Raw genomic sequence first — 142,124 nt, 5'->3', positions numbered from 1 at the left:
CATGCTGCTCAGGAGAAAAAAATACTCACTGCTCAGCCCGGTTTCTAAAACACAAGTGGAGTAGCCTCCCTTAGGCTATCATCCCGCTTCTGCCTCCGTTTTTCTAACACTGGGTTATATTTTGCTATATTCCAAGAGAGAAGCAGGAGGGAGCATAAAATTACACACAGACATGTTTTTATTTATTTGTACCCTGCCAGATGGGTGGGTATGTATAAATAAATAAATAAATAAAATAAGTTATTATTATTATTATTATTAAATGGCTCCTCCATCCTTTGCTCCTTCTTCCTCAGCCAGGACAAAGTCCTCTGAAGTGATTGAGAATTTAAATGCCGCTGGCCAAATAAAGTCCAGGGCTTATGAAATTGTAGGCAAGCATATTCCACCTTTTTAATACCTCGGCCTTTACAATTTATTACTTTTATTATTAACATGCGCTCCCAGGCTCCTGAATTTCTGCGCAATTAAATTCTGCATCGTTGCTTTTAAAATTACATCTTCTAAATTGGTATTTTTGTGGCGGGGGTGAGGGGAGGGGTACTACATGCTTTAGGGCATAATCCCATACATGCTTACCTGGGTGTGAGTCCCACTAAACACAGCAGGCCTTACGTCTGAGTAGACATGCCTCCAAGATTGCACCATTATTATTAATAGGAAAGCATTGTTAGGAACTGATTTTGTTGTGTGGCTAACCTGACTGGATTTTGTTTTGTTATATTTTGATGACTCCTTTTTTTAACAGAATTGCTGTTTAATACCTTGCTGTTTAATAAATATCCGGATTTTAAACATCTGACTATAAAATACGATGTATGTATGATTGCCTCACTGTTGTAAGTGGCTTGTCCTAGATATTTCGGATTGTTTGTTGTTGTTTGTTCATCTCTTGTATTATTATTGTTTTGATGTAAATTGTCTTAAGCCCTTCATATGCAAAGATGCTCTACAAATAAACTGGAAGCTGAGTTCAATTACCTGTGGCATCTCTGACTCTTCTTTGCTGTCCAGAGCTTTGACTTCCCCCTGACTTGGACTATTCAACCACCTTCAACCTCTCTGAGCAGAGTAGAAAGGGACGCGTTGCCTCGGTTCCAAGCTGGGTTTCCATGTGTAAAGTTTTTACACTGATACTTTGCACTGGAAGCCAGGATTGAACCATACAAGATGGGTGCTCACCTAACCAGCATGGTTAGAGGATGGTTGGAGGAGCATGGTTGGCAGGAGCTGGGACCAAACAACGGGAGCTCACCCCGTCGCGGGGATTCGAACTTCCGACCTTCTGATCGGCAAGTCCTAAGCTCTGTGGTTTAACCCATAGCGCCAAGATTAGCACAGGCAAAACATGTCCAGGCAACTCCCAAGTACCCACAATCAAAGGACAATAGAGCCCCCTTGGCACATCCATAGACTGGGGCAAGTCCGGTGATGGGGTTTGGGAAGCTAAGTGCTCAGCAATTGAAACAAAAATTTTAAAAAATCCTTCCAGTAACACCTTAGAGACCAACTAAGTTTGTTATTGGGATGAGCTTTTGTGTGCATGCACACTTCTTCAGATACCTCAGCAACTCTCACCCCTGGGCACTTCCTTGGGTGGGGGGTGTGTACATGTCCTCACGGGAGGTGGCAGAGGGCAAAATGGCATTGGAATATGTTTGAATTGGCAAGGGGTTGATTTTATATGATTTATAAAGCTAGGTATCTTCCCTGAGCAGTCAAGTCGAAAGGATACATTCAGGCATAATATTTGTAACATTCAACAACCCCACTGATGTGCCCCCCCCCCCGGTAAATTCTGTAACAGCTGGGATCTCCAAGGATCCTCTAGTCCAACTCCCTACAATCCAATCCAATCCAGCTCCAGGTGGAAGTGAATCCACAACCTGATTGGCCTACAGGAGAATCCCGGAATTAGCCAATCACGTGGGGCCCATTGTGTATATAATGTATATAAAGCAGATATTGTGGGGGAACTTCCATTCCTCCTCACCACTATGAGCTGAATAAAGAGCATGAAATCCACTCTCGACTCCAAGTATATTTCAAAAACCTTCAAGGAAGGAGAGTCCAGCATCTCCCGAGGGAGACCATTCCACTGTCCTAACAGCTCTTCCTGGAAGAAAGTTCTTCCTAATGTTTAGCCTGAATCTTCTTTCTTGTAACGAGGTTATTGGTTCGAGTCCTGCCCTCAAGAGCAGGAGAAAACAGGCTCTTTCCATCTTCCTTGTGGCAGCCCATCAGATATTTGAAGGTGGCTATCATCTCTCAGTCTCCTTATTCAGATAAAGGTCCAGATAATCTTGTGAAAAGCCTTTATTATTGGAGACTATCCCATGCAGACAGAGTCTCTGTGCACATCATGCATTTAAAGCACATTTAAAGCATGTGCAAAACACATTGCTCCCCACCCCCCAAAAAAGAATCCTTCACTGAGCTACAATTCCCAGCACCCATTACAAACTACAATTCGCATGATTATTGAGGAAGACATGCGCTTTAAATATATGGCTTGCACACTGCCATAAGCGCAAGCTTTCTTCTGGCCCTGAACAACATGGTGCGATATCATATGGCATGTGTCAGCGCTGGACTGGTGCACCAAAGCTTTCTGCCTATATAAATAAAAATGTAATGCTGTCATCAAGCGGCCCCAATTGGAGGATTTGTTGCGCCACATCACAATGCTGGATTTGCATAAAGCCAGAGCACAGCCTCCCATTGGAGGATTTGCAGTGCCTCATCAAGGGGGAGGAGGAATGGGAGGAGAGTTGGCAAGCAAACTGAAAAATACAAGAGAGCCATTCTTGCAGTGAAGGACTATCTAGTGGGGTTTTAATCTCCTTTCAAAGGCATAAGTAACAACCCAAGAGGGAAGCGGAAATAATGGCAGCCAAGTAGTATCTCAAAGGCTGCAACACTCGGAATGGATCCTTGAATAATTGTTCCCAAAAGAAAAGGTGGCAGCACAGAGAAGAATACTTGAGACTCAAAAGGAGTGGAGATCAGGAAAGTGAAAAGGATAAAGGTCAGAAGGATGTCAGGAGCAGAAAAAAAAGGCTCCTAAGAGCAACATCTCCAAGGCAGCGTCATAATTAAGCAGAACTCGCCCCCCTGAAATCAGATTTAAGCAAAACATTTAATTTGCAAGTGGTGGTCCTCCAGTATAATTGGAAAGATTAAACCTTCAGAGGGATTGCCGCAGTATACAAGCCACACATGTGATATCAGTTCCTTTAATGTTGTGGTTTTCAAAGGGTGTTGCAAGAACCCCTGAGGTCCCTTAGAACAGGCTTCCTCAACCTCAGCCCTCCAGATGTTTTTGGCCTACAAATCCCATGATCCCTAGCTAGCAGGACCAGCAGTCAGGGATGATGGGAATTGTAGTCTCAAAACATCTGGAGGGCTGAGGTTGAGGGAGCCTGGCTTAGAAGATTACCCAGAGTTCCCCAGCGAGCAGGAAAGAGAAGGAAACTTCACTCAAAGACAGCTTTCCCCAAAGACAGCCGCCATTGGGCGACAAATTCTCAATTCGAATCAATTTGAGTTTTAATTATTATTATTTTATATTTTTTAAAAAAATTCTTTTCGTACAAGCAATCAAAAGGACAGAATGTAGTAAATAAACATGTACGTGCTTATCAGCTGCTAAATATAACCAGAACCATAGTTGTAGTGGGGCAATTGGCATTAAAAGAGAAAGAAAGCAGAAGACATTTGTAAACAGCTTAGTTTTTCTTACATTCGAACAGGGTATACGTTTAATTAATTAATTACGAGCTTGATGGAACTAAAAAGGAAAAGGATTTAGGGGGGGAGATCTAAATGATAACAAAGTAGGTACCAGGTTAACTTTTATTATATGGGAATGCTAATGTTGAAGAAGTTTTTTTAGGCTGGCCTAATTACTGTAATGGGACGTGGGTGGCACTGTGGGTTAAACCACAGAGCCTTGGACTTGCCAATCAGAAGGTTGGCAGTTCGAATCCCCGCGACGGGGTGAGCTCCCGTTGCTCGGTCCCTGCTCCTGCCAACCTAGCAGTTTGAAAGCATGTAAAAGTGCAAGTAGATAAATAGGTACTGCTGCGGCAGGAAGGTAAACGGCATTTCCGTGCACTGCTCTGGTTCACCAGAAGCGGCTTAGTCATGCTGGCCACATGACCCGGAAGCTGTACGCTGGCTCCCTCAGCCAATAAAGCGAGATGAGCACCACAACCCCAGAGTCGGCCATGACTGGACCTAATGGTCAGGGGTTCCTTTACTTAATTACTGCAACGTCAGGGGATGTTTTGCATTCAGGATTATTGACTTAACCCTGCGGCTTCCCTCCTTTTCCTTTGCCGAGAAAAAAAACCTGCCGCAGGCTTTTGTTAGGAGTCCTGCCAGGGAATTGTATATAACCCATGCTGAGAAACTTGTGGTGCCGAAACTTCACCTGCGCAGATCCTGAATGAGCTATTAAGGCAATATATTGGGGCGGCTGAGCAGATAAGAGCAATCTCAGCACCTCCTATAGAGATCTGTAGGACAAAGCAGACTGGATCGATGTATTTATTTGAAGGATTTTTACCCCGCTGTTCAGCCAGAAAGGGCTCCTGGGGGGTCTTAGAAAGATCGGTAATAAGACAGTTCCTCCTTTCAGGCTTTCAATTTAACAGACATAGCACAAAAGGAATGGGGGTGGAGGAGGGGGGAAGCAAACTCGTGCACTGGGCCTTATTTATTTACTTGAAAACATTTATAGAACACTTAACCCTTCCCATAGTGATGCACAAGTTTAGCAGAATGGAATAAAGCACATTAAAAAGCACATCATAAAATACTGTCAACAAATAATGCCAGTAAATAGGCTCGGCTCTCTGGAAAAAGAAGCAGATTATTATTTTTTTAATACATGATGAAAGACCACAGTTGTTGGTTCCTGTCTAGTTTCTATGGGGAGCATATTCCACAGGGCAGGTGCTGTGAGCCTGAAACCAAACAGCTACAGAATGAGGCTCTGGCGCATGAGGCAACAGATACTGAGCCTCCAGAGGAGACCGCAGTCTACCTCTAATCCTGGGAGTACCTCTAGCCATCATCCTGTTCGACAGAGTCTCCCTTTCAACTCTACGATTCTATCATTCTCTCTTCTTTGGCGATCCCTTGTAGCCAAGTAAGATTGTCTTCCATAAACACGGTTTTAACAATGAGTCCGTAAGTGACTGTGGAGGCCAATTCTGGATCCACATGTTCTTCCACAGTGGGGACATTGGTTTCCAGGTGGGAGTTGATCACGGTGAGGATTTGCCAAGCGTGCCTTCCTCTTAGCACATTTCTCCCTTGTGTCCTGAGTTCAAGTGTCTTCAAAGCCCACGACACCTTTGGTAAAGGCTGTTCTCCAATTGGAGCGCTCGCAGGTCAGTGTTACCCAGTTGTTGGTGTTTATATAGTGGTACCTCTGCTTACGGATTTAATTCGTTTCGGGGTGCAGTGCGCACCTCTTTAAACCTCTTTTGTTAACCACCAACATTACTCTTTCCATTTTTAAGTTCGGAATAGAGTAGTTGCTTTGGAAGACGACCATCAGGCATCTGCACAACTTGACCAGTCCAACGAAGCTGATGTTGAAGAATCATTGCTTCGACACTGGTGATCTTTGCTTCTTCCAGTACACTGGCATTGGTTCGCCCGGCTTCTGAATGATGTATAAAAAATTTTGGAGACACCATTGATGGAATCTTTCGAGGAGTTGCAGATGGCGTTGATAAGTGGTCCATGTTTCACAAGCATACAGTCAGGTTGGTAGTACAATAGCTTTGGAAACAAGTATTTTGGTTTCCCTGCGAATGTCCCCTGTGCGTGAATTTATTTTATGTGTGTCCTGTGATTCTATCCCTAAGAAACATGACTAGGGAGCTTTGGGTGTTTATCAGACTGGGGAGATCCAGGAGTAAGCATGCAGCAAGGTCACAGAGGAAGAGGGGAAAGGTTCGACATATTTGTGTCATCTTTAACGCATCGGTTTTGATCTCAGTCTTTGGCTGCAGGAGTGAGCGTGTGGCTAGCAGGAAACAAATGGCGTTGTGGGAGGGTGAGACGGCCCCTTCTTGCTTTCAGGAGAGAAAGGGTCTGTCGTCTGATGTGGGCCTGGGAAATCGAGTTCCCGATTGCTGGAGTTGGGTGGCACCTACTGGATGAACAGAACAACGCAGCTCAGAAGGAAACGACAAGGAACGGGGAGAAATTAATAAATAATAATAATATGGTCAGCTCGCATTCCCTGCTTTAACTCCTGTGCTGCTTTACGGGGGTTATTTTATTGCGTGCTTTAACTATGGGTGCTTATATTTTGGGTGCTAATTATGGGTGCTTATAAGGGGATGCGAGTGGCGCTGTGGGCTAAACCGCAGAGCCTATGACTTGCCGATCAGAAGGTCGGCGGTTCAAATCCCCGCGACGGGGTGAGCTCCCGTTGCTCGGTCCCTGCTCCTGCCAACCTAGCAGTTCGAAAGCACGTCAAGTGCGAGTAGATAAATAGGCACCACTCCAGCGGGAAGGTAAATGGCATTTCTGCGCACTGCTCTGGTTCGGCAGAAGTGGCTTAGTCATGCTGGCCACATGACCCGGAAGCTATACGCTGGCTCCCTTGGCCAATAAAGCGAGATGAGCGCCACAACCCCAGTGTTGGTCACGACTGGGCCTAATGGTCAGGGGTCCCTTTACCTTTACTTTATATTTTAATGGTTATGATGGCTTTGATTTCAATGACTACGGAGTTTGACAGCTATGCCCTACCTCCTCTGTCGGAGACAGTATGGTTCTGAGTACCAGTTGTTGCAAACCACAGAGGAAGAGCGTGCTCTTGAACTCAGGGCTTGCTTGCCCCAGGAATGAAGGTTCCCACACCAGTCGCATGGCTTGCTGGCCAGCTCTCAGAGACACAACCCTACACACAAACACAAACACAAACACACCATCTCTTCCAGAGCAACAGAAGCTAAGAAGGCAGAGATCCAGATGGGAATTTCAGAACAGCTACAGAAGTCCAAATGCTTTGCTTGCAGAAGTGCTTTGGGAGGGAGTGGATGACCGAAACTGCCTTTTACTGAGTCAGATTGGCTGGTCCATATAGCTCAGTGCTGCCTACACTGACTGGCAGAGGCTCTTCAGGGTTTCAGGCATGCAATCTCTCCCAGTGAAATATACTCGGAGTCGAGAGTGGATTTCATGCTCCTTATTCAGCTCATAGTGGTGAGGAGGAATGGAAGTTCCCCCAGAATGTCTGCTTTACAGTATATACGTTATTTACACAATGGGCCCCATGTGATTGGCTAATTCCGGGATTCTCCTGTAGGCCATCAGGTTGCGGATTCACTTCCACCTGGAGCTGGATTGGGTGGCTCCTGCTGCATTGTTCTAGGACCAATCAGACTGCTGCATTTTGGATCCTATTGTTCTAGGACCAATCAGACTGCTGCATTTTGGATCCTATTGTTCTAGGACCGATCAGACTGCTGCATTTTGGATCCTATTGTTCTAGGACCAATCAGACTGCTGCATTTTGGATCCTATTGTTCTAGGACCAATCAGACTGCTGCATTTTGGATCCTATTCAACTCAGCACATAACACCCAGCCTTGCCCAGAAACACTGAGGATTAAAGCTGGGAGCTTCTAAGCGCAAAACACCATCGATCTATGGCCCTCCCTGGCGAAGTGGAAACTCAGGCACAGCTCAGGGCCTGACTGAGAGCCAGAGCATAAGCGAAGCTGCTGGATCTGTCTTTTAAAGTCATCCGAGTCTGTGGCCATCCCTGCCTCCAGTGGCAGTGAGTTCCATAGTTTCAACTATACACTGCCTTTCTTTTCTCTGTCCTGAATCTTCCAGCGCTCAGCTTCCTTGCATTCTCCCTCCTCAATTCGAGTGTGATGAGAAAGGAAGAAAAAACCTGTCTTTATCCCTGCCCCTCCAAGGATTCTGGGAGCTGTAGTTTGTTAAAAGGGTGCTGAGAACTTTTAGGAGGCGCCTCTTCCCCTCACAGACCTACAGTTCTCAGATGGAGGGAGGCACATGTCTTTCGAGGGAAAGATACAGCCTTCCCAGCTATAGGAGAATTGGCTGATAAAACTATTGGGTGAGATGGCCAGGTTAACGTGTTTAATTAGAGAAAAATCATTCCTGACACTTATTAAGGATTGGAAATTTCTTGTGGAGTTTCTGCGTGAAATAGAAAATTAACTTGTCATAGCTGAAGATTGAAAAAAATACTGGTTTATGGAAGATAGAATGATTGGATCTTAATATCATATGTAGCTGCAGGACAGAGAGCCAGAAGTCCTGTTATCTTTATTTTTCTCTCTCTCATCTTTTCTCTCTCTCTCTCTCCCGTCTGTTCCTCTCTCTTTGGGTTTCCCTTTTTCAAATACTTTTTTCCTTTCTGCGTTTGTTCTTTATTCTAGGCTAAGTATGCTATAACAACAACAACAACAAATAATAATAATTTTATTTATACCCCACCCTCCCCTGCCAGAGCCGGGCTCAGGGCAGCTAACACCAATAAAATCACAGTAAAAACATAAGGGGGTGCAATTTGAAGTACAGGTTAAAATGCAATTTAAATGCAGCCTTATTTTAAAGTAGCTGATAAATCAAGACTGTAAGGGGAGGGAAACATAAGGGTCAGACTGAGTCCAAACCAAAGGCCAGGCGGAACAGCTCTGTTTTTCAGGCCCTGCAGAAAGATGTCAAGTCCCACAGGGCCCTGGTCTCTTGTGACAGAGCGTTCCACCAAGTCGGGGCCAGCACTGAGAAGGCCCTGTCCCTAGTTGAGACCAATCTAACCACCTTGCGACCTGGGATCTCCAAAATGTTGTCATTTGTGGACCTTCAGGTCCTCCGCGGGGCATACCAGGAGAGGCGGTCCCATAGGGATACATTGCAAAGATACCGTACTTTGCAATGGGCAATGGGAGGGAGGCATGGCTGGCAAGTTGGAACCCTAAAAAAGAGCACCCTGCAGGCGAGGAGGACACACTGCAACGTCTTTCGCAAGCCCCAAAGGTCATGCCGCTCTGATAGGCTTACCCTCCTCTATGAATTTATCCAACATCCTTGTTAGCCTATCTAACCCAGAGGTGATCACTGTATCTTATCCCATCGATCCTGAAAAGGAATCCCTGGTTAAGAACCCCACAGGGCTAATGCAGGACAATTTCAATGGATTCCAGCCATGACAACTTTGTTTCTCTTGCAAGTCCCAAAGATCTCAGAAACTCCCTCTGCAGTAACTCTTAAATTTTTGTTATAAGAAAAGACTGCTGCTTTGTCCCTTATGGGGTACCCAAGAGCCCGTATACTAGAGTCCTTATGTAGGCTCTCTATGGGTAGGAGAAAATAACAGAGGCCAACCAGAGTATATTGAGAAGCAATGCAGCTAGCAAGCCTGATCTTTATTAACAGACTTTTGAAACTGCCTCCCCTATAGCTCAAGACCACCCCCCAAAAAACATCATACATACATCACAGAAAGAGGTGGTCCCCAGCAGAAATTTGAGTGTGTTGTTTCTCTCCTGTCTGCCAGGATACCTGATAATGCCTTATCTGCTTGCCTTTTCTGGGTAGCTGGCCATTCTTGGTAAATACTTAGTTCCTGAATCTCTTGCGCATACTGATAGTGTGCTCAGCTTAACAGATACTTGCCAGACTGTGTTTACAGGGAGGTGTAAGTCCCTACAGTCCAAAGACAACTGGAAAGCTTTTCCCATTTCCTTCCTCCTTGCAGAGAAATATTTGAGGTCAATTTGGGAGAGTCAAAATGGCTTTGGAATTGCTCTACTGTACTATTTCAGACACACGGTTTATATACTTACGTACAGTATGTGTTTGCCTGGTACATTTATGAACATTTATTTCATATCTTAGACCTTATAAATCTAATAACACTTTCTTGCACTGAGAACTGCTATTCTGTTGTGTTTATTCTTTGCAGAAATTCCTTGTGTTGTGTTATCTTTTGGCAACTAGAGGAGAGGAAAAAGACTAAACATTCAAACTCAGACATTAATTTGCCCTATGTGGCTGTGACCAGCCATGCTATATGTATACAATGGGGGAGGGGACATTACAATATACTGTCAGGTTTGTTCATTTATTTATTTATTGTATTTATTAAATTTACGTACCAGCCTTTATCCGTTGATCTTAGGACAGGTTCACAGCATAAAAATACCAGATAAAAACAAACGATATGCGACTGAAGAGGCAAGCAGTATTTCTATGAAGTGGGTTTCCTCTTCAGCACAAGGAAAACCTATATCATAGAAACCTTCATCACAGATCTCCAGCAGTTTCTTCTGTCACTTTCCTGGTCGCCTTGGCAACCAGCTTGAAGGTTGTGTCTCCCCAAGCCTCTGTTTAGCAACCACTCCTCTAAAGTATTTAAATAATGAACTTATGGTGATAAAGTTCACTTTTGAACATTTTCTGCCCCACCCTATGTATAGAAAGGGGCGCGGGTGGCGCTGTGGGTTAAACCACAATAATAATAATAATTTATTATTTATACCCCGCCCATCTGGCTGGGCCTCCCCAGCCACTCTGGGCAGCTTCCAAAAAAATATTAAAATACTATAATACATCAAACATTAAAAGCTCCCCTAAACAGGGCTGCCTTCAAATGTCTTCTAAAAGTCTGGTAGTAGTTCTTCTCTTTGACATCTGGTGGGAGGGCGTTCCACAGGGAAGGCGCCACTACTAAGAAGGCCCTCTGCCTGGTTCCCTGTAACTTAGCTTCTCGCAGCAAGGGAACCGCCAGAAGGCCCTCAATGCTGGACCTCAGTGTCCAGGCTGAACGATGGGGGTGGAGACGCTCCTTCAGATATACTGGACCAAGACCACAGAGCCTAGGACTTGCCGATCAGAAGGTTGGCGGTTTGAATCCCCATGACAGGGTGAGCTCCCGTTGCTCAGTCCCTGCTCCTGCCAACCTAGCAGTTCGAAAGCACATCAAAGTGCAAGCAGATAAATAGGTACCACTTCAGCGGGAAGGTAAACAGCGTTTCCATGCGCTGCTCTGGTTCGCCAGAAGCGGCTTAGTCATGCTGGTCACATGACCTGTAAGCTGTATGCCAGCTCCCTCGGCCAATAAAGCGAGATGAGCGCTGCAACCCCAGAGTCGGCCACGGCTGGACCTAACGGTCAGGGATCCCTTTACCTTTACCTATGTATAGAAGTCCCACCAAGTTCAACAGGACTTACACCCAGGTAAGTGGGTATAGGATTACAGGCTAAGAGCCGACCCAGAAGTGAATCCTATTGAATTCAATGGGGCTAACCCCCTGGTAAGTGGAGTCAGGGGCACAGCCTAAGTGGTTTAAAAAGTGACTCCCTCTTTTCTATAGGAAATTTTTTAAAATGCAAATAAAAGGGAGATTTTATGTCCCTATCTTAAACATTTAGGATCACAGGGACTACCTGGCACTGAGTCAGACCATTGGTCCATCTAGCTTAGTACTGTCTGCACGGACTGGCAGCAACCCTCCAGGGTTTCAGATGGGAAATCTCTCCCAGTCCTACCTGGAGAGGCCAGGAATTGAACCCGATACCTTCTGCATGCAAAGCAGTTGCTCTGCCATTGAGCTGTGGCAAAGGTATCTGCATTTGCCACTGGAATAATATTCACCAGCAATGCCCACATAATATTCTGCTTTGTGATGTGCTGGTGTTAACTGGCAGGATATCTTGCCGTCTTCAAACTAGTTTGCCAGAACAGATCAAAGATTCATTCTCGTGCAGCATCATCTCTAAGAGGGAAGCTGCACGATGCAGTTAACAACACTCCGTTCTTTGCCTCGGGCATCTGGCAATCAAACAGACACTGCCCCTCAATGTTACTAGTCATTAAAGGTAAAGGGTAAAGGGACCCCTGACCATTAGGTCTAATCGCAGACGACTCTGGGGTTGCGGTGCTCATCTCGCTTTACTGGCCGAGGGAGCCGGCGTACAGCTTCCGGGTCATGTGGCCAGCATGACTAAGCCGCTTCTGGTGAACCAGAGCAGTGCACGGAAAAGCCGTTTACCTTCCCGCCAGAGTGGTACCTATTTATCTACTTGCACTTTGACGTGCTTTCAAACTGCTAGGTTGGCAGGAGTAGGGACCGAGCAACGGGAGCTCACCCCGTCGTGGGGATTCGAACCGCCGACCTTCTGAATGGCAAGTCCAAGGCCCTGTGGTTTAACCCACAGCACCACCCGCGTCCCATCATTACAACCTAATGTGTCTAATTTGTTTTTATCATAAACTGCCCAGTCTCAGATGAATGGTGGTATACAAACAAACAAACAAACAAACAAACAAACAAACAAAGTGGTACCTTGGATTACACATGCTTCAGGTTACAGACTCCGCTAACCCAGAAATAGTGCTTCAGGTTAATAACTTTGCTTCAGGATGAGAACACAAATCGTGCTTCGGCGGCGCGGCGGCAGCAGGAGGCCTCATTAGCTAAAGTGGTGCTTCAGGTTAAGAAAAGTTTCAGGTTAAGAACGGACCTCTGGAACGAATTAAGTACTTAACCTGAGGTACCACTGTAAAACTAATAAAGATGTATCTTTTTGCCCAGACTTTCCCTGACCCATAAGAATGGACTCTCTTATTACTGAATTCCTGCATTTTATAAACTCTGGGTTTTTTAAACTTTAAATATAAAAATACTGAGTTAATAAAGCAATAATAAACCCTTAAATCAATGGACTGATGACATGACAACAGCTGCAACACATGAATGGATTGCTTATAGCCGCAGACTTTGTTTGGATAAATATATTGACATTTGGAATGAGTTTATACAGAATATAGTAGGTTATTTATAATCCTATATGTATTGGGACAATAATACTACTTAAATATCTATATAATAATGTTTGGAAGTGTACCTGACTGTACTTAGTGTACTATGTTATATCTTTTTACTTATTTATTTGCACTTTCTCTTTTTTCTCTATAACTGAAATTCTCATAATAAAATATTAATTGAAAAGAAACACTGCTTTATTGTTTTTCTGCTGTAGTTCTGTATACCACCTAGAGGTTTTTTTAATAAGCACTTTTGAAAGGATCTTTAAAAAAATTTACACACACACACAGACACAGCTCCCTATATGAAATGAATGGGCCTAAGTTACCCATGTTTATAATTTCAATGGGTCTACTGTGAGTAAGGCTAGCATTGATACAGCCCAATGGGTGGGGGAACGATTAGACGTCATCAAGTCCAAAACTCCCCCCCCCCAAAAAAAACCATGATTAGCTTGTCCTTAGACTGTACAATCTAAAACGACTGCCAGCTGTTATCTATGTGAAAGGGCTTCTTCTGGGTCAAAAGCTGTAGGATTTGTGACTGGGAGGATAGAACAGTTTAACTCATTCCTACAAACAGAGAGAAAGCTTTCTAGGATCAGCTTAGCCCTGCAGCTCCTTGCCACCCAGAGATGCCAACTTGAATAAAATATTCAATATTTTGAATAAATATCACACACAGTGCATCGCTGTCAACGTTTCCCTTTTTTAAAGGGAAATTCCCTTACTCTGAATAGGATTCCTCGCAAGAAAAGGGAAAAGTTTACAGCTATGATACAGTGGTACCTTGGTTCTCAAACTCCTTGGTACTCAAACAACTTGGAACCCAAACACTGCAAACCTGGAAGTGTGTGTTCCGGTTTGCGAACTTTTTTCAGAAGCTGAACGTGCTCCATTTTGAGTGTTACACTGAGGTCTGTCTCTTTTTGCTATTTCTTTTACGTTTTTGCGGCTCTTTTCTCTTTTGTTTTCGTGACTGTGTGCAACCCAGTTCAGCTACCAGCTGATTGATTGTGTGACTGCAGTACATTGATCATTGCTTTCATTTTGTGGATCGATAGTCTCCTTAGATAGTAAAATTCACGTGAAATTACTGTTTTGGGGGTTGTTTTGAAAAGTCTGGAACTTATTAAGCCATTTTGAATTACTTTCTATGGGAAAACGCACCTTGGCTTTAGAATGCTTTGGTTTTGGAACGGACTTCCGGAACGGATTAAGTTTGAGAACCTGTGCACCATTTGAATGGCAATGCCCATTATCTTTGCGGGAGAGGGGAAATAAAAGAGCACTCGAACAGGGAGGTTTAAAGTACAGAGGAAAGGCATGTGAGAATAAGCCACATTCTTTCCAAGCTAGGTATACTATTATGCTCCCCCCCCCCCACTTCTCAAAGGCTTCCACCCTCTTTCTCTCTCACACACGCACATGAGATTTTTGATATAAAATGTAATTCAAGGTGGACCGCTGTTCTTGCGAATAGCAAAATTCGCTCTGCAGTAGAGCAGCTGGTCTGCATGCAAAATGTCTTGGGTTCAGTCCCCAAAAACTCCAGGCAAGGAAGGTTCGCAAAAGGTTCCCAGAAATTCCTGGAGAGCCACCGAGATAGATGGGCCATGGGTCTAACTCAGGCACCCCCAAACTTGGCCCTCCAGCTGTTTGGGGACTACAATTCCCATCATTCCTGACCACTGGTCCTGTTAGCTAGGGATGATGGGAGTTGTAGTCCCAAATCATCTGGAGGGTCGAGTTTGGGGATGCCTGGTCTAGCTCATGGGTAGGCAAACAAAGGCCCAGGACTGGATCTGGCCCAATCGCCTTCTCAATCCGGCCCGCAGACGGTCCGGGAATCAGCAAGTTTTTACATGAGTAGATTGTGTGCTTTTATTTAAAAGGCATCTCTAGGTTATTTGTGGGACATAGGAATTCGTTCATTTATTTTTTTCAAAATATAGTCTGGCCCCCAACAAGGTCTGAGGGACAGTGGACTGGCCCCCTGCTGAAAAAGTTTGCTGGCCCCTGGTCTAAATCAATCTCTATCACTAACAATGAAAACTAGGAAATGAACAGGAAGAGAAACTTCCCACATGACGTGTCACAAAAACCTCACACAAACACTATGGAAAAGAATGAAAGTTCACTGCCCCCAATCTCTCCCCCCCCCATCGGTCTCTCCCCCTCGCTTCTCCCCCAACCCTTCTTCATTATTCTTTGGCGATCCCTCGCAACAGAGTAAGATTATCTTCCATAAACGGTCTCAACAGTGAGTCCTTATGGGACTATGGAGGCCAATTCTGGATCCACACGTCCTTCCACAGTGGGGACATAGGTTTCTGGGCAGTTGTTGTTTACGGTGAGGGTCTGACAAGCGTGCCTTCCTCTTAGCACGTTTCTCCCTTGCGTCCTGAGTTTGAGTGTCTTCAAAGCCCATAACACCTTTAGTAAAGGCTGTTCTCCAATTGGAGCGCTCGCAGGCCAGTGTTTCCCAATTGTTGGTGTTTATACTACATTTTTAAAGATTTCCCTTGAGACCGTCTTTAAACCTCTTTTGTTGACCACCAGCATTACGCTTTCCATTTTTAAGTTCGGAATAGAGTAGTTGCTTTGGAAGACGATAATCAGGCATTCCCCAACCCTATACTGTCTATAACAATAGTCTCTCACATAGAATAGGGACGCGGGTGGCGCTGTGGGTAAAACCTCAGTGCCTAGGACTTGCTGATCGTAAGGTTGCGGTTCGAATCCCCGCGGCGGGGTGAGCTCCCGTCTTTCGGTCCCAGCTCCTGCCCACCTAGCAGTTCAAAAGCACCCTTAAGTGCAAGTAGATAAATAGGTACCGCTTTATAGCGGGAAGGTAACAGCGTTTCCGTGAGCGGCGCTGGTGCTGGCTCGCCAGCTGCAGCTTCGTCACGTTGGCCACGTGACCCGGAACTGTCTTCGGACAGCGCCAGCTCCCGGCCTCTTAAGCGAGATGAGCACGCAACCCTAGAGTTGGACACGACTGGCCCGTACGGGCAGGGGTACCTTTACCTTTACCTTAGAAAGGACTCCCATGAACTGAAAGCAGACTGTATACACTCTTGTAGCCCAAGTAAATTATATATATATGATTTCTACAGCTTTCTACAGTTTCTACAGTTTTCAGACAGCACAGCTGCATCTACAATCTGTTTTGCATTCATTTGCAATTTATGCTGTTATGATTAAACCCAATACGTCCCTTAATATTTGTTCTGCACCACTTTCTCCTGGAATCAAAGGCTCGCCTTGTTTTGTATCATGCCATGTTCTCTTCTTAAGATTTGCGATTTTCAAATCCAGTCCAAATGGTAGTGTTTTACCAACTTGCCTCCGACCCACAGACATCATTTTTATTGTGCCTTCGGGAGAATTTGCTCTTGTGATAGGTATTGGGGGTAGTTGTACACGATCATGCCTTCAATATTGTTAGAACCTGCAAAGGTTTCAGAATAAATACTACTCTGTTTCTAATTGGGGCATGTCCTGTGGCTGAAATCTTGTAACTTTTAGTGCCATAGATGTTCCATGGGGGGGGGGGGGTGCTTTCATATCCTCCTACCAGGGCACACAAAAAAACGGCATTTGCAGTTTCCAGGGCTGGGCTTCCGTGTGAATCATGTGATGTGTGGAAGATCATGGCCCCAAAAGACAGGCTGGGGGGAGCATCGTGCGAGATCACGGCTCCCTAAAAAGTTTGTAGTCTGAGATTGTGGTGCCCAAATTGGCCAGTGCTCTTGTGTGAAAAAACGGGGTGTCCTGATTTTACCAGGGCACTTGAGGTGGTTAAATCATAGCACAACTTTTGCTGCCCCCACCTAAAGAAAAGTCAGGGCAAAAGTCGAGATGGGTCCTTAGAAAACTCAGCTCAAATACAGGAACAAAACCCAAACAATATTGCAGATGATTCCTGTTTATCGCAGTCGCTCCTTCCAGATCTGACTGTGTGAGAAAAGATTAAAGGTCACTGCCATTGCCTACGACAATTGCTGGATAATAATACTGTAATAACAAATTCATACAGATAAACTGCATTAACCACATCTGCTGAAAATCTTCCAGCCACCCCCCCCCCGGGTTATCATATATGTGCAGTAGACAAAGTGGGGGGGGGGGGACTAGAGATGGGTGATAAATTTGATTCAGTTCCTATTTAAAGATGAATTTATCCGATTCACAGTTTCTTGAGTACCAAAACACAGCCATTCAATGAAATTCGCACTTACCTGACCTTAGCGGTACAGCTCTCCAACCAAACGATTTGACCAAAATGCCATTATTGGGGGAAAGCATGTGTAAAAAGGAATATACTAGTGAAAACAGCATGCAAAATAAATAAATAAAATAAATGATTCCATGTAAGGAAATTGCTTGAAAATGGTGTGCATGAGTCAAATCTGCGTACAAAAATGTGCTTATTGGGAGCAAATGACACAAAAATGCTGGAATGTACATGACAGTTGGGTTTAAAACAAAAATGTAAATTGCTGCAGATCTGTAGAAAATTGAATTTGACATTGTGGGGAAAAAATAGAAACTGAGCAGAACAAAATTGACAGTTCCTTCCGTTCCTAAAAGAAACCCCAAACAACTGACAAATATTTCCCCCCATGATAGAGCTCAAACACAGGAAGGGCCACAGACCAGTGATGGAGAATATGCTTTGTCTTCAGAAAGTCTTGTGCTTACTCCCCGGTAGAGATGGAAAAAATTCCATGACTGAAACCACCCACAGTCTCTGCCAATCAGTGTAGACCAGGCATGGCCAAACTCGGCCCTCCAGATGTTTTGGGACTGCAATTCCCATCATCCCTGACCACTGGTCCTGTTACCTAGGGATGATGGGAGTTGTAGTCCCAAAACATCTGGAGGGCCGAGTTTGGCCATGCCTGGTGTAGACCATGGTTAGCTACCAGACTACAACTCCCATCAGGCCTGACCATTGCCCCTGCCGGCTGGGAGGTGATGGGAGCCGAATATGAGAAGGGAACAGGTAAGCCACAACACGTTAAGGCAGGGGTGGGGAATGAGTGCCATTCCAGATGTTGTTCCCATCTGGAATTTGAACCACAATACCTCAAGGACCGCCTCTCCCCATATGAACCGCCCCACACCCTGAGATCATCTTCTGAGGCCCTTCTTCACGTGCCTCCTCCTCTGTGGTGGCTCCTTGTCTTTGGGGTACTCTCCCCAGGGAGGCTCACCTGGCGCAATTGTTACATATCTTTAGATGTCAGGCAAAAACATTCCTTTTCCTCCCCCCGCCCCACTGGCCTCTGGCTGATTAAACTACCTATAGAGGGTTTATTGTATCTGTTTGTTACCGCCTCGCATATTTTTGTGTTCATAAACTGCCCTGTGGTCCTCGGATAAAGGGTGGCATAGAAAACAAACAAACAAACAAACAAACAAACAATCCATCCCAGTTACAGACAGGTAGCCGTGTTGGTCTGCCATAGTCAAAACAAAAAAAAATCCTTCCAGTAGCACCTTAAAGACCAACTAAGTTAGTTCTTGGTATGAGCTTTCGTGTGCATGCACACTGTGTATCTGAAGAAGTGTGCATGCACACGAAAGCTCATACCAAGAACTGACTTAGTTGGTCTTTAAGGTGCTACTGGAAGGAATCCATCCCAGATTCAGGTAGGTAGCTGAATTGGTCTGACACAGTCAAAATAAATAAATAAAAATTTAAAAATTGTCCAGTAGCACCTTAGAGACCAACTAAGTTTGTTCTGGATCGTCAGCGTATCTGAAGAAGTGTGCATGCACACGAAAGCTTATACCCAGAACAAACTTAGTTGGTCTCTAAGGTGCTACTGGGCAATTTTTTAATTTATTTCAAAATCATCCCCGATCATTGGTTACTCTGGCAGGGCTGATGGAAGCTAGAAATTTAGCCACATCTGGATGGCTGTATGTTCCCTGCTCCTGTGCTAACCGTTGCTAAACACAAGCAGACAGCATATTGGAGAACATCCAACAAAAGTCTCTGCCACATTCCTTCACTCTGCTGTGTCACAAGTTGCAAACCACAGGTGTTAAGACTGCAGTGTCCTTTACACCTGGGCTGATGGTTTGTTTCCCCCCACCCCAGACAACCAAAGTTTGCTTGGGGTGGGATGAGCAAACTACGAGTCCAAGACTGGAAGACACGACAAGTTAAGGTTTGGGCCCAGACTACCTGGAAGATACAGGTGTTAAAATCTCCAGATGAGCACCTTCTCAGGGTCTCATCAATATCAGATGCTTGGCTCCCTCTTTTAATCCTTCCTCCCAAGTTTAGTGAGACAAGCCTTCAGAACTTAAGGTGCAGACGATGTTGAGCATAGGGCTCCTTTCAGGGCAAACTGGATTTTCACGTTGGCACTGGAAAAGGCATGTGAGAGATTTTCACATTTTCAACCCTTGAAGGCAAGGAAACAGGAAGGTTTTGGGGAAAACAAAAGCGTTTGCCGACATCATGCAATTTCTACACCAGTTTTTTCTCGATGGATTCCAACTTTTACTTGAAAGGAGCGTTAAAAAAATTCATGGAGGAGAAAGTTCTCAAGGGCTACTGGTCATGATGGGCTATATGTTGTCTCCAGGATCAGAGCTCTATAGTATTCCTCTGGATATCGGTCGCTTGGGAACAAAGCTATTGCACTCAAATTCTGCTTGTGGGGTGGGAAGCAGGTGGCGCTGTGGGTTAAACCACAGAGCCTAGGACTTGCCAATCAGACGGTTGGTGGTTCGAATCCCCGTGATGCGGTGAGCTCCCGTTGCTCGGTCCCTGCTCCTGCCAACCTAGCAGTTTGAAAGCACACCAGTGCAAGTAGATAAATAGGTACCACTCCGGCGGGAAGGTAAACAATGTTTCTATGCGCTGCTCTGGTTTGCCAGAAGCGGCTCAGTCTTGCTGGCCCTTTGACTCGGAAGCTGTACACCGGCTCCCTCGGCCAGTAAAGTGAGATGAGCGCCACAACCCCAGAGTCGGCCACGACTGGACCTAATGGTCAGGGGTCCCTTTACCTTTACCTGCTTGTGGGATTCCCTTTGAGAAAGCTGGCTGGCCACGGTGAGACTAGATAGGCCTTTGTTCCAATCCAGCAAGATGCTTCCAATGTTATTATGTGAATGCATTTCGCCTCTTATTCATAATGAACTCCACTAATGCTATCCAAGTGGAAGGCAGGCATATGAACAAACTGTAGTGCTTTAAAGTTCCTAGCAATCTTTTTGCAAGCAGCCCTCGATTTCCAGGCCTTTTACTGAGGGGTCGGCAAAGCTTTTGTGGCTCGGGCCGGTTCACGGTCCCGCAGACACCGCGGTGGGCCGGAGTGTGCACGCACACATGAGCAAATGCTATTTCCAGCACAGAGGAGGCGTGCGCAGCTTCCCATTGACTGCAGGAGCTTCCTGCAGCCAATGGGAATCCGGCCAGTGTCACGGAAGGCAGTCCCCACTCTGGTCTGCGCCAGTTTAGTACGACACACGGGAGCCAACTGAGCAGGCGGTGGGGGTCCATGGGCTGGTTAAACGTCCCCCACGGGCCGTTTGTGGCCCATGGGCCTTAGGTTGCCGACCCCTGCTTTTACTGCAGGATCATGCGACTTCTCTAGAGCAAGCAGCTCCAGGGATGTAAACGGTTTTAAGTCTTCAAACCCCTTACAATCCAGGTGTCTTTTAACAAGAACCGACTTAAAAACCAGGGTGTCACTAACACTGCTTGAGTCTTTTAATTTGGAATTGCTCAAAGCGTACGTTTTGGAAACTGCAGCTGGCTGAGAACTGGGCAGCCTTTTTGTACCTATATTTGAGATCCTATTTTGATTTATGTGGAAAAACTTCAAATTGGCTGTGGTGTTTTTTTTTAACATGTTATTTGTTGTTTATGACTGCTTTTGTTATGTTACAGCTATGTATTTTTTCCATGTCCTAAGCCAAGGGTTAGCAATGTGTGGCCCACGAAGACCGTTTTACCGGCCCACAAGCCACCCCTGAACTGAGCGACCCGCTCGGCAAGTCCCCCGCACGCTGCACTAAACCAGCGCAGCAGGGCGACTCGCTGAGTGGCACCGGAAAATGCGTCTGCACACATGCAGATACCGGAAATCGCTTATTATTATTATTATGACACAAAAGCAATGATTATGAATCCAGAGCAGCAGCAATTATGATCCTTGGGAGGTGTATTAGCCATCACCTGTGCTATGAGGGGGCCTTGGGAAATGGTGCCACAATTTTTTTTAAAAAAATGTCTTTATTACATTTATATCACGCCTTTCCATTTTTATTGCTGCAATAACCCTGAGAGATGGGTCTCAGGCAAAAGGTCATCCCCTGAGCATCACAAGTGGGGGAGAATTCTGGGACAACAGTCCTAGTCCGGCACTGTAACCACTAAACCACACTGCCTCTCCTCTGTATGGCAGGGTCTATGGAGTCGGACCTATGGTCCAGCTGACAATGAAGCTGGTTAATAAATATTAGCACATATAGCCAATTGCAAATGTTCAAAGCCCGAAACATACCTGGTCGCCTTAATCCTGACACACCAGCCCCATAAGGCAGGCCAGTATAATTAACCCCTTCCTGCAAGTGGTTGAGGCTGTGTGTGCTTGTGTTGAGGCTAAGCAGAATAGTGCCCTGCCTTAAGGCTCCTTAGCACCTTGTGGCTGCAATGAGATTTGAACTATGGTTGTCATGCACTAGGACCTGGGAGACAAGGGTTCAAATCCCCGCCCTGCCATTGTGGTGGTGGCCCAAAGGGCCACAATAAATGTGATAATGTGGACCCCTGTAAATCCTTGAGTGTGCTTCTAATAGAGAATTTATGGTAGCCTGTTATTTTATGAAACTGACGATTTGGCATGTTGCCGCCCTCATTGGGGCAGAAATAGCCCTTGGGCCAGTCACTGTCTCTCAGCCTTGCCTACCTCACAGGGCTGTTGTGGGATTAATGTGTTAAAAATCCTGCAAGTCACATTTGCTCCTTGGAGAAAAGGGTGAGCTATCACTGCAATAAAGGCGCTCTCCAGCATTTCCTGGTAGCAGATGTAGCAGATGCGCAGTGACTCCCGCATCCACTCACCTGGGCGGCAGGTGAGAGGCCTGGGGAGCCACCTCTTCGAGTTCCCCCTTCGGACATGACCCACCGGGAACGTCAGAATAGCTACCACCCTCCTTTCGCGCTAACTATCCAAACGGTGAAGGAAGGGCGCTTTGCACGTGCCCAGAGGCACTCCTGGCCCTCCACACCTGCCCATTCCTTTCGGCTGCGCTCTGCCCCGAATCCGAATGCCAGCCCAGGTTAAACTCCAACAAAAATAAGGCTAATCATAATCAAAGCGGTTCAAAGAAAAGCGCGTGGCGAAGGAGCGCGCAAAACGGAGCGCAGCCTGAACTTTCTCACGTGCGGAGCCCCTTAAAAAAAAAAAACACCACACACCTCAAAACCCCCAACCACCCCCCAAAAATACTACTCCGCTCTGCAACTTGCGCCGTCGGCGGATGCAATGCAGATGGCGAGCAGGTTCGATTTTCTTTCTCCCATTTGCAAGCCTCTCTCTCTCTGCCTGCTGCTTGAGCGGTTCCTTTGCACGGTGCAGCAGCAGGCGCTGGGTTTTGCAACGCATGCATGCACCCGGGAAAAGGTGTGCATGTGCGCATGCATGCGTGTGCATGAGCTGGGGGTGGGGTGGCAACCCCTACTGCCCGGTCCCGGGAAGAGGGAGGTGGAGAGAGAGAGAGAGAGAGAGAGAGAGAGAGAAAGAGAGAGAGAGAGAGAGAGGAGCGGGAAGGGGGCTGGTTGGTTCGCTCTTGACGCGAGGAAGTGCAAAACAGCAGTTGCTTTAGGAAGTCAATCGCTGGGGCTGGGGGACGCGTGCGCAGTGGAGACCCTGCCAGCCAGTATTTTTCTTCTTCTTCTTCAAAGCTTGCTTTCCAATTCTCTCCTCGCCTCCTTCCCTCCCCCCTCCCTTTCCTCAAAGGGTGTCGATTCTGGAGCTTTAAAATAAGAGGCGAGGAAGAAGCGGCCCAGGGGGGGGGGGGGAGGAAGGCAAGCAAATCAGGAAGGCACGGATGTGCTCCAGCCGGCGGGGGGAGGCTGCAGGGGCCTCGGATGCACAGAACGTGAGTAACCCCCCCTCTCCTTTTTTTTGCAAAAATGTATATTCTCTTATCTACGGAAAGACAGACCAGCATCCACTCTCCCGGTCCTCGGCGCGGGTGCAAAAGGGAAGCGATCGGGCCGGGGGTGGGGGGCAGAGGAGGGGGGTGTTTCCTGGGAGGAGGGGAGGGAAAGAGCGGGATCGGAGCAGACCTTGCAAAAGAGAGAGAGAGGAAAAGCCCCTCCGCCCCTCCCCGGTCCTCTTCCTGTCTTTGCATCGCGTTGCAAAAAAGAGAGAGAGAGAGAGAGAGAGAGAGAGAGAGAGAGACGAAAAACGGCTTTCCTGAAACTGCCGCGCGGGGAAGCGAGCGAGCCTCTTCCTCTCTCCCTCCCGTCTTCATAAATGCATCAAGTGTGCCACTGGGGGGGGGCAGGGAAGGAGAGATCCAGTTGCAATGGACTGGGAGGAGATGGGCAGCCGGGGTGGAGGTGGAGGGAAAGAAATAAGCCAAACACACACACACACACAGCCCAGCTGCTTCGTGCCTGCAAATTGCTGGACTTTGAGAAAGGCAGGCAAAGCTTGTGGGTTTGGGGGGGCCGCGTCCCGTTTTGCCAACTGAGCGAGGGTCTCTCTCTCTTCACACCCCCTCCTCTGGAGCTGGGGGGCACATTGCATTTTAAAAAGAAACAAACACCCGTCCTCTGGCCCTTTGCTTTTAAAATGAAAGCCATGTGCGGTGGTTTTGCATACGGTTTGAGAGAGAGGGAGCCTTCCCTATGCGTGGCTTTTGCTCGGAAGGGGATCCGAGTTTGCATCGCTTACAACGCATTCGGTTGCCAGCTCTGGGGAGGTGGGGGCTTCCCTTTTGGAAGGAGCAGCCAGGGCAGAGGGCTGGCGCGCGCCCTCCGGCTTCCTCCTCCGTGACCCGGGGATTCGCCGGGCGTGTCGCGTGGCCAGTGATGCCCGTCAGCCCTTGCACGAGTTGCTCGGAGCAAATATAAATTAATGCACATGTATAAATGTGCATTGATTTATAATGTGCGTTCAAGAGGGCTGCTGGGAGTGCCCTCTTGAAGGAGCTTTCCAACGCAACCCTGATTTTTTTTAAATGCACATTATATATATATGCATTTTTAAAAATCAGGGTTGCGTTGGAAAGCTCCTTCAAGAGGGCACTCCCCCCGGCTGGGCTGCAGTCTCTTCCTAGCTTGCATGCATGCCTGTCTGCATTGCAAGAGTGTTCCCCCACCCCGCCCGCTCTGCTGCATCCTCGCCCCCCCCCCCCCGACGATGGAGGGAAGGGAGGCGCAGGGGCTTTCCCATTCCAGAGTCTGCGGTGGGGGTTTTCCCTCCTCCTCTTCCTCCCTGCAAATATCCTCTCTTTCCCTCTCTCCAATTCCTCTCCCCCCTCCCCCCCTTTTCAGCCCCACCCTGTAGAGCTGGCATCCTCTGCCGGAGCAAGGGAACCCCTTTCTTTTGCACCGGGAGAGACAGCCCGCAGCAGAGATCTCCCCCTTTTCTACAGCAAGGAAATAGGACATGGGGGGTATTCGGGTGTGGGATTTCCCTGTCTTTTAATTCCGGGGCTTCCCAGCGGAGAGGAAACCCGGCCTCGCCTAAGGAAGAGCTGCGTTTTGCCTGGCATCCCCACCGCATTACCTCCGAAAGCCCTGCTTTAGTGGTGGCTCTTCTCCGGCATCCATGCTCTCTCTGCATGCAGAAATCCCCGCTGAATCCCTGGCGGAGGCATCCCAAGAAATGGGGGCAGGAGATCTTCCTTGGTGATGGACAGCTGCCAGTCAGAATAGACGGGCCACTGGACAGGAGGAGCCAGAGAGATCTGCTTCAGTTACAAGGGACGTGTTTTGTTTGTTTTTTAACGGCTGCCTGCTGAAAGTACCGTGGCGATATACGTAGTTTTGGCCATGCCCGGATTCGATCTCATGACAGCCCTGTGATGGAGGTCATCCCTAGCTCCCGCGTTGCAGATTTTGGAAAGGGGGGAAAAAAGGAGAAGCAAAGGGAGCGAAAGAACTCAAGGCTAGGGAGGGATCTGAAGCCTAGCTTGATTTTTTATATTCATTTTATTGCTTTTTTATCTGGCATGGTTCTCCTTTTCCTCATTCAATCCTGTGGGGGAGTTAAGGATGATAGGCAGTGGTTACCCATAGAGCTTTGTGACTGCGTCAGGATTTGAACCCAGGTCCTGGTTCGGTTATGCTGTCCTCCTGGCAGAACCCTGAGTTTCCTGCAGAATGTTCAATCTTTGTCAATACCGCCTCCTCTCTGACTTTGAGAGGCAGTGTGGGGTAGTGGTTAGAGTGTCAGACTAGGTCCTGGGAGGCCAGGGTTCGAATCCCCACTTGGTCACGAAACTCACTGGGTGACCTTGGGAGCCGTTCACTCCTTGTTAGAAATTCAGATATATAAGCTTAGGCGCCAAATGGCTCCTTAAACCAGGGTTATAGTTGCCCAAACAGAACGCCTTGTTGCCACTTTGGTGCCGGGCAGCTCAAAAGTCGTACATTTCAACGCAAGTTTTTGGTTCCTGGAATTCGTTTTGATTGCGCAGATAAAATATGATGGAAATTCTACAGGGTGTGTTGTTAGTGTGTGAAAACAGTCACGGTTCAAGGACGCCCGGGCACGTACCTCCAGATGGTGGAGATATCAGGCACCATTCCTAGCACCCGGGCATCTTCACTTAGTCACAGGTGGCCGATAAGATAAAGGTAAAGGGTCTCCTGACCATTAGGTCCAGCCGTGACCCACTCTGGGGTTGCGGCGCTCATCTCGCTTTATTGGCCGAGGGAGCCGGCGCACAGCTTCTGGGTCATGTGGCCAGCATGACTAAGCCGCTTCTGGCGAACCAGAGCAGCGCACGGAAACGCCGTTTACCTTCCAGAGTGGTATCTATTTATCTACTTGCACTTTGACGTGCTTTCAAACTGCTAGGTTGGCAGTAGCAGGGACCAAGCAACGGGAGCTCACCCCGTCGCAGGGGTTCGAACCGCCGACCTTCTGATTGGCAAGCCCTAGGCTCTGTGGTTTAACCCACAGCGCCACCCGCGTCCCGGGTGCAAAATGCACCTGGCAAATTTTGAAATGCTGAAGTCGCTGCCTCTCAGCTTGGCCTACCTCGCAGGCCTGTTGTAGGGATTAAATGAGTAGGGATAAAAGCATGTTTGCCACCATGAACTCCTTGGCAGGAAAACGTCAGATGCAAATGCAATTAACAACAAATATCTCCAGTTAAAGACGAGGAAACGTCTTTTTCTGCCAGTCAGAGAGGTCAGGCAGACCAGTGGTCTCTGCCTAAGGTGTCCTTCTGTTTTTCTGTTGTTGTTTTTTTGTTGAATTCAGGAGGAATTGGTGGAAATGGGTGCAGCGTGAACCTCCAAGCGCCTGTGTGAATTGCGATTTGTCTCGTCCAGCGCACTTTGGGGATATCTTAAGCCCAGGGGCTGTACCTTTCGATCTGGATGGGGGGGACCGTTAAGATTGCAAAAACAACGGCAGTGGCTCCCTCCGTTTGTTTTGCTTCCTGGCACGGGCGACGCGCAGCTGTGGTTTTGCAAAACGAAGAAACGTCAAAATGGGAAAGATGCGAGAGTCAATTAAAAGATCATTTATAAAACCACAAATTTAGAAAAAGGACTCCCACACTCGCTGCTTGGAGCCTAAGCTGCTCTCAGCTAGTGCCAATGAAGTAGAAGGCGGCGGCACAATTTGCCAGCCAGGTGAGGGCGGGCAGGTGGTGTCTGCCCCCCAGCAGGGGACCTGAGCGACATGCAGGTGTCTCTGCATGCCCAGCACCCAAATGTGGAAGGGAACCCCAGAGGGCATGGCAAGACCCCTTGAGAAACAAATACCCATCTAGCCCACCCTCTCAGATTGGCTCTTGCAGGTCTCTCATTCTCCAGACTATCTTCCTCAACGTGGCAGCACCCAAATATTTTGTACTACAGCTCCCAGTAGCATAGCCATTTGCACTCCAAAACACCTGGGAGGGGTGCGTGCCATTTTGCATTCGCATGAATTAAGTCTTTTTCGTGTGTCATAACTTTGGAACTCCCTGCCTGTTGATACCAAGGTGGGCGCCTCCACTGTACTTTTCTCGGCTGCTGCTACAAACATTTTTGTGTGCGCAAGCCTCTCGGGGAATTTAGAAAGTTGTTGCGAGTTTTAATCTGTTTTTAGTTTACTGTTATTTCAACGTGTCAAAAGTCTTAAATGTATTGTTGCCAGTTCTTATTAGTGGTTTTATTTGTTTTATCTTCTTTCGCAAACTGCTTTGAGGTTTTGTTTTGTTTTTTGCAATCAAGCAGTCAATCAGTGTTACGAAATAAATAAAAATAAATTGATTATGGGGAGATGCTTGATGCTGAGCCGTTTAGCTAATTATGGTCCACACTCCACTGGCTGGCAAGGCTTTACAGGATTGCAGCAGGAGTCTTTCCCCAGCTAACAAAATGAATTTCCAACGGGGACAAATGTCAGGATCTGCACTTAGGCAGGAAGAAGCAGCTGCACAAATATAAGATGGGCGACACCTGGCTTGCTGGTAGTACATGTGAAAAGGATCTAGGGGTCTTGGTGGACCACAAGCTGAGCATGAGTCAACAGTATGATGCTTTATTTTGGTAAAGGTAAAGGACCCCTGACAGTTAAGTCCAGTCACAAACAACTCTGGAGGTGCGGCGCTCATCTCACTTTATTGGCCGATGAAACCGGCGTACAGCTTCCGGGTATATGGCCAGCATGACTAAGCTGCTTCTGGCGAAACCAGAGCAGCGCACGGAAACGCCGTTTACCTTCCCGCTGGAGCGGTACCTATTTATCTACTTGCACTTTGACGTGCTTTCGAACTGCTAGGTTGGCAGGAGCAGGGACCGAGCAACAGGAGCTCACCCCATCACGGGGATTCGAACCGCCGACCTTCTGATCGGCAAGCCCAAGAGGCTCAGTGGTTTAGACCACAGCGCCACCCACGTCCTGCATTGTTTTGAGCGATGAGCTAATTTTGTTTTTGAGAGAGAGAGGATTCCCTTCTTTTGATAGAAAAGTTGTTTTGGTGCAAGATTGTTTAAAAGGCAGGTCCCTGCCCTAGAGAGCCTACAATTGAAGACCCTGCTTTGGGGAGCCTAAAGGGAAGGGGGGTGAAGGAGAGAAGGGTGAATGGGAAAGATATGTATCCTGTTCATTTACACGTACCAAGGCTTCGTTTCTGTAATGCAGAGGTGGAGCATTTTTCATTCTGCTCGGTACTCGTCGCATGCAGCACTGTTTCCATTCTGCTGCAGTTCGCCTTCTTCCATAAACAACACTTTTTGTCTCATTTTGTTTGCTGTGGCAAAAGTGCGTAATTCGGATAAGTTACGTTATTCCACCCCATTCATTTGCAAAAGCAGGTGGGAGGCGAACGTGACTGTTTGCTGACTGAAAGCAACTGGGACAACAGCAAATCCTGATCGTATTGGCCAGGTGGATTTCTGCTCTGGACATGGGACAGGTATGCCGGCTATGGCAGATTGCACCCCTGTTTCCATTTCTGTTTGAATTCTCCAACATGACGTCCCTAGTGAGGACTAAGGGGCTGTGCCAAAAGCTTTATAGGAAGAGTGGCTCTTGGGATGTAAGGATAGAGAGAGAAACTGAGGACGAGGCCTAGAACCCACGTACCTATGGGACCACCTCTCCTGGTATGCCCCGCGGAGGACCTTAAGGTCCACAAATGACAACATTTTGGAGGTCCCAAGTCGCAAGGTGGTTAGATTGGTCTCAACTAGGGCCAGGGCCTTTTCAGTACTGGCCCCAACTTGGTGGAACGCTCTGTCACAAGAGACTAGGGCCCGGCGGGACTTGACATCTTTCCGCAGGGCCTGCAAGACAGAGCTGTTCTGCCTGGCCTTTGGTTTGGACTCAGTCTGACCCTTATGTTTCCCTCCCCTTATGGTTTTGATCTATGGGCTACTACTTTTAAAATGGGGTTGCATTTTAAATTGCATTTTAACCTGTATTTTAATTTTTTTTTCCTATTAAGTTTTTATTGTAATTTTACTGGTGTTAGCCGCCTTGAGCCCGGCTCTGGCCGGGGAGGACGGGGTATAAATAAAATTTATTATTATTAGAATTAGAATTAGAATTAAGGATAAGGGGACATGAAGCCAGTGTAGGGGTTCAGTGAGATGTAGGGGTGCAGCCTTTATGTGAGCTACACAAAGGGCTGCAGCACAGTGGTTAATGCAACTGGTATTCAGAAACATTGCTGCTTTCATCAATATCATAATCATCATTAATTTAATTTGTTTACCCCCTCCGTCCAAAGATCACTGGGCAGTTCACAACATAAAAGCACAAAAGGAAAAGTACAAAAGGAAAACCCAGGATAGTTCAGTCTGTAAACCAAGAGGCTCTTAATCTCAAGGACATGGGTTCGATTCCCGCCCTGGGCAAAAGATTCCCTTCCAAATCTGCAAGTGTATCTATAAAGCACAAAAGACGTTGGCGGTTGAATCTTCATACTACATTTCAGTAAAGCCTTGCCATAATAATAATAATAATAATAATAATAATAATAATAATAATAATAATTTATTATTCATACCCCGCCCATCTGGCCGGGTTTATTAAAATAAAGTAAGGCATCAAAAAGAATTTCATTCATTCAAAGAAGGTAAACATAGCCATTCCGCCCCTGCCAGTGCTCACCCAAATTTTCCTATCCCCCCCCCTTAATTGGGAAAATTGAGGGAGAACGTCCTTGGGGGGGATCTCCTTTCCCCCTCCCTCCAGTTTCCTGGGCTCACAGACTTCTAGGTGGAAGAGGTGAATTGGTTTCTGCTAGATAAGGACGACTAGCTGAAACCTTGCAGAAATACTGGAAAGCATCTTTCGGTGCATACGGCGACGGAAGAAGCACATTCCCACAAACGTGCCACAGTGGCTCCTGTCAGAGTCGCTGCAGCCTGTAGATGGGTGGGTCTCCTCTAGGGAACAGTCAACCTGTCTGGGAAGGAAACAGTTTTCCTTAAGCAGCTGTGCAGAGCCTTCCAAGAGACCTTGGCAGACATCAGGTTGTTTAAAGAGGCCGCTGGCAGATTCTGATGTTTGGCTACTCTTCATTTCCCCTCCAGAGTCAGTACCGTATCCACACACACCAAAACAGATCTCCTTGTTTTCTGGACACCTAGGGTTCTTCAACTCCGCTGGCCAGATGGCATAGGTCTGGAGTTCCCCTTGTGCTTGAAAAATTACTGCATTTTATTTTACAGTGGTACGTTGGTTCTCATACTTAATCTGTTCCGAACCAAAGCGTTCCAGAACCAAGCCATGCTTTGAAAAAGTAATGCAAAATGGATTAATCCATTCCAGACTTTTAAAAACAACCCCTAAAACGGCAACTTAACATGAATTTTACTATCTAATGAGACAATTGATCCATAAAATGAAAGCAATAATCAAGGTACTGTACTGTAAAATAAATAAAACAGTATTGTAGAGGATAAAAATTTTAAAAATTCTTACTGGCACTGATGATAGTCATTGTTTGGGTGGGTGGGGGGCTTTTATGCATTTCCGCCATCAATCAATCAATCAATCAATCAGTAGCTGAACGGATCCACACAGTAACAAAAATAAATTAACTGAAAAAGCCTCAAAACAAAAAACGCAAAATAAATAGCAAAAACGAAAGCACCAAATATAAGCTCCAAATATCACCTCAGAACACTGCAATCAGAAAAAGAAGGCTTGAATTACAATGGGGGTGGGGGGACGGACTCAAATTAGCAGCGCAACAGGAAACACAGGGGGACTCAAAACGGAGCATTTTCGGCTTCCCCCAAAAAAGTTCAAAAACCGGAACACCTACTTCCAGTTTTGCAGTGTTCGGGTTCCAAGTTGTTCGTGAACTAAGCTGTTCAAAAACCAAGGTACCACTGTATTTGGTTTTTCGGCATCCGTCTGTCGGGAGAGACAGTGGAAGAGCGTGCCTTCGGGGGGGAAGTCCAGCCGTTGGGGAGTTGCAGCGCCTGCTGTGACTGTAGAGACCGATAGGGGAGAGACATGTTTCGTTGCAGCTGGAGCAGAGGAAAGTGTCTTGCTAGGCTGCTGCAGATGCACCACGGTGTTTCTTTTATATTTATTGCATTTATATTCTACTTTTCCCCTCTCCAAGGGGCACACATGGTTCTCCCTCTCCTCATTTAATCCCCACAACGACCATGTGAGGTAGGTTAGGCTGAGAGGCAGCAACTAAAGCCAAGTCACATGTTGAGCCTCGTGGCCAAGTGGGTATTTGAACCCAGGTCCCAGTCTGACACTCTATGCCACACTGTCTCACTGCCATGTTGTTTGTAACAAGGTCCATCCTGTTTCATATACACCTGTCTGATCACCTGAAGAAGACTTCCTGGTTGTTCCACAGTTAATTCACTTTTGTATAATTTCTTTGTGACGTGAGGCTTTTAGCATAGTAACTTGAGGTCCAGCTCTGAGGGCCTTCTGACGGTTCCCTCATTGCGAGAAGTGAGGTTACAGGGAACCAGACAGAGGGCCTTCTCGGTAGTGGCGCCCTTCAGATGTCAAGGAAATAAACAACTATCTGACTTTTAGAAGACATCTGAAGGCAGCCCTGTCTAGGGAAGTTTTTAATGTTTGATGTTTTATCGTGTTTTTAATATTCTGTTGGGAGCCATCCAGAGTGGCTGGAGAAACCCAACCAGATGGGCGGGATATAAAAATATTATTATTATTATTATTATTATTATTATTATTATTATTATTATTATGTGGTGTCCCTATTAAAATCAGACAGGCACCTTCCATTCTGGTTGTTTGTCGCCTGCTGAAAATTTCTTTCGCCAAGCATTTTTGGAGAATTAATTTGATTGTGATTTGTTCTGTATTTTATAATCTTGGAATTTTTCTCATTTTTTAACACACACACACACACACTATCTATCTATCTATCCATCTATCTCTCTCGGATGGTTTTGTCTGCCTGTGAAAGTGATCTGCCAAATATTAGGAGAGCATCCTCTTGTCTGGTCAACTTTTCGGCCTCCAGGCAGCCTCAAAAAATATAATAAAAATAAAAAAGGGGTTGTAACCAGAGACTTGAAAGGGATTTGCTGTCCCACTCTCAACTCTTTCTGCTGCTTTTCCTTCCTTGTGTTCTCAAGGCATTTTCAGGCGCATAACTAGGAGATGTCCGAAGGCATGTCTTCACAAAATGGGAACAGGCAAGACTGAAATCTTGTCTCCTCCTTGAAAGCCGAAGTGGAAATTCCATGCTCAGGGGTAGTGTATCGCTGAACGGCACAAAATTTGGGGGCAAGGTGGGTTGCGTGGTTTCTCGCCTCCCTTTTTTCCTCTGGGGCATTTCGCTGGCAGCTTTTGGAAGCAGAGAGCCCTGGTCAAAACAGAAATGGTCAGCAAGGCAATTTTCACAATTGTGCATGTGGAAACCGTGGGGAGCCAAAGTGCGACACTGCGAACATAAAGCGCCGTAGTCATGAGAGCGAAAGAGGAAATGTGTGCTGTGCTATTGAATCAGTACCTTAGGAAGGTGTGGAACGATGGAGAAAGATAGGAGGTTAGGACGTGTTGAATTTTCCAATTTCCAAAAACGAGGTGTGCTAAAAAGTTGTGACATGACCTGGGAAGTCAAAAGATAGTTTGGTTAAGTTAACATGATTTAGTTTTGCTTGGTAAGTAATGTATTCACTCAAATGTAATGTGCACCTTTTTTTGGCCAAATTACGTCACAAAAATCTGGGTGCGCATTAGATTTGATTGTGCATTTACATTCACCAGCAAAAAAAAATTTTGATTTTGAAAATTGAGGTGCGCATTAGATTCGATGGCGCATCAGATTCGCGTAAATACGGTAAAATGTGTGCAAAGTGGCATAGAAATCATTAGAAATGTTTGCCAAGTACTTGCAGTTAAATTATATATTGCTTTTGTTTTTATTTTCTTTGGTTATTAAGCATTGCCTGACATTTTCAGAAGGTAAAATTAAAATTCTTTGTTTTTCCGAAAGCAATTTCTGTGCTTACAGAATCCTAGAATTGGAAAGGGACCATGCGAGTCATCTAGTCTAACCCATTGCAATGCAGGAATCTTTTGCCCAGCATGGGACTTGAACCCACAACCAACCCTGAGGTTAAGCGTCCCATGCTCTGCCAACTGATGATTATATTAAAATGATTAGATGCCAAACTTTCGGAGCTGGCATCAAATTCTTCCAGCCTTTCCAAGTCCATTGCTGGTGTAGAATTGGGAACAACTTTAAAGAAAATAAAATCTCCAAGCATGTCGAAGGAGCATTATTTTTAGTGCTTTGCATAATTTATATTGCATGCTGAATTTAGACTTATTTCTGGCACGTTAGGGCACCTTGGCAGAAAGCGCATGAGCAACCTTCTCCTTGCAACAGATAAATGCCCTTTGGCTCTCACATCCTTTCCTGTCTCTCAGCAAAGCCTTTCCCACTGCACTGCTCAGGAATGCTTTTCAAAAGGGGGGTTAGGAAACACATTCCATTTTGTCTAAGGGAAATGCTGATTAAATAGCTATTGACTCTTCTTAAGCTGTCTTTGATGGAGCTTTAAGTAGTGATTAATAGGTGCTTATCTGCCCCTGCCTTGTCCGTACCTCTATAAATATGCTATTTGTGCAACAGTACTTGGCCGATGTAAATCTTAAGGCCTGGAAGGATTATAGAGATATAACACTCGAGGGAGCCCTTGTATTCTTTCGTGGAAAAAACTGGTTTTGGGTGTTGTGGGAAGGGGACGTATTTATGTGCACGCAGCGTAGGAGGTTAGAAACCTCTGTAAGTACAAGAAGAAACCGAAACTGAAAAAAAGCAGTTGTGAATAATACAAACAGAAATAAGACCAAAACCCAGCACAGAGGTTAAAACAAGCTGAAAACCATTTTTAGCAGAGGAATGAAGACATTTTCTCCCTGTCTTATAATAGTCGAGGACGTCCAATGAAGCTGAATGCTGGAAGATTTAGGACAAATAAAAGAAAGGGCTTTGGCCATGCCTTGTTAGACTGTGGAACTCCCTGCCACAGTGATGGCGTTAAAGGCAGATTGGACAAATTCATGGAAGGGAAGGCTACTTTCTGCCGCCACTATTGGAGGAGGTATGCCTTTGAATACCAACAGCTGAGAAACACCACTAGGAAGAGTTGTGTGACACTCAGATCCAGGGTGGATTTGATTTAAATCACTAGTCAGTAAGACTTGGTTTAAATCATTTTATTTATTTTTTTACAGAAAGACTCATTCTTGCTGGTATAATCTTAATATTTACAACCAGAGGAAGGTTTCATTTTTGGAATAATAAATTTTCAGAATAGTTTTTACAGTTATATTACCAAATTACCACTTTGGTTACACTATTAGAAATACATAGACCGATAATTATGAAATTATTGTGAGGTTTAATAAGTTAACTGTTTATATTTGGACAACTTTTCTGCTGTACTTTACTGGAAGGAGAAAACATAATCATTTCCTTAATCACAATTTAAACAATTTATTTAACTAAAGTGATAACATTGTAGCATATGTATCCATGTTTGTTAACGGATGTGGTTAAACTTTTTTTAAAAAACCACAACAAAAACTTAAAACTGTTTTAGCACACATGAAAAACTTAAAACAAATCCTTATTTCCTGATGGATAGCCTTTGGACTATAATGTAACCCAAATAGAAATTATCATTATTCTTCCAACACAGGTATACACACAGACATTTCCCACCCTTGGGTTTATGATAAATGTCTCCAAACACCCTCCATTTTTTTGTGAATGTGTGTTTCCCACCCCAGCAATGTTTTTGCAAGTCTGGGTGCTCTTGCTTTGCTTAAATAAAAAACTATCTTTAGAAAGATTTTTCCTCCAAAAGTATTTTATTTTAAAAATCCGATTTAAATAAAAAAAAATCATTGATTTTTATCCACCCAGCTCAGATCCCTCCTGTATCTGTTTGCTGTCTTCTGGGATGCAGAGAAGGGAAATTCTGATCCTAAACACCCACTCCCTTGCAGGATTTCTTCAGGAGAAAAAAAAACTAAGGAGTAAAGCCTGCACAAATCTGGAATGGAGTCCCTAAGATGGTTGGATGGCGTCTTGTCCACCTCCTTCCAACGACTCCTGCAGCCAAGCTGGTGACAAATGCATTGCTCTGCTTTCCTTTGGACGCTGTCAGTGAGGCTGAGAGAGGGGGTCTTTATTTATATATATATATATATAAAGATTTTTTTAAAAAAGGTTACAGAAAAACAAGAAAAAACAAATGCAGAACAAATATAAGTAAAAAACAGACAATATAGTAAAAAACAATACAAAAACAATATAAACAATAAATAAAGGAAAACAGTACATAAAAACCCTTTACTTGCTTTCATTCACTTACTTCCTTGACCTCCTCACACCTCCCATTTTTGTATTCTAGTTCAGTTAGATATTTCAGCAAACCCTTTCCATCTTAATATACTGTAATTTAATTTCTCTTCTTCCATCAATTCATTTTTTCTTAATCCTTTACATCTTTTCTGCTAAAACCACATCGTTTTATTCCAACATCTTTCTTAACATTCCTTAATTTTACAATATTTCTGTAAATAAACTTAAAATTTCCTCCACTCTTCTTCCACCGACTCTTCTCCTTGGTCTCGGATTCTGCCAGTCATCTCAGCCAGTTCCATGTAGTCCATCACCTTCATCTGCCATTCTTCCCGGGTGGGTATTTCTTGTGTTTTCCAGGACTTTGCGATAAGTATTCTTGCTGCTATTGTGGCATACGTAAAGAAAGTTCTATCCTCTTTTAACACCAATTGGCCGACCATGTCCAAGAGAAAGGTCTCTTGTTGTCTGGGGTCTGGGCAGCCCAGGACCTCCCTGCCCAGGCTTGCACCCTAGGCAGGTCTCTTGGGTGCTACTAATGCAGCAGTTGGACTTCACCCCTGGAGGCGCACTCCATTGTCTCTCAAGACAGGCAGATGCCGTGAGAACAGGGGGTCAGCAACCTTTTTCATCCGTGGGCCGGTCCACTGTCCCTCAGAACCTCTGGGGGGCCGGACTATATAGTGGTACCTCTGGTTGCGAACGGGATCCGTTCCGGAGGCCCGTTCGCAACACAGTGGCTCGTCTGTGCATGCGCGGGTTGCGATTCGCCGATTCTGTGCATGTGCATGATGTCATTTTGTGCGTCTGCGCATGCACGAGCAGCAAAACCCAGAAGTAACCCTTTCTGGTACTTCCAGGTCGTCGCGGGACGTAACTTAAAATAACGTAACATAAAGCGGACATAACTGAGGTATGACTGTACAGTGGTACCTCTGGTTGCGAACGGGATCCGTTCCAGAGGCCCATTCGCAACATGAAAAGCCCACAACCTGAATCGCCGTAACATGAGGTATGACTGTATTTTGAAAAAAATAATGAGCAAATTCCTATGCGCCACAGATAACCCAGAGATGCATTTTAAATAAAAGCACACACACTACTCATGTAAAAACACCAGGCAGGCCCCACAAATAACCTAGATATGCATTTTAATTAAAAACACACATTCTACTCATGTAAAAACACCAGGCAGGCCCCACAGGTAACCCAGGGATGCATTTTAAATAAAAGGACACATTCTACTCATGTCAAAAGACACTGATTCCGGGACCGTCTGTGGGCCAGATTTAGAAGGAGATCTGGCCCACGGGCCTTAGGTTGCCTACTCCTGTGTGAGAACAACGCAGGCAACTTGATGGCTCAATCCAGCCGTACTTTTCTGATGTTCTGAATTTGGACCTGGACATCCTCCCTGGAGACCCTTCTCCCAAGTTTCCCTGTCAGTGATGTGAGGAGCAGTTGATTGCTAGAGAGAATATCTCTTCAGCAATGGTGGCCTGTTTGTGGAATGCCCTCTCCAAGCTGGCGTTTTAGGTGCCAGGCGAGGGTGTGGTACCTCGGGTTAAGAACTTGATTCGTTCTGGAGGTCCGTTCTTAACCTGAAGCACCACTTTAGCTAATGGGGCCTCCTGCTGCCGCCGTGCCGCCGGAGCACGATTTCTGTTCTCATCGTGAAGCAAAGTTCTTAGCCTGAGGTATTATTTCTGGGTTAGCGGAGTCTGTAACTTGAAGCGTATGTAACCTGAAGCGTCTGTAACCCGAGGTACCACTGTATAGTTATCTGGTGCTTTTTTAGATTCTTTCACCAGATTAACAGTACAGTGGTACCTCAGGATCCGTTCCGAAGCCCCGTTCGCATCCTGAACGCAATGTAAGCCGTGACAGCGCGTGTCCGCAGGTTGCGTTTTGACGCTTCCGCGCATGTGCGTGATGTCATTTTAAGTGTCAGCGCATGCGCGAGCGGTGAAACCTGGAAATAACGCATCCTGTTACTTCCAGGTTGCCGCGGAGCGCAACTCGAAGCACATTCAACCCGAGGTGTGACTGTACAGTCATACCTCTTGTTACGTCCGCTTCATGTTACGTTTTTTCAGGTTGCATCCCGCGGTGACCCGGAAGGAGTTACTTCTGGGTTTCACCACTCATGCATGCACAAACGCTCAAAATGACGTCATGCGCAGAAGCGGCAAATCGCAACCAGCACGTGTGCAGGTACGCCACTGCGGGTTGCGTTCCTTTCATGTTGTGAATGGGCCTGTGGAACGGATCCCATTCGCAACCAGAGGTACCAATGTATACAAAGCAGCCAGCCAGATATTCATAGGAAGCCTTCAAGCAGGACCTGGGGGCAACAGCCCAATTTCCCCGTCTGTGACCTCCAGCAATCGCATTTATAATAGGCATGGCGCCTCCAACAGCAGCATAGCTATTGGTAGCCACGGGGAAGGATACAAATGCAAAGCGCATGTAGAGACTCTGTGAGGAATGGCGTGGCGTTTTCCGATTCCAAAGAGAATTCGGCCGTCTTGCGGGGTACTTCCTGACACTCAGAGCAAGACTCGTCCAAGACAGATGGACCTGCACTTCAGAGTGGCTGAAGTGGGAGGGAAAGGAATGTGTATTCAATCCCAAGGCTTAACCCTATCTCCCCAGAAATTTAGAAACCCCTTTCCATAATCCTGCAAGCAGAAAGAGAAGGCCGTCTTTATATATGTTATTCCATTTCTATCCGCTGTTCCTCCAAGATGGCTTACGTGTTTCTCCTCGCCGTCTTATTTTCACAACAACTCTGCCAGGTAGGCTCGGCTGAGAGTTGATTGTTATAAGAAAAAACTGCTCATTTTCCCTCATGGGGTACCCAAGAGCCCGTATACTAGAGTCCTTATGTAGGTTCTCTGTGGGCAGGAGAAAATAATTGGGGCCGACCAGAGAATATTGAGAAGCAAAGGAGCTAGCAAGCCTGATCTTTATTAAACTGTTGCAACAGGGTGCTCACACACAAAGACACACACACACACCCTGCAAGGAGGGAGGAGAGGAACCCAGAACATTGGTGTGCAAGCTCTTATATAGACTTTTGAAACTGCCTCCCCTGTAGCTCAAGGTAAAGGTGACGGGACCCCTGACCATTAGGTCCAGTCGTGACCGACTCTGGGGTTGCGGTGCTCATCTCGCTTTACTGGCCAAGGGAGCCAGCGTACAGCTTCCGGGTCATGTGGCCAGCATGACTAAGCCGCTTCTGGCAAACCAGAGCAGCGCACGGAAATGCCGTTTACCTTCCCACCAGAGCGGTATCTATTTATCCAATTGCACCTTGACGTGCTTTCGAACTGCTAGGTTGGCAGGAGTTGGGACCGAGCAACGGGAGCTCACCCCGTCGTGGGGATTTGAACCGCCGACCTTCTGATCGGCAAGTCCTAGGCTCTGTGGTTTAACCCACAGCGCCACCCGCGTCCCAGTTGTAGCTCAAGACCACCCTCCAAAACATATATACATACATCACAGAAAGAGGTGGTCCCCAGCAGAAATTTGAGCGTGTTGCTTCTCTCCTGTCTGCCAGGATACCTGATAATGTCTTATCTGATTGCCTTTTCTGGGTAGCCTGGCCATTCCTTGGAGATGGTCAGTACTTAGTTCCTGAATCTCTTGCGCGTATTGATAGTGTGCTCAGTTTAACAGATACTTGCCAGACTGTACAGTGGTGCCCCGCAAGACGAATGCCTCGCAAGACGAAAAACCCGCAAGACGAAAGGGTTTTTCGGTTTTTGCGACGCTTCGCTAGACGATTTTCCCTATGGGCTTGCATCGCAAGACGAAAGCCCATAGGGAAATCTCGGGGACCTTTTTTAAATGCTGGCGGTGGGGAGCAAAGCCTTTTCCCCCCCTCCGGACTTCCGAAGAGGTCCAGCAAGGCCGGCGGGGGCAAAATGCTTTGCTCCCCACCGCCAGCATTTTAAAAGCGGTCCGGGATAGCAGGGAAGCGCTTCCCGCTATCCCGGACGGCTTTTGAAGGCAGGCGGGGGGAGCAAAGACTTTTGCCCCCCGCCCGCCTTGGGAAGAGGTCCTGGAAAAGTCCTTCGCTGTCCCTGGGCGATCTTAAAATGCTGGCGGGCGGCAGCGAAGGCTTCGCTGCCGCCCGCCAGCATTTTAAAAGCCCCCGGGACTGTCCCGGGAAGGCAGGCGGGGGGGAAGCAAAGACTTTCGCCCCCGCCAGCCTTCAGAAGAGGTCGGGGGACAGACTGTCCCCAGACCTGGTCTGAAGGCGGTTCGGTTTCCATAGGAACGCATTAATTGATTTTTAGTGCATTCCTATGAGAAACCGTGCTTCGCAAGACGAAAAACTCGCAAGACGAAAAGACTTGCGGAACGAATTAATTTCGTCTTGCGAGGCACCACTGTATTTACAGGGAGGTGTGTAAGCCCCTATAGTTCAAAGACAACTGGAAAGCTTTCCCCATTTCCTTCCTCCTTGCAGAGAAAGATTTGAGGTCAATTTGGGAGAGTCAAAATGGCTTCAGGATTGTCGTCCTGTACTATTTCAGACACATGGTTTATATACTTATGTATGTGTTTGCCTTGTACATTATGAACATTTATTAGATAGATGATAGATAGATAGATAGATAGATAGATAGATGATAGATAGATAGATAGATAGATAGATAGATGATAGATAGATATAGATAGATGATAGATATAGATACATAGATGATAGATAGATAGATGATAGATAGATAGATAGATAGATAGATAGATAGATAGATAGATAGATAGATAGATGGATGAATGAGAGAGAGAGCTTCATGGCCAAGTTTGGATTTGACCCCCCCGGTTCCCAGAGCCTATCCCAACTTTCTAGCTACTACATCACTCTGTTATGGTGGCTTGTGTTTCTCACGTGTCTGCTGGACGGGACATTGTTGTTTGGAAGGAGATAGGAGCCATATAAGTAGTCTTTAAAAAGATATATATTTCTGCTTAAATGCAGTGCATTTTCTCTGTAAATTTTACATGGCCCACCTTTCTTGTCAATCGCAGGTTTGCCCAGGCTTGTAAACATCTGCTGGCCCAGTGGCAATGCCCTCTAAGCATTCATTGATAAAAAATAAAACGTTACAAAAGCGTCTTTCTCCCCCTGCTGCTTTGAAAGTCACAAATGACTATTTGTGGGCAGGCAGCCAGTAGCACATTTTTTTATTTTTATTTTTTTGCAGGCTCATCCATACCTTGCAGACTTATTTGCAAAGCTGAGTTTGCTAAACAGGAAGAACTACCGCTTACAAGGAAACACACAGATGGCGTCTTTGTAAATGCAAACGAATCTCACTGCTAAAAAAAAATGAGCCACTCCCATTACGATTCAGTAGAAAAATAACCAGCTTCCGTTAGTGAAAAGGTGTCATCTTGATAGGTGACAAAACCGGTGATGTCACCTAGAGCCAGTGTGGTTTAGTGGTTAGAGCAGGTATCCCCAACCTTCAGCCCTCCAGATGTTTTGGACTACAATTCCCATCATCCCTGACCACTGGTCCTGTTAGCTAGGGATCATGGGAGTTGTAGGCCAAAACATCTGGAGGGCCGCAGGTTGGGAATGCCTGGGTTAGAGTGTCAGGCTAGGAACTGGGGAGACCAGGGTTCAAATCCCAACTCAGCCATGACATTCATTGGGTGACCTGGGTCCAGTCCCTATCTCTGAGCCTAACCTACAACACAGGGTTGTTGTGTAGATTCCTTGAGGAGGAAGAGAAGAACCATGAATGCCATCTTGAACACCTTGGAGAAATGCAATAAATGATGCAGATTTATCTCAGAATAAATAATAATAATAATAATAAATTATTTATATCTCGCCCATCTGGGCAGCTTCCAACAAAATATTAAAATACAGTAATGCATCAAACATTAAAAGCTTCCCTAAACAGGGCTGCATTCAGATGTCTTCTGTTACAGGAAAAATCCGAGGGCTCCCTTGGACAAAACAAAGACACCAACCAGGATAACTTGGAGCAAAACAGCAGCCTGTAGGCTAGGCCTTTATTGAACTGTTGCAACAGGGTGTTCCCCTCACTTGCAGGAGAGAGGAAAGACCCAGAAGAATAGTGTGCAAGGTCTTATAAAAACTTTTGAAATTCCCCTCCTCTAGATCAAGCCCACCCCCAGAAACATCATGCATACATTACAGAAAGGAGGGGTTGGGGGAGGAGTTGGTGGTAACCTGAGTGTCTTGTCACCTGGCTGGTTCCTCCCTTCCCCCCTCCCCATGAGTCACTTCCAGGAGACAAAGGGGAGTTTGCAGTTTCCTGCCCCCAGAGGGAAGATCTGATCATTGTCCTTTGTTTCAGTCCATGCTGAATCCACTCCCATATGCAAGTTCTTTGTGATCTTGATTGTCTTCTGTCTGGGATCATCAGGGTTGGCATGGGCAGGGCTCCTGTGGATGTGCTGAGACAGTGAAGGGATTATGGCTGACCAGGACTAAGCCACCCCCCTTTGTTAGTTCTTGTCATATGGAGTAAAATAAAAATGGAACAGTGCAAATCCAATGTATGGTTGATTTTCTATGAATTTATAACAGAAATGTGGCGTATGTAGTGTGTGAGTGTGTGTGTGTGTGTGTGTGTGAAGTTTATACAAACAGAATGATTGGGGTGGGGGGGGGGGTTCCTGCTACAGTTCTAAAAGTCTGGTAGTTGTTTTTCTCTTTGACATCGGTAGTGGCGTTCCACAGGGTGGGCACTACCGAGAAGGCCCTCTGCCTGGTTCCCTGTAACTTGGCTTCTCACAGAGAGGAAACTGCCAGAACGCTCTCGGAGCTGGACCTCAGTGTCCAGGCAGAACGATGGGGGTGGAGACGCTCCTTCAGATATACTGGACCGAGGCCGTTTAGGGCTTTAAAGGTCAGCACCAACACTTTGAATTGTACTGGGAGAATTGTACAGAAACGTACTGGGAGCCAATGAAGATCTTCCAGGACTCCACAGCTGCTCCCAGTCACCAGTCTAGCTGCTGTATTCTGGATTAGTTGTAGTTTCCGGGTCACCTTCAAAGGTAGCCCCACGTAGAGCGCATTGCAGTAGTCCAAGCGGGAGATAACTAGAGCATGCACCACTCTAGCGAGACAGTCCCCGGGCCAGGGAGGGTCTCAGCCTGTGTACCTGATGGAGCTGGTAGACAGCTACCCTGGACACAGTGGGGTTTAACCTAAATAAGCCCTAATCAGGGAAGTCCCATTGAAATTATTGGAACTGTTATTTTTACTAGTTGCTTTCATTACAGTAATGATGCCAAGCGACTTGCAAGTCCTGTCTGTTAATTTCAGTCGGTCTACTCTGAGTTTCCTTTGAGGAATGGCCAGTGAATCACTTGCAGCCCGTATATATTTTCCTGTGTTATCTCTCTCTTTCCTTCTCTTGAGGAACATTCAGGGGAGCCGGCAGGGCGGGGGGCAGAAAGGGTCAGGGTTGGGGAGAATCCCCATTTACACGCGTCCTGCAATGGAACCCTGGTCTGAGTGGCTCCCACGGGGAAGCCACAGAAAGATTGTGGTTAAGTCAAGGGTGCTGTGGACTCAAAAAGGTTGAAAACCACTGGCAGCGCCGCTGCCCCCATCCCAGATTCAGGGAATGTGGAGCTATGATCTGGCTCAGGGATGTAGGAAGGATTTTGCTTGATGCCATCTCTGTGACCCGCACCAGTTAACCTGCATTCTGCACCCGCTGAACCCAGTGCACTCTGGAAAGGCAGCCCTGCTATGAGCTGCATTTTTATTTCCATAATTGCATCCTTAAAGACAGTTCCAAACTGGGGAAAAGCACGGCTTAAAAGGCTTGTTGAAAAAGGAATTTCCTCCGCCTGTGCTAAGAAGGCACCCTTGTCTTAATATTCCAGGGGAGGGTAATGTCCACATTATCTGCACAAATGTCACTGCTGCTTCCTGTAGTAAACATTCGTCGTAACAGATTTCTGCATGCATTTCTTCTTCGCCCGGCTGGCCCACCCACTGCTTCGAAAGGAAACAAGACCACGATTCTACTGCCGTGTTTCTTTTCCTGAACCTTCCTAACCTAGAGCAGTGGTTCACAAATCACTTTTTGCACCTTTGGTTCCTTAAACTCCTTCCCAGCGCCCTCTACCCTATAAAATAGGTAAAGGGTAAAGGGAGCCCTGACCATTAGGTCCAGTCGTGGCTGGCTCTGGGGTTGTGGCGCTCATCTCGCTTTACTGGCAGAGGGAGCCGGCGTACAGCTTCCGGGTCATGTGGCCAGCATGACTAAGCCGCTTCTGGCAAACCAGAGCAGCGCATGGAAACGGCGTTTACCTTCGCGCCGGAGCGGTACCTATTTATCTACTTGCACTTTGACGTGCTTTTGAACTGCTAGGTTGGCAGGAGCTGGGACCGAGCAACCGGAGCTCACCCTGTCATGGGGATTTGAACCGCCAACCTCCTGATTGGCAAGTTCTAGGCTCTGTGGTTTAACCCACAGCGCCACCCGCGTCCCTTACCCTATAAATAGCTTTATTCAAAATAGTGGTTTGCACTGCCCACTCAGGAAGATAATGGCACAGTGAAATTCAAAGCAGGAGCAATTAATTGCACATTTATTTCAAATCCAATTAAAGCTATTTAGTTTAATGAATTTGGCAAAACGGATGCTCTTGATGCTGTGATAACCAGCTTTTCGATGGGGCAAAGTGATCTGTAGCTTCTGAGAATTTGTTCAGAAGTAAGCTGAATGCTCTTGGGCAGTCTTAACAGACAACAATAAGATCCACCTTGGCGGCCAAAGGGGTGCTTTCAAAGAGATCTTCAAAATTCTTTTCTCCACAATTGACCCATTTCTGACACCCGCCTTTTTTCCCTGTGGGGCTGGGCTTCTCTCATGTGGCAGTGACTCTCGGATCAGGACGCATGTGAATAAGTGAGCTCTGCTTCAAGGTCTCAGATGTGTGATGGCCAGTGAGTTGGCCACTGGCTCTTCTGCCTCTGTAGAGCAGCTTGATGGGTCAACAAAACTGGATCGCCTTTCTGTGAACACCCGGGAAAAGAGATGAGCTTAATACTGTCTTGTTGGAAGCACATTCCACAGGGCAGGTGCTACCACACCAAAGGCCCAGAGCAGGCATAGACAAACTCCGGCCCTCCAGATGTTTGAGACTACAATTCCCATCATCCACTGGTCCTGTCAGCTAGGGATGATGGAAATTGTAGTCCCAAACATCTGGAGGGCCAGAGTTTGCCTATGCCTGCTCCAGTGCATACAGCTCTACTAAGAGCAACTCTCCGGAGGGAATGAAGTGACCAGGCAGGGGTATACATGGTTAGGAATCCCTGGAGATAACCTAGGACTCAGGTAAAGATAAAGGACCCCTGACAATTAAGTCCAGTCGCGAACAAATCTAGGGTTGCGGTGCTCATTTCGCTTTTCTGGCTGAGGGAGCCGACGTTTGTCTGCAGACAGTTTTTCCGGGTCATGTGGCCAGCATGACTAAGCCGCTTCTGGCGAAACCAGAGCAGTGCATGGAAACGCCGTTTACCTTCCCGCCGGAGTGGTACCTATTTATCTATTTGCACTTTGACATGCTTTCGAACTGCTAGATTGGCAGGATCTGGGACCGAGCAACGGGAGCTCACCCCATTGCGGGGATTCGAACCGTGACCTTCCGATCGGCAAGCCCAAGGCTCAGTGGTTTACACCACAGCACCACCCGCGTCCCTAAGGACGCAACTACACAGCTGCAAAAAAAAAAGGTTTAAATGTGTTGTAAAGTGCAGTATACAAATGTGACACTAGATGGCAACAGTGAGCTATGCAAAATTCAATGTATTTTTCAAAACTTTTTTTTTTAAAAAAATGCATTTTCGCAGGATTTTTAATATGTGTGTAGATTCCACCCTAGTCCCACATTGTCCAGGGTTGTCGTAGCTCCTGCCCAGAGAAATATCATGCAAGGAGCTGTCTGCAGAACCCAAGTTGGGATATATATCCCTGCTGATGGCAGTATACAGTGCATGGGAATGGTATGGATTTGTGCTGGTCCAGGGGGGAGGTTACCGTGGGGCGAGGTCCAGGACCTGAGTTGAGGGTCGGCAGACAGTACTCCTCGGGCGAAGCGGGGTCCACAGCGGGAAGCTGGGCAAGGACAGGAACTCTGGGGGAAACAGGACTGGATGCTGGCCGAAACAGCTCTTCAACGACTTTGCTCCCGCAACCTGGGACCGGGCTGACTGGCCTTTATCTTCTCTGAGGCCAGGGGCGGTCCCGGCCCCCAGGAGCCCCTCCTCTCCTGGCCTTAAGGCGAGCACTCCTCCTGGGAGAAACCAGTTCCCTTCGCCTCTGCAGTTCAGGAGAGGCTGAAGGGTTACTGGGCCCAGGGGGAGACTCACCTGTAGGCACTGAGTCCTCAACCACCTCTGGAGCCAGAGTGGATTCACCTGGTGCCTGCTCCTGAGGATTCGGCACAGGTGCAGGCGCTTCAGAATCAAGGCCCTGCCCCAGTTCAGCCGGCCTTGGAGGCGGGGACTCCTGTGCAGGCTGGGATTCCTCCGGTTCAGCCTCTGAATCGGATTCCCAGGCCATCACAGGATTTAAACTGGATTTGAAAGGGGCTTTGGAGACAGCAAAGAAGCCACATAGAAGTTGTGATTTGGAAAGCAGAGAGAAGCTAGTTCTGAAGCAACTTGCATTTTGAAACCCAACCAAAAAAAGGGTGTTTTTTTAATCATGGCAGTCGTTTGATTCCATTCATTAGTCAAGAGTATATTGGAAGGACATAGCTTATTTGGCAATGAGAGCTGTAGTGGAAATGTATAATTAGTTAGTGTGTTTCACCTGATTTTCATATTTAATCACAGCCAAGACTCTTTATAAAGCAATTCTCTCAACCTCTTTGCTCCTTCTCCAACTCAAGGGATGCCACCCATCCATAATGGCCCAAACCTGTAAGAGCTTGAATCTTTAGCTAGTGGAAAACATATTCTGCACAGCATCGGCCCATATTTTCTGTGTTTTGTTGGAATGTTGTGGGGGCTGTGTCGCCTTGATTTTATGCAGAAGTGAGTGGGCCCGGTGGGGCTTACTTGAAAGAACCTGTTCACAGAATTGCCCTGAAACTGTGTGGGATTGAGGTTAAAATCAGCAACACATTTATAGAAAACTATTTGGTGTACCTTTCTTTTGTTTAAGTACCCTTGCTGTGTCACTTGGCTACGTTGAAATTATTCTTAATTTCATTTATGAATCCCTTCCTTCGAAGCATCTCAATTGACACAACACAATCCAAACCACATACATTGCATATATATTTTTTAAAAAAATAGTTTGAGCAATTAACATATATGAAAAGAGTTCATAAAGCAGTTTCAGATGCATTCAGATAACAGCTGGGACATACATAGTGCTTAGTTCATAGCGTTGGAGACTGTCATTCCCATTCAGAAAAATGAAATACTGTGCAAGATGGTGAGTGGTATAATGCAGGCTTGCATTTAGCTACTAGCCTGGTAACCACTGGTAGGCAATGCCATGCAGGTGAATGAAAGCCTTCTGGGGGAAAGGGAACTAGACACCTGGAAGCAGACTACTCAAACCTTCATTGGAAGAGAGTTCCATAGTTTGGGGGCAGCCCAGGAGAAGACCCCTTTCCCCACAGAGGCTAAGCCAGACTTTTTGTTAGATGGAGGTCTGTAGGTCAGGCATGTCCAAAGTCCGTTTTGGGGGCCTAATCTGGCTCAACAACTTTGGGGCGAAATCCTAAAAAGTTCAACAACTTCAATCCTAAGAAAAGGTCAGAGGTCAACAACCTTGGTTGGCCCTCACGGCCCTTCACCTCTTCAAATCCAGCCCTCTTTGAAAAAAGTTTGGACACCGCTGCTGTAGGTGAACCTCCTCAAGAAGGTTTCAAGAGCTGGAAGGGAGGGCAGGTTCATAATGGGACTACAGATAATTAGGACCCAAGTTGTTTTAGGATTTAGAGATCAGACATAGCGCAGGAATGTCCAACCTATAGATCGCAATCTACTGGTAGATCACTGGGGTGCTTCAGGTAGATCGTGGGACAATAGGAAGTGATCACTGAGAAACAGCTTTACCCTCCCCCCCAAAGCTAAACAACCCTTGGCAAATCTCCCCTCGTTTAGTTGCCACCTTTGGTAGATCACTGTCAGTTTTTTTATACTGGGAGTAGATCACAGTCTCTGGAGAGTTGGACGTGTCTGGACATAGGCAAGGGATGTTTTGCATGCAGAAGGTGTCTGGATCATTCCCAGGTAGGACTGGAAATGTCCCCTCCTTGAAAAATTGGAGAGATGCTACTAGCCTGTGTCAGCAATGCTGAGCCATCTGGGCCAGTGGTCCGACTCTATAAGCAGCTCCCTGTTTTCCTGTGTTCACATCACTTGGCAAGCCGTTTGTCTCATTCTGCACCAGCTACAAGTTCCAGACATTTCGCCCCAAAGGCAGGCTCCACATAGAATGCCTCTCAGTCGGCAGATCTGGAAGTTGCATGGTCTGAATGAGAACAGCCTGGTCTCTGTCTTCCTGTGGCACTCAAAGCAGGCATGGCTGCCAACGCTGATAAAATGCCATAAGCTGCCACCTGGGATTCCAAGAGCTCAGCCACATTGCTTAGGCCAGCAGATCCCAATCTTTTGCAACGTATTTTTTTAACCAGCTTTGGCGATTAGGTTAAAGCACCTCCATAATTGCCAAAAAATGCTTATTTTTGCAGTATTTTAAAACCAGTTGGTGATTAGATGGATGCACCTCCATATTTGCAAAAAATAAAAATAAAATGCTTATTTTTTGCCATATTTTTGCTGAAGAGGTTTGGGGCGCAGCAAGAGAACGTAAGATGGAACGCGCGCTCTCTCTCTCTCTCTCTCTCTCTCTCTCTTGTTCCATACCCCACCGTTCTGTGCCCCCCTCCACACTCTTTCTCGTTTTCTCAACCACTTCCTCTCTTCATTCTCTGCGCGGCCACCAGCTTTTCCTGTCTCTAGGAAGCCTTCACAAGAGATGGCCGGGGCTTTCCCAAAAAAGGGCTTTAGCGTTGCATTTAGATTATGCCATTTCCTTTGCCACTCCCTTTCCTGTGAAGTAACAAGACATTCACTTCCCCTCTCCTCTTTTTTTTTCTTTTTGTTCTATCACCCCTTGAGTCTATCTATCTGCCTTTTTTTTCCTCCTTCCTTTTTTGCAAAATGTGTTGTGCCGTGCCCTGCAAGTAGACATCAGTCTGCTTGGAGAGACCTCAAGATGGCTAGATGGAATCCTGCCAGCCACGGAACAGGTAAGGGAACCTGTACTAACCTGGAACCCTTTTCCCCATGCTCTCACGGTTGCCTTCTTCTGACTTCGGGCAAGATTGCCTTTCGCAATGGGGTGGTGTCTCTGCAACTGCCCAGCCCCAGCAGTTTTTGCAAACAGTTGTCCACAGTGTTTGGGGCTTTTTTGGTTTTTAACCACCTGCCCACAACTTTATGTGTCTGTTGCCAGGGGGAGGAAGCTGGTTCTTTCCCCCCACCTGTTTGCAAAAGCTTCCTTGCAGGGAGGCAGTTCTTACGAACTGTGGACAAATAAATGTCTACCTGTCTGCCTCATTTAAGGGCCTGCCTGTCAAAGCCATATTCTAAAAACTTCAGTGCTATGCTGTAGTTCATTCCCGAATGATTTCCCTTAATGCACATTTGTATTCCGGTGTCTTCATAAGTAGGGGAATTTCTGCTTACTCAGAAGCTTGGCGTTTCGGGAATATTTGTGCTCAGAGCTGGAAAAAATATTTCATATCCTATTTTACGCTGGTGTGACCCGTCCTTGTCTCAATGCTTTCTGCTCGTTCCCTTCCATTTTCCTCTTCATATCCTCCCCACCTCTTTTTTCCTCCCATGCCTTTGTTCCTCTCACTTTACCAGACTTCTTTTTAGCTGCTTCTGCCACCTCCGTTTCTCTCCCCCCGCCGGCTGCCAACCTCCTCTTTCGGGGATCATAAATGCATAGATGTTTAAGTGGATTATCATATTGATGCTTCGGTTCACGCTTATTGGTCGGCGCATAGAAATAAGCCTTCTTTGAAGCGCCGCGCTCGTGCCGCCGTCGCTCCTCGGAAGACAAAATTGTGTGGGTGCCTCTTCTGCGTGGGAAACTGTTTGCACAAAGTGGGTCCTGTGCGTGGTTTTACTGCAAACCTTGCTCTTTTTGCAGGGGAGCTGTGGCCAAAGATGGCGCTCGAGGCATTTGGGTGTCATTTCACCACAATGCATTCCTTGGGTGCAATGGCAACCACCTAGTTTGCCATCTCCTTCCTCTATGTTGGCACTGAGGTCACCCTCAGCCGTCTCCCAGCAGCCGTTGTGGGTGAACTGGGAGACACCCAGTGATGGCACGTTCTCCCCAGGAGCTACCGTGTTTTTTGCTCTATAAGACTCACTTTTCCCCTCCTGAAAAGTAAGGGGAAATGTGTGTGCGTCTTATGGAGCGAATGCAGGCTGTGCAGCTATCCCAGAAGTCAGAACAGCAAGAGGGATTGCTGCTTTCGCTGCGCAGCGATCCCTCTTGCTGTTCTGGCTTCTGGGATTCAGAATTTTTTTTTCTTGTTTTCCTCCTCCAAAAACTAGGTGCGTCTTGTGGTCTGGTGCGTCTTATAGAGCGAGTATTTTCTGAACCCCCCACATTGCCCTCTTTCCAGTAACTGGCAACTCTCCCCCCTGGCCATTTCTGTTTTCTAAGCCCATAAACTTCTCCCAGAACGTATTAATCCGCTTCTGCTTTTATCCGTTTTATTTAAATATTCATACGACGTTTCACATTTTAGGATTTCTGCTCCAGATTATTTTCATTTCTCCGTTCACATTAACTCTATTTCAAGACGGCGTAGTGGCAGAACACATCGTACTGTCAGGTTACAATTGTATTTTATTTTATTTTCTGACCAGAATTTGGCTACATAACTTCAACGTCCAAGTAGTTTGCTTGTTTTATTATTATTATTACTCTGTATTTTGTATTTCTGCATTGTGATTTTATGTTGTAACTGCCCTGAGAATCACAGGTATACAAATTAAAAAATAATAATAGTTCGTGAGTTTCCTGAAGCTATTTTATTCTAATTGTCCCTCTAGTTTAATAGTATATTAAAGGCAGTAAGCGAGTTTCCTTTCTGCTTGGATTAGTCATCGTTTTGTGTTGTGATGTAGGGGCGTCCTTTTCATTGCCTGCTTTTATTTTATTTTTATTTTAAGAAGACCCAAGGTGGTTACAGGATCTGACGGGAGTCGCCATCCTGGTGGAATGATTCGTACCCACATATCAAAATTTCCCCTAAAATCCCACCATGCGCTGCCGCCAACCGCTCCCAAATCTACTCCAAGTGGGAAGTTTTAAATGCTTGTGTTTCATTGTGTGTTTTAATATTTTGTTGGGAGCCACCCAGAGCGGCTGGGGCAACCCAGTCAGATGGGGGTGGCATATTAAATAACAAAATTACTATTATTATTGCTCCCCAAAAAAATTTGGGGGGGGATCCCCACAGCAGATGGGTGTGTGAAGAGAGCGAGGGCAATTTCCACAGCACGGACAGAAGTCATTCGCAACTTTGTGCCATATACTATAAACCAGTGACGGCCAAACATGGCCCTCCAGCTGTTTTGGGACTACAACTCCCATCATCCCTAGCTAGCAGGACCAGTGGTCAGGGGTAATGGGAATTGTAGTCCCAAAACAGCTGGAGGGCCAAGTTTCGTGATCACTGCTATAAACACCCCCCCCCCAAAAAAAAAAAACTTGGGAAGTATAGTTTGTTCAGGGAAACCCCCTATTCCCCTTCGCAGGACTACAGTTCCCAGAGTCGTTTTATAGTTGACTCCTCTTCAGAAGGGAGTGCAAAAAATGGCGGCCTTCCTGGCCACTCTCAGCACCCTGAACAGACGCCATTTCCCAGGATGCTCTGGGGGAAGCCATGATGGTTTAATGTGGCATCATCGTGCTTTGAATATATCCTAATCCAAAATTCAGTTCCACAGAGTTCCATGGCACTTACTCCCAGGAAACTGACAACAGTATATGATTTGCTGCCTTAGGACTTACTTCTAAATAACAAGCATTGCAGTTTCTTGATTATTAATAGCAGCATCGTGAGTGACACCATCCTGAAATTTTATAATTGCAGATAGAAGCATCCTCTAAGATGCTTACTGTGACATGTGTGCATCTAAAATCAAGAATATGATTTTTTTTCTTTTGGAACTATTGGTTTCTATCCCTTGCAGATTTATGAAAATTAAATAAATCAACTAAATCAACAGTTTCATGCAAATTTACTTGAAAGTGAATGTGGCCTTTGGGCTGGATTCAAACCCTGTGGTTTTCAGTGTGAGAATTAAGCCTCTGGTTTCCAGGCGGTGAAAATATCCCAAGTACATAGTGGGCAAAGATGCCCAGGAAATTAGATGAAAACTAGGCCCGGTCCTAACATTAGGCCGGAAGAGGCGGCCTACCTCAGCTGGCAGTTTCTTGTGGGGCCAGCAAAGAATGGCAAAAATTGACAATTAGTTAACCAACATGTATTTTTACCACAGGTTTGTGGTAGGAGAGGTGAATGCCGTTTGGATATGGCGTCGCCAAAATGCCTTGGGTCGTCTCTGGATGTGAGGCAACTTTACTGGGAATCTTTTTGCCCCTTGTGGGGCTCAAACCCACGACCCTGAAATTAAGAATCTCATGCTCTACCGACTGAGCAATGTGGGCGTTTTTGTATATATATATTTTTCTTTGCAAATTCATATACTGCTTAATAGTAAAATGCCGAAGCAGCGAACCATGTCAAATTCTCTTTTTAATAATAATAATAATAATAATAATAAGACACAATAACCTATCACTAGGTCAGACTGCAGGGAAAGCTTGTGGAAATAAATTGTAAACTTTTTTTTGCATGGCTTTTGGCCGTTCCAGTGGAATGTACTGTAGTCTCTGTTCCCCTTGGAATTCCAGTTTTTTAAACTTAATTTGTGCGGCGTAGGGCTGGCTCCTGGTGACCCCTTTGAACGTCACACTGCCGAATCACCAAGCCACAATTTGGAAACCGGGCGGCAATGACTCTTGAACTGCGCTGTTAAATCTGTTGCGTACGAGTCCAGGTTCCCCAGAACAAAAAGGGGGAGCCGCCCCCTTTTCAAAGCAAAGAGACGGGTCCTTATTTTGTTGTCTTGGGAAATTTCCGCATTTTCAGATTGTTCCTCTTCGCAATTAACACACTCTCTCTCCTTCCTCTTTTTAAAGGGCGTTTTGAGATAAACTGCCCCGGTATTTTAGCTACCCAAAATGAACTTCCTCCTTTGCTCTGCTGCTGGGCAGATCCTCTGCAGATTTTCGTGGGCCCTCGCTAGGCCCAGGTCTGTAGAGCTTGCAGTCTGCAAAGCCACATTCAGCCCACTGAAAGTGGATGGTGGCCTTCAGAAGTCTAGGGAACAGAATTAGGGACCGACCATTTTTTGTAATCGTAATCAAAGAATAATAGAATTGGAAGGGACCTCAAGGGTCCAAACCCCTTCAATGCAGGAATCTCAGCAAGGGCCCTTCTCCTCCCAACTATTGCTGTCTCACACTTTCTCCACTCTAAAATCTGGAGATTCTCTGTGCTCCGAAAACCCAAAAAGAATAGCCATGGTGTGTGACCTTTTCCAGGTTGCGGCCAATGGGTTTGAACTAAAGGGACCTGTCTGATAACGAAAATAACTTGCTAGTTGGGCATTTCCCCCCATTTGTTTGCTTAAGTTGATCCCGAAGAGACAAGCCAGCCGTTACTGCTGAGCTTCAAAAGCAGCTTGTCTTTTCGGCACTAGAAGTTGCTTAAAACCACAGTGCCTTGAATTGCAGCCCCAAATACTGGTTGAGCAATGCTGTAAGTTTCAGAGATGGTGCGATTAATCACATCGAAGGGTCTCCCTCGTACTTTTGTTTGTTTGTGGCCACTAATAAATCACTTCTTGGATTACCACTTGGTCAGCAGGACTGGGCGAAACTTTCCCCCGCGATATTCGTAGGCTGCTACCAGTCAGAATAAACCATCCTTCCTCAACCTCTGGTGTTTTGCACTGCAGATCCAAACTAACCAGGTGTTTTAGACTACAAGCACCAGATGTGCTGGCTGGGAGCTGTAATCCAAAATATCTGGAGGGCACAAGGTTCGGGAAGGCTGGAATAAACTGTATTGGGGGGCAAGATGGGCTAATTGACCTGGGATAAAGCACCAGCTTCGTCTATTTCCATGTTCACGCGGAGCCTCCTTCCTTTGGGATTTCCACTGAAAGCATCTGTCAGTGCATGTTTATTAGGCGTAAGATATCCCAGCAGCTGGGAAGGAAGATTAGCCACCAAAAGAGATCAGCGGGGAGAAGCCCTCGCCAACAGACAGCTCCCTCCTCCAGCAAAGAGCTGCTGTGCTTGCTGAGTACAAGTCCCGGGGCAGCTTCCTCCTGCTGTGAGCACTGGGGAAGTCAAGGGGCAAGGCAGTCCTGAAGCCTTTCCAGCCTTCCTTCTATGCTGGTAGGGGCAGCATGTGGCCAGGAGTCCTGTGTGTTCAACACAGGCGGATCCAAATTCCTTGCAAGCTCAAGCACCGTATCTTGCAGCCTTGCAGCCTGGCTCTCGGACTTTAGCGTGAGTTACGATATTCTTGGTGTATGTGCATGAATGTAGATGTTGTGGTTGTATCGAACAAAGCCCTCCCATTTGCTCCAGGACTTAACATTTGTGCAAGGCAACGTCCCCTCTCCTTCCCATGTTGCCCCCGGATCCTGGGGGTGGGGGCAGAGCAGGAGGGGAAGTTCTGCTGCACAAGTAGAAGTCCTTTTTGCAAACAGGATGACTTTGTTCAATCCATTATTTGTTTCTTAATTGAACAGTGGTACCTCGGGTTAAGAACTTAATTCGTTCTGGAGGTCTGTTCTTAACCTGAAGCTGTTCTTAACCTGAGGTACCACTTTAGCTAATGGGGCCACCACCGCCGCACGATTTCTGAAGCAAAGTTATTAACCCGAGGTACTATTTTTGCATTAGCGGAGTCTGTAACCTGAAGCGTCTGCAATCTGAAGTGTCTGTAACCCGAGGTAGCACTGTATTGAATATTTAGAGTTGAGATTAAATAAATTCCTATGTGTATTTTTTTAAAACAACACTCAACTGAAAGCAATGCAGTGAACCTGGCTAGCTTCTTTCACCTCTGTTTGCATTCTGGGAAAGGTGATTGTGCAAATGCTCGTGCGAGCCTCATCTCTGACCAACGAAGGCCAGAGTTGCATAGAGAGGCTGCTGAATGACAGGAAGGAGTTGCCCAAATGGTGAAACCAGATGCTCATCAACAAATGTAGAGTTCCCAATCCTGCCTTGGCCTCTAAAGGTGAAGGAAGTGGAATCGTTTTTGTGTTGTGTGTGCTTAACCCTTCCCTGGCAGCAACTTTCCCCATTTCCCTGGGAAACATGGTCTTGGAGCTCAGCTAGAGTGAGGACCAGGTTCAGACTACCAGTAATGACCGAGGGAATACAGTGGTACCTCGGGTTAAGCACTTAATTCGTTTTGGAGGTCCGTTCCTAACCTGAAACCGTTCTTAACCTGAAGCACCACTTTAGCTAATGGGGCCTCCGCTGCGCCGCTGCTGCACGATTTCTGTTCTCATCCTGAAGCAAAGTTCTTAACCCGAGGTGCTATTTCTGGGTTAGCGGAGTCTGTAACCTGAAACGTCTGTAGCCTGAATCGTCTGTAACCAGAGGTACCAATGTAGTTAATTCCCTGGCCTCCCTGCACACACATATTGGTTCTTCCCTGCAAGTGACCAGCCCCTTTTTCCCCCTCTCTTCAAAGGCAAACACAGGATTAGTAACCCTGCTCCCATGTTTTATGATGAATCACTAGTTCTGGCCTCAAGTTAGGGATGGCTGTTTTTTATGCACATTTTAGTATATGCATTTTTTTTTTGTACACATTGCTTGTGTGGAGAACTGCATTGCCATATTCAGAGAAGTGCCCATTTCAAAGGGATGCCTGTGTTTTGGTTCACACATTGGACAGTGCAGAATAGGTAGATTCGCCTTTCAGTGCAAACTGAATCAGATTCCACCCCCATCTCTATTTCAAATGCACTTTAGAAATTTTGAGTAGGCAGGGCCAGTCTTGTTTTTCAGCAGGACACATGCAGCTTTTCCAACCAAAGCAGCAGCAGCAGCAGCATGCATCACTTCTCCAACCGATGCAAGAACGATGGAGGCTCCCTCCTTCCTAGTTTCTACCTTTCAGCGCTCTGTACACTCCATCTTCCCCAGTGCCTTCTGCTTCCAGAATGGGTTGGGTAAAGACTTGTGGGGAAGATGGGTGGATGAAGGCTCACGATGGATAGCTCACTCAGTAGAGCACGAGACTCTTAATCTCAGGGCCATGGGTTCAAGCCCCACGTTGGGCAAAAGATTCCTGCATTGCAGGAAGGTGGACTATAGATGACCATCGTGGTCCCTTCCAACTCTACAATTCTATGAATTACGGAAGGTTGCATATGTCTGCACTCCTTAATTCTGTAAAGCTTTCTAGGGCCCCTTAGAAAGACGTCCGTCTTTCCAGACATTTATTTTGGGGAAGAGGCTGTCACTCAAGCCACGGTGTGCATGCTTTGCATCCAGAAGTTCCTCTGTTCCATTTCCCCCCTTCCCACCCTGCAATCTTCACTGAACAGAGACAGAAGTGGCAGATCAGAGAAGAGCACTGAGTGAGCCCCTAGAACAGTTGCGGAGGAGGAGATCAGAAAGCGTATTTTATTTCTGCCTCGACTGGCCCAGGCAGCGATGGAGAGGCAGGCAGTATTAGGTCTCCCTCCCTGTCACAGTCCCAGGACGTCCATCTCCTCTCCAAGCCTGCAATAAATTCTCCCCGCCTGTGCCACTGGGTCGCCCATCGATTGGAAAAAGCCAGGACTGGAGAATGAATGACTCTTAAGGGCCATTCTTGCATTTTACGCTTTAGTTCAGGGGTCAGCAAACTTTTTCAGTAGGGGGGTGGTCCACTGTCCCTCATACTTTGTGGAGGGCTGGACTATATTTTTTTTTGGGGGGTGAACGAATTCCTATGCCCCCACAAATAACCCAGAGATGCATTTTAAATAAAAGGACACATTCTACTCATGTAAAAACATGCTGATTCCTGGACCATCCACAGGCCGGATGCTTGGCAGAAGTTGGAACTTAAATCCCTGCTGGAGGGGCACACTTTGCAATCACATAGCGACTCTTGAGCTTAGGACAGTGGTGTTCAAACGTTTTTCAAAGAGGGCCAGATTTGATGAATTGAAGGACCATGGGGGCCAACCAAAGTTGTTGAGCTTTATTCAGGATTTTACCCCCCAAAATAAGACTGCCACAGGGGCCAGATTAGGCCCCCAAAACAGACTTTGGACATGCCTGGTTTAGGAGATTGAGAAAGCCATGTTATTACAGAAAATGCATGTTTGTTGGGAAAGTTCCCTAAGGTGGAGTCGCCTTGAGCTATGCATCTCTTCAGGAGAGACGCACAAATTATGTCTCATCTCCCAAGGTAGGAATGAAAAAGGAGGAGGTAGGAAATGAGGTTAGCAACCCAGGAGTACATCGGTCAGTCTTGCACCTGCTGGAAGGTCAACACAGGTTAGGCCAGGAAGGACAAGGAGGTTCCTTTCTCGCATGCAGACAAATCAGCCTCCAATGCAGTTTCAGCACTTCCTCCATGCAGCAGGTTTCTGCGATGCCATTGCGTAATCCTCCCCATCTCCCCTTTTTTCCTCCCTCCAGCCTCCTCTCCCTGTCTTTCTCTCTCAACTCCATTTCCTCCCCCTTGTGTCTTATCCTTGCCTCTTCCTGCCTCGGACAGCCAAAGGCATAAAGGGCTTTCACTCCCTCATCAAACTCTCACACAGGAGAGAATCTCAGGTGGCCTCTTTCCGGCTGGGAAAGCTATTGGCAAGTCAGAAGGTGCAGAGACATCGTTCAGGGTTTTCTCTTCCCCTCTTTGCTTTCTCGCAGGGCAACACAAGCACAGGAAAGAAGGTCTCATGTAGAAGCCGCAAGCTGCGTCGGCAGAGCCCGTATGCAGCATGACACTAGCTACAAGCTGGGAATGGCAGTTCCAGAACGTTGTTCCATTTTCCAGGGCTGGAAAAATCCCAGAAAACCCTGTTGCATCCTGGCAAGGGTTTCCTTGCAGTTGTAACTGGAATGGGCATCGTCGGAATAGAAATGGCAAGATATTCTCCGTAAAGGCTCCTATCGCTGTCTTGGGTGCATTGAGGTTCTTTATTCCACAGCTGTTCCAGGGAGATGATCCCAGACTTTTACAGCTCTGCTAGTTTTTGTTTTTATTTTTTTTCAAATCCCAATCCGATTTCTAATTGCCATCATCTGTTTCTTCGGGTGTGGTCTGGCTAATTCCCCCCCCCCCCTTTCTCCCAGCTCACATCCTTGTGCTTGCTGAATTGGCCTGGTTTCCGGCTTCTCGCTGTGTGGTGTTAATACATTCTGTGAGGCAAGCACCTGGGATTCATGGGAGCATGTGTCTGGTTTTGATATTAACGTAGCCGCAGAGGGAATCCACAGAGTTTGTCGTCAGCTTGGCAGATGTTAACAGAATTGCATAACAGGATTCCAAGCTAAGCCTTTTTATCCTAACATTTGGTGGCACGGGTATTTTTTTTTTTCCTTCATTTATTCTGTGCATTGAAGTTTTCTCATCCAGCTGAGAGTCGTCCCCTGAAACAGCCCTGTTCTCAGAAGCCGATGCCATGAATAGATAAGGTTTACCATAAGGTGCTTGAGTTAGGTGATCTTGACATCCTGTTTGTTTGGGGTCCAAGCAGAAGCGTGTCTTGTTTTTGCCAACAGCCGTTTTGCAATCGTCATTGTAGTTTTATCGAGCACCTTTCAGTGCTTTGGCAATGTTATTATCTCATGCGACAGCCCTGTGAGGCGGGGCCAGTATCGTTGACCCATAGTGCAAATTTGGTGAAAGAGACATTTGTCTGATGCCCTGAGCTACAGGGCTGGGGTGCCTAGAGGAGATGTTTTGGTGAGGATACAACAATTTTTTGATTGGGTGGTGGTGGAATTCATAGGCAGAAGCTGAACACCTTAGCCACCAATCACAGGAGCAATGGAAAAGTTCTTGATACCGCTTTGGTAACAGTTTATGGAATAAGGAGGGCATTAATACAAAAGCATGTGCTGTCTTTTTTTAAAAAAAAAACAACTTCAGTCATTTATATCACTTTTAATCAATACTTTATATACAGTGGAAAAAGACATGCATATTCCAAATACAATGTTGAAAACAGCATTTTTTCATAACAAACAATCCAAACACTAAGTTAATACCATGTACATGAATTCAAGAAGGACCACCCTTTTGTCTGTTGCAGTTTACAGTGGTACCTCGGGTTACATACGCTTCAGGTTACACACTCCGCTAACCCAGAAATAGTGCTTCACATTAAGAACTTTGCTTCAGGATAAGAACAGAAATCGGGCTCCGGCAGCAGGAGGCCCCATTAGCTGAAGTGGTGCTTCACCTTAAGAACAGTTTCAGGTTAAGAACGGACCTCTGGAACGAATTAAGTACTTAACCCGAGGTACTACTGTATTTAGCAATATGCTATAGAAGTAAGAAATGAGTTTTGTCCCCCCCCCCTCCCATTCTATACAGTGATTGAATCTTCTTGCATTTTTCATATTTATAGTAATTCTAGAACTTGCATGATTTACACTATAATTGCTTTTCCTTATTTCAAGCTTCACATTGATGAATTAAAGAAAAGAATATGCTTCTTCTGTATTAAAATTAGCATGGCCCAAGAAGTGATCATCCCTATTTTATTTATTTCCTTGTAAATCTAAAACCAGTTTTTATCAGCATGTGCTGTCTTTGATTCAGTTTCAGCCCTTGATGCCGCCCTGGGCAGGAAGTTATAACTTTGGAATTTCTTGGCAAAGGTTTGGTGGGGAGGGAAATGGAATCATAGAATTGTAGAGTTGGAAGGGACTCCAGGGGTGACCCAATCCAACCCTCTGCAGTGCAGGAACTGCAGCTCAGGAACCCCTGGCAGATGGCCACCAAACCTATGTTTGAAAACCTCCAAGGAAGGAGAGTCCAGCACCTTCCAAGATACTGGCAAGGCCTGGGCAGAACCTTCAAATATGGAGGTGGCGATTGACTTCTGTGCTCTCCCCTCCATGCTGAGGTTGCTGGCAGGATGTTGAGGAAGGAGCAGAACACCAGGCATGCCCCGTGTTTGATGCCCCCAGCCTGTGCTGCGTTGTGTAAGTAAGAGAGTCTAGACTCAGCTTTGGAGCTTCTGTGTCGCGGTGGCTCTGGCTGCTTTACAGATGGTTTGCATGAAAGGGAGAGGCAGTGGCAAGAAGGCTAGCATTGAAACTGGAGGAAAGCGGTTCATTTCTCTCTCCCGGTCCCATGTGCAAATGCAGTAGAGCTGGGAAATGCTCCACAGCCAGCTGTTCGTACCAGGGCCATGGCTCAGTGGCAGGACATGTCCCTGTCTCTTAAAATCTCAAATAGAGTGCCTATCCACATGTGGTGGGAGTGTCCCAAAATCCAACTATTCTGGACAACAGTCATATGAGAAATATTTAAAATAGCCAAGCAAGTATTAGAAATCACCCCAGAAATTGCCCTGCTAAACATCTACCAAGGCAACAATGCCCATTTACACCACAAATACAGTAACTCATAACCCACCTACTTTCAGCAGCCAGAAACATCATAACCAGACACTGGAGAGACCTGTCAGGAGTAAGCATGGACCAATGGTACCAAACAGTATGGGAAACAGCCTTACTAGAAAAATTAACCAATAAATTGAAACTGACACGGGGACAAATAGAAGAAGACGCCTTCACCCCGGTATGGCTCCCCTTTATCACATGCACAGCCCAACAAGACAATGACAAAAATCCACTAACAGCATACAAATCAATATGGCTAACCTGATCCAAAACACCCACCCACCCCACTCACACACGAAAACAAAGACCACCACAGCCAACCACAAATGAACAGCCACACCCCAGGCCAACCCCAACCTCTCTCACCACAAAGGACCACAAACAAACAGCAGAGAACCCGCACAAGCAACGCTGACACAAAACACCATATATATTAAGTAAAATAGAAATATCACCCCCCAACCCCACTCATCTTTCCCCTCCTCCACCTTTTCCCCCCTATTCTTCCTAATGTCTCAACAAATGAAACCAATTTGTAAAAAGAAAAAAATCTGTTACGCGGGAAAAAATACGAGAGAGAGACATTGCACATACCTTTGTAAATCAAGAAAATCTTTAATAAAAATACATTGGGGGGGAAATAGAGTGCCTAGTGTATCCGGCTCGTAAGGTATTGGCTAGCAGGTGCCCCAAGTGAAATGCTGGGGGAGATTTTGGTCAGGGTATCAAAGAATGGTAGAGTTGGAAGGGACCCCAAGGGTCATCTAGTCCAACCCCCTGCAAAGCAGGAACCGCAACTGAGGAATCCCTGGCAGATGGCCATTCAACCTTTGCTTAAAAGCTCCCAGTGAAGGCGAGTCCACTGCCTTTGAGGTGGGTAAGACCTAGAGGGACCAAGACAATGAAAGGTCTGGAAACCAAGCCTTATGAGGAATGGTTGAGGGAGCTGGGCATGTTTAGGGTTGAGAGGAGATAGGATTGCCATCTTCAGATATCTCAAGGCCTGCCCCATGGAGGCTGGAGCAAGCTGGTTTTCTCCTGCTCCAGATGCTAGGACTCATACCAACGGCTTCAAGTTACAAGAAAGGAGATTCTGATTAAACGACAGGAAGAGATTTCTGACAGTGGAACAATCTCCCTCGGGACGTGGTGGACCTTGGAGGTTTTTTAAACAGAGGTTGGTGGCCATGTGCCATGGATGGTTTAGCTGAGATGCCTGCATTGTAGGGGGTTGGACTAGATGACCCTCGGGGTCCCTTCCAATTCTTCAATTCTATGATTTTATGACCATTTAGTGCTAGGGTGAGGAATCTGTGACCTTCCAGAGGCTGCTGGATTCCATCTCCCGTCATCCCTACCAATAATGGCCATTTTGGCTGCAGCTGATTGGAGATGGAGTCCAGCCACATCTTGAGTGCTGCATGGTCCCCATTCCCAGTGCTACACCCAGGTTGGAGAACCTCTGGCCCTCCAGGTCATGCTGGACTCTAGCTCCCACCATCACCAGCCAGCATGGCCACTGGTCAGAGATTATGGGAGTTGTAGCTCAGGTACATCTGGAGGACCACAGATCCCCACCCCACCCCGATTCAGGGCTTTTCTGTACGTAGCTTGACTTGCCAGGGCGTACACACTTCACAGGAAGCTTCATTGCAGGGGGTTGGACTAGATGATCTTTGGAGGTCCTTTCCAACTCCACAATTATATGATTCCGCTAAATCGGACAAATGGTGGACAAATCCATGTTTCCGGACAAACCTGTTTCTTTCCCACGTTGCATTTTTAGACCCGTGCTCAAAAACTTTAGGCATATTTACAAAATATCTCATGCATGAAATGCTCAGCAACCGTGGAGCCTCCATCTGTCAGTATTGCAGGGACAGGGAAGGAGTTAAAGGGACCAACATTGACCCCAGCCTCTTTGGTGGTCAACGGATTCGTCTTGTCTTGTGTGGTGTGCACTTGGAAGTTTTCGTTCTTTATCCTTTTTTAATTGGCCATCTCGGGCTGGCTTGCCCCGCTGCTGACACGGTTCCTAGTCCCACGCAGATTCTGCTCCGGCATGCACAATCCAGCGATTGCGCCACTCTCTGTGGCGCAAGGTCATGCGGCGAAGTTGCAGCAGAGGGTGTCGGATGTGCAAACGGCCCATGGCGCGATCGGTGCTTAGGCCCACAGATTTGTGCTCTTTGGAAGGAGGCAGCTGAAATGGCTAGCAAAACATCCTATCCCAAGTAGTATTCTGCAGTGAAAAGTGAGAGCTAAATACTCTTGCTGTCTCTCTCCCTCCCCTTACCCTTTAATGAGAGGTTCTGTACGGAAGACCATCATTGCAACTGCCCCATTTATGTGTGCAGCCAAGAAGTCTATCTCTCTAATCAGCATTGCCCCATTAAGACAGGAGTGGGAAACTCCCAGGTTTCCAGATGCCTAAATTTGTAGGAACCTGATTCTGTTATGTAGGCTTTGTGACTACTCCAAATACCTTCTTGATTATTATTCCAGTTCTATGTTGGTCTGGATCAGCAAAGAACATGACAGCACTGCTGCTCTTGTTGGGTTCTTAACACCTCTGGAACTTCATGCACCCATTTCTTCATTTTTTAGCAAACATATCTACACCACCCTAACCTACCTTCCAAGGTGGCTGTGAGGATGCTGTGGTATACCGTAAACCCCATTGGAGTGGCTTCTGTTAAGATGCTTCGTATCTGAAGCTTTAAGAAAAATCTCTCTGTGACGACTTCCACACCTGCAGGTCATCGGTTATTTGATGATGAAAAATGTTTGCAGGGGAAAGAGTCCCCTTCCATTGCTGTAAGGCTGTCACACTTTTCAAGTTGTACCAGTGTGGCACATGAAGGGCCTGTGACCATTTACCTATTTCTATTAGTGTATGGAAGTGAGAGCTGGACTGTAAAGAAGACTGATCACCGAAGAATTGATGCTTTTGAATTATGGTGCTGAAGGAGACTCTTGAGAGTCCCATGGACTGCAAGAAAATCAAACTTCTCCATTCTTTTTTTTTATAATAATATTTATTAAGATTTTCAGAAATACAGAAAGAAAAGATTAAAGTACATTCGAAGCCTTATTTTCATATACCCACTTTCCGGGACTCCCTCCTTCCCCCACCCCTACCATATTCCCCTGTCATATTGTTGGTTCCACAAGCTCTCACTTCAAATTAAACCTTAGTTTGTTTAAACCATTAGTCAAATTTAGATTTAAATTTATGCAATCCTCATCAATACACTTAATAAAAGACAAAAGTTCTCTCCACAGGGCCCGCCCCCTTTCCGTTCCACAATTTCCCTTTTTTTGATGATAAAGACACCCCACACAATAGAAATATAAGAAAATAAGAAGTAAAGAAATATAGTAGATAAACAAAAAAGCCAATCCAGAAAATAGTTGACAAGCCTTTGGATTCTATTTCTCTCCCCCCCCCCCCCGTCCCCGGTTTAGTTTCCCCCTGACCACCAATCCTTGTTGTCTGCCTGGAATTCTTAAAATCCATAAGTCACATTTTTCCCCCAACTCCTTGTTGGCTTTTTCTTTTTATAAGTATTTTTAAAATTATTTTGAAACCATTTAACTTCAAATCTTTTAATAAAGCTCCCCCTATTGTTCTTTCCAAGTTATAGTCCAGTTTCCTCTTGTTCCGCTGCTAAAACGTTCTAATTCAGAAGTTTAGTAAGTCTGCAGGAGTTATTATTATTCAGGAACAGAAACTTGCGTTCAGTCCCTTCCTTTCTTCAATAGAAAATTCTATTGTCTCCTTTAGCTGAGCACCCTGTAGACACAATATTGTTTCCGTTTTGCAGCTTTCCCAGAAGATAACCAGTCCTGTAAAATTCCGATGGTATTTTTCCACTTACGACCTTCTTTGTAATGTCCCGAAACTCCTCTAGGGGTGTTGTTGTAACTTTGTTTTCTCTAATCCAAAAGTCCGATTGTTATCCATGTTTTCGCCATTTTGTATCCAAGTTTTAACAGATTGTAACAAATTGTAGCAAAATTAACCAGCAAAGTCCTCATACTAAAGTCCTCTTTGAATTTCCGACTTTGACAGCTACTTTGACAGCTGTCAAAATCTCCTTCGCTTTTCGCCAGGCTCTCTCCTCAATCACCCCGGTTCCCAGGGGGGGGGTTTACGTTTTCCTTCTCCCTCCATTCTTCCTCCAGCACAGTTCTTGTAGTTTCCCATCGTGGAATTCTTAGTTTTTATCAGCAATCCAATTCTTTTTGGACCTTGGTTTTCCAGTCCTTGTTTTGGAAGGTTTACAGTAGGGGGGAGGACTGACTTCCTTTTTGGATCCCCCCCCCCGCTCGTGCCAAATCCGAAAAAAATTCTTTTTTTTCTCCTTTTAAACCCGGTTTCCAAATTACTCACGGGTTGTTGTTAAAATCCGAATTCTCAATGGAAGAAGTCAGCGCTCTCCGCCGGATGGCATGCGGCTTCGCTCGGCAGGGATAGCGGTGGACTCAAAGCACCACGCTTCTCCCCGGCACCCGATCCGTAGCCTTTAAAAAGGCTCCTTCACGAGTCGGGAGGGCGCTAGCGGTGCCAGCCGAGTCTCCATGTCCACGGCCTCCGTGGCCGTGGTTTTTAAGGGTCCCCGCATCGCCGGTGCGGTAGGACCCAGCCCCTGCCGAGCAGGCTCCCTCCGGAGCTCGGAGGGAGTCCGCCATTCGGCGATGGCGCCAACCCGGAAGTCCCAAACTTCTCCATTCTTAAGGAAGTCAGCCCTGAGTGCTCACTGGAAGGACAGATCCTGAAGCTGAGGCTCCAATACTTTGGCCACCTCATGAGAAGAAAAGACTCCCTGGAAAAGACCCTGATGTTGGGAAAGATTGAGGGCACAAGGAGAAGAGGACGGCAGAGGACAAGATGGTTGGACGGTGTTCTCGAAGCTACCAACAGGAGTTTGACCAAACTGCGGGAGGCAGTGGAAGACAGGAGTGCCTGGTATGCTCTGGTCCATGGGGTAATGAAGAGTCGGACTCGACTAAACAACTAAACAACAACATTAGTGCAATGTGCTTTATCATGGGTCTGCCATCAGGTTTTGATCTTCCCCACTTATGGAGCAGAGGACAGGGATGTGGCTTTATTTCTTTTTGTGCATAGGCAGGCATGGAAAACTTGTGTACCGAGTTGGCCAACAGCCTTGGCCAACTGCAGTTGCCTTGCCAGGTTCCTTCCCCCTCCCTTCTGCTGCCACTTGGCTAAGGCTGGGCAGCGGCAAGTCGCAGGTTCAATCTCTCCAGACAAAGCTAGCAAGGACCCTTGTCTGATAGCCTGGAGAGCCTCTACCACTTGGTTTACATCATGCAGACCTATGTGGGCCAATGGTCTGTCTCCGTTGTAAGGTAACTTGCTACGTTCCTAAGTTCCTCTACAGAGCATCAGCCACTGAAATGTCCCGCCTCCCTTTCTTCCAAGAAAGACATGGAGACATGGAGTGTGCCAAGCCAGTCATGGTGCCCTACCTAAAATGTGGGGAGGGGGACCACCACACTCACATGCCCACACTTCTGTAGGACCAAGACTTGGAGGAAAGCTCATCGTGTTCTCCAGAGGGTAGAAGAACACTGTCCTGTCCTTGGTGAACATGGTCAGCCAGGGAACATGGAGGCACCTGTGGCCTTCCAGGTGTGGTTGGAGTAGAACTCCTGTCCGCCCCAACCAGCTTGGCCAAAAGTCAGTTTGGTGTTGGAGTCCAACAACATCTGGAGGTACCACAGGTTCCCTGCCTCTGTGACGAAATGCAGGTGCCTTCTTTGGTACATCGTACCAGTCGTAGGTTTAAATTTAAAAGAGAGCTTATGTGGACAAATCCGTAGACACCTGAAAGATTAAGCCATGTGTTCCCAGGAACAGAGGCTGTTTGTTGGGGTGGGGTGTTGAGTGTGGATATAGTCCAAGTGATGGACCTTTAGGGAACCAATATTTGTGATACGACACATAAGCAGAATGTAATAATAATACTGTGTTATGTACATTCTTTCCCACCAATTCAGCTAAGGAGACCTATATTCATGAGCAGACATAGTAGGCGTGTGTCATTTACGGATTAGGAAGTAGATTGGGAATTGGAAGCATATCCAAGTGAGGATGTAGTTTAGCAGTGTGACTTTGAACAGGATGTTCATTCCAATGAGCATCTGAATACATGTTATTGCACACCAGACAACATACTAGCACCTTCTCTTCTCTTCTCTTCTCTTCTCTTCTTTACATGTGATGAGCAGGATCATCAGTCTCTTTGCTTCAGAGGGTCAGTGTGTGTGTGTGTGTGTGTGTGTGTGTGTTGTGGTTTTAAAATTAAAAAACCCCAGACATTAGAGATGAGTTGAGATACTAAAAAACGATAATACGCTACTTCCTTTTCTGGTATGCGAGGTTCAGCTCCCTCAGCGAAGAAACTGCATTGTGATGACACTGATGGGGTGTTGCCTTTCTCTTCCGACAGGTGCCATCCCATAAACCGCAGGGGCCCTAGGAAGGGCAAGTGTCAACGGGACGTGTGGCCAGCCCTTGGCCAGAAAAAACAGCCACGGTGGGCCAGAACGGCAGAGCAGAACTGCCCATGCCGGCGGTTTATGAAGTGGGGAAGCAGGTGAGCTGCTGGTTTTGTCTTACAGGAAGGTCAGGCTTGGGGTTAATCTGACAACCTTGGGAAGGGCTGCCCTTCTAGAGGTTTATTTCACCCCTTCGTTGCATCGAAAGGGGGTGTAAACTAGTCAAGAGTGAGACATCACTTCCTGAATTGGTCACACGGTCTCGGGTGACATCAGAACACAGGCAAATCTGATTGGCTACGTAGCACCTTGATGTCATAACTTTATTTGAGTGGGAGCATTCACACCACTGACTCGGTTTGGGGGGGAAAGGTTTAGCATGTTGCCACATGACCTCATTATTCAGCTACAGTAGTACTCCAGAATAGTATATCCAGGGGGAGCTTTTTCTTCTTCCATTTAAAAAAATCTGACTTTTGTGAAAGAACAGGAATGGATGCTCAGTATTTTTTATGGCATGTGTACAAGTACCTTCCCACTTCCTGTGTGGTTTGGAAGGCATGTGTTTCCTATCACTTTCCCTCTGATTGGTGCGAGCTGCGAGTTTGTGGCTTGGTTCAGAGGAGAGATGTGGCAGATCAAGCTGAGGGTCCTGAGTCAGAGCACTGCCCGTGACAGCAAACATTAGCAGCAGACAACATTTCATCACAATTGCCAGGTTCGTCGTAGCTCAGGCAGACACATAGTTCCTCTTCTAATCTCCTGTGCTCCCACAAGATTAGAATTCCAGAATACTCGGCACTGAATAAAATTTTGAAAAGCCGCAGAAGGGCTGTCGCCACGTGCATGTTAAAAACTCTTGGCTTCTGCTGACTGAAGGAACACAAAGGTACATAAGGGATGTGATGTGACTACAGCCACAGTTTTATTTAATTTCTCCAATTTGGGCACAACCCGTCATTACCGTAGAAAGGAAAACCCTTTGCCCTCTAATAGCAATTAACATGCGCTCAAATGTGCAGGCAGTCAGCTACAAATTCACCCTCAAAAACATTGGATCAAACAGTGGTTGTGCCACTACGAATGGTAAGTTTAGCCCCAGAGGTGGAATATAAGTGCTAGTATACGTACCATTCTATTCAGCTCTGGTGAAGTTTCGGCAAGAATTTGTTACCACCTAGATTTACAGGAGTCAGACCAATGATTCATCTAGGCTCATACTGCCTATGACAATCAGGCCCTAAGAATACATTTAAAGCAGTATTTAAACTTCGAGCCACTTTAAACAGTTGTGGCTTCCTGCAAAGCGCTTTAAACATACGGTGTGAATATGACCTATGTGTCTGTAGGAGCGGGACAATTTATTCTTGCGCAGTGGCACTTCCCCTCCTTATCCTATCTCCATGTTTCCCCACAAATCCCCCCTCCCCAAATCAGCTCCGGGGGCTCCCACAATCCTTCCCAGTGGATTAGGGAGTCCGTTCCACCTTTCAACGGCTCTTACTCTCAGAAGGTTCTTCTCAATGTTGAGTTGGAATCTTAGAATCCCTCTTCTACCTACAAAATGAGCCCTGCTCTCTTCTGCTTCAACTGCAGTGTTAAAAGTCTCAGTACAATTCATAGAATCATAGAATCATAGAGTTGGAAGAGACCACAAGGGCCATCGAGTCCAACCCCCTGCCAAGCAGGAAACAGCATCAGAGCACTCCTGACATATGGTTGTCAAGCCTCTGCTTAAAGACCTCCAAAGAAGGAGACTCCACCACACTCCTTGGCAGCAAATTCCACTCTCGAACAGCTCTTACTGTCAGGAAGTTCTTCCTAATGTTTAGGTGGAATCTTCCTTCTTGTAGTTCGGATCCATTGCTCCGTGTCCGCTTCTCTGGAGCAGTTGAAAACAACCTTTCTCCCTCCTCCATGTGACATCCTTTTATATATTTGAACATGGCTGACATAGCACCCCTTAACCTCCTCTTCTCCAGGCTAAACATGCCCAGCTCCCTTAGACGTTCCTCATAAGGCATCGTTTCCAGGCCTTTGACCATTTTGGTTGCCCTCCTCTGGACACGTTCCAGTTTGTCAGTGTCCTTCTTGAACTGTGGTGCCCAGAACTGGACACAGTACTCCAGGTGAGGTCTGACCAGAGCAGAATCTTGTAACTTGAATCTGTCGGTTTGAGTCCGGAGAAGGAGAAAACAGGCTTGCTCCATGTCCTTCTGCTTCCTTCCCTAGTACCCAGAGCCAGAGTACGCGGGGAGACCCCTTCCAATGTCCCAGCATGAGACCTCTCCGACAGTACTGCGACGCACCAGCAACCACCGACGCAACAACCCCTGCTGCTTCTGCTGGTGCTGCTGCTGCAGCTGCTCATGGTACGTGGAACGAACTGGGGCGGGTTGGGGGGTTGGACACTGCCTACCTGTGCCTGTGTCATAGGGCCTGGGCCGGTGGAGGCTGGTGCCCACTGTGGTTGAAGGTTAACGGGACCCCTGACCATTAGGTCCAGTCGTGGCCGACTCTGGGGTTGCGGCGCTCATCTCGCTTTACTGGCCGAGGGAGCCGGCGTACAGCTTCCGGGTCATGTGGCCAGCATGACTGAGCCGCTTCTGGCGAACCAGAGCGGCGCACGGAAACGCCGTTTACCTTCCCGCCGGAGTGGTACCGATTTATCTACTTGCACTTTGATGTGCTTTCAAACTGCTAGGTTGGCAGGAGCTGGGACCGAGCAGCGGGAGCTCACCCCGTCGTGGGGATTCGAACCGCCAACCTTCCGATCGGCAAGTCCTAGGCTCTGTGGTTTAACCCGCAGCGCCACCCGCATCCCGTGTAACCATTGCAATTAGCAGGAGTCTAATCATAGGTGGTGAGCGAACCAATGATGGGCAGGGTCAGCTAATTTTGGTTTGAAACTATGGAAGAGGAAGCCGATAGGTTATCATTCGTTAAGGAAAAGGGCGAGGAAGATCGATAACAGTTTATGAAATAATTCATGGCACAGAGAAGGTGGATAGAGAAGTCCTTTTCTCCCTCATAACACTATTCATTTATTTGACTTATTAGTCACTCGCCACCCAACAGATCTTACACTGAAGTACTTATACATAAATACATTCTAAAACACAACAGGGGGAAGACAAACATTTAACATCCCATACAGCATATTTTTAAAAGCTTCTTCAAAGACAGCTTTTAACTGAACCCATCCTATTTTGTCAAGTCATGCAGTGACTTTCTGTTCCAGCAGTGACGCCCTACTGCTTTTAACAACCCAAACACGCAGCAAAAAAACTTTTTAAAAAATTTTTTTGCAGCCTTCAGAATGCATTCTTATATTATTGGAAATTATGTTTTTGAAACGTCATGCCTAGCAAACCTGCTTGGATACTTAGAACAGTGTCAATGCAGTCGAATGCAGAGTACTCTCGAAAAGCAAAATACGAAAGGTTAACTCCTCTAGAAAGCTAGAACTCGGGGAGATCCAGTGAAGCTGAACAAAGGTTCAGGAGAGAGGAAGGAAAGTTCTTCGTCGCAGTTAAATTATGGAACTCCCTGCCACTGCAGAAGGTGTTGATGACCACCAAGCTGGATGGCTTTAAAAGAGGATTAGACAAATTTGTAGAGGGGAGGGATATTGATCACTGTGGTGGTGGCTCTGTTCTGCCTCCATGGTCTGACGCAGGAATGATTTTGAAAGGCAGCTGCTGGAAACCACAGGAGGGGAGGGTGGTCTTGTATTCAAATCCTACTTCTGGGTTCCTCACAGGGATCTGACTGGCCACTGTGAGAACATGTTGCTGGACTAGATGGGCCACTGGTCTCTTCTTATGGGCAAGTTTTGGAGGTTCCCTCTCCTTCTGCTGCCTGATGTTCAGCTGCCGCGTTTCGGAGGAGCCACGTGCTTAAGCTTTGTTTATAGCTGGTGGCTAATTGGAGGAGTATTTAACAAAGCAAGTGTAAACACCATCTTGAGCAGATGGTCTGGTATTTGTGCCTCACAGAGTGCCGAGGCCCTCGGAAGCTCCGGGTGTTCAGTTTTGTTTGGGTTCGGATGCGTGTTTGTGTTTCGGATTTAGGATATTCTGCACGGCTGATTTTCCCCACAATCTGTTCTAGGAAATGCTGCTATTTCCCTAGTCTGCCACTGAGCCCTGTCTCCCATTTGCGTTGCGCTTGTCGTTCTTGGATTCTCATGCAGCGCAAGGGCCACATTCCCTTCCGTGCAGTCTTCTGGGGGCCACACGCCAATAATGGGCAGGGCCAGAAGCAAAAGGGGGGGTGTGTGAGAGCAAAGCGACGAATGTGAAATTTGCCTTTCTGTAGCTGGCTACTTCCTACAGACATCTGCACACTTCTGTCCTCTGTTCCCAGGTGAGCAAGAGGTACTGTCAGAGTTCAGGGGCACATTTCAGCCAGGTGAAAACACTCAAGGAAGGGGGCAATGCAGGGCTGGTGAAGTGTGGCCCGGGGAGAGGAGTGTGGCTTGCAGAAAAGCCCAAGGGCCCAGTAGAAAAGCCTGGAGCATAGGCATAGCCGGGGTGCTGCTGCCCTCTGTAGATCAAGTAAATTAATAAAAATACCAATCAAGTCGCAGATGGCTCAGTTCTGCCCCCCCTCAAAGGTCCTGCACCCCCTCAGCAAAATTCCTGGCTATACCCATGGCCTGGAGGACTGTATTTGGCCCCAAGGCAGTGTGACGCAGCAGCAAAACGAAGCTAATGCTATTCTAGGCTGCATCAACAGAAGTCCAGTGTCCAGATCAAGGGAAGTCATAGCATTGCTCTATTCAGTCTTACACCTGGAATCCTGTGTCCAGTTCTGGGTGCCACAATTTAAAAAGGCTATTGACAAGCTGGAATGTGTGCAGAGGTCAACTAAGATGATCAAGGGTCTAGAATAGGTTTACCAGACGTCCCCGGATTTGCAAATCTGTCCCCACGAAACGTGGCAGCGGCAGCCTCAGCAGCCCAGAGCCAGCCTGGTAGCGCAGTTGGCTCTGGCTGGCTTCAGGAGCTGCTCGCTACTCTCTGCCGCCGCCACTGCCAAAGGTGAACCGGGGACGTCTGGAAAGACGGATCTCCTGCCCCCTTCTCCCTTCGTTTTGACAGATCAGGGGAGTCACGGGCGGGCAGCCGTTGCCCAGGAGGAGTGCAAGGCACGCGGTTTCTCTGCCAGGCAAGGTGCAAAGCCCTTCTTTCGCACCCTGAGAAACATAAATTTAAATTTAAACATAAATTTAAACATAAATTAAACATAAATTTAAAAACAAGAGTTTTTAAAAAACTGGGCAGCGTCCGCCTGCCCGTGACTCCCGAGCCTCCCTCGATCTGTCAAAACAAAGGGGGAAGAGGGAAGGAGATCAGGGAAGGCTTGGGAGTCACGGGCAGGCGGCACGCCATTGCCCAGTTTTTTAAAAAACTGCGCATTTATGTTTCACAGGGTGCAAAAGAAGGGCTTTGCACCTTTATACAATATGCATGGTGTGCTTGGGCCCAGGGTCTTTTGCCTCACCATCCCCACTACTGACTCCCTGTTGCTACTCAGCTAAAAAAAAAAAAGTGTCCCCAAATTATTGAAAAAAATCTGGTAACCGTAGTCTAGAAACCAGAAAGAGTTGGGTATGTTTAGCCTGGAAAAGAGGAGACAGAGGAGATACGATATCCATCTTCAAATATCTCAACTGCTGTCACCGGGAAGAGGGAACAAGCTTGTTTTCTCCTGCTCTGGAGAGTAGGACTCGAACTAGTGGCTTCAAGTTACAAGAAAAGAAATGCCGACGAAATGGCAGGAAAAAACTCTCTGGCAGTAAGAGGTGTTTGACAGTGGAACAGTCTCCCACAAGAGGTTGTGGACTCTCCTTACTTGGAGGTTTTTAAGCAAACGTTGGGTGGCCACGAGTCAGGGATGCTTTAGTTGAGATCCCTGTATTGCAGAGGGTTGGACTAGATGACCCTTGGGGTCCCTTCCAACTCCACAATTCTATGATGTCTCCCATCTCAAAAATAAAGAGGCCCAAATGCTGCAACCATTCCTCAGAGGGGAGTTGCTCTTTTATGTGAGCTTTTAAAATTCAAATTGTTCCCTATTTTTAAACCCTTTTGATTAAATCAGATTCTGTCTGTGCCCACCAGTTCACAAACGTGAGACCTACCCAGAATTTCTCCTTCTTCTCCCAGTGTGGAGCAGCTGGACCCTTCCTTGGGAATCTGTCCCCAGGAATTTATTTATTTGATAAGACACTTGTAGTTGTTTTTTACCCTGCCCTTCTGATGCATATGGACTTACTCAAGGCAGCTTGCATCACTTAAAATTGCAATCTTGCAATAAAACCGCAGGAGCAGCAGAATAGAACAGAGACAGGCACGGCAGATTAAAAACACATCATCAAATCACAACATTATTTACCTGGCAAGGCAAATCTCTGCCAGAATAAGGAAGTCTGTACTGTACTGTTGTTGGCATACTTCTCTTCTCGGGAGACGATGGAGGAGTGCACCTTTGCAGGTGAAGTCAAACCGTTGGAGACTTTCAGTGCCTGCTGTGGCTGTAGAGACCGATACAGTGGTGCCCTGCAAGACGAATGCCTCGCAAGACGGAAAACCCGCTAGACGAAAGGGTTTTCCGTTTTGGAAGTGGTTCGCAAAACGAATTTCCTATGGGCTTGCTTCGCAAGACGAAAATGTCTTGCGAGTTCCTGCAGGGTTTTTTTTCCTCCCCCCCCTTTTTCCCAAGCCGCTAAGCCGCTTATCAGCTGATCCGCTAAGCTGCTTAACAGCTGATCCGCTAAGCCGCTTAACGGCTGATCCGCTAAACCGCTTAACGGCTGATCCGCTAAGCCGCTTAACGGCTGATCCGCTAAGCCGCTTAACGGCTGATCCGCTAAGCCGCTTAACGGCTGATCCGCTAAGCCGCTTATCAGCTGATCTGCTAAGTTGCTTATCAGCTGATCCGCTAAGCCCGCTAAGCCACTAATAGCGCTAAGCCGCTAATGGGCTTGCTTCGCAAGACGAAAAAAACGCAAGATGAAGAGACTCGCGGAACGGATTATTTTTGTCTTGCAAGGCACCACTGTATAGGAGAGACATGCTTTGTTGCAGCTGGGGCAGAGGAAGGGGCCTGGTTTTTGCACCATGGCCTTTCTTCCTTCTGCGCTCCTCCCAGTGGTTATTCCTCCTCTGGTCACTGTGACGGATTCACAACCTGACTGTCTCCAGGCACTGCAGTCATCTGCAAGGGATTCCCACATGGTGGGGTTGGTGTTGCCAGCCATTTGCAGACAACTTTGTAATGCAGAGTTGGCCTGCCAACACACCTGCTGCTGGAGGCCAGCTCCCTGTAGAGCACATCCTTGGGGATCCTGCCGTCTTCCATTCTGTGGACTTGACCAAGCAACAGCGTAGACGTCGCTAAGACAGAAGCGTGAACATGCTGGGATTGTGGAAGCAGCAAGAGAGGGAGCCGCCCAAATCCCATGGGGCAAAGTGTCTAATAACTTGATTACCACCGCAGAGAGAGCTGGACCATAAAGAAGGCTGATTGCTGAAGAATTGATGCTTTTGAATTATGGTGCTGAAGGAGACTCTTGAGAGTCCCATGGACTGCAAGAAGATCAAACCTCTCCATTCTGAAGGAAATCAGCCCTGAGTGCTCACAGGACAGATCGTGAAGCTGAGGCTCCAAGACTTTGGCCACCTCATGAGAAGAGAAGACTCCCTGGAAAAGACCCTGATGTTGGGACCCTGATGTTTGACCAAACTGCGGGAGGCCGTGGAAGACAGGAGGGCCTGGCATGCTGTGATCCATGGGGTCACGAAGAGTCGGACACGACTAAACAACAACAACACAGAGAAGACCCTGTCTCCAGCCACCACTGACCACACTCCCATTTTGAGTGGGATACAGAGAAAGACCTGTTCTTCACATCTTCGGCTAGGAACAGAGAACATTTCCTTACACAGAGTTAGACTGTTGGTCCACATAACTCAGTGCTTCCTGCACAGATTGGCAGCCACTCTCCACGGTTTCAGACTGGGAACACTCCAAGCCCTAACTGGAAATTGAACTCGGGTCCTTCTCAGACATTGCTGCAACAAAGCCCTTCACCTCCAGGCTGCATTATTTTGATCTTGATTGATTGATTGAGTTTATATACCGCCCTATACCTGGAGGTCTCAGGGCAGTTCACAGAAAAAATAACAACATACGGTATATAATCAGAATAAAAACAACAACTCAATAACACCCCCCCCCCCCCAGAAAAGAGCCACATTTTAAAAGGGTATAGGATGTAAAACAGATCAACCAAAGGCCTGGTTAAAAAGGAACATTTTTTTGCCTGGTGCCTAAAGGTGTATAATGAAGGTGCCCGGCAAACTTCCCTGGGGAGAGCATTCCACAGATGGGGAGCCACTGCAGAGAAGGCCCTGTTCACGTTTTGCCACCCTCCTGACCTATTGAGGAGGGGGCACACGAAGAATAGCCTCAGAAGATGATCTCAGGGTCCGGGTAGGTTGATATAGAAAGAGGCAGTCCTTGAGGTATTGCAGTCGTGAGCCGTTTAAGGTTTATAGGTCAAAACCATCACTTTGAATTGGGCCCGGAAACTAATTGGTAGCCACTGCAGTTGGACTAGGATCTGCCACTCTGTCTGTCTCTCCCCCAAGTCCCAGCAAGATAAGCCTGCGGTCACATTTGGACTCAGTGTGGCTTCCTTTGACAGCGGCATATCTTTGTGTTAATTCTTTTCCTGTATAGTAGATGCTCTCAGGCTGCCGGGCAGAAGGGGAGTGAGAAAAAGATGAAATTTGCACACCGGAACTGCTGCTCCTGTGGGGCTTCGAGCGAAAGTTCTTTTTCTTTAAAAAAAGGAAGTTGAAGCAACTCAGGCCTACAGTCGCTTGCCACAGGCACAGAGGAGGCTGCCAACATCTTTTATGTTTGAATCAAGGGTGCAAACTTTAATAGGCAAAATGTCTAGAGTGTGATTTTATATATATATATATATAAGACTGACTAGAAAGATGCTCAGATTAATCAGTCAGCAGATGTTTTTGTGTGTGCTATGGGGAATGTAAGTTGAGCTGCTAATGTGCATTAAAGGTAAAGGCAAAGGGACCCCTGACCGTTAGGTCCAGTCATGACCTACTCTGGGGTTGCGGTGCTCCTCTCGCTTTACTGGCCGAGGGAGCCGGCGCACAGCTTCCGGGTCATGTGGCCAGCATGACTAAGCTGCTTCTGGCGAACCAGAGCAGCACACGGAAACGCCGTTTACCTTCCTGCCGGAGCGGTACCTATTTATCTACTTGCACTTTGAGGTGCTTTTGAACTGCTAGGTTGGCAGGAGCAGGGACCGAGCAACGGGAGCTCACCTGATTGCGGGGATTCGAACCGCCGACCTTCTGATTGGCAAGTCCTAGGCTCTGTGGTTTAACCCACAGCGCCACCCACGTTCCAACTCAATGTGCATTAACACCTGGCCATTATTCACATTCGCTGAGCCTAATGGAGAAGGTGCACATAATCTGTCCATGAAGAGTATATTATGTGGATTTCCTGGTCATTATGGACAATCCCCAACAGGCCTTGGGTAATGTGCATAATATCGGCTGTGTCGTGTACATTGTCTGGGCAATATGCACATACTCCAGGCACTATGCATTAACTCCAAAGAACATACTTTCCCCCCTCTATTTCTTGTTCAACCTGTGCTCCCAAGGCTGCTTTTGGCCCACTGCCTAGTCTCACATGCCCCACACCATACCCTCCCCCCGATCAGCCAAGCAGCAGGGGTTGGTCCAGATAATTTTTCATTAACTTTGTACCCCATGCTTCTTCCAAAAGAGTCCCTTTTTCTGCTGTTCCCTGGTCAGCTGTTCCCTGGTCAGCACAGAGAGAAGGACATTGACAAACTGGAACGTGTCCAGAGGAGGGCTACCAAAATGGTCAAAGGCCTGGAAACGATGCCTTATGAGGAATGGCTAAGGGAGCTGGGCATGTTTAGCCTGGAGAAGAGGAGGTTAAGGGGTGATATGATAGCCATGTTCAAATATATAAAAGGATGTCACATAGAGGAGGGAGAAAGGTTGTTTTCTGCTGCTCCAGAGAAGCGGACACGGAGCAATGGTTCCAAACTACGAGAAACAAGATTCCACCTAAACATTAGGAAAAACTTCCTGACAGTAAGAGCTGTTCGACAGTGGAATTTGCTGCCAAGGAGTGTGGTGGAGTCTCCTTCTTTGGAGGTCTTTAAGCAGAGGCTTGACAACCATATGTCAGGAGTGCTCTGATGGTGTTTCCTGCTTGGCAGGGGGTTGGACTCGAGGGCCCTTGTGGTCTCTTCCAACTCTATGATTCTATGAATTGTACTGAGACTTTTAACACTGGAGTTGATGCAGAAGAGAGCAGGGCTCATTTTGTAGGTAGAAGAGGGAAATTTGGCAATTTAAAGCTTTTCTGCCCCGCTTTTGAAAATCCTGTCTTGTACATAGCTGCCCAGGCAGGCGAACATCGCAGGGGAACAGCTGAGAGTAGGACTGGACAGCAGGAAAAGGGGCTCTTTTGGAATAAGCTTGGGATATGACAAACCTAGACAGCATCTTAAAAAGCAGAGACATCACCTTGCCAGCAAAGGTCCTTATAGTCTGTATTGGGAAAGATGGAGGGCACAAGGAGAGTTGGACCTGACTAAACAATAAGTATAATGAAAAATAGGAATCTGGACTGTTGGTCCACCCAGCTCAGTATTGTCCACACTGACTGGCAGCTGCACTCCAAGATTTCAGACACTTGTCTCGTCCAGCGACTTCTAACAGTTACAGTTCATGCTTGTCTTCCTTTGGCTGTGGGCATCACCTCCAAGCCAACATAGCGGTAAAAAGTTTCACTCCCTGGAGCAGCCTTCAAACTTCTTATATTTGCCAGTGACACCGTTGCCTTCTTTAACTGTGAGAGAACACTGACCTCTACTGGTCAGCTTTGGTAAAGACAGCTGCACATTTCCTTCCCTAAGTTTCCTATATATATATATAAGCTCTTGAGTCTCAGTCTGCCTCTGATGTGGAGTTTATCCATTCTTTTCTCTCTCTCTCTGCTTCGTTTTCAAAACACAGCAGCCCTGGCGTGAGCTGCATCTGTGCAGAAAGGTGCAAGGTGCTTAATCAATCTCTCCCTCGTCATTTTTCAGCTCAAAACGGACCTCCCCTGGGTGCTTTTACACTTGTTGGGGGGGAGTGGAAAGGGGTTAAGCAGCTTTCCCCAGTTGGGTTTGGGTTTTGGGGAGGAGGCAATGCGTAGAATCAACTCTGATTAACATGTAGTTTGAACTTTACTCAAAAGGTAGGGTGTGCCTTGTTACACTGCCGTTTCTACGGGGATATACACTCAGTATTTATCACCCCTGCTATGCAAAAATCTCCAAATGAATCCGAACTTCAGTGTCTAAAATCCCTGGCAGAGGACAAGGATCCTGAGATCACGTTTAAGGGTAGCCAAATTCTGTGCAATTGGCCTAAAACTTGGGGAACAAGCTGTGCTATCATAACGGTTACGGTTTTAAATGATAATTTTAGGTTATATGTTAGGGACTAAGTTTTAATTTATATATATTTTTAACTGTTGCTATATCTGTATTGTCCCTGTTATACCTAATTGCAAATTCAAATGTATCCCTATTGTGTTTTATGACTTCCTTGATATTGTACGTGGGCTGGAACTGGTCTGTGACCGAAATAATAAAATTCATTCATAAGGAAGCATGTGCATATGTTGGAAGCTTCTCCATAACTTCATTCTTGATGCCCTATTTGCAATCTTTTCATTTTGATACTAGGAATGAAGATCGTGAGCGGGCGTGGAGGGCATCGCGAGACACCAAACTGGAGCCCATTCCAAACTGTGAAGCCTGGTGAGTTCACTCTTTGCCATGGTGGCAGCTCTTGTGCACTCAGAACTTTCACCTTCAACCTGTCCATAGCGAGCCATGCTGAGGAATTGCCAGGACAATGGGCAGGGCCTTTTTGGTGGTGGCACCCTCACCAAAACAATTTACTCCCCAGATGGGCAAGTTCAACAGGTCTGTCTTTCGGCTTGTTTGTTTTTCTGGAGATACGAAAGAACCACCGTTCCCTGGCAAATGTTTGGGGAGTTAACTTTAGTTTTCTGAGATTCTACTGAGGTCCTGTTGTTCTTTTCTGGTTTTTATAGGGTTTTTAATGGCTGTGGCACTGTTCACTGGTTTTTACGGATGCATTTTAGTGGCTTTTTTTAAGCGACTGGTTTTTATCCGTTGATAGGTTTCCTCCGGGCTCCTTTGGAGCTGTGGGGAGCGGAGGTAAATCTCTACACAAAAAGTGCATGACCCAGCTAAAGTGATGAAGTGCCTTCCAAGTTTGATCACTTTCAGTGGGAGAGTTAAGTACACTGACATCATAGAACCGTAAAGTTGGAAGGGACCATGAGGGTCATCTAGTCCAACCCCGTGAGATGCAGGAATCTTGGACTTGAACTCACAACCCTGAGTTTAAGAGTCTCGTGCTCTTAAAGACTGAGCTAGCTTGCATGGGCTGAAAGTGGGTTTTTGTTTTGTTTCTATTATTTTTAAAAATAGATTACAAACATAAAGTCCAAAACAAAGCAGAACAAAAAAGACAAAACAAAACAAAACAAAAAACAAAGATGAAAAAAGAAAACAATAAGAAAAATCACACCTACAAAGAAAACCATAGGTAAAGATAAAGGAACCCCTGACCATTAGGTCCAGTCCGTTGTGGCGCTCATCTTGTTTTACTGGCCGAGGGAGCCGGCATACAGCTTCTGGGTCATGTGGCCAGCATGACTAAGCCGCTTCTGGAGAACCAGAGCAGTGCACGGAAACACTGTTTACCTTCCCGCCGGAGCGGTACCTATTTATCTACTTGCACGTGCTTTCAAACTGCTAGGTTGGCAGGAGCAGGGACCGCGCAACAGGAGCTTACCCCATCGTGGGGATTCGAACTGCCAACCTTCTGATTGGCAAGTCCTAGGCTCTGTTGTTTAACCCACAGCACCACCCTCTAACAAAACCATATTATCATACTAATCGTTACATACATACACACATATTGACTTCCTTCCTTTGTTCTGAGACCTCATAGTTTTTAATCTTTCCGTATTGTTGTGTCTAGTGTAGATTACCTCTATCTTTATACCTCTTGCACCATTTTTCAATTTCTTTAACCCTGCAAAGCTTCATTCATTACATACCAATATACTTACTCCAGAACAATGTTTTTTCATATATTCTTTAACACAATCCCATTCTTTTACTAATTTTTGGGCCGATTGTCCCCTTAAGAATGCTGTGAATCTTGCCAGATATATATATAGATTCACAAAATCTGATTTGCCATTCTTTCATTGATGGGACTTCCCCCCCGAAAGTGGGTTTTTAAGGTGCTTGACTTGGCCCTCTGGAAGCAAAGGAAAATAGGAAGGTGCCTCACTCAGACCACCAATTTATCCATCTAGCTCAATATTGTCTACACATATTGGAAGCGACTATCCCATCCCTGCCTGGAGACCCCTGCATTCAAAGCTGATCCTGTACTGCTGAGCTACAGCCTTTCCCCAAATAAATTGGTATTAGCTTAGAACACAGGCTTCCCCAGTGTGATGCTGGTTCCCCAGTGGTGACAGCTGGGACTGGTGTGAGCTGTACTTGCAAACATCTGGGGGGTTCTATGTTAGGGAAGACAAATTTCTTTTCTATTACAGACTTTATTGAATCTTTTTAGGACAATCAAGATAAAGCACAACTGCATGTATAGATGTTGAGTCTTGTATGCAGACTTAATTTTTTAATAATAATAATAATCAAGAGTTCTACATTCTATGTTTTGTTTTTTAAAAAGCATGTTTCTAGTCCTTAATAAGCTCAAAGGTGGGTGCATGATGAAATCTCAGCAACGTTCGGAGTCGGAGGGTGGGATAGGGCCAGAGTTCAGCTGGCCAGAGGGGGTGAGGTTTCTAGATCCTTTGCTCTTTCCATTTTAATTTTCAAGACTTTGTCTTGCAGTTAAAATAGCAATCCAGTAAAAAGGATGAAATTCATAAAGAGAGAGAGGAAAGAAGCACATGAGACATGGGTGGGGTGTGTGTGGAATATCTCTGCCCCTTTTGCACATTAAAAAGCCATAAATGGATCTTCAGAAAGTCAGTGACCATGTGTGAGCTTGCTGTAACTCAGGGCCTAGTGCAGTCCTGCAAGCTGGTTTTTCAGAACTGTAGTTAAAGCGTAGGAAGCTACCTTACACTGAGTTAGTCCCCTGGTCCATTTTGCCAAGGGTTTCCCAAACTTGGGTGTCCAGCTGTTGTTGGACTACAACTCCCATCATCTCTAGCTAGCAGGGCCAGTGGTCAGGGATGATGGGAGGTGTAGTCTAAAAACAGCTGGAGACCCATGTTTGGAAAACCCTGATGTGATGATGATGATGATGATAATGATAATAATAATAATAATAATAATAATAATAATAATAATAATAATAATAATAATTTATTTATATTTACAACCCGCCCATCTGGCTGAGTTTCCCCAGCCACTCTGGGCGGCTCCCAATCGAGTGTTAAGAACAATACAGCATTAAATATTAAAAACTTCCCTAAAAAGGGCTGCCTTCAGATGTCTTCTAAAGAGAAGATAGCTGCTTATTTCCTTCACATCTGAAGGGAGGGCGTTCCACAGGGCGGGCGCCACTACCGAGAAGGCCCTCTGTCTGGTTCCCTGTAGCCTCACTTCTCGCAATGAGGGAACCGCCAGAAGGCCCTCGGAGCTGGACCTCACAGTCTGGGCTGAACGATGGGGGTGGAGACGCTCCTTCAGATATACTGGACCAAGGCCATTTAGGGCTTTCAAGGTCAGCACCAACACTTCAAATTGTGCTCGGAAACGTACTGGGAGGCAATGCAGATCTTTCAGGACCGGTGTTATGTGGTCCTGGCAGCCGCCTCCAGTCCCCAGTCTAGCTGCCGCATTCTGGATTAGTTGTAGTTTCCGGGTCACCTTCAAAGGTAGCCCCACATGGAGCGCATTGCAGTAGTCCAAGTGGGAAATAACCAGAGCATGCACCACTCTGGCGAGACAGTCTGTGGGCAGGGAGGGTCTCATCCTGCGTACCAGATGGAGCTGGTAGACAACCGCCCTGGACCCAGAATTAACCTGCGCCTCCATGGACAGCTGTGACTCCCAGGCTGCGCACCTGGTCCTTCAGGGGCACAGTTACTCCATTTAGGACCAGGGAATTCCCCACAGCCGCCTGCCCCCTGTCCCCCCAAAACAGTACTTCTGTCTTGTCAGGAGTCAACCTCAATCTGTTAGCCGCCATCCATATGGCTCAGTGCTGTCTATACTGACTGGCAGTGGCGCTCTGGGATTTGGGGCAGGGCTGCTGTCAGCGGTAAATGAAGATGCTGAGGATTGAATATGAGGCCTTCTGCTTGCAAAGCAGAAACTTCACCTCTATAGCCCACCTTTTTTTCCAAGGAGCTCAAGGTGATGTAGTTCTTGTTGGCATTCAGCCAAGGAAATGGGGGCAACTGGCAGGCCCCCACCTGGCACCAGCCCACCAGCCGGTGTGCCAGTCAAACTCCAGTCCTTGATACAGCATGAATCTGCGAGCTGAGCTTCAGAAGCTAGGGCACGCTACTCAGCAGAGTAAACACTGCTCAAGAAGAAGTGGCAGGAGAGGCTATGTGAGCCTATTTGCAAGCAGTTTATTCAGCGTACATCAGGACAAAAGGAAACATGTCTGATCTCCTTCATGTCCAAAGCAAGAAAGCTAAAGCAAAAGCTATACACAAACGGAAGTTCCCAGCAAGCTGTGCTGGAGTGTAAACAGACATGTGACACACAACAATCATGCCTGTTCCTTAAGGTGGAACAGAATATCCCAACAGTTCTCTCCCCAACCCATTATATCCCCTCAACAACCCTGTGAGGTAGGCTAGGCTGGGAGTGAGTGAGTGACTGGCCCAAGAACACCCAGCGAGCTTCATGGCCAAGTGGGGAGTTGAACCCCGGCCTCCCAGACCCTAGTCGGACGCTTTAACCACTGCTCCACATTGCCTGTCAGCAGTCTCAGTAAGGTAAAGGGTAAAAGGACCTCTGACCCTGGTTTTTATTTTTGTTTTTATTATTTTTAAAAATAGATTATAAACATAAAATCCAAAACAAAGCAGAACAAGACAAAGCAAAACAAAAAAGAAAGATAAAAAAGAAAAGAAAAAGAAAAATCACACCTACAAAGAAAACCATAGGTAAAGGTAAAGGGACCCCTGACCATTAGGTCCAGTCGTGGCCGACTCTGGGGTTGCGCTGCTCATCTCACTTTACTGGCCGAGGGAGCCGGCGTACAGCTTCCGGGTCATGTGGCCAGCATGACTAAGCCGCTTCTGGCGAACCAGAGCAGCGCACGGAAACGCCGTTTACCTTCCCGGCAGAGCGGTACCTATTTATCTACTTGCACTTTGACGTGCTTATGAACTGCTAGGTTGGCAGGAGCAGGGACCGAGCAACGGGAGCTCACCCCGTCGCGGGGATTCGAACCGCCAACCTTCTGATCGGCAAGCCCTAGGTTCTGTGGTTTAACCCACAGCACCACCCACAGTCTCAGTACCTAGCTCCATATTGTAGGCCAGGGTTCCAGGCTGGGGACCTTTCCTGCCTACCTGGAGATGATAGGGATTCAGGCTGGGACCTGCTGCATGCAAAACAGAATCTCTCCCCCAGAGCAAGCACACTGGGGGAGACTCTTGAGAGCAGGCTGAAGGGACTGAAATAACTCCTTTTCTCCCCCATCTTGTTCCCTGCGGCTCCTCCTGCGCTGCCTTTGCCTCTGCCTGGTGGGAGGGCTGCCCCTTCAGCGCCAAGCCGACGACTGAGGAAGTCAAGGGCTGGTCCCAGTCTTTTGACAAGTTGATGAAGAACCCAGCTGGCAGGAACGTGTTCCGGGAATTCTTACGGACTGAGTACAGCGAGGAGAACATGCTCTTCTGGCTGGCTTGCGAGGAACTCAAAAGCGAGTGCAACAAACACGCCATCGACGAGAAGGCTCGGATGATCTACGAAGATTACATCTCTATCCTTTCGCCCAAGGAGGTACCTGTCCCTTTGCAGCTAGAATTATTGACTTGGAAGGGGTCCCGTCCCAAGGGTCAGCTAGTCCCACTCCCTACAGTGCAGGAATCTCAACTAGATCATTGCTACCCAACCTATGCTTAAAAACTGTTATTTGATAATGTACTTTATTATCCCAGCTCCTTCCCTCCCTCCCTCCCCCTGGCTGATGTTTCCATTTCCCCTGTAGTCCCCAGTAGGGCTGGGCGATGTATCGATACGTCATCCAAAATCGGTTTGAAGTCCACATCATGATAACGGTTTCATAGTATTTGACATGGCAATATTTCCCGAATCACGTGTGTGTGCTGTGTAAAAAACCGTGACATGGGGAGAAACGGCCATCCCTTTTCTCGTGATTCCTGCCGCCCCTGTTGCTCTGCAATGCAAAATAACAGTCGTAACAATTTGTTAAAGATAAGTAAAAATGTGTTGCTTTTAGACCCCTAAGTAGGAGCGGTTTCCAGGACATTACCCCACTTGCTTCCTTATTGCAGACATTGTGAAAAATCAGTACAGTCATACCTCGGGTTAAAGTCGCTTCAGGTTGAACCCGGAAGTAACGGAATGGGTTACTTCCAAGTTTCACCACTCACGTATGCGCAGATGCTCAAAATGACGTCACGCGCATGTGCAGAAGCGCCGAATCGTGACCCGCAGATGCAGGTTGCATTCTACTCAGGATGCAAACAGGGCTCCGGAACAGATCCTGTTCACATCCAGAGGTAGCACTGTATATCGCAATGTTTAGCTGGTGAAAACCAGACATCGCTCAGCCCTTCTCCCCAGCAGATTCGCTTTCCATCTTTCCCCTAAAAGGTGTGTTGCTTCTCTCGCCCACCTGTCCCTCAGGTCAGCCTGGACTCCCGCGTCCGCGAAGGCATCAACCGCAAGATGCAGGAGCCGTCCTCGCACACCTTCGACGATGCACAGCTACAGATCTACACGCTCATGCATAGAGACTCCTATCCCCGTTTTCTGAACTCGGCCGTATACAAAGCACTGCTCCAGAGCGTCTCTCGGTCATCCTCGGAGTCCTAAGCCCCTTCCACCATCACTGGGGAGGGTGGAGAGAGAAGCAAAATACGAATTGACGGTTCTCCTTTCATGTGGCAGGTGTTAACTTTGGGGTTTTTAAATATATGGACCTCCCACTTGGTCTTACAGAACCAAGGGACCTGAAATGGCATTCTGGGCCAAATCCTGTAAAACCACCTCAGTTCTGAACAACAAGCTGCTGGTCCAACTTACTAGGAAGTTCGCTCTGTGCAAACCTGCCCCGTCTTCTTCTGCCAGAAAGGTGACACATGAACCTCAAAACTCAGGCCTCTGCTTTTACTACTGAATCCGGGTTGGCAAGCTAGCTGACCACGCAGAAGAACTAAAGTACGGAAGGAATCGGCCAACTGGTGCAGGGAGGGGTGGGGGTTGGGAGGGGGCAAGAGAATCCTGGGCAACATGGCGAAAGAAAAGAAAAAGGCCAAAATCCACATCTTCTGAATATTGTTCTTCCTGTCTTTTTTCTGTTTTGTTCGGTTTTCCCTGTTTAAAAAAAAAAAAGAGCTGTTTCCGTGGCAGATCTCAAATGGTTCTGGTGGAAGCTTCAGTCAGACCGATATGGGTGTAGCATAAGAATATTCTGAATTGCACAGGTGTAGGTGGTGGTTTTTGGCCAGAGAAGAGTCCCATGCAACTCAAATTCTTTCTCTATTCCCCCAAGTTGCATTTATTCCAGCTGGTGCCAGACCTCGGGAAGGCTTCTGTCATCTCTGATGTGGGAAAACTGAAGAGGGCTTGACCTCAGAGCTCTTGGAGAGGGGATAGGTAGGGTTGTTGAGGTGTTCCACTGAAAGCAGACCTCCCTGGTGCAAATCATGATTTTGCCCTTCCCGGAAACAACCCGGAAGTAAACTTCCAAATTTCCTGAGATCCCAGAAGTGTACAGGAGGCTTCCATGTGTTAGCAGCACAGGGGAAATCATAGTACGATGATGTGTTTGTCCTACAAAGATTCAGGAGGCCTTTGGCGGTGCAGATGTTTGTTGGAGCCCATCATATTCTGAGAGGTGTGAGGCTCTGGAACTGAGACCTGGTTTTCGAAAGGTGAAGGAAATGTTTGGCAGGTGGGAAACGGGGGTTCCACCTTATTCTTTTGGGAGCAGACTTGGATGGAGAAGGAAACTTTTCTGCCAGGCTACAGCACTCCGTGGCATAGTAGTCATGCCAGGATGAGGCCTTGAGCCTCTGAAGGCTGTTGCTTCCATGTCCTGCTTGTGAGCTTCCTAGAAGCATCTGGTTAAGAATGGAGGAAGCAGAAAGCTAGAACAGATGGACCGTTGGTTTCATCCAGCTGGTCTGTCCTCACTGTACATGCTAGAGCAGAATGGAGTAGCTCAGTCGTGCCTGTTGGAGGAAGACAGAGCATCTCCTCTCTCCAGCAATTCAACAGCAGAAGTAGGCTGAGTGAGTGAGATAGGACTATGGGATATGGGATGGGGTGGCCCGTCTCAGAGGCTGGGTTGCTTAGCAACAACCTCCAAGGAAGCCTAAAGCTTAAGGGTGTCACACACGCCTCTCAGATAGGGCTGTGCTTCCTTTTAATCATAAATGCAGAGTTTGAAGGGACCTAGTCCAACCTCCAAGCAACTAGGGCAGGTGGCCATCCAACCACTGCTTAAAGACTCCCAGAAGGAGTCCATTCCACCGTTGAACAGCTGTTGCCACCAGAAAGTTCTTCCTCCTGTTTAGTCAAAATCTCCTTGTAACATGAAGCCGTTGGTTCGGGTCCTATCCTCATAGGAGCAGGAGAAACCCAGCTTGCTCCATCTTCCATGCGGCAGCTCATTAGATATTTGAAGATGGCCATCATATCTCCTTGCGGTGTCCTCTTGCGGAGACAGGCGTCCCACCAGATTTGGTTTCTCCCATCATACCGTTGCAGTAACAGGAGAAGCTGTATCCACAAAAAGGGAGAGACGCTTCCTTGGTAGAAACTCCTTGCATGGAGTGAGATGGCTGCCCTTCTTGTTCTGTTCATGCAGTGTTTCCGAAAGTGAAAGCTTCACCTGAACTATGCCAGGTCCCAGTGGGCATCTGCCTGGGGCAATGCCACCTTGTGGACTCTTCCTCCCACTAGATGTGCAGCTGGTTTGGTGTCTTCTTCCATCAAAGATGGGACATCCTCCTTTTGTTCTCCCCCCCCCCCCATGATCTCAAAAGCTTATATTGTTTGATGCTGGGTGCCAAAATTGGAGCTTGTGTCACGACCACAGCCTGTTTGCCACGGCCTCTTCCGAAAGATGGGCGTGGATGTCTGTCGAAATCATGTTTTCATCAAGCCACAATATGCAATGATGTTGAGGCCTCTGTGTCGCCGCCACCCCACACCAATGTTGGAGTGCCAGTAAGACTTGAACTCCTTCTCAACTCTCTTTTATTTGCAGTTCTCTCGTTTCTGCCTGGTAACACCTGCACTTCGTGAAACTGGCCTTGGAGAGTCTTAAAAGGAGCAATTGGGTTTCCCTTTTCCCTCTTTCCACACAACACTCAGAGGGCACACGTTCACATCATGGCAGGCTTCACACACACAACAAACCCTTTTTTGACCTGTGGAACTCTCTTCCACCAGAAGTAATAAAGGCCAATTGTGTCAATTGAGGATTATTGTTTTTTTACAGGTGCGAGAAATGTGAGAATTGCAGCAAGTGACCTCAAGTAATTACAACAGTGTGAATAGGCTGAGTGTCTTTAATTCTGGAAAGGAAATGGCACTTTGCGAGAGAGTACTGTAGCTCTCTTAGGATACATCTTTCCTGATTCAGACTGGACAGATCAGTTCTGACTCTTGCATTGATATAGATGTAGTGACAACAAAATCTTTCTCTTGAGTGCCAGTTCCTACATACTGGTGTGTTCGTGGAATGCAGAGGTTTGCAGAAATGCAAAAAAGAATTCTTTTTTTTTTTAGGAAAAGAAATGAGGGACAACACCAAAACAGCTCAAGGAGGGCTGAGTATGCTCGATTGGACTGGAATGCTGTCTGTTGTAGCATGGGGAACTGAAAACAGTGAATGCAATTGAATATCCAGGAAGGAAGAATGGCTGGGTAGCTGGAACGCTAGACAGAAGGATTCCATACTGCAACATTTAATATATATATATATTTGGCAGATTCCTCTTACGCAGCATAATTTGTCTTCTACTGACAACAACCCTGTGATGTAGATCGTTCTTATTCCCATGTCATAAATTGAAAACTCAAAACAACGCGGCAAGTGCCTCATCGGCACCCAACTCTCTTAATGGGCGGCGACAGTCGTGCTGCTTCTGTGAGTCTTGTCCCTTTGGGTTAAGGAATATGGCTAGTGTTTGTGCTGTGCATTGAGTGGGAAAGCCAAGACGTGAAGTTGTGTCACAGTAACTATAGGGGAAAATAAAATTCCCCTGTGGGTGATGTTGGCTCAATATCTAGAGAATTTACCTTGGCAGGCATCTGCCAGATCCATGCAAAAAAAAATTTATGGCCCACCTGCCACACTGATTTTGGGGAACAGGCCACAAAATGTGGGGTTATGTTCCATGTTCTGGGGTGGCTGTACGTTATGCTGCTTTGAACATGGAGGTGGTGATTATCTGAGTGCTCCACCAAGGAACGAAGACACAACCACACACACATTGCTTCTTAATACTGTGTTGTGGTTGCCTAAAAGCAGCAGAAATGCGTCTGAGTTCCAGCACTTTTCTGACCAAAGCTTTTCCTGCAAACGTGGATCAGGTACGAGGTCTGTGGATATAAAGGATCTGGTTCGTGTATGAGAGAGAGAAATGTTTGGGGGAATGGTCAAGAGATCACCCTGCTAATTGTTCTTACTGGACAGATGTTGGGATGGGCAGATCAAAAGCTGGAGGAGAAAGGGTTACGTGGCCTCTCCCCACCCAACCTTCCAATTGGGCCATTTTCAATTTAAAAAGAAGCATATCACTCTAATGTAGTGCTAGACTATCCAGTGCTCAGGATGGAGCAGGTTTTGCCATAGGAAGTCTCCCTATGTGGTTTCTCCAATATTAATGATGGGTGTTATTCACTGGGGTGAATGGGCACTTTTCATAAAACAATCAGTCAATGGTATTCAGGCAGGACATGGGTCTACAATCTGCAATGTTTTACAACAAGTTCCAACTCCCCTTTCTTCTTGGACTCCCAAAATGTAAAGTTACTACAGTGGTACCTTGGGTTGAGTGCTTAATTCGTTCCGGAGGTCTGTACTTAACCTGAAACTGTTCTTAACCTGAAGCACCACTTTAGCTAATGAGGCCTGCTGCTGCTGCCGCACCTCCAGAGCACGATTTCTGCTCTCAACCTGAAGCAAAGTTCTTAACCTGAAGCACTATTTCTGGGTTAGCGGAGTCTGTAACCTGAAGCATATGTAACCTGAGGTACCACTGTCTATGAAACCCAATGAAATCTTCAGTTCTTAGTGAGGGTGGACACTTTCACAATTAGTATGTTGTTTAACAACTTTTCATAAGCCTACCCTGACTTTTAAAGGTAAAGGGACCCCTGACCATTAGGTCCAGTCGTGACTGACTTGGGTTGTGGCGCTCATCTCACTTTATTGGCCGAGGGAGCCGGCGTACAGCTTCCGGGTCATGTGGCCAGTATGACTAAGCCGCTTCTGGCGAACCAGAGCAGCGCAAGGAAACGCCGTTTACCTTCCTGCCAGAGCGGTACCTATTTATCTCCTTGCACTTTGACGTGCTTATGAACTGCAAGGTTGGCAGGAGCTGGGACTGAGCAACGGGAGTTTATCCCGTCACGGGGATTCAAACCCCCGTCCTTCTGATCGGCAAGTCCTAGGCTCTGTGGTTTAACCCACAGCGCCACCCGCGTCCCACCCTGACTTTTAGAGGAAAACAAAACAGAATTCTTAATTGGAAGATTTGCAATATAAGAAATGTTGCTCATCTGAGAGCCATCCTTCCTCCACCCTATAGTATTTGACACCAGAAGTCTGGATTGCCTGACGCTGAGAGGACGAATCTGATTTATGAGAGCAAGTATCAAAAGACCCTATGCCACACTCAAAGTAGTGGTAAATGCAATGCAAATGACAATGTGAAAGAACAGACAGAGGAAGTCTCAAGTACTGTTTTAAATGTGCCTTCTCGGACACAAGCATTTTGGGATCTTCGGTGTTCACTCAAGTATTGGGTGAATGGGTAAACGAGTCGTGCCTGGGGAATGGACAAAATATTGTCCCCAGCCTTTTAAAATCAAATGTGCTTCCTACACAGCTCTATAGGACCGTGGCGCAAAAGGCAGATGAAAACTTGAGATGCATCACAACAATTGGGGAAAATGGCTTCAAAAAGGGAACAAGCCTTCATTGCATGATAGATATTTGCAAGTTGGCTGAGTGGGATAAGTGCATTTTTTCGAGGTGAGAGAGACGGGCAAGAATTTTGAGGGAAGCTGCAAGGATTTTAATTTTTTTAACCTTAAGCAAAGCTTCCATATGCACTTTTGCACATCTCTGGGAAAGGACTCATACAAATTATTCCAGCTGTGATCTGGGCAAAGTTAGGTAATCCATGGAGCTGCATGTAACTGAGCCCTGTCAGTTCTGGCTGGGCGCTTAACAATGTCTCCCTCCTGGGATATTGATTTGGGTTTAAGAGACATTTATAGACTGCCCTTCATCCCAAAGGATCCCCAGATGGTGAACATACAAGATGGAACAGTCCACAGTGGTGCCTTGGTTCTCAAACTTAATCCATTCCGGAAGCCCATTCCAAAACCAAGGTGCGCTTTCCCATAGAAAGTAATGCAAAACAGATTAATCCGTTCCAGGCTTTTAAAAACAACCCCTAAAACAGCAATTTAACATGAATTTTACTACCTAACGAGACCATTGATCCATAAAATGAAAGCAATAATGTACAGTACTGTAAAACAAATAAGACAGTATTATAGATGATAAAAATTATCTTCCACACAGTCACGAGAACAACAGAAAAAAGCCTCATAAATGCAAAATAGCAAAAACAAAAGCGCCAAACTTAATCCATTCCGGAAGTCCATTTGACTTCCAAAATGTTTAAAAACCAAGGCGCAGCTTCTGATTAGTGCTGGCACCCTGGAAACGATAGCTGACAGCCGTTTGGCTTCCCAAAAACATTTAAAAACCCACACTTCCAGGTTTTTGGCATTTGGGAACCAAGGCGTTTGAAAACCAAGGTGCCACTGTACTTAAAACATCACATTAAGCAGGTAAAGTGGTTCAAGCACCCAAATATTCATGCCCGTTCACAGACCTTCAAACACACATGTGAAAATCTCTCCAAGTTGCCCGCGAGCCGGAAGCAGCCGCTTTTGTGGATTTTCACCAACGGGAGGATCTGCTGCAGAGAAAGCCCTATTGGATGACAATGACCTGGCTGCAACATCAGGTGCAGCCACCAATGAAAGCAAAGCAACAAGGCCCAGCCTGGCAAGTAATGGAGACTAGCTCCCAGTGAGTTCTTTGGTCCCGACTCCCAAGTTGTTAAAAGACAACACCTTGTAGCAAATGTCAGTGAGATCTGGCAGATAGCTACACCTGAGAGAGCCTTTTTCTCTTACAGGAAACGGATTCCAATTTAATTGTTGTTTAGTCGTGTCCACGAAACACGGATGGCGCTGTGGGTTAAACCACAGAGCCTAGGACTTGCCAATCAGAAGGTCAGCAGTTCAAATCCCCGTGATGGGGTGAGCTCCCGTTGCTTGGTCCCTGTTCCTGCCAACCTAGCAGTTTGAAAGCACGTCAAAGTGCAAGTAGATAAATAGGTACCGCTCCGGTGGGAAGGTAAACGGTGTTTCCGTGCGCTGCTCTGGTTCGCCAGAAGCGGCTTAGTCATGCTGGCCACATGACCTGGAAGCTGTACACCGGCTCCCTTGGCCAATAAAGCGAGATGAGCGCCACAACCCCATAGTTGGTCACGACTGGACCTAATGGTCAGGGGTCCCTTTACCTTTACCTAGTCGTGTCCAACTCTTTGTGACCCCATGGGCCAGAGCACGCCAGGCACTCCTGTCTTCCACTGCCTCCCGCAGTTTGGTCAAACTCATGTTGGTAGCTTCGAGAACACTCTCCAACTTAATACCCTTCAACATTTCTCCAATGTGGCACAAAGGGCGGGAGAATATGATTAAAAGGTACATGTAATCTTTGGGATGTGGGGGAAGTTTATCAAATGCATGGTAGTCAAAACAGATTGACGATTCTGTCCAGAGCACTAGAACTCTGGGTATCCCAATGGATTTTACTGGGAGTGGATTCAAGACAGACCAATGTACTGCTCACAAAGCAATATGGAATTTATGTAGATTTATCACCAGGGTTCATCTAGTCCAACCCCCTGAAATACTGGGATCTTTAATCCAATGTTGGGCTCAAACCCACAACCCTGATATTAAAAGGCTCATGCTCTACCAACTAAGCTGTCCTAGCAGTAGACCACTGTCCCTGTCTTAGATAAATCTGTTTGGTTTTTTAAAAAGAAAATGCATGGAGGACAGCTCTGTTCAAAGCTACTTAGCCATGCTGATGAAGTGGAATCTCCACGTTTTCAGGCAGCATGGGGAACACCAGTTTGTGGGTCATGTTGGTTTGCGAATTTCCTAGAGCCTTGGTTTCTAGTCTCATTGAAATATACTCGGCGTCGAGAGTGGATTTCATGCTCTTTATTCAGCTCATAGTGGTGAGGAGGGATGAATGTTTCCCCAAAATATCTGCTTTATATACATTATTTACACAATGGGCTGCACGTGATTGGCTAATTCCGGGATTCTCCTGTAGGCCAACTTGTGGATTCACTTCCACCTGGAGCTGGATTGGGTGGCTCCTGTGGACCAATCATACTGCTGCATTGTTCTAGGACCAATCAAACTGCTGCATTTTGGGTCCTATTGTTCTAGGACCAATCAGACTGCTGCATTTTGGATCCAATTCAACTCAGTACATAACAACCATGTTCTCTTGTGCAACTTTCAATTGCTGTAATGTATCTGCAAAGGGATTTTCTTTACAGTGTGCCCATGATTCAATGCATAGAGAATCCTGTTTGGGGGGCGGGGAGTAGGACTGTATGACCTTCAGATTCCCCTATCTCTTTTTACACTTCAGCTTGCCATGAAGATGAGAGCAGGAGAGCTGCGGCCCATCAAAATGATTCCTTTATATCTGCATTTAAAAATTGCAGCACCGTTTCCCTAAAATTAATGATCAGGAAATGCTATTTTGCAGTGGATCTTATATTGGATTATTATTTTTTAGGGGGTAGGGAGTCCCCCCCCCCAAAGAAAATCTTACTCTATGGATGCCATGGAAACAGCAGCGAGTACCAAGCTGAATGCACAACAGTTGTTTCTCCATACCAAGCAACTCCAGCAGGAATAGAAATACGTTGGGGGAAGGAGAGGAAAATATGTTTATTTTTGCAAAACATAAAAGGTGGAGCTTGGAAGCGGATTGGCAGGCTGGCTGCAATATTTGCCATATTTAGTCTGTTCTCCAACTGGCAAATGTACAAAACAGCTATGGAATCCCAGCACACAGAGGCTTGACGTGGCAGGCTGCCTTTTCAGATCATGTCAAATCCTTTCTGACCCATCCCTCTACCAAAAAACCTTCATTTTTTTAATTTTTAAAATAAGTTTCCCCCACCCGAACCGATTACGGCAGTGAGTTCCTGGTGTCTTTAAGTGAAGGTGTTTTAGAAGGAAAGGACAACAATGAACATGTTATTTTATTTTATTTTATTTAAACGGCCTTTGTGGTTCCACTGCTTGGAAAGGGAGAATGAATGTTCACATCCATGGATATTCCAAGATCCTCCTGTGCTGGCAGGCTAGAAAGATGCTACGAAACCAATTCAAGGAAGCAAAAGCGCCTGGCTGTTGTACGTGGCTTTCCCTTTCGCCTGCTGGATGGCTATTTCATTTTTTAAACAAAAACAAAGGCAACCAATGGGGTTTTGCTCTCACCTCTGCCCTCTTTAGAAGGAAATCCTGCTGGACCTAAATCTGCAAATTATGCATAGTCATTTGGCCCTGATTTCTAAAGAGGGACTTTGATGTTATAATAATAACAATTTATTATTTATACCCTGTGAAACTGGCTGGGTTTTCCCAGCCACTCTGGGCGGCTTCCAACAGAAGATTAAAATACAATAGTCTATTAAACATTAAAAGCTTCCCTAAACAGGGCTGCCTTCAGATGTCTTCTAAAAGTCAGATAGTTGTTTATTTCCTTGACATCTGATGGAGGGTGTTCCACATGGCGGGCGCCACCACCGTGAAGGCCCTCTGCCTGGTTCCCTGTAACCTGGCTTCTCGCAGGGAGGGAAGTGCCAGAAGGCTCTCGACACTGGACCTCAGTGTCCAGGCAGAACGATGGGGGTGGAGACGCTCCTTCAGGTATACTGGAACGAGGCCGTTTAGGGCTTTAAAGGTCAGGACCAACACTTTGAATTGTGCTCGGAAACGTCCTGGGAGCCAGTGGAAGGTCTTTCAAGACCGGTGTTATGTGGTTTCGGCGGCTGCTCCCAGTCACCAGTCTAGCTGCCGCATTCTGGATTAGCTGTAGTTTCCGGGTTTTAGAATTGTTACCTGGGTGCAGTGCATGAAGAGCCTCATCTTTCTGTTAGGAATTTTGATTACAGTGGTACCTCTGGATGCGAACGGGATCCATTCCAGAGCCCCGTTCGCATCCTGAAGCGAACGCAACCTGCGTCATTTTGAGCGTCAGCGCATGCGCGAGCAGCGAAACCCGGAAGTAACGCGTTCCGTTACTTCGGGGTCGCCGCGGAGCGTAACCTGAAAATGCTCACCCTGAAGCATATTTAACCCGAGGTATGACTGTACTTTGTTCCTTTGCAACTGTACATGGAACATGCATGGTGGGGAGAGCAGGCACAGATGCAGCGAAAGGCAGGGGATGCAAGCCAATCTGCCTTTGCCAAAAGCTGTGTGGTCTCCCTGCACTTCTCTGCATTTTCTTGCTCACAGTTGCTGCCCTACCCTGCCTGGGAGTGATGGTGCAAAGTCCCAATTCAAAAGTCTCTCCTGGGATTGAAGTGGGTGCTAAAAGCCCAAGCCAGCCATGGCCTTCCCCCCCCCTTCCACCCACTTAAAATGCCTTGAGCGCAAAACCTTCCCCTTGCCAGAGACCCACTGGGCCTTTCCCCCAGTGGCCGTTGTGTGCCCAACCTCACGTAGGCCAGCAGATTCTTCTTTTCTTAACCCTTCAGCGTTTGCATCTGCTGGCCAGGTCGTTCGCTCCATTCTGTAGCGAGCTTGCTCTCCTTTCTGACATGCACCCAGTGGGCTGGCACACACCCCCTCCCCCACAGACGCCCCCACAAGAGCCCAACTGGGAGATGGGCCCCACCTCTCCCCAGATCTTCCTGTGTGGGTGGCCGGCAGAGGGCAGGAGGGTCTCTGCTGCTCAGAGGCCAGCAACGTTGCTACCCGCAAAGGAAGACGAGGGAATCTCGAGGCAGAGTTCTCAGCACCCCTGGCAAATGTCAATTCCCAGAGGAGCCATGACTATTATAAATGTGTAGTGGAGATAAACCCTAAAAGGTCTGGTGCATGGCATCAAACGGACAACCACGAAGTTGAAGGGCGAAGCACGAGAACGAAGCCTGACCTTTACCCCCTTTCCAGTGCCCAGCGCTTCCTAATGGAGGTAGTCCTCATGAGGTTCTTATTCGGTGTGCTTTGTTGCTCTGAATCCATCCCCCTCACACACCTTTCCTTTGCAACACCTCTTCTGAGGCGTCTTGCCGTACAGCCTGGTTCTGGGAGAAGATCTGCTTTGAAACTGGTTTCATTGTCAGCCCCAGCCCAAAAGGAACTCCTTATGGGTTGCGCGTCTCGACTAAGAATTGCCCATAGAATTTTATTCCATAGACATAAAGCTTCGGTTGCAGTGGTTGCGAATGTGGCTTCCTATGTCTCCCCTCCTCTGCCTAAAAGAGTGAGGCAGACGTTCATTTCAGCTTTTGAGAGAGGGGATGAGAAAGGAAAGTCGGAAGATGCTACCATACGCTCAAGACGAGACACCTGGCCAAATTTCTTTTTAAAAAAACCAAAACCAAAAAAAAAAAAATGTTTAATACTGTTCCAGACCCTCACAAAATACTGATTCAGGATGAGAAACTCCAAAGGTGGTCGAGTCCACATGAATTCTCCATCCGGCCCCCTCCCAGCCTCCAACCCCGGCTGCTGCTCTTTCCAGAGGTGTGCAGGCAGCCGGGACCTCCTCTCCCCGGATGATGTACAGAGCACAAAGCAAACTCGGCGACAAAAACAGTACAAAAGTTGCTGGCGGTGTTGGGGGGAATGTATGGCAGAGATCCGGCCCAGCGTTGGCGGCTGCAACTGATGCCCTGGTCCAGGATGTCTCAGCAGAACTGCAAGAAGTTGGTAGGATTGGAAAGAGTCAACCAAAATGCCTCTGATTTTACCCCAAAACACAGAAGGAGCAGAGAGGGCTCTCTGCAGAATGACCGGATTTGATTTTCTTGCTGCTACGCAGTATTGGCAAGGGAGGGAAGGAACTCGGGAAGACAGAGAGGGCTGACAGGGCAGGGAGAATGGCCTGAGAGTTGTGGTTTTTTAAATTAAAAAAAGTCACACCCTGCCTACTGGAATCCCATTGCAGCCATTATGTGTCATGGACTATAAACCTTTTAGGCTGCATGCCGAGGTCAGACTGAACACAGTACTTCTGTCTGCCAATGTGATGCCTTCCATATGTTGGACTACTACTCCCATCATCCCTGAGCACTGGCCGTGCTGACTGGGGCTGATGGGAGTTAACAGTCCATCAATGTCTGCAGGGCAATGCATTGGCTAGCCCTGCTGTAGACAGAGAGAGAGAGAGAGAGTCCTCAATTAAAGATAACAAAGAGACTTAGCCACAGGAGCTCCATTAAAAGTGGTCTCAACATTACTGAAAACACAAGTTGGGTCACTGCGTAGCAGCAAACACAGGCCAATCTGTAAACAACAACCCAGTTCAGATGATAAGAGTGTGTGTGAACTATAAAACAATTATCCAAACAGCACGGGACAAGATCTGTATGATCTATGCATATTCTCCAAGTGTCTGAAAGAGTGCAAAGCAACACTGGAGAGCTCATCCTACGTTGTTCGGGGAATTGTTTTATTCTTCACACGTGCAATTTCATCCGGAGAAGAGGTTGGTGGAAGACTCCATGATGGAACTGCAGGTTTTGCCCTTAGGTCAAATAAATAAAGGGAGTCAGGCATGCTTACCTTCCAGCGGTTCCCACACTCATTGCACACAACAAAAGTGGTCATTGGCTCGTCTGAACTGCGGGTTTGCACCTGTGTTGAAGGAAGGAAACCCTGAGGGTGAGTGGAATCTGTACTGCTGGTCTCCAAGGCTTGCCCTGGAGCAATCTTTCCACATCACCTCCCATCATCAGCACTTGCTTGTTTGTCCGCCACTCGTTTTGGAACTGAAAACTAGTGCTCTAGCCAGCAGCAGCTCCACAAAAACTTGTTCTGAGGATTTTGGGGAGGGGTGAGAAGGTTTCCCCGCTATTAGCAAAGCTACCAATTACAACCCGTCCTGATGTTGCCAGCGATGGAAGAAGACCCAAACAATCCTCTCACTTCCATCAGTAGAAGCGGGCAGCTGCATCGTCCTTTCCCTCAACTGGCCTGGTACAAATCTGGGCTCAATCCTGACGGGAACTGATCCTTCCACGGAGAAGCAGAAGACCCTCACCTCTCAGTGGATTTCATGAAATGAGAGGGTGTTCAGGACCTCGAGAAGCAAACCAGCAGGTCTTTCAGGGTGCCCTGTGCACACCTGGAGCCTCACCTGGGTGTAGGTGCAGTTCTTTTTCTTGCACTTCCCGCAGGTGAAGAGGTCGGTCTGGGTCCCTCCCGTCTTGGCCATCTGATGCTCCCGGATGGCCTCCTTCGTCATGGCTTTCCGGATTTCTTTCAGCTCGTTGCTGGCCATTTCCTTTCAGGGAAATAAGATAAGGGCACCCGCTCAGTTTGGCTTTCTCTCTCTTTTTTTTTAAAAAAGGATACTGCTTTATTTAGAATTCAACAATAACAAAGGGAAAAACTAAAGTAATTGCTACATCAATTCATTACAATTAACCAATTTTAACAATATATAAATAGTAATAGAAAAATTACACAACATCACTTTTAACTTACTGAAGTTTTCATATTACATTTTTATCTCTTTATCTCTCTCTTAACAAATCAAAAAGAGAAAGACCAAGAAAGGAGGCACACAAAAAAGAAGAGGAAGAAGAAGGGGGTGGAGGAAAAAAGGGGGGAGGAAAAAACAAAACAAAATAAACACATTTGACTTCCGATTAGACTCATTGTGTTATTATTTCTACTATTTTTTCACACACAGTTCCAAATTATTGTATTGCTTTCTTTGTTTTCGTCAGATATCAAAAAATATTATATTTGTTGTTTTACAAGGATCATTCTATTTCTGCCAGGAGATATTTGTTATTGTAATGTTTTTTCAGATACTCTTTAAAGATTTTCCATTCTTTCTGAACTTTCTGTTTTGGATAACCTCTAATTCTCCATGTGCTCAGTTTGGCTTTCTTAATTTTGCACACTAGCGAGCTGCATTTCCGTTAAACATGTTCGAAGACACTCCATAATGATCTTTTGTCCCACACGGTCGTCAGAAACCGTGGAGCAAATGAGCTCCCCCTGAAAGAGCTATGATCTTAACCTTTTTGATTCCACTGGCCAGTTTTAAACAACAACAGAAGCTTGAATAAAAAAGAGTTGGGAAGACACTGGCGGTGATGGGAAGAGGCAGATTAAAACAAGGTTTGAGTACGCCACAAGGGGGATTGGGAAACGCTCTGCTGTGTTTGATTCTGTGTTGTTACCATCACTGCAATTTCTCCTTGTTAAAATTGTTTAAAAGATGCACACGCACTACCAATCAGTGTCTCTCCTTCCCTGCTTTACTCAAGCTTCTGCTGCTGTTTAAAACCACTTTTCCTCTTAGTGGGGCAATGGTCACACACAGAGACAGACCCCTCTTCCTTGCCACCAAGGCCTTCCCTTAAACCCCCTCCCCACACTTACAGCAGACACGAGTTTCCTCCTTCCAAGGAGAATAAAATACAGAGCAAGAAATTCAGTGTGCTGCTACAAACGTCCCATCAGTACAAGCATCTCTGCTTGCCTCATGGAGACACCTCCTCTCGTCCCTCTGCATGTGGCTCTGGGGTTCTTGCACCCACCCCAGAGCCAATGGGGGGGGGATGCAGTCTGGCTGAGCTAGCAGAAGTTCTTGCAAGGGCTTCCACTAGTGGGAATCCAGGCCCAAGCCTCTACTGTGAGTCTCACACCTTAAAATACATACCACATTTTTTGCTCTATAAGACACACTTTTCCCCTCCTAAAAAGTAAGGGGAAATGTGTGTGCGTCTTATGGAGCAAGTGCAGGTGGGAGGCTCTGCTCAGCGCTCCCTTTAAAGAGTGCGTGGAGTGTGTGTGTGGCTCTTAGGGGCTTTTACCCAAGGCGGAGCCTTCATCTGCTGTCCTGGCTTATGGGATAGCCACGCAAAGCTTCTTGAGGGCAGGGAAAGCCTTCATCCCGCTGCCCTGAAGAGGCTTCGCCCAGCTATCCCAGAAGCCAGATCCCTCTTGCTGTTCTGGCTTCTGGGATTCAGATTTTTTTTTTCTTGCTTTCCTCCTCCAAAAACTAGGTGCATCTTATGGTCTGGTGCGTCTTATAGAGCGAAAAATACAGTACTTTATCCTTTTAAGTTTTTCTCCTGAGGATGCATGTCAGAGCTGGCCCAAAGCATTTGACCCCTCTGCAAAGGCCTTTCCCCTCCGTTTATAGACAGTAATTTTAACCCTACACTGGATATTCTTCCTTATCAACGGCAGCCGTTCAGAATTTTTGTAACAGAACTGCATCTTTGTAAGATCAGGCTGTTTAGTAGACTGGGGCAAGTCTCAGTGGGTTTTTCAGGCTATGCAACCGTCCATCTCACCTCTGAGGTCATCACTGCAATTTGCTCTGCACTGATCACTCCACACAAGACATTCTTTCGGAGGTCAGGATTCTTGGAGTCCTTGAGGTTGGAGATGCGGCTCCTGACCCGGTTCTTGTACTTCAAATCTGTGTTCTTGACATCTTGGTATATAAGTTCAAAAGCCGTTAAGGAGCACCACTGTCAGGTTGCCTTTGCCCCAGCTCCAAACATGCTAGCCTGACAGTCCAAACCAAGGTTTGGGTATCATGGAGAGCTCTGCATCAGCAGAGGAGTCCTAGGACCCTGAGGATGGAAGAGATCACCTTGGAGTCCCTCTGCCAGGCACCTTCAAAAATTAAGAGGGGGGAGACTGCCAAGTGACCAGGAATCCTACATTCCCTGCTCCTGAGGTTTCCTAGCCCACATTCTCCTCTCTGGGAGCTCTCTCGGCACCTTTACTACAACACCTTTACTACAACATGTTAGGGTGTGAAACCTAAGATGCTGGCAAGTTAGCAATGTCATGTGACTTTAAGTAGTCAAGCTCGTTAAGTTGTTAAGTTGCTCAGTATATAAAGAGTGTTTGTTTTCTCTGCCTGCGGGGCGTGAAGCAAAAATGTCTGAAAGCTCCGGAGGTGTTTCTGTTATCTTTCTGCAATAAACCTGTCTTTGGAAAGACAGGCTTCCCTGTGTCGTTATTTCTTTGCTGCTGAGACTCTGAAGCTTGTACTGCAACAAGAATCTCTGCACTGGACTTAATTAATGCTCTGCAAAGAGAACTGTTGCTGGTTGCGCAGTGGAAGCGTTTACTGGACCAGTACACAGACTCTCTTACAACACCCTTCACAGGACAATAGAGAACCCATAGCTCAGCGGCTGGGAACAGGATCCAGCCTAACCCCCACAGGCCAAATTTGACTCCCCATCTGTCAATCGGCTGATATTACAATGATGGCAGGCGACGCGGCGCTTTGGAGGCCCGACAAACAGCTGATTGTTACTTGAAAGAGTCGTGCAAACCTCTTTGCCAGACCCTTACTAAGAGCCCTGCACTGCCTCGTGAAGTCCCAACAATCAGCTGACAGTCTGTGCTTCGGAAGGAAGGTGTGTGTGTGATGCTTCTGCAGTGCCACCAACCGGCTGATCATCAAGACTTTGGAAGCACTGAACATGGGATCTGCTGGTCTGGGATCTGAACTTGGGGTCTGCAGCACTTCCAGAGCCCCAGCCCAGGCAGCTTTTGATCTACCCACATGACACCAGGTGATTGGCAGGTGGGTGTGGCTTGATCAAAATGGCTTGGTGGGCCAAATTATTACAGTCATACCTCGGGTTAAAGACACTTCAGATTGCGTTTTTTGGAGTTGTGGACTGCCGAAACCCAGACATACTGGAACGGGTTACTTCTGCGTTTCGGCAGCCGCGCATGTGCAGAAGCACTAAATCGCACTTTGCACATGCGCCAAAGTGCCGAAACACAACTCCCGCATGCGCAGACGCGGGTTGCGAACTCTGTGGGTTGTGAATGTGCATCCCGCATGGATCACGTTTGCAACCCGAGTGTCCACTGTATTATTATTACATTGTAGATGACTAGCCTCTCAAGTTAAGCTCTCCTGCTGAACTTACTCTTATCTCTGGCTCCCAGGGCGTCCGGCTCCACTGCCATTCTGTCATTTTCCTAAATGTGAGGGTTCTTGGTAACCTCAAAATCCTCCCAGGATTCTTTGGGAGGAGGCCCTACTAAACTGCTTTTAAGTGTATCATGCCATAGAGAGAGTTTAAAGTGTGAGGATTGGGAGTTTGCCTTTGAAATAACGGCTGCCCAGAAATCCCCTATGCCTCCTTTCCGAGGCTACAAACAAAGCAAGGATATATTCTTCAATCTGGCCTGCAAGCTGCTCGCAGTCGGCACCGATGGTCACGTAGTCATCTGTGAAGAAACAAGAAAACTGAAAGGTAGCCTAGACTACATTCCCTTAGCAAGCCGTTGCCTTCACATTTCGGCACCAGGTTCCCACTGCACTGAACCAGAGACTCACATTTAATGCAGTGTGCCCATCGGCGCCATTTGTCTACATACAAAATTATGGGGTTGGACTAGATGACCCCTGCGGGTCCCTTCCAAGCCTATGATTCTGTGAAAGCTCAGAATTTACTAGTGCTCGCTGTGAACACCAGCAAACACGGGCTGTTTTGAAAAGGGCACAGATTCAGGAATGCAGGGAAGACAGCCCTGATGGAAAGGAGAAGAGGTGAGGGAAAGACTCGGTCCTTTGCTCCTTACTGTCCGTCTGCAGAGCGGAAGTCAGCATTTCTCTGCATTTGTTGCGCACCGTATCGCACGTGACAGGCACTGGTGGGAAGGTGGTGATCTTGGGCGTGGTGGGGGTCTTCGGTGGGTCCTGCCTTTTGGCGGAGCTGGAAGAGAAAGGAAGCTGGTCAAAATTTCTCTGCTCATTTTGTGAAAGTCTAGGAGGAAGGTGGGCTTGCAGCTGGTAAAGGACCCCTGGACGGTTAAGCCCAGTCAAAGGCGACTATGGGATTGCGCCGCTCATCTCGCTTACAGGTCGAGGGACCCGGTGTTTGTCCAGAGACAGATTTTTCCGGTTTATGTGGCCAGCATGACTAAACCGCTTCAGAACATGGTGATGGAAACCAGAGCACACAGAAACGCCTTTTTACCTTCCCGTCACAGCGGTACCTATTTATCTACTTGTACTGGAGTGCTAGGTGGGCAGGAGCTGGGACAGAGCAACAGGGATTTGAACCGCCAACCTTTTGATTGTGCAAGCTCAAGAGGCTCAGTGGTTTAGACCACAGCGCCACCCGCGTCCCAGTTGGAGGGGGGGCTCTGAGTGAGAATTCAGACCAGCCTTTGACGTCCTTGAACCATCCAACTGATTTGGATTGCATCTCCCTGACTGGGGCTGATGGGAGTTATAGCACTGGTTTGGCAAAGGCTGATTTTGAGTTCACACAAGCTTTGGACAATCCAAAACCTTGAGAAACCAATGCAAACAGATGTAGAGTTTCTTAGCTGTAAACTTTTCTCCGCATCCACTGGTCAAACAACTGCCGAGTTCCTTTATAGTTGTGGTGTCCATCCTAGCCTCTTAATTTGTGCTGCACTAACTGTACTTCCAGACACAGCACAAAGGTAGCCTTATTATAGCACAATATTACAAGGTAGCCAACACCCCACATTTCTGGAACTGGAACCAGTTCAGAACGTGCACAGCCTCTCCTGATTCAGACATTGCAGAAAAATACTGATGGAGTCTCACCCCAAATCTCCTAATAATTGCTTTCAATGATTTCATCTAGATCAGGGGTGAGGAATCTTTCCCCCTAGAGCTTACACGCAATTGAGCATTTTCAACCATGAACAGGTGTTCTGGAAACAGCGTGAAGCATATTTCTAAAAATAATTTTATTATTTATATAACGCCCATCTTGACTGGGTTGCCCCAGCCACTCTGGGCAGCTCTCAACAATAAATCTCTCTCTCTCTCTCTCTCTCTCTCTCTCTCTCTCTCACACACACACACACACACACAGAGTTTTTTAAGAAGAGCATGGGTGGCCATGTGGAGGAGGAGGTACCCCAGGGCTAGGGATGGGATTGCTGAGTTTCTGCAGCCTCTTCAAACTATTCCCAGGAACTTTTGGGGGCTGGCCAGGTTCATGGCATGCTGCTAAAATGACCAGGGGCTCAGAGGTCCCCTCCAGCCAGTTGTATGGCTTGCACTGAAGCTTTCTGTGCACAAACAGCACAGCTTTCCGGCTGCACAACAGAACATCACCTTTCCCATGCAGTTCCTCCTGTGCCCTTAAATTTGATCTGTAGAATCCAGAGACTCCCATGGAGCAATTTTGGGGGTGCACTTTTGGGGGACTGTAGGAGGGAAAGAGAAAAGCGAGTTCCTGTTGCATGAGCAGAAGTCTGTTTGTGCAACGCTGGATTCTGCCCTATGGGTATATCTGCACTACAGATTTTTAAGTGACTTAATCAGCATTACTTTTTCCCAGGGAGTCCTGGGAAGTGGAGCACTGAGCAGGTCTACGGAGGAGATTGTAGAGTCCTCTGCACGCTCATCAAACCAGCTCCCAGTATGAAATCAGAGAAGTCTCCTTGGCAGGTATGCTCTGCAATTCCCTCGCCCACTTCTGCTATAGCCATTTTTGCTTTGTTTCATTCCCACAGAAAGCAGGAACGTGAACAAAGGTCTGTAAACATTTATCCCTCTTGCAAACCATGTCAAGAGCTCCCAACCTGGGGACCCCCTCCCACACTCTCATGGCACCTGGGATGAGATTTAGAACACCCCTGACATGCTTATTTCTTTGTGGCATCAACATTAGCTCCCATCCTTCTCCTGGGCATAGTCGGCCAATTGGTGCCAAAGAAGGACAGAACTTTTTTTATGTATGCTACAACAGCAGCAAGAATACTTATCGCAAAGTATTGGAAGACAGAGGATTTACCCACTCTGGAAGAATGGCAGATGAAGATGATTGAATATATGGGATTGGCAGAAATGACTGGCAGGATCCGTGACCAGGGAGAAGAGTCGGCGGAAGAAGATTGGAAGAAATTCAAGGATTATTTACAGAAATATTGTAAAATTAATGAATGTTAGAATGATGTCGGATAGAAACTAAGTGGTTTCCAGCTGTAATGTTTTAAGTGATATGGGTGGGGGAAGGTATAGAAATAGGTTAAAACCTATCGAAAAGGATTTGCTGAACTAACAATTTGAACTGGAATACAAAAAAGGGAGGTATGAGGAGGTCGGGGAAATATGTTAATGAAAAACAAGTACTGTGAACTTTATGTGTTTTTAACTATTTTGTATTTTTTGTTATTTTTCCTTTTTTTCCTCTTTTTGATTTTCTCTTATTGTATTAACTTTAAAAACTTTAATAAATATTATATATATAAAAAAAAACATTAGCTCCCATCCTAGAATCATGAGAGTTGGAAGGGACCCTAAGGCTCATCCAGTCCAACCCACTGCAATGCAGGAAAATGCAAGTTATCCCTTACAGGGATCGAAACTGCAGCCTTGACATTACCAGCACCATGTTCTAACCAACTGAGCTACCCAGTTGCATTAATCTTCCCATTCATCAGGTGTCGTATAGTTCCACCTTTGGCAGTGAAATGAGCGCAACAGGTTCTGTCTCTGAAATCTCCAGATAGGTTTCGGTCTCCCGTCTGAAACTGCAGAGAGCTGTTGTCAGTTAGTGTAGTCTATATCTGGCTTGCAGGCCAGATATAGCCTTCAGATGGTTCCCACTGGCCCGCACTTTATCCTCATTCCCTCCACCTTTAACGTCCCCCCTGTATCATTTCCTGCTGGTTGCAGAGGGATTTCTCTCCCTCCCACCCAGCCAGCCAGCCAGCCAGCCAGCCAACACAGAAATGCAGCAAATTGCAGGAGCAAAGGCCTAATCCTGATCAGGATCATAGCCTGTGTGGAGGTCATCCTTGCAGGGCTTGCTACCACCACCGATCAGTGGCGGCAGAAGCTTTGCTTGTTGCTTAGCAGCCGCATCTTTACCTGTACCATACCTGCCGTCACACGTCAGGTGTGGGCCAGGTGGACATGGTTTGGGCAATAACAGCTTTACAAATTTAACCCTGCCAGGCCTAATTTGGCCTGTGGACAAAGGTTCCCACTGCTGCTGTATAGGGTAATGTCTCTACACAGAGTGATCTAGTATCTTCAGTCATGAGGGCAACCAGCTGCCATAGGCAACACCACTGAAATATGATGCATCGGAACCGGGCAAACTAAGCCCTTTGACAGCACTTTCTTCCCAGTGAATGGGTAATTTAGAGGAACAGCCAACATACTGTGACTAGTGGACTGCCATCTCTAGAAACCAGTCACAGCATCAACCCTCTGCAATAATCTCTCAATACATTAGAAAATCCATCTGTTGGATATCTCGCACAAACCTAAAAAAACACAATTTGTTACAGAGACCGGTTTGGATACTTGAGAGACTTAGCCTTCTCTGTTGACTAGCAGTTTTAAAAGATGGCACTTTTACAATATATCTATGGTATTCTGACCTATATTTGCAGTGTTTCCCATTTTATTCACAGTATCTTCCGTAAACTCCTTAGGAATGTTTGTCAGAAATGTTAAGAAATATGTAACTTTCTAAATAAAATGCGCAGGAGACATCACTACGATATCCCCGTATACAAAAAAAGCCTCCACTTTCCCCTATGTCCCACTGTAATCTCTCTGTAATCCATGGCCTCATGCTGAGATAACAAAGTTATACAGAGCTTGTTTTGATGGCTGAACCACAATCCATGTGCTTTGAAAGCAATTGCCGGGCAGCTGTAAGAAAAGGCTGCAACAGATCTCCCAATGGGAATGTCAGGTCCCAGATTACGGCCACCCAAAAGCAGTAATTTCCACATCGCTTTCCCTGGAGCCCTTCCAATAGCTTGGCTGGAACCTATAAATGCTTATTACAACATCTTGCCACCTTCTGCTATCTCAAGTCAGCACTTCTGTTTGAATGTCCATAAAATGATATGCTCAAGGAAGCTACACATGAATGGCTGTCACTCGATTTGGGCAAGTGTAGGATTGGACCATAAAGAAGGCAGATTGCCGGAGAATTGATGCTTTTGAATTATGGTGCTGGAGGAGACTCTTGAGAGTCCCATGGACTGCAAGAAGATCAAACGCATCCATTCTGAAGGAAATCAGCCCTGAGTGATCACTGGAAGGACAGATCCTGAAGCTGAGGCTCCAATACTTTGGCCACCTCATGAGAAGAGAAGACTCCCTGGAAAAGACCCTGATGTTGGGAAAGATGGAGGGCACAAGGAGAAGGGGACGACAGAGGACGAGATGGTTGGACAGTGTCTTCGAGGCTACAAACATGAGTCTGACCAAAGTGCGGGAGGCAGTGGAAGACAGGAGTGCCTGCCATGCTCTGGTCCAGGGGGTCACGAAGAGTCGGACATGACTAAACGACTAAACAACAACAAAGGACTGGTACTTCAGCTCCGAGCATGAAAACTTTTGTTGCTTCCCAAGGACAGCCGGGCTACTCATAAAGCCAGCGTTCCAACCTGGTTAGAAGAACGCTGCTGCATTGAAAGCCTGTGTAGTTTGGATGGACTATCCATAATGATATGGGCAGGATGCAGAATTGATCTGCCTACATCGCAAACAGTTAAAAATGTCTCACTACACTTTTCTTTATGCCAAGACACAGTGGATGGGTGTGGCTCTTGAACCAGTTTATCTGCTAGTCGATCAGGGCTTGATCAGACCAGCGAATGACCCTGGGTTTTTCCACCCACCTTTTATTTTGGCCTTCCTCTACCATTGCTCAATTGAGCTGCTCTATAGGTCTCCAGGAAATTAAAAGACACCTGCTTCTTGGGAGAAAAGCAATGGCAAACCTAGAAAGCATCTTAAAAAGCAGAGACATCACCTTGCCAACAAAGGTCCGTCTAGTTAAAGCTATGGTTTTCCCGGTAGTGATGAATGTTAGTGAGAGCTGGACCGTAAAGAAGGCTGATCGCCGAAGAATTGATGCTTTTGAATTATGGTGCTGGAGGAGACTCTTAGAGTCCCATGGACTGCAAGAAGATCAAACCTCTCCATTCTGAAGGAAATCAGCCCTGAGTGCTCACTGGAAGGACAGATCCTGAAGCTGAGGCTCCAATACTTTGGCCGCCTCACGAGAAGAGAAGACTCCTTGGAAAAGACCCTGATGTTGGGAAAGATTGAGGGCACAAGGAGAAGGGGACGACAGAGGACAAGATGGTTGGACAGTGTTCTCGAAGCTACCAGCATGAGTCTGATCAAAGTGTGGGAGGCAGTGGAAGACAGGAGTGCCTGGCGTGCTCTGGTCCATGGGGTCACAAAGAGTTGGACACGACTAAACGACAAATAGGTCTCTAATTTGCACTTCCTCTCCACCAGGGCTGGGCGTTTCGGCTTTTCAACATTGTGCTTATCATCAGCCAAACATCACGATATAGTGACAAATCGCGATGTTGAAAAGCAAAGGGAGGAACAAGCTGCGTCAGCCCCAGAGCCTGTGAGGCGCCAGGGTGTAACCACCTCAACTCTATCGGCAGGAGTGGCGGCAGTTTCACCTCCAGGCGCTGGCAGCAGAGGGACTTGGGAGCGACGGTGGTTTCACCAGCGCCATTGCACTCTGGGCCTCAAACCAGTCCAATACATCACCCAGGCCTACTCTCCATTTATGGCACCCTGATCCTCATTTGATTGGAAGGTGGCAGCTATACAGAGTAGCAGATGGAGATTTCAGCCCCATAGTTTGATCACAGCCAACAGAAACAATATCTTTTCTTTTCTTGATTTTACAGCGTGCAAGTTTTAAACAAACATTTCCTAACACTTCAAGGCACATGGGAATTGGCGTTCCCTGGCGTTCAGAGGAGCTGTGGTTTTTAATTAAAGTAATTTGGGACAGAGGAAAACTCAAAACACACAGCTGCATTTTGTCTCAAGAAAGCCCAGTGACACTTTTCTCCTGAAGCAGTCAAGTAAGTAAAGGCTTAAGCCTGAATGATAGGTGCAAGTAATGAGAGTGCTGCTACCCTACAGACCAACATAGGAGCATAGTTCAATGAAGCTAGTTCAGTGAAGTGGCTGCCCCTATGGTTCTGACCATTTCAACCTCACCAACACAATTTGGAAAAGGAAGGGTTACTTACACTGAGATAGTTGGGCATGCTCAAACCTCATGAGGATCATGTCCTTCTACAACTGATGTCTACCAGTATGAACCCAGCCTAGACATCCTCTGAATATTTCCCAACCTGACAAACTAGGAAATGGAGCAAAATAATGGAAAATCTCAACTTCTTTCCTTCCTGGTTGAACAAAATTTTAGGTTCTGCCCCCTGTCACTGTGGAGAACAGTCTTAAGCTATAAAATCAGTGTCAGGTAAAGGGTCAAAATCCAGAGAGGTTTACAGAAGGCACCCAATGAGGAAGCAACCGCCAGTAGCTCTGAAGGCCGCACATCTCGTGTCCAGGAAGAAACACATCACCCCTTACTGCAAAAGTGTCACTTGAGAATGGGCCTCATATGGAGGGCTGGTCATTTCCGACCCCTGGCTATTAGGGCTGTGTGCTGGATTCGAACGAGGCCAGAGTCAACTCAGGCATAGGTGTCAGTCCTTAAGCGCTGGAAAAGTCATGTAAAGGCAGCCACAATTTTCACAGGTCAGGTTGGATTGGCCCAGAGTGATCTGTGGTTGGCAGGGGGGGGGGGGGAAAGACCTCAGGCAGGAGGAACAGGCAGGTTGGGCACAAAGCCACATGAAAGAGGCCAGGACCTACACTGGTTAAGGTGGGCCCAGCACCACAACTCTTCTTCCTACCTGACATGAGCCCATCCCTACCTATGCAAGGACAATGCCTCTGTTCAAGAGTCGTTGGATGGAGGCATAGATCCTGTGGGGTTCAGGTGCTGCTTAGCAAGAGGCTTTCCTGTGGGAAAGCAGCTTATGAACCAGCAGCGCCACACAGAATTGGATCCTCCCGCTTAACAGCTGCTAAGGGTAGGGTCTGATCCTCCCAGAGCCAGTCCTGTATGGTGCCATGCGCCACCCATCTTTTAAAAGGTTTCTTATGGAATGAAAAACCCAGTCTCGCCCCCCAACCCTGAATTGCTTGGGGATGATTTTAGGGTGGGGGGCTCCTGGGGTGGGGAAAATCACCCTGATCCAGGGGCCACAGGGCAGATTGCTATTAACAGTCTGGAGAAGAATGGTATCAACATAACCTGGAGCTGAGAAGTTGCGGGATTGTTGCATGCCATACACTTTCTATTTAAATAGAATTTTGTCCCATTGTTCCGCTGCAGCTGAGGAAAAAAGGACAACTTCTCTTTTGGTGTCAAAACTAAGTGGAAAGTGAAAACGGGAAAGAGTCTTGTGGCACCTTAAAGACTTAACAAATATTCATGCATATTTTTATTTTATACTATATATATTATACGCACACATCTGCTGAAGTGAATTGTAGTCCATGAAAGCTCATGCCATAATAAAATTTGTTAGACTTTACAGTGCCAAAAAGCACTCTGTTGCTTAAGCTGCAAGAGCCTAATACAGCCCCCCCCCCTCTGGGTAAGTGCACTTGGGGGAGGGAGGAGAGTACAGGTTAATACGTGGGGGATGGGGCAGAACCCAACACAAAATAAATCAACAAAAACGGAAGTGATGTTTTTATTAATAAAGGATGAGCATGAGAGAGAATAAAGGAGGAATGAAGGTGAATCAAATAATAAACAATGGTAATCAAAATAAACTCACAAAAGCCACTGAGTTTTGTAGACATTTATTTTTTTCCATTTACAACTATAGCATTAAAAAAAACACAATATGATACCACACTGATAGTTCTATCTGCAACCACTATTTTCTATTCCTCACCATCATGAATTAAGGGCAGCCTTAATTTGACTATACCAAGATCAAAAAGTTTCCCATTCCAACAGGCCAAGTAAAGAAATCAAAATTAATACCCAAAATGGAACGTTAGGGCGGGAAGAGGAATACGAGGTGCAAAAGTGCCACCTCTGGCTAACCGGAAACATTATTACCTTTGGTCTCTTGAGTCGCCACTCTCCTTTGAGGAGGAAGTTGGCAAGGAGGAATTCTTTTTCTTCTCGTCACTCTTATCCTCTGAGGCATCTGAATGCAGGGGAAAGGAGCAATGGCAAAGGAAGCAAGAAGTAGAAAAAGTTAAATCAAGAGGAACTGCAATCTTCTCTGCAGGGCATATGCCCAAGGCTGCCTGGCGTTTGATCACCCTTAAGTGAGCTTCTTTAGTGGCCCGGCCCTATAAAGTTCTAAAGCAACTGTTCCTAGGACAGTGTGACTACTTGATGTGGCCACAAATCGGATTGCCCTCCCCCTTCTGCTCCAGGGCCAGTCATCTGTCACATGACCCTGCTACACAAAGCAGCCGCTAAGACCTCAGCTCCCATGTTTCCTCATGAGATGCCACACTCAGAAAACAGCTTTAAACTTTAGGAGCAGGGCAACTGCTGTGACTCAGCTTACACACTCAACTAGCGCAATTATGTTCTATCAGCTTTCCCACTGCTTTTGCTGCGGGCACAAAGGTAGTTTTGTCACTAAAGCAGGCAGAGGAAGCCCCAATCCCCACCTACATGCTCATTTCAGCAACCTATGAGCCTTTGAGAATCAACCATGGGCACAAGCAAAAAAGAGGAGAGAGAGACGAGTGGACTGTTGCTTCCCTCCCCCCTTGACAGCTGATTGACCCCCACTAACGGCCACATATAACTGGGGTAGACAAATCCTTGCTCCCGTCTAGGAGGGCTTATCTTACGTTCTTGAGAATCTATCCAAACATGCTTAGCCCCTCACCAAGGAGTTTCTTCCAGGCCTTGATAAGCGATTTGGCAAGTGCGATCACATCTTCATCTGTGCTTTGCTTCCGGAGTGCATTGACAGACATCCCAATGCGAGTGGACTGCAGATCGTGAAGGAAGAAATCACCAGGTCATCATATGACCAGCTAGACTGAAATCTCCACAACAAGGAAACCAGTGGCCCAAACAAGTCGAAGCAGCAATAATTAAAGGCTAAGACCAAATCTCAGGTCGCACTAGCTTTACTCCATGAAACAGTAATTGTAATGCTGTGTGCTTTATAACCCTCTTATCATTCATCACAGCAAGGATTCTCCCCTCCCCTCCTTACCGCATAGGTCCTTGATTTTGTTCTTCACGGCTCTGGGACATCAAGGACTTCTTACAACTAGAGACAGGACACTGTACGACATAGTCCAAACACTAGAGCCCAGAGAGTCATGCAAAGGAACTGATAAGCAGCAGCGTCAGGAGAAAAGAAAATAAGCACTCCTTCGTGCAATTTCTAGTTCAGTTAAGGAATTCATGGCCACAGGATGAAAACTAGGAGATGGAACTTTTTTTCTGGCTCAGGAAAAAAAGAGAGAAGCCAATACTAGACTTATATGACTCTATAAGTCTAGTACAGTGGTGCCCCGCAAGACGAACGCCTCGCAAGACGAAAAACCCGCTAGACGAAAGGGTTTTCCGTTTTGGAGGCGCTTCGCAAAACGAATTTCCCTATGGGCTTCCTTCGCAAGACGAAAGCCCATAGGGAAATCTCCAGGGACAGCGGGGAAGTGCAGCGCGTCTTCCCCACTGTCCTCGGACCTCCTCCGAAGCCTGGCGATGGGGCGGAGAGCCCTCCTCCCCCCGCCAGGCTTCGGAGGGCTTCTCCGTAGCCTGGCGATGGGGCGGAGAGCCCTCCTCCCCCCGCCAGGCTTCGGAGGGCTTCTCCGAAGCCTGGCGATGGGGCGGAGAGCCCTCCTCCCCCCGCCAGGCTTCGGAGGGCTTCTCCGTAGCCTGGCGATGGGGCGGAGAGCCCTCCTCCCCCCGCCAGGCTTCGGAGGGCTTCTCCGAAGCCTGGCGATGGGGCGGAGAGCCCTCCTCCCCCCGCCAGACTTCGGAGAAGCCCTCCGAAGCCTGGCGGGGGGAGGAGGGCTCTCCGCCCCATCGCCAGCCTCCTCCGAAGGCTTGCGGTGGGAGGAGGGCTTTCCTCCCCACTGCCAACATTCAGAATGCTGTTCTGAATGTTGGCGGTGGGGAGGAAAAACCCTCCTCCCACCGCAAGTCCCGGGAACAGAGGAGAAGCGCTGCGTGCCTTCCCCTCTGTTCCCGGACCTGTCCTGAAGGCTTGCGGTGGGAGGAGGGCTTTCCTCCCCACTGCCAACATTCAGAATGCTGTTCTGAATGTTGGCGGTGGGGAGGAAAAACCCTCCTCCCACCGCAAGTCCCGGGAACAGAGGAGAAGCGCTGCGCGCCTTCCCCTCTGTTCCCGGACCTGTCCTGAAGGCTTGCGGTGGGAGGAGGGCTTTCCTCCCCACTGCCAACATTCAGAATGCTGTTCTGAATGTTGGCGGTGGGGAGGAAAAACCCTCCTCCCACCGCAAGTCCCGGGAACAGAGGAGAAGCGCTGCGCGCCTTCCCCTCTGTTCCCGGACCTGTCCTGAAGGCTTGCGGTGGGAGGAGGGCTTTCCTCCCCACTGCCAACATTCAGAATGCTGTTCTGAATGTTGGCGGTGGGGAGGAAAAACCCTCCTCCCACCGCAAGTCCCGGGAACAGAGGAGAAGCGCTGCGCGCCTTCCCCTCTGTTCCCGGACCTGTCCTGAAGGCTTGCGGTGGGGAGAAAAGTCCTTCTCCGCACCGCCAGCCTGGCAAGCGGTCTCCATAGGAACGCATTAATTGATTTTTAATGCATTCCTATGGGAAACCGTGCTTCGCAAGACGAAAAACTCGCAAGACGAAAAAACTTGCGGAACGAATTAATTTCGTCTTGCGAGGCACCACTGTATTGGCTTCTAGGCATAGCAGACACAAGGACAGTCTCCATGATCAGAGGTAGGATTCTGAGAGACTGCTGCTGTTGGGGGTGCCAGCCACTCTCATGCCCCCTGGGTGGATTAGATGAGCCTGGTCTGATCCACAAAGGCAGGTTGTATTATCAGTTCGGCTACCAAACACAGACATTGCCACCCTTTTTTTGGCCCAAGGGATGCAGTCGCCAGTAGCCAACCATCCAGGGGTATCATGTCAGAGCCTCTTGCTCCTCCTCAACTGACCTTTGTTGAGCAACCGGGGCAGGGTTGCTCCTCCTAACTCATTAAATCCAATGTCTAGGTAGGGAGCAAGTGAGCAACTACATTTTTTTTCTTTTTGTTGAATCTACCAAAATTGGGAGAGGATCTTGGGGGGGGCACCATATTAGGCCCCTGGGTCACACACCTGGCGATGGGAGTGCTTGAACTTGGGATCTTCTGCCTGCTCTACCACTGAGCTATGGTATTCCAATATGTGACCGTGCGGCCTACATGAAACAGACTAGCAGGTGTAGAGGGAGAATTCAGGCTGGCAGCAAGATAAAAGACAAATGGCATCCATCGGCATGAATTACCTGCAGCAAATCCAGAGTTATTGGCATACTTTTCAGCTCCTTCAGCAAATCCATTGCCCCTTCCTGGAAGGAAAAGGAATTCAACAAATTAACAGAAACTGACAAGCGAATTAAGTCCAAATTGCTTCTATGTGATCATCAGATAACAGGCACAGCAAATTAAGAACGGGATTCCTCAAACAGGCCAGTTGCGTCCAAAATCCTTTCTCGAAAAGAAAGATCCCCAGCCGAACCAGCAATTTTTGTTGCAGATGACTGCAGATGTAAACTGTGTAACTTTTCACAAATCAAGATAGATTCCAACTTTTTCCACTGTGAGGGGATTTTCACTCTGGCATGGATCAGTATGTGGCTGAAAATGCAGTCATTGCAGCGTAGGAGAAAAGCATGTTTGAGATATTCATTACATGTATATAATTAAGAAAATATTTCTGCACCAGCAAAACAAGCTGGAGTTTCCAAACCCAAAGACATTTGCATCTGTCTGGATGAGGAGAGAATCACCAATGCCAGCCAAATGGAAGGCTGGATCCACAAAAAGGGCATGGTGGGGGTTCACAAATACCAAACAAAAACAAAAAAAAGCCCTCAAATGATTTATAGAAATTTAGAAAATGAAGTTAAATAAAACCAGAGATTTTAAATGATCTTTAATAAAGCACCTGGTACCCTTGAATCTGTTCCTCCGCCTCTCAATTGATGAAGGAATCTGCACAGGCTGATTTTTTTCAATGCTAACCATACACACATCAGCCTGGAATCTATCAAGACTGGTCAGCAGCTCCTCTGCCCGTTCCATCAGACAGGGACTGACTTGCTCAGTTCAAAGAGTAAATATTCTGGACTCCTAGAAAAAGCAAGCTCTCTAGTGACCAGCTGCAAAGGCAGGGAAAGAGGCCTAACCCGACAGACTCACTGGCTTTTGATCTCTTACTCTCCATAAAGAGGGTCTGTTTCATCTCTGAAAGGGATGCAATCGCCAGAACAATCTGACAAGGAAAGAGGCCATGGAGAGCTCAATCTGAGCAAAGCTGCAAGGCCCAGGAACTACAGCAATATCCAGAATAAACAATCTGCTCTTTAACAAAGCTCAGTCCCTTTTCAGCTTTCTTAAAATCCATTTGAGCCAGGCCTCCCAGAAAAAACACAGGGAGGGCCAATTTCTGCTTTCACTGAAGGGTTTTTAATCACTTCTTTGAATAGCAGTATGGCCAAGATAACAGTAATATCCAAGAATTGGCTTTATTCCTTACCCATGGGCCATTCTGACCCCACATAAGGCAATCCAAAAGACAAAGGCTTTTTTTGGCCACAGAAATTAGGCCAGTGAAAGATATATTGGAGCTCATATGCTATTTTGAGCATCTTTGCAAAATACAATGTGTATTGCAAGAAAATGAAAACTTATTGTGACTGTTTGTATTTAATAGTTTAAAACGTTTATTTTGTACACTGCCCTTGAATCAAGCCTGATGAAGAGTGGTATATGAAAATCATTTAAATAAAACCAAGCCAAACAAAAACAACTCAGTCTGATTGCTACAAAGACAGCAGGAGGACTCTCTGCTGCTCTCAAGGAGGCGGGAAAGACTGGGAACAATTAGTGCTGGAACAGTACGCATTCCTTGTATAAAGCAGTTGTCTGGGAAGGGAAAAAAATCTGCATTCTGCTCTCTGCATGGAAAGGAAATTCTAAAAAGTGGAGCACCCAGAGGAATAGGACAAGAGAAAATAGGGTGTCCTGTCCACTTTTAGTTCTGGGTCCTGGCTTCAGTCCTTTCCTGCCCAGCCCGCCACTTGTTACCTTGAGGGTCTAGGGCCCTCAACAGAAAAAAAGGCTCCACAACCCTAGTCTGGCTGTTTTAAGAAAAAGCTAGCACACATTTGAAGCACCTACACTCACCGTCAAATCTATACTGCTACTCACGTTTCTTCTCTCATTCACAAATGACTGCCAACTGTACAAATCAACCAACTTTGGAATGAGAAGTGCTGTCCAATCAATCCCACAGCCTGGAGTTTAGACACCCAGATGTAGCCCCTGACATCTAGAAACAGCTCTTTGCCAAACCTGCTAAAAAGTATGCCTTATTACTTGAAGAATGGGTTCAAGTGGAAACCAACTGCTGAGAACAGAGAAATGTTGGTGTCCAGACATGGGCATGTATGGATTAAGGTAACTTACCTCAGGCAGCTCCACCTGCCATTTCTCATCTATGAAGACGTACAGGTCTTATTTCAGAAAGCGCATCATATGCACGGATCTTTTTCAGTCTGTACCTGAAAGTCAGTCTCTGCTTCAAGGCATGAATTAAAGGGCTGAAAGAGATCTGTGTATTCTTTCTCTCTTTATGTGCAGCATTGTGCACTACAAGGTGAAGAAGCGGGATTGCAGAGGCGATGAGAGCAGACGCAGCAGCCCTCACCCTGTATGAACTGCTTTAAATCAACAGGAGGAGTCATAGCTGTCAACGTTTCCCTTTTTTAAAGGGAAATTCCCTTATTCCGAATAGGATTCTTCGCAAGAAAAGGGAAAAGTTGACAGCTATGGAAGGAGTCTGTGTCCCCTTGACATGTCGTGAGACTACAGTTCGCATCTGCCCAACCAGCACAGTCAGTGGCCAGGGATGATGGGAGTTGTAGTCCAAGTAGTGCATAGGGGGCCTCAGGCACTCTCCCAACATCAGGAACCTTGAAAAGAGAAAGGGGGTGGGATTTTCTAGGTGGAGCTTACAGCTGATCAGAGCTGTACCACTTCAGCTGGGGGGTGGGGGGAGCTCACCTCAGTGAAAGCTCACCTATAAAAACGCCCTCCGCTTAAAACGTACACATAAGCAAATCCTGGCACTGGCTATTCAAATTAATTTATGTTTGTACCAGTAGAGTGTTCCATCTCAGGAGCCACCCCCCCCCCATGCCTGAAGTGGTACAGCCCACACTGCCTGAGCTCTCTCTCTCTTAGCCTGACCTACCTCGCAGGGTTCTAGTTACAGGTAGGAAGCCGTGTTGGTCTGCCATAGTTGAAACAAAATAAAAAAAAATTAAATTACTTTTAAAAAATCCTTCCAGTAGCACCTTAGAGACCAACTAAGTTAGTTATTAGGGACGCGGATGGTGCTGTGGGTTAAACCACAGAGCCTAGGACTTGCCGATCAGAAGGTCGGCGGTTCAAATCCCCGCGACGGGGTGAGCTCCTGTTGCTCGGTCCCTGCTCCTGCCAACTTAGCAGTTCAAAAGCACGCCAGTGAAAGTAGATAAGTAGGTACCGCTCCAGTGGGAAGGTAAAAGGCCACATGACCCAGAAGCTGTACGCCGGCTCCCTCGGCCAATAAAGCGAGATGAGCGCCAGAACCCTAGAGTCGGCCACGACTGGACCTAATGGTCAGGGGTCCCTTTACCTTTTTTAAGTTAGTTATTGGTATGAGCTTTCGTGTGAAAAAGTGTGCATGCACATGAAAGCTCATACCAATAACTAACTTAGTTGGTCTCGATGCTGCTACTGGAAGGAATTTATTTTATTTTGTTTCGACTACCTCGCAGGGTTATCGCAAGGAGGAAAAGTTGCACAACAGCCAAGGATGGGCAGGATACAGATGCAATAGGCCTGCATAAAATGAAATGAGCATATGCAAATGAGCACTACACAGGTCCTTATTGAAGAAGAAGAGAAGGGCAACCCTTTCCAACCAAGGGAGGGGGCGTGGCGAAAAGCAGCATGCAGAGCAGTAGGCGGGCGCGAGGGCGGAGCCAACTGCCGAGGAGCGCGAGGAGCGGTGGGCGGAGCCTTCACTACCTGCAGAGGGGCAAATGGCGATGCGGGCTTCGGCCGGCGGGGCGGAGCTAAAGGCTGGGAAGAAGAAAGCGAGGGAGCGTCGGGGAGGCGAGATGGGCGGGGCCACGTCTCCGCGGGGTGGGCGGGGCTAACTCCCTCAGGGCGGCGCGGGGAACGTTGTGGGCGGGGTTAAAAAGCTGAAGGATGGGAATGCAGAGCGCGGAGGGACTGGTGGGCGGGGCCAGTTCTTCACGAGACGCGGGCGGACGGTCGCCATGGAGACCAAGGGGGGGGACGCAGGGCGTCCGCTCCCTGGTCAAAACGGAAAAACGGGGGGGGAGGGAAGAGAGACGTTACCTGAGGAAGCTGAGGCGAAAGGCGGGGCTTTTTTGAAAAAGGCAACGGGAGCGCGCGCGCGCGCGACCCACCGAGGGGCGGGGCTACGACGCTCTGTGTGTGTTTGGGGGGAATCTTTCAGTCAGCGGCAGAAGAGGCTCACTCACCGCGTTTTTCTTGGCGACCATCTTGTCCAGCCGCTTGGCGATACGCACGACCTCCTCCTCCCCGCCCATGGCCGCCGGCTGCTCGGCTCGCCTAGGGCGCGTCGCGATGCGGCTGAGGGAGCCGTGCCGCAGTCCGGCGGGCCGCGGTGAGGAGCCGACGAGCTCGCACGCCGCCGCCTGATTCCGCCGTGCGCGCCGGCCCGAGGCACGACGGGAGACGTAGTCCCGTCGCGCCTCACGGGCCGCTTCAAGAGCGTGGCTCGGCGCGGGCCGGCTGCACTACCGCTCCCAGAAGCCAGCGCGCGCGGCACTGTTTTGGTCCGCGATGCATTGTGGGAGGTGTAGTTGGGCGCTTGGCGGTCCGCCGTGGTCGGCGGCTGAGAGGAGGACTACAAGCCCCATCAAGCGCCTCGGCACAGCGGCAGCTCCGAGCGGGTTGTGCGAGGCTGAGGGGAATACTAGATAGAAATATTTCGGGCGAAGACGACGACGGCGCTGCTGTGTTTAATTTATGTTGTGTGGCTTTCTACCATATGTTATAGCGCAACCAATAAAATTATTATTTATTTAACAAAAAGGGGGAAAGAAGAAGCACGGGGGGGGAGGGGTGTGGGAACGAAGCGTCCGTGAGGAGATAAAAACGTGAAACTCAGCCCACAAAAGAAAACACGAAAAGGCATGAAAGAAAAGCACGGATATAAAAGAATAGGGCTCAGGAAAAGGTGGTCGAGGGCCGCACAACCTGACGGGGTTTTTTATTTCGTAAAATGTAGATATCCTTGTGTATTGTCATAAAATAAAATGATTAGTAAAAACCCATTAAGACATTCAGAAAATTACGCCAAGAAGGCATGTATCCTCTATTCTCAGGCAAGCCAGTTATGGAGGGATCACGAATAGGCCCTGCAGTGTGGCCTGATCCAGGAAACCTTTCCTATTGGTGAAAAGCATTTGAGCACTCGGGGGAATTCAGCACATTGTGAAGACGCAACAACAGTGAGGAGTTTCAGAGGTGCCTGTTGCCAGCCAGAGCCTGGGTCCTCTCGGCGAAGCTGTGTTGGAAGAGAAGCCCTATTGAGAGGCACCGGAGGAGCCTGGCTACAGCATCATGCCATCATCCTGTTCTTTAAGTGACCAACCAGATGCCTGTGAGGAGCCCACAGCGCTATTCCACACAAGTGGTGTTCAGGTGGAATACCAGGGCCGGCCCACCCATGAGGCGAAGTGAGGTAACTGCCTCAGGCGGCAGGATCACCAGGACAGCGGATTGCTGTGTCAATCTTTCTTCCCCTCTGGTTCCTGATGTAGGTCATCCCTCACCCCTTCTTCCCAGGTGGGGGGAAGGATGCCATTTTGGGGTCTGCCTCAAGTGTCCAAAAATGCATTGAGCCGACCCTGAGGTAGAATGTACCCATTGCGTCTGGTAGCCATTGATCGCCTCATCCATGAATTTGTTTAATTCTCTTTTAAAGCCATCCAAGCTGGTGGCTATCACCACGCATCCTGAATCTTCCAACGTTCGGCTTCTTGTATTAGGCAAGAAGGGGAAAATACCTTTGTCAAGTTCCCTACATAACGTTTTTCTTGAATAACCTAATGGAACGTTTATTCCCCTACCAAATATTTCAGAAACTGACATGGGCAGTTTTGGGGGACATTTTGCTACCACAAGCCCAAATCCCAATATGTCATGGAATAAAAAAAATGTCCTAAAACCATGTGAATGTAACAAAAGATGGGCACTTCTCTGCTTGCTTGGGGCATTTTTGTTGTTGTTTGCAAAACCAGATGACTTGTGGGAGAAGAAGGAGGATAATAATCATTTATGGGATATTTTTGCCTCCCACACATTTTGTTTACAGTAAGAAAACCACATGGCAAGAGGCTAAAATTTGGGGACATTGTCCACCACTGTGATGTTTTCAGTTTGTCAGAGGGATGCAGAAAATATTACCCTTTTGATATTCTGTTGACATGACCTGTGGGGGGCGCTGAGTGGCAGGCTAAAGAGTCAGCAAACTAAAGAGGGTCATGGCTGATTTCTGTTTAAATCCAGAGCTGCCTCTATGGGAGAAGCAAGACCCTCTTTGAGTGTTAATGCTGTGAGTCTCTCCATTGTAAGCTCAGGTTGTATATGTGTGTGAATAAACCATATATCATAAAGACACCCCAATCTCCTGGTTAAGCATGCCTGGAACCCCTGGAATATCGCACCGCTCAGAGATTGGGGTGGCGTGCACAATATATTCCCTGACAGACTTACCTTTTGGACATCCCTGTACCCTTAAACAAGTCTCTCATCCTTTTTCACAGTGCACACTTTGTATATGGAAATGGTGACAGGAAAGATCAGCCCTACTTATGTATCTCCCCAGTGATTCCCAGTGTATATCACCCTGCCATCTACAATAAGGATAAGGAAGAAAAGTTTTGACCATGGAAGAAGATGGTGCTATATTGAATTTCTTTCATGGAACTAGACCCGTCACTAATGACCAACTTAAACTAACTTGAGCAGAAATCAGAACAAATTGGTTACGGCACAATCAGATGCTTAACTTAATAAACCAGGAATTTGTTGAAAGTACTTCATACCATAACCAATTTTGAAATCCTGGTTTACAACACAGGAAAAGGTGCCAAGGGATTGTTGTTGTTTAGTCATTTAGTCGTGTCCGACTCTTCGTGATGACATGGACCAGAGCACGCCAGGCACTCCTGTCTTCCACTGCCTCCCGCACTTTGGTCAGACTCATGGTGGTAGCTTCGAGAACACTGTCCAACCATCTCGTCCTCTGTCATCCCCTTCTCCTTGTGCCCTCCATCTTTCCCAACATCAGGGTCTTTTCCAGGGAGTCTTCTCTTCTCATGAGGTGGCCAACGTATTGGAGCCTCAGCTTCACGATCTGTCCTTCCAGTGAGCACTCAGGGCTGATTTCCTTCAGAATGGAGAGGTTTATCTTCTTGCAGTCCATGGGACTCTCAAGAGTCTCCTCCAAGGGATTAGTATCTACAATTTATGCGGCATTGCCAGATGTCCCCCGCCTACTCTTAAAATAACCTGGGAGGCAGATACCAGGATAGAGAGATTGGTTAACAGCTGGAATACTGTTTGGGACACAGTCTCAGTATATGTTAAAGAAATTTTTTTGAAAGCCACTCACAGTTATCCCAAATGTTCCAGAATGTTAGTCCTGTTAGCTGCAGGGGTTGTAGGTCTACGGCAGGAAGCAAGGAGCCTGTGGTCCTCCAGATGTTGTTGTACTACATATCCCATCATCCCTGACTATAGACCATGCTGGCTGGGACTGATGGAAGTTAAAGTCTCTGAAGGGCCACAGGTTCCCCATAGACTTATGGGAGACATGGATCCACCTTTTATGGGAACGTGAATTTGTTGCTTGGTTTTGGGAAATCATTAATTATGAAATTTTAATGATATTACATGAAAAATGTGTCACTGGTGCCACAGTTGATGTTCTTGAACATATTTGATGAGGGCAATGCAAGTATTCAAATGAAATAACTGACCTTTAGCTATGGTTTTAGCTGCCTCTCTCACCGAAGCTCATCACTGGAAAACAGGATTCACTCTCCATGGAAGATAGCAGTGCCTGAGAAAATAACTGAAGGTCAGGATAAAACAGACTCATTTTGTACAGTTTGGTATCCTTTGAAACTATACATCTCAGTAAGCTTTTACAAAATAGCCTTTTACATGCTGCAGTCAAATCTAACAGAGCTTTTGTTATTTGTCCCACCTGATGGAAATCTTTTGGTGGACTCCCTATGATTTTGTCCTTCTTCACTAATGATTTTGTAGATATACAGAAGTGTGGCACTTGTTCACTTGCTGGCATAATGTGCTTTGGACCCTGTGGAAGTGGGGAAAGCAGAAAAATGATGAGCAGTGCCTATCCTTGCCTGGGCCTCACATATATTGTGTTTACTTGAGTTCTATATGTTTCCTATTTTGTTTATTACATCAAATCAATGTTATTGAAACAAACAGGGATGCTTGTTTTTGTTAGCAGCCAGAAATTAGTGCATATACATTATTAGGCATTTGCAGACATCTCAAGTTCTTGCACTTCTCAATCCCATAAGCAATCTCCTGCCAATAAGGGTAGGGATGGAAAAATGTGCCGATTTTGGTTCCAGTTTCTCATTTTTCCAATCTTAAATTCAGTTCACCCCATTTCAGCATCAGTTTCTAATTTTAAAAAACCACATGAAAATCAGCATGCATTTTCATAGCTATTTTCCTTAATACAATGCATTTTTGTACATTCCTTTTCCCATTATACTTTTTTTCTTCTTCATAGCTTTCCCTAATGTATGCACTGTTGTGCAAATTTATTGGTTGGTGAACTCCATCACAAAATTCAGAGAGGTGTGAATTTTGAAGGTTTGCTGCATTTTGGATTTATATACAGTGGTACCTCAGGTTAAGTACTTAATTGGTTCTGGAGGTCCGTTTCTAACCTGAAACTGTTCTTAACTTGAAGCACCACTTTAGGTAATGGGGTCTCCTGCTGCGACTGCACTGCCGGAGCACGATTTCTGGTTGTTTTTTTTAAATGATATTTATTAAGAATTTGAAAATTACAGAAAATAAAGGAAAAAATTAGACATTACAATACAATACAAAAACAAAAACACTACATATATATAACAAACCAAAACAAAAACAATTAAAAACACATTCAATACTTTCAATATTATTATCTTTCATTAACTTGTTTCCGCGACTTCCTCACACCTCCCTTTTTTGTATTCCACTTCAATTAATTGTTTCAGCAAATCCTTTCCATCTTCCTTAATTCTCTGTCCTATAATTTATCTTAACACATTCTAACCTTATTTTTCCCTTTAATCCCTTTACAATTTATTGTACTTAATTCTTTATAGCATTTCTGCTAAAGCCATGTAACTTCATTCCAACATCTTTCTAACATTCATTAATTTTACAGTGTTTCTGTAAATAGTCTTTAATTTTTTTTCAATCTTCTTCCACCGACTCTTCTCCCTGGTCTTGGATTCTGCCAGTCATTTCCGCCAGTTCCATGTAGTCCATCAACTTCATCTGCCTGGAGCACGATTTCTGTTCTCATCCTGAAGCAAAGTTCTTAACCCGAGATACTATTTCTGGGTTAGCGGCGTCTGTAACCTGAAGTGTATGTAACCTGAAGCGTATGTAACCCAAGGTACCACTGTATTGAGCTGGACAGAGTAAATTGGGTGGGTTAATATTAAAATGCAAACTGAAATGAATTTCTCACCCATTCCTAAATTTATGCCACACACACTCATCAGTTTACACCCCCACCAGTCAAACAAAGCTGAAGGAGTTCTAGTGTATCTACAATATGCTAACTGAACAGTAGCATCTCTAAGATAGTTGAACACCAAGGTTGCAATCCTAAATAAACCTGTTTTCTAAGGAATAAGTCCCACAGAACTTAGCAGAACTGGCTTCTCAATAAACATACTTAGGCTTGCCATGTTAAATCCTTAGATGAAAGAAATAAAGCTGTCAGTTTTCCTGATTCGCTCCAAGAGCAACAGTACTTAAGAAGTCTCTGCAGGTGGCAATGTCGAGCTTTGTGATGAGCATTTGGGTACAGTCAACTGGTGTGGTCACTTTTGATCTTGCAGGAGAAGCTTTTCTCCTACTCCACTTTTCAATTTCAGTCTTGCAATATATTGGCCTTGCAGAACAAACAGTTGAGACGGTTGGGGATTATCTATGCTCCTGTTTGCCCCTGTCCTTAATCAGGAAAATAAAAAAAATCTGGTTATACGCCTCTTCTAAGCGGTGCCTTTTTGCTATAGATAAATAAATAAATAAAAATCACGAGATGCTGGTACTCATTTAAAAGTGGCATCCAGGTGTTGTGGGTGCCAGGACAAAATGGCTGCCATGGGCAGCCCCAAAAGCAAAGTGCTGTTGCTCCATACTGGTGAACACTGTCTTTCTCTCACACACCAAGTCCTGCTTCTAGTACAGAAAAGGCGGTGTTTAGTTTTCATAGGAAATTGATTACTTGCTATGGGCCTCCCCAGGCAGAAAGAGAAGGCAGAAACTGAAGCATAAGGGTATTGGGAATTGGAATCCTCTAGCATGTTTCCCCTTCTCTGTGCATCTGCGATGAAAGTGATTGTGGCCCTCGTGGATGGAATAATGGGATGCAGAAGCAGAGCAAATGAGGCCCGTGTGCAAGGCAGCAATCCTTGAAGAGAGCAGAACAGGAAACAGGCAAGAACACCGCAGTCTCTGGGATCAGGTACTGAGTCGCTGAATAAGGCACATCCCCAGCAACCAGCAAAACAGGTCACTAGCAGAACATTCAGCCGGTGTGGGCTGTTCAGAGGCAGGAAGTTTATGTAGGGCTCCTGGCCAATCTGGAAGCTGGGCTTGGAAGCCAATCAGGGTTTCGAAAAATGCACAAAAGGCAAAAAGACAAAAGAGATGAGACTCTGCTCCTTGTCCAACTGGCTAAGGATTCTGGGCTCTGTCTGCAGGACTGGTGGCCAGAGCAGGTCAGCTTCTATGAGCAAATGTGTCCCCCCCCCTCCACCCAACACTTCTTCTAGACCAGGGGTCTGCAACCTTTAAGACAAAAAGAGCAACTTGGACCCGTTTCCAAAGGAAAAAAAAATGGGAGCCGCGAAACTCGTCATTATAAAAATAACTTTTTTGTCACTTTTTATTATTTCTTTGTTTGACCCCTCAGAATTACTCCTCCTCATGGAAATAAACGTTAAATTAACAAGTTACCTTTGTGTGTGTGTGTGTGTGTTCTTCACTCCCCTTCAAAACAGTGACCAGCGTACATGCCCCCTTTCAATGCAGTGACCAGCATACATGCCCCTTACAATGTAGCAGACGGGCGGGAAGGAGATGTTGGGACGGTGCGTGACTAACGCACGCACCGCCCCATGCGACGTTACAGCCAGTACAGCGCCCGCCACAATGGGGAGTGTCGGGGCGCACAATGCGCCTCCTCCCCTCGCTAGTATCCGCCCCGGAGCCGCGACAAAGGTTCCGGAGCCGCGGGTTGCAGACCCCTGTTCTCCAGAGGCTCCGGAGCCGCGGGTTGCAGACCCCTGTTCTAGACAGAGAACAGAAAATGAAGGCTATGTGGCCACATCAATATATGTTCACCCTGCATCAGCCAGAATCGTGGTATGGGGTGATGAGAGTTTCCTCCCCCGTTTTGACCACGTAATATGTGGATTTCAAGATACGTCAGTTTTTTAAAGAATGGAATTAAAGGTCAGCCTTGAAACCTTAGCTACATACATTCTCATTAGAGGATGTGTGCGCGCGCACGGGCATGAGATTCTTCCAGGGATCCCAGAACAATGAGCTTCAGTGTAGTACGGATTAGGCAATGGTCCAGACCAGAATCTGGAAACAGTACAGTACTTGGCAACGTTCCACCCCATGGCAAAATCCAGGCTCTATAGAAAGCCACACTTTAGAGAACGGGGAGCCAAAGGCCTCTAAGCAAGAGAGCAGATTGAGAATAGGTGTGAGCTGATTGGGTTCAAGACACTTCACGGCCACCCCACAGAAGCCCTTGTCTACACAAAGGATGTTCTGCTGCCGCAGGGACAGTAAAATGTGCTTTGTATCATCTGAGCTCCAACATGGCTTGTAACCACAGACCCTGCCTGGGATGTTTCCCACATTCCAGGGTGCTCCTTCACTCCGAGGACATACAATCCACACTCCATCTTTTAGAAATGTGGACGTAGATAATTGCAACCCCCTCACTCAAGCTCACTGCTTTTAGGGATTGGGGTTTTTTCTCCCCCATGTGCCATGTCTAGTGTGGGGTTAAGAGTATATAGTAAGGGGCCCCTCATTTAAAACTTGTTCACTAAGACTAGACTACACTCCTGTATATATGTACCAGGGATAACTAGTGGTGTGCCAAAAGCTATCCCCTAGTTTCCCAAAAGTCTTCTTCCCCTGTATAATAGGCTTCTGTTTTTTCTGATGTGCAGTGTCTCTCTTAAATCACAAGGCTACTCCTGCCCAGAGTTAGAAAATGTAGGGAAATAACCAAAAATGCCCAAGCAAAGCCAAACTCATTGAGGTCCCGTTCACTGCATTGGGAGCGACTGCTCAATTGAAACCAAATACTTTTATTTATTGTAAAATTGGTATACTGTAATGCTTTCCCCTTTTCTAAATAACTATCAAAGCAGTTCACACAAAAAGCCGACAGGCTCCACATTTCCATGCTGGCCTGTAAATTCATTGTGAATTTCTCCTAATATATCCATCTTTGTATGCAATTTTGCCTAAGTTTCTGTTATACAATACATTTTAATGCACACTTTACCCTAGTATATGCATTTCAGGACATGCTATTTGGCTGGAGAACTGCACTGCAAAATTCTGAGAAATGCAGATTTCGAAGGATGGTTGTGTTCTGATACACTATTGTTTCAAAAAAAATTACCAGTGTGTAAGGTCTGCCTATAAATGCCAACTCAATCAAACATCTCCCCCATCGCATCCCTAGCCTGATCCTGTCAAGATTCTAGTTGAAGGCAGGGTATAAATCCACTAAATAAATAAACAAAGGCTGCTCAACTGGCTTATATGTGTGTTATATGAAGCCTTGCAAAGTCAGCCAGACCACCTCATTCTGCATTCCCTGCAGCTTCCAAGCTAGTAGGAAGGGCAGCTCCTGATAAAGAATCTTGCAGTAATCCAGTCTGGAGGAGAAAGCCACCAATATCTCTGCCTCCATGGTTGGAGGTAGTAATGTTTCTTAATACCAGTTGCTGGAAACCACTGGAGGGGAGAGTGCTCTTGTGCTTGTGTGTTTCCCACAGGTATCTAGTTGACCACTGTGAGAACAGGGTTCTGGACTAGATGGGCAACTGGCCTGATCCAGGAGGCTCTTCCTATGTTCATACATTCCAAAGAGGCTCGCATCAAACTGCAGCCATAAATATTGCTTCACTTTTGCTAAGTTGTGCCCATAAGATTTAAAGCAGTTGTTTAAGACTTAGACCGCTGTAACCAATCCTGGTCTTCTCTTGGATATTTTGAGATTTATGTATGCTGCTGTGGCTTGTCGATGGTTACTTGCTATGCACTATTTTAATGGCTTAATTTTTGTGTGTTGAGCATTCTTAGGAAATGTTTTGTGCTTTTAATTTTGAGTGTAGCCTGGGGCATCTTGCATAAAAATGTAAAAACAAAAACAAAAAAACCATATAAGCAAAACATTAAAATGTTAATGCACAGTAAATAATTTATCTGCTCTTGGGGATGATAAAAAGACATCGGAATGTTGAATGCAACACTTACGCATGTGTCTTGATGCCATCAACTTTGAGGATCAAGAGTCTAGGCAACTAGAAACCAAGAGCTGCCTGCAGTTACTCAATGAGGGATAGGAACTTGGTGCATCTTCCAAGGTGTAGTTCCCCCCACACCCCAAAAATCTTTAAAGAGCACCTAGTTAAGCTATGAAATTCGCTCCTACGGGCAGTAGCTATGACCTCCAACTTCGATGGCTTTAAATGGGGGTTAGAAAGATTCATGGAAGATAAGGCTATGAGTGACTGCTAACCATGGTGGCTGTGTTCTCCCTCCTCTGTCAAAGAAACCATGGTTCTGAATACCAACTGCTGGGAATCAACAAATGGGAAGAGTCCTATTGCACACATAACCTGGTTGTGGGCTTCCCAGAGGCATCTAGTAGATTCCTGTGAGAACAGGATGTTGGACTAAATGGGATTTTGGGCTTTTCTTAGGTTCTTATGACGTATTTAGTTCTGATACTTTGAACAAACTCTTAGTCTAAGCCCTAGCTAAGCTGTGACTCAAAATTAATATTCCATCGCTCTGGTCCATGGGGTCACGAAGAGTCGGACACGACTAAACGACTAAACAACAACAACATATAAGGTATTGCAAGTGTTCAAAGGTTTTTTCATAATGATCTCAGCCATCTTTACAACAGCCCTGTGCAGTATGACCATATTCTTTCCCACATATTGCAGATGGAAGGCTGAGAGACAATGGCTGGACTTCATAGCTGGGGGAGGGGGAGGTATGGGCTAGAGATCTCCCAGCTCCCAGCTCATAGTCTTGCCCCACTCCATGCTGCCAGGTTCCCCCCAAACGGTCCTTCCTTCCGACCTTCAGCACAGAATGACTTCCCAGGCTAGGGAGAGTCAGCTTCACCCAGGACTGTCTGGAAGGCTCAGCAACATTTGGATGCCCTCAACCATGAATCAGCTGCCGTGGCGTCGTCCGGCTCTGCCCCCTGAATACATAAGGTCCCTGCCAGCAAATCTGGGTGGAGGCAGAGGGAGAGGAAACCCCACCTCCACAAAAGCTGACCTGTTGCAGGAGGAGCAGCTATTTCCAGGAAGATGAGAGAGAGGTTCCCGCTCATTTGGCAGGAAGGACCTTTTGGCTCCTATCAAACCTGGCAGCCTATGTGTGCATGGGAAAGAGCTAGAACATGTTACTTTATTCATTTGTTTATAGCCCAACTCTTCCTCCAAGGAGCTTGAAGTGGTGTGCATGGTTTCCCGCTCCTCATTTTATCCTCACACCAACTCTGCAAGGTAGGTTGGGCTGAGAGGCAGTAACTGGCCTAGACTCACCCAGTGAGCTTCATGGTCTAGTGGCAATTTGAATCCTGGTCTCCCAAGTCATAGTCAAACACCACTACACCACATTAGCTCTTTAGGACTGATGTATAGCCCAGACCGAGAGACGCAGGTGGCGCTGTGAGTTAAACTGATCAGAAGGTTGGCGGTTCGAATCCCCACGACGGGTGAGCTCCCATTGCTCAGTCCCTGCTCCTGCAAACCTAGCAGTTTGAAAGCATGTCAAAGTGCAAGTAGATAAATAGGTTCCGCTCCGGCGGGAAGGTAAACGGCGTTTCCGTGCGCTGCTCTGGTTTGCCAGAAGCGGCTTAGTCATGCTGGCCACATGACCCGGAAGCTGTACGCTGGCTCCCTTGGTGAGATGAGCACCGCAACCCCAGAGTCAGCCACGACTGGACCTTTATAGCCCAGACCACGTTAGGGTCCCTCCCCAGTGTCAGTATTTTCTGGGAGATATTCAAGGACAATGGTTACTAGCCATGATAGTAACTCTGCCTCCAGGGTCAGAGGCAGTAATGATTCAGAATACCAGTTGCTGGAAACCACAGGAGGAAAGAGTGGTCTTGTGGTCTGGCCCAGCTTGCATTTCCCAAAAGCAACTGGTTGGCCACTGTGACGACAGAATGCTGGATTGGATGGGCCATTGACCTGATCCAGCAGGAATTTCTTATAGAATCATAGAATCATAGAGTTGGAAGAGACCACAAGGGCCAACGAGTCCAACCCCCTGCCAAGCAGGAAACACCACCAGAGCACTCCTGACATACGGTTGGCAAGCCTCTGCTTAAAGACCTCCAAAGAAGGAGACTCCACCACACTCCTTGGCAGCAAATTCCACTGTCGAACAGATCTTACTGTCAGGAAGTTCTTCCTAATGTTTAGGTGGAATGTCTTATGTTGTTATGTTGCTGGAAGTTAAGGTTTTGCACAATTGGGTTAAAGTCTAATGCAACAAATTAACTTTTTTTAAAAAAAGACTTTTTGCTGTTTGTAAAGTAACAGGGAAATGCACAAGGAATTATTAAGAGGAAGATGTGTAAACACCCCACCAATAAATCAGAATGTTTCATTGTCATATAACTGCCCCATAATCAAATCAGAACAAATGGTCAGTGAAGACTGGGCATAGTCTAACTACCGTGTAAGCTTTGTGCAAGTAAACCAGGATGAATGATGAATAAACATCATCTGGAAGGGCCCTTAGATCACGGGAAGATGTCTAGTTCAGTTTTGTCTAAACAGGCCTTCCTCAGCTTGGTATCCCTCAGATGTTTTGAATTAAAGCTGTGTTTACAGTCCCGTTTACTGTGCACACACTGCATTTTCAGTGCTCAGTTTTCAATCTGTGTTCACATAGCATTGTCCGAAATGGGTATGTGTCCTGTACTTTGCTATAAAATACTACCCTTTGATGCATTGTTTCTCAAAGCAACTTCACACAAATTGGAGTCCTTAAGCCTTTCTTAATTCAGCTTTAGCTAAGGCATGAACACTTCTGTATAGGGTAAAGACGTTCCTGTGGCAAAACATGGGGGGCGCACAGGGTTGGTTGCCCTGGGCACAAAATTGTTACCAGAGCAAAATTTCAACACCCAGTGTTGCCTCAATACAGCTGCATGCTTCCGTTGCTGGGCTCCTTTGAAAATGACCTCTCCATGCAAACCAGAAAGTGACTTCTCCAGACAACAGAACAACTCTTTTCTTCTTAGCTCTGCAGCTGCAATCTCCTGGGTGACATGAATGCCATTAGGATGTTGAATGTGCAGGCATACTCCATTTGTTTCCCTCTCTCCCATCCCTGGGTGCTGGCAACCCATGTTATGCCACTGAAGACATTCTAGCACTAGGGGGAAAGCTCACTGTCCTCTAAGGGGGTGATGTAAAAAAAACACCTCTACATCTCCCATTAGCCCCAGTCAGCACACAGCTCTGGGGTGCTTCCATACTTGGCCAGAACTACCAAACTTAGGAGGGCCCATAGCTTAGTGGGAGAGCACATGCATTGCATGCAGATGGACCCAGGTTCAATTTCTAGATAAGGCTGCGAAAACCTGCTGTCTGAGACCCTAGAGAGCTGCTGCTGGTTAATGTAGACCAGAGTGCTGGTGGCAAGTGGCGGGGAGGGATGGTATATAAAAGGAGAAATCCCTGGCTGCCAAGATCCAGGTTTGGGGCAAGTACTCTTTGCTTAGAGAAACCATGGGGCTGTCTGCACTTGCTCAATAAGGGAAATCAGTTTGCAACGCCATTAACCAAGAAATTCACAGGAGTTTGGTGTTGCAATTTTCCTGTGCTTTTCCCACACCACCTCCAGTCATGTGATGAAATTTGGGGTGGTATCTTGCTATACTTTTCTTTCCTGTAATCTAAAAAACCATGGTGATATATTGATCAAAAATCCCCAGTTCCATAATGCAACCGCTACTGCAATGTAAAAGGAATATCAGAAATAGGAACAGAAGCATCATCATCATCATTTATTTATACCCCGCCCATCTGGCTGAGTTTCCCCACTAGCATTATAAGCAGTAAAGCTAACACATTAAGCCTGAATGCACCCTCAGTTTCTCATTTTTCCAGACTGAAGTCCTGTTCTCCACATTTCTAGATTGGTTTGCAATTTTTGAAAAATATCATGAAAATTCATGAGCATTTTACAGTAGTGCTAATTTCTCCTAACGTGCATATTTTACTGTGGAATTTTACCTGATATTCACAATTTTGCAAAGCAATTGTGGGTTTTTTTGTGTTAATATCACTAATATATGCACTCATATGCACACTTAATACCCCAGTAATATGCATATTTGTAGATGTGACTTGGTAGGAGTACTGCACTGCAAAATTCAGAGCAGTGCGAATTTTCAAGGGTTGTTGTGTTTTGGAAGGCATGAATCAGGTAAAGTTGCCTTGAAGTGCAAACGGAATCAAATTTATCCGCCAGCCCCTACTCTTTTGGTGAAGCAGGTGGGTTGCAAACTTGTGGCCCATAGCAGAGTGCTGTACATGCGCAAAACATCTCCCCAGCTATTATTTTGTGCAGAGCTGACGTCTTCCTTTTGCCTAGCTGCACCCATAGAAAATGCAGGTCGTGCCATTGCTATTTGTGTTCCTCATCGCTTGTGCCCCTCCCTTCCCCTCCCCGCAGCCTTTCTCTTCTCTCTCCGTTTGGCGTCCTTGACCCAGAGAAGCCCGGCGTTCATATACTTCCCTTTGGGCCTCTGCCGAAACCCTCCTTGCATCGGCGCCACTGCAAAGCTGGCTGTGGGAAGGTGGGGGCTCCTGAACTCTCACAAAGGGCTTTCCCATTTAATGCTTCCTATACCACACACACACACACACACACACACACACACACACACACACATCCCAGAGACATCAGCAAAGCAGGAACAGAGAAGTGGGAAGCGGGTAGTCAGTGTTTTCTCAGATTCGTCTAAGCCCTTGGCTTTCAGGTTTTCGAGACTGTGAACATGGGAGACTTTCTTATTTACCTGTGTACATATATCGGGACGCGGGTGGTGCTGTGGGTTAAACCACAAAGCCTAGGGCTTGCCGATCAGAAGGTTGGCGGTTCGAATCCCCCATGACGGGGTGAGCTCCTGTTGCTCGGTCCCTGCTCCTGCCAACCTAGCAGTTCGAAAGCACGTCAAAGTGCAAGTAGATAAATAGGTACCACTCCAGTGGGAAGGTAAACGGCATTTCCGTGTGCTGCTCTGGTTTCGCCAGAAGCGGCTTAGTCATGCTGGCCACATGACCCAGAAGCTGTCTGCAGACAAATACCAGCTCCCTTGGCCTGTAAAGCGAGATGAGCGCCACAACCCCAGAGTTGTTCACGACTGGACCTAATGGTCAGGGGTCCCTTTACCTTTACTTTCCATATATCTTTTGGAAGATGGCTTAGCTGTCTCTCCATCCTTTTGTCTGTATTTGGACACTTATTAAGATATCTTCGCCAAGCCCAACACAAGGGTTCCTGTGGTGGAGCAAGCGGTCTTCATCAGTTTCTAGATGCCAGGCATCACCTGACTAGCAAAAGCCTTCTTCTGCAATGGCAATGGGGCTTTCATCCCCACTTCTGCCCCTGACCACCCCCACCCCCACCAAATTGGCTCTGAGACATCTTTGGGAACTAATGCTATTCTAGGCTGCATCCACAGAAATGTAGCATCCAGATCAAGGGAAGTAATAGTATCACTCTATTCTGCCTTGGTCAGACCATACCTGGAATATTGTGTCCAGTTCTGGGCACCACAATTTAAGATGTTGACAAGCTGGAATGTGTACAGAGGTGGGTAGCTAAGATGATCAATGATCTAGAAGCCAAGCCTTATGAGGAGTAGAGTCATAGAATCATAGAGTTGGAAGAGACCACAAGGGCCATCGAGTCCAACCCCCTGCCAAGCAGGAAACACCATCAGAGCACTCCTGACATATGGTTGTCAAGCCTCTGCTTAAAGACCTCCAAAGAAGGAGACTCCACCACACTCCTTGGCAGCAAATTCCACTGTCAAACAGCTCTTACTGTCAGGAAGTTCTTCCTAATGTTTAGGTGGAATCTTCTTTCTTGTAGTTTGGATCCATTGCTCCGTGTCCGCTTCTCTGGAGCAGCAGAAAACAACCTTTCTCCCTCCTCTATGTGACATCCTTTTATATATTTGAACATGGCTATCATATCACCCCTTAACCTCCTCTTCTCCAGGCTAAACATGCCCAGCTCCCTTAGCCGTTCCTCATAAGGCATCGTTTCCAGGCCTTTGACCATTTTGGTTGCCCAATGGTTTCAAGTTGCAAGAAAGGAGATTCTGACTACAAATCAGAAAAAACTTTCTGACAGTAAGCGCTGTTTGACAGTGGAATGGTCTCCCTTGGGAGGTTGTGGACTCTCCTTCTTTGGAGGTTTTTAAGCAGTGTTTGGAAGGCCATCTGTCATGGATGCTTTAGCTGAGATTCCTCCACTGCAGGGGGCTGGACTAGAGGACCCTTGTGGTTCCCTTCCAGCTCTTCAATTCTATGCTTCTATTATTACACCCCTTACACTTATCAATGTTAGACAGTGACTTTCCATAAAGGCATTTTGGAGTTCAATATACTTGAAACCTTTTTTTCCCCTTGATCAATCTAAATTTTAAGTCTAAGAAAACGTTCCTTATAGATTCTTTAGCGATTTTGCATTGTTTAGGTTGTATAACACATTCCGGTTCTCTATTCCACTCCTCTCTAAGCTCCTGAACTTCTACTTTAAACCTCTTGATGCCCATAGGAATGAGTTGCATGAATTCCCAGAATCCACTGTCAGAGTCATGTTAGGGAAGTTGTGATGGGCATACAGGAGTTTGATGTGAAATTTTTTGACAAAGCATCGCTTAGACTAAAGAGAAATCAGCTCAGAAAGAAACCTTCACTAGAATCCACAGTTTTAGATGTGGGAGAATTCAGCTCTAAGTGGATGCAGATACTGAAATCCCCTTTGTGTGTGTGTGTGTGTGTGGGTGGGTGTGGGTGTGGGTGTGTCCCCTCTGTGTTTAGGAATGAAATTCCTTGAAGTGAATGCAATCTGCATTCATTCACAGTAAGTTGTTTTAAGTCTGCAAAATATATGTATTTAATTATATATATTTTTGATGCATCCCTTTGTTTGACATTTCCTAATGTTGTTATCATGAAGTGCAAAGAGGTTTAGAACCCTCTGGGGAAATGACTAATTGATGGGCCATTAGCTGCTTCATATACTATGAAAGCTAACACACAGGGAAGTTTAAAAATAAGGTATTTGCTTTTGGCTAACAGGTGCCTCTTTTTCTTTTCTTATTCCTGAAGTGCTGCTTGTTGCTAGAGGCAGCATATATGCACTAAAGCTGCAATCCCAGCTTCGTCTACTCAGGAGTAAATCACATTTAATTCAGTGAAGCTTATTCACAGACAAGTGGGTTTAGAATTTCAGCCTTAATCTACTTCCTATTCTGAATTATATATAAAAAAGGAAATAATTACTAATTATTGTTCTTTTCACATGGAAATAAATAATCTCTCTTGGCTTTTATCTGTGCTCTTCCATTAAAGTCCCAACCTCTGTGTGAAAGTGGGAAGAACCACCTGGATTTGACTGCCCATTTTGACCTCTCTACATATGTGTGTTTTACAGGTAACATTGAATTTAAAATTCCGCCTCCCCCAATCCCCAGCTTTATTGGCATAACTAAATTATCCTCTCTGGTGCTCAAGTGAGGGAAATGAGATAAGATGACAATTTCATACTGAATTGGGAAATCAAGCTAGTGAGAGTGGCTGTAATCCTAATGTCGTTTACCTGGGAGTAAGTCTCAATGAAGTCATAAATGAGTAGGCTTGGTTAGATTTGCAAAACGGACCTTTATTTAGGACTGACTCACCCATGAGGCAAGGTGAGGCGACTGCCTCAGACGGCAAGAGATTCCAATGTAGATCTATCTTTTCCTCTTGTTCCTGATGTAGATCTTCCCTGGTGGCGAGGGGGGCACAATTTTGGGGTCTGTCTCAGGTGCCAAAACATTGGATCGGCCGAGCACCTGAACACCTGAGGGAGAGACTATGAGTGGGAGGAAAATTAGGCTAGTGAAGAGCCCTTCTGCTCCCTGAGGCTGTTGAGCACTGGCGGGGGGCTAACCTTTTTCATCCCAAGGGGGAGAACAGCATTCACACATTAGAAGCAAAAAATCTGAAACTGAACCAGCACTGACAACCGAGTTGTGACCACAGTTATTATAATGGTCAGAAGTTTCCCCTCTGACTGCCCAGACATCTCCATCTCTGCTCCTAGCCAAGGTGGGGTCTCAAGAAGCCTGAGGCACGCTTGTAGCTTGAACAATGACGGCCTCCTTCCCCGACCCACACAATTCCCAGAAATGCACAGCCTCCTGCTAACATCTCTCTTGGGAGGCGCATGCCAGCCAGCTGGCCTTGCCGGCACCATTGCAAAAGAAAACTCCCTTCCACCTAATGGCAAAGGAAGCCTGCAGTGGTCTTGAACAAGTGGTCTTTTGGGGTTTCTCACAGCAGCCACAAAATGGGGAGTCTGGAGGGATGGCGGGCGTGGAGGGCGTTTGGTAAGAATGATGGGAAGAGCGACTGTTGGCATTCTAGCTGGGAAGTTGATAAGTATATGATCTGGTGTGTGATTTCGCCCACACCCACTGTGCTCTCCCAACTTGCGACTCCTCTAACCATTGGTACTCAGAGCGCAATACCACCTCCAACAGAACATAGCCATCATCATTATTAGCCATTGATAGACCCAACCTTCATGACCCAACTGCCGCATTAAGCAGTTGGTCCCTTACCTTTCCTGCCCCGATCTGGCCACAGTGATCCATGCGACAGTCACCTCCAGGCTTGACTACTGTAATTCACTCTACGCGGGGCTGCCCTTGAAACTGTCCCACAAACTCCAGCGGGTGCAGAATGCTTCAGCGAGGCTCCTCACTGGGTCCCTGCCATGGGAGCATATTCACCCAGTGCTTTACCAGTTGCACGGGCTCCCAGTGGAGTATAGGGTCAGGTTCAAGCTGCTGGTCTTGACCTTTAAAGCCCTTTGTGGCTTAGGGCCCTCACATTTACAGGATCGCCCCTCCTGGTATGCCCCGCAGAGGACCTTAAGGTCCATGAACAACCATAGTTTAGAGGTCCCGGGTGCTAAGGAAGTCAGACTATTCTCCACCAGGGCCAGGGCCTTCTCAGTGATGGCTCCGACCTGGTGGAATGCACTGTCCCATGAGACTAGGGCCCGTCAGGATTTAACCTCCTTCCGTTGGGCCTGTAAGACAGAGCTATTCCACCTGGCCTTTAATTTGAATTCAGTCTGATCTTTTATTTCCCTTCTCTTCCCTCCCCCTCCCCTTTTATGAAGATCACTCGCTCTGAGACCCCACAGCTAATTCTCCCCTGGCCTCCTCACTGGCCCAAGTATGACCAATTCAGCCAGCTAGCCCTGAGGATTATCTAATTGATTTTTGATTTTTGAATTTATTGTTATTCATTCTTTTATACTGCTTTTATAATTAAGTGTTTTAAAGTGTTTTACATTTGTTATTAGATGCCCTGAGCCCAGTTTTTGAACAAGGAAGGGTGGGGTATAAATAAAAATTTATTGTGATGTTGATGATGATGATGATGATGATGATGAATCATAGAATCATAGAATCATAGAGTTGGAAGAGACCACAAGGGCCATCCATCGAGTCCAACCCCCTGCCAAGCAGGAAACACCATCAGAGCACTCCTGACATATGGCTGCTTAAAGACCTCCAAAGAAGGAGACTCTACCACACTCCTTGGCAGCAAATTCCACTGTTGAACAGCTCTTACTGTCAGGAAGTTCTTCCTAATGTTTAGGTGGAATCTTCTTTCTTGTAGTTTGGATCCATTGCTCCGTGTCCACTTCTCTGGAGCAGCAGAAAACAACCTTTCCCTCCTCTATGTGACATCCTTTTATATATTTGAACATGGCTATCATATCACCGCTTAACCTCCTCTTCTCCAGGCTAAACATGCCCAGCTCCCTTAGCCGTTCCTCATAAGGCATCGTTTCCAGGCCTTTGACCATTTTGGTTGCCCTCCTCTGGACACGTTCCAGTTTGTCAGTGTCCTTCTTGAACTGTGGTGCCCAGAACTGGACACAGTACTCCAGGTGAGGTCTGACCAGAGCAGAATACAGTGGCACTATTACTTCCCTTGATCTAGATGCTATACTCCTATTGATGCAGCCCAGAATTGCATTGGCTTTTTTAGCTGCCACGTCACACTGGTGGCTCATGTCAAGTTTGTGGTCAACCAAGACTCCTAGATCCTTTTCACATGTACTGCTCTCAAGCCAGGTGTCACCCATCTTGTATTTGTGCCTCTCATTATTTTTTTTGCCCAAGTGCAATACTTTACATTTCTCCCTGTAAAAATTCATCTAGTTTGTTTTGGCTCAGTTTTCTAATCTGTCAAGTTCGTTTTGAAGTGTGATCCTGTCCTCTGGGGTGTTAGCCACCCCTCCCAGTTTGGTGTCATCTGCAAATTTGATCAGGATGCCCTTGAGTCCATCATTCAAGTCGTTGATAAAGATGTTGAATAAGACCGGGCCCAAGACAGAACCCTGTGGCACCCCACTAGTCACTCTTCTCCAGGATGAAGAGGAACCATTGATGAGCACCCTTTGGGTTCGGTCAGTCAGCCAGTTACAAATCCACTGAGTGGTAGCATAGTCAAGTCTGCATTTTACCAGCTTCTTTACAAGAATATCATGGGGCACCTTGTCAAATGCCTTGCTGAAATCAAGGTAGGCTACATCCACTGCGTTCCCTTCATCTACCAGCCTTGTAATTCTGTCAAAAAACGAGATCAGGTTAGTCTGACATGACTTATTTTTCAGAAATCCATGAAGAATCTCTCTTATTTTTCATCCACGTTGGCGGTCATTACTGCCTCCAGTGGGAGCGAAGAATTGATCAACGGGAAAACTTATAAACACCATGCAAACAAATCAGGACAAATGCTCTCTTTTCCTAGCCATTCAGAAAGCATCCATGAGCCATTTCGCCTGGCCATCAAACCTGAACCACTTTAAGTTTAAGAAGCCCTTCTGGGCTCTGTTAAACTTCTCCTGTCCAACAATATAACCCCCCAACTATCTGAAGTGCAGTTCTACCACAGCCATAGGTAAAGGTAAAGGGACCCCTGGCCATTAGGTCCAGTCGTGACCAACTCTGGGGTTGCGGCGCTCATCTCGCTTTACTGGCTGAGGGAGCCGGCGTACAGCTTCCAGGTCATGTGGCCAGCATGACAAAGCCGCTTCTGGCGAACCAGAGCAGCACACGGAAATGCCATTTACCTTCCCGCTGGAGCGGTACCTATTTATCTACTTGCACTTTGACATGCTTTCAAACTGCTAGGTTGGCAGGAGCAGGGACCAAGCAATGGGAGCTCACCCTGTTGCGGGGATTCGAACCGCCGACCTTCTGATTGGCAAGTCCTAGGCTCTGTGGTTTTAACCCACAGCGCGACCCGCCACCACAGCCATACAATATGATTATTATGAATCAGCCCCTCTCTACTGTAGGGAATGTATCTATATATTTGTTCATCTTGACATTTATTAGAATTTGGAGTTGATTTTTATTGTCTGTGGTAGATTTCATCCTTTCAAGTCTACATGTGTTTGGGAAAGCTTGAGTGTCTGTCCCCAAATGCTGGTTTGGAATCAAATTACATTTTCAAAGTACCAGAAATTTTGGAGATTGAATGGATTCCTAACATAGGAATTCCAATTCAGTTGCAATTATTTACCCTTTCAAGAAACCCTTCTTTTCCCTCTTTAACACCCACATGCACAAAGCCAATTTGGATGAGAACTAGCACCTTGGCAAGTCCAGCTACTTGCCAAAGCTGGCTGGCAACAGAGGTTTATTTTTAGTGCACAAATGACAGCAACTATAAACTCTTTTTAATGTAGACATACTCCTGATGCTTTTGTACTATTGGCTCTGAACCATTCCCAAAGTACGACTTTTTCCTTTGGGAACAAAACAAAAAAAGAGGCAAAAAAGACACGCTCCAGAAATCTGCTATCCCCTGTTTTTGATTTTGACAGCATCTTCCTGGCTTGGAATCGCCTGCAGTGTGCCCCGCAGACCGCCCACAGCTCACGGGCTCCTTCTCCCATCATTGTTGACTCCACAATGAAGACTGTTTGTATTGTTCCTTCCCAGAAGTCTTGCCAATTGCACATGTGTCTCCAGCTGATAGCAAGAAGCTTTGGCAAGGTTCACGCTCCATCAGATAAGCTTTCAGGACTTTATTCCTTCACCTCTAGCATATCCCAGGTCCAGAGGGCAGGGAGTCGGACTTTACATTTATTTATTTTTCTCCTTTTTTAAAAAAAAAAACCCACAAAAAGCAGCTTCAACCACAGATGATGGGCACATTTCTCCACTTCCATTGTGAATCCCATAGACTTTGCATCAGGTCATGTAAATCCAGGAATACAGCCTCACACCCAAGTCCACCTAGTGCAGTACTGTCTACACCAAACATCTCAGTTGGTTAGAGTGCGGTGCTGATAATGCCAAGGTTGCAGGTTCGAGCCCCGCATGGGGCAGCTGCATATTTCTGCATTGCAGGGGGTTGGACTAGATGATCCTCAGGGTCCCTTCCAACTCTATGATCCCCAACCTGGTGCCCTCTAGATGTTGTTGGACTACAGCTCCCATCATCTGCATTCTCCCCTAAAAGGTTTCGATTTTGCAGCTGGGGAGAGCTCATTGATCCAGCTCTCTTTCTGTTTACCTGTGCATCTTTCACCTGCTAAGGTTGGTGTATTTCCTCAATGGAGATAACCTGGCCCAGGTTATCAGTGCTCTAGTCCTTTTGAGATTAGGCAGCTGCAATGCATTGTTTGTGCTGCTGCCTTTGCAGACTGCTCATAAATGGCTGCTTGGCCCATATGTAGCTGCAAGATGACCAGCTGGGATTCACAGATAGGGGGATTGCCAGGGCTGCATACCTAGCCTAGCATCCCACCCTCATCACTGTGAAGTGTAGGTGGGTTCCCACAAGGCAAGACACAGTGATAACAGCAAGAACCTTTATTGAACCACATAACTGGGAAACAGGGGCAAAACAACTGCTTATATACATTTCTGAAAGCCTGGGCCACTCCCACTCCCAACGTGATTGGCTATCTAAACTTCCAAGCTGCGAATCACAGCTCAGAGTTCAAGGGCCAATGGCAGAGGCCCAAATCCTGAAATGTCCTGTGATTGGACATCATGTATCAAATCAGAACACAGGAGCTGAGAATCCTTAGTCCAGACTTAAGCTCAGGCGAACACAGACCACTGAATACATAACAGGGATATCTTGCCAGGATTCAGAACCACACTGGCTGCTGGTCTGTTTCCAAGCAGAATACAATGTACCTTAAAGACTTAAAACAGTTTAGAGGCTGGGTACCCAAAGGGCAATGTCTCCTCTATGTCTCCTGCCACCTGAGGTCAGGTGAGTGGTGACCAATAAAATGGCCTTCTCAGTGGTGGCCCCACAACTCTAGTATTCCTGCCCTGGGGGGCTGGCCTGGCACTGACCTTGGCATCTTTCTGGTGCCAGGCAAATGTCCCAGGATGACACAGCTATTGTGTAAATAAAGCTGGTTTTAATCCAACAATTTTGTGAATTTCACTGTTTCAACTATCTTTTTTTGTTTGTTTGTTTTAATTGTTCCTCTAATTTAGCTTATCATTTGGTGCTTCCAGATAACTTGTTTACTGAGCATTCATCTTCATTTGTTTATTATTATCTATTAAATTTGTTTGCACGGAGACCAGAAGCCATTGGCTATTAAGTGAGCGTTGACTCTGATTCATTTTGCAAGGAAGTTAGATGACATTGCCTCAAAGTCTTATTCCACACTTTCCATGCCATTTCTCCCTCACTTTCCTTATTGTAAATGGTCTGTTCTTTTGTTGAGCAAGACCACCCAATGAACCTGAATTTGCCAGTCTGTGATTGAATCGCACCTGAAAATAGCAACAGTCTCAAACTGCCTGTTGGTTTTATTTTCTAATTGCTCTGTTTTTATCTGTTTTGTGCCCTGGGGATTTTGCAAAGCCATAGATAGACACACAGATACTAGATGGATGATTGATTGATTGATTGATTGATGATAGAGATGATAGATAGATGATAGATAGATAGATGATAGATAGATAGATGATAGATAGATTAGATGATAGATAGATAGATGATAGATAGATAGATAGATAGATAGATAGATAGATAGATAGATAGATAGATAGATGGATGATAGATAGATAGATATAGATAGATAGAAAGATAGATGAGAGAGAGAGATGATAGATAGATATTTGCCTAACCTACAGTGGTGTAGTAAAGATTGCTGAGATAACGTTCGTGAACACTCAAAGAGCATAGCATACATGCTGCTTGTGGTGGATTAGGCAGCATCACACCAACATCATGGAGCCCAATTTTGCATATGGCCCTGCCTACTACTTGCATGTGGCCCCTGAAAAGTTGCCCAGGCTGGAAAAGATTACCCAGCTCTGCAATAGGACATTTGGGGGGATGGGGATATTGAGAACTCTTCTTGGGCCTGCATTTTTTAATGTTCTGCCATCCTCATCAGCCAGCAAGTTCACAGGCTCCCAGTTTCTCTCAGCCTCAGTCTTCATTCCACTCTAGTCTGTATTATGGGCATAAGGCTACTGGCCTGTCGTACAAGGCTGTTTTGAAAGAAGGGATATGAGAAGGGCTTTGAACCCTTAAGGAAAATGCAACATG

At 46.6% G+C, this 142,124-nt stretch overlaps 2 protein-coding genes across 5 annotated transcripts; one reads left to right on the top strand and one right to left on the bottom strand.

The window, feature by feature from the left end:
• Positions 1–22,744: 22,744 nt before the first annotated feature.
• RGS19 (regulator of G protein signaling 19) lies at positions 22,745–85,386 on the top strand. Of its 3 annotated transcripts, none has more exons than XM_081917337.1 (6): positions 22,745–22,969; positions 66,606–66,752; positions 68,887–69,026; positions 78,479–78,553; positions 83,548–83,782; positions 84,653–85,386. In XM_081917337.1, exons 2-6 carry the CDS (start codon positions 66,723–66,725, stop codon positions 84,839–84,841), a joined length of 669 nt encoding a protein of 222 aa, XP_081773463.1. In that variant the 5' UTR covers positions 22,745–22,969; positions 66,606–66,722; the 3' UTR covers positions 84,842–85,386. The 3 variants fall into 3 exon arrangements, with proteins under 3 accessions (XP_081773463.1, XP_081773462.1, XP_081773464.1); XM_081917336.1 differs by lacking the exon at positions 22,745–22,969 and adding an exon at positions 48,518–48,670; XM_081917338.1 differs by lacking the exon at positions 22,745–22,969 and adding an exon at positions 53,629–54,036.
• Positions 85,387–95,914: 10,528 nt separating this feature from the next.
• TCEA2 (transcription elongation factor A2) lies at positions 95,915–118,325 on the bottom strand. 2 transcript variants are annotated; one of them, XM_081917259.1, is made up of 10 exons: positions 118,152–118,325; positions 113,877–113,939; positions 111,281–111,386; positions 110,488–110,578; positions 102,146–102,279; positions 101,735–101,791; positions 99,877–100,031; positions 97,698–97,844; positions 97,124–97,195; positions 95,915–96,255 (listed from the first exon to the last, which is right to left on the bottom strand). In XM_081917259.1, exons 1-10 carry the CDS (start codon positions 118,218–118,220, stop codon positions 96,247–96,249), a joined length of 903 nt encoding a protein of 300 aa, XP_081773385.1. In that variant the 5' UTR covers positions 118,221–118,325; the 3' UTR covers positions 95,915–96,246. The 2 variants fall into 2 exon arrangements, with proteins under 2 accessions (XP_081773385.1, XP_081773386.1); XM_081917260.1 differs by lacking the exon at positions 118,152–118,325 and adding an exon at positions 115,804–115,827.
• Between the last annotated feature and the right edge of the window lie 23,799 nt (positions 118,326–142,124).

This window comes from Podarcis melisellensis (assembly GCF_964234715.1).
Source record: "Podarcis melisellensis genome assembly, chromosome: 6".
NCBI lineage: Eukaryota > Metazoa > Chordata > Lepidosauria > Squamata > Lacertidae > Podarcis > Podarcis melisellensis.
The sequence above is the reverse complement of the archived record's forward strand: the minus strand, read 5'-3'. Positions and strand labels throughout refer to the sequence as shown.

What these genes read in the sequence shown, in the direction of transcription:
- RGS19 (XM_081917337.1), top strand. Translation starts at nt 66,723, where the DNA reads ATGCCGGCGGTTTATGAAGTGGGGAAGCAG. An exon ending in TTTATGAAGTGGGGAAGCAG is followed by an intron (nt 66,753 to 68,886) that starts GTGAGCTGCTGG and finishes TTCCTTCCCTAG; the next exon opens with TACCCAGAGCCAGAGTACGC. An exon ending in TGCTGCTGCAGCTGCTCATG is followed by an intron (nt 69,027 to 78,478) that starts GTACGTGGAACG and finishes TTTTGATACTAG; the next exon opens with GAATGAAGATCGTGAGCGGG.
- TCEA2 (XM_081917259.1), bottom strand. Translation starts at nt 118,220, where the DNA reads ATGGGCGGGGAGGAGGAGGTCGTGCGTATCGCCAAGCGGCTGGACAAG. An exon ending in TGGTCGCCAAGAAAAACGCG is followed by an intron (nt 113,940 to 118,151) that starts GTGAGTGAGCCT and finishes TTTTCCTTCCAG; the next exon opens with GAAGGGGCAATGGATTTGCT. An exon ending in TGCAGGCCAGATTGAAGAAT is followed by an intron (nt 100,032 to 101,734) that starts ATATCCTTGCTT and finishes CGGCTTTTGAAC; the next exon opens with TTATATACCAAGATGTCAAG.